The sequence below is a fragment of the Bufo bufo genome, chromosome 6 (assembly GCF_905171765.1).
Source record: "Bufo bufo chromosome 6, aBufBuf1.1, whole genome shotgun sequence".
NCBI classification, from domain to species: Eukaryota; Metazoa; Chordata; class Amphibia; order Anura; family Bufonidae; genus Bufo; species Bufo bufo.
The window spans coordinates 153685246-153807141 of record NC_053394.1 but is presented as its reverse complement, the minus strand read 5'-3'; the positions used below and the strand labels follow the sequence as shown (position 1 = coordinate 153807141).

The following is a 121896-nucleotide window of genomic DNA, read 5'->3' as shown; positions in this document are numbered from 1 at the left end:
AAAAGGTTGGAGGCGTGGGAAGCGGGCGGAGGACAGGAGGAGGCCAGTCTCTTTTGATTTGTTGTTAAAATTGGGCAGGCAGGTGGAGGTGTGTTGTAGAGCAGGTTGGGAGGTGAAGCTGTTCAGGGTTGCTTTTTCCTTAGCGTTTTTTGGAGCATTCCGTTTAGGGGAATTGGTGTGTGGTAGTGTTCGGTCTGTTGGTGGGGGTTTGTTGAAGGAGGATGTTGGGCTAGCGGGTGACAGGGTTGTCATCAGGATTCGTAGGTCTAAGACGGATAGGGAAGGAAAGGGAAGTTATGTCCGGTTGTTTGAGGTCCCGGGCTGTGCTATGTGCCCTGTACAGTGCTTGCGGGAGTATGATGTGGGGGGTGTGACAACAACAGGTCCATTGCTTAGGCATGAGGATGGGTCATATCTGTCGTGATATCAGTTCGTGGCGGTGTTTAAGCGCTGCCTGCGTGAGTTGGGTATTGCAGCGGAGGATTTTACTGGGCATTCGTTTAGGATAGGTGCCGCTACTGAAGCGGCGAGAGCAGGGATGAGTGATGAAGTGATTAAGAAGATTGGGAGATGGGAATCAGCGAGGTTTAGGTCTTATGTTTGGGTTGGTTTGTTGGATTAATGATGGTTGATGAATGACGGAGTCTTGTGTTTTTCTTTGTTATATCTTCCAGGTGATAGGCCCGCGTTGGTTTGGATACTCGGACACTCCTTTGTGTTTTGGGGGGCGCTGAGGGCGGACGTTCGTCCGGACGGACGGCAGTTGGGGTTTGATCGGGATGTTGCAGTTGTTCGTTGGATTGGGGTAAGGGGTATGTTGTGGGAAGGGGTTATGAAGGAGGTGCACAGATATGCTCGGCTGGGTTGTCCCCCGGACGTATTGGTATTACATGTGGGGGGGAATGACTTGGGGGGAAAGCCGGTTAGGGAGTCGATAAGGGATGCAAAATTTGATTTGTTGCGTTTGTGGTCTTTGTTCCCGGCCATGGTAACAGTTTGGTCGGACATAGTGCCTCGCCGGGTGTGGCGTGGGGCTAGGTCGGTGGAGCGTCTTAACAAGGCGAGAGTTAAGGTTAATAGGATTTTGGGGAAATTCATGGCAAGGATTGGGGCAGTGGCAGTGCGTCATATGGAGCTGGAGCCGGGTGTGGGGGCGTTTTGGAGAGCGGATGGGGTACATTTAAATGCTGTTGGGATTGATCTGTGGTCGCTTGGTTTGCAAGGAGGGATTGAGAGGGCTCTGAGGTCGTGGAGGAACGCGCAAGCCTGAGGGAGGTTGTCAGTTTGCGCGTCGTTGGCGGTGGGAGGTCCTCGAAGTTGGTGGTACGGATACTTCGGAAAAATGGGAGGGCCTCAATGGTGGGGGCTGGACTCCCATGGTTGGCTGGTGTAAAAAGGCGTCCGTCAGTTGGTCTCCGAGCTGGTGTTTTACGGCTGGAGGCAAGATGGATGGGCCTGTTTCGTGAGTTGTGATAACGAGTTCTGGGGCTTCAAGGACCTCCCTCGTCAGGGAATAAACAACTGGTGTTATGTTATTTATGTTATGTATTTATTAATAAACGGCTGCTGTGGCCATTTAAATCCAAAACTGGTCTCAGTGAGTTATTGTTAGCTTTGTATTGGTAAAGGGGGGTTTAAGATGGGATTGGTAAAAGGCCCACGAGGAATGGACAATACCCTACTCAAGTGAGGCCGTACTGGGGACGCAGTTGAGGGGAGGCCGACATGATAGGGTTTGGACTGAGTGGGCCGGCAGTGTAGGGGTTAAGGAGTTTGAAAGTATGGTGGGTGGAGAATAGAGTGGGTGGGCTGTTAGGCTAGGTTATAAGAGGGGGAGGTAACCGGCGCCATCTTAGAGCAGTTAGTTTAGGAGAAAAACTCCCACCCTCCCGCCCTTGTGGAATAGGGGTAAGGTAAGGGACGGTTTTGTGAAGGAGTATTAAGGAGGAAGGGGTGATTGGTTTGTGTGCGGTGTCTTGGATGTGCGTATGTCTTTATTGTCGTGGCAGTCGTTGGCGGTGGGAGGTCCTCGAAGTTGGTGGTACGCATACTTCGGAAAAATGGGAGGGCCTCAATGGTGGGGGCTGGACTCCCATGGTTGGACGGTTGGCTGGTGTAAAAAGGCGTCCGTCAGTTGGTCTCCGAGCTGGTGTTTTACGGCTGGAGGCAAGATGGATGGGCCTGTTTCGTGAGTTGTGATAACGAGTTCTGGGGCTTCAAGGACCTCCCTCGTCAGGGAATAAACAACTGGTGTTATGTTATTTATGTTATGTATTTATTAATAAACGGCTGCTGTGGCCATTTAAATCCAAAACTGGTCTCAGTGCGTTATCGTTAGCTTTGTATTGGTAAAGGGGGGTTTAAGATGGGATTGGTAAAAGGCCCACGAGGAATGGACAATACCCTACTCATGTAAAAAGCTGCAATCAGTTGAAAAAGACTGAGGAGTTGAAAGGTTGCTTTGGTGTGATCGCTTAAACTTGGTTGTGTCACTTTCGCAAATGGCATTTATTATGTAGAGAAAGTCAATACAAAGCACCACAGAAGCGCTTATAGGCTGGTGCTTTTTCCTATAGTTGCAAACACGGTAACCACTGCTGGATTGCAGGGATGGTCGTTATGGAAACAAGCAGTGTATAACATGATGGAAAAATGAATCCAGCCAGCAAAGAAAGCAATATGGACAACACATTAGTATAGCAAGTGATTTATATTAACTTTCTCTGCATAATAAATGCCACTAGCTGAAGTGACACAACCCCTTTAAATAAATCACAATTGAGAAGCAGTATTGCGGACATGCTCAGCGACCAGCAGAGCACAGTTACAGGTATACCCTCAAGATGGGGGAAGAGCTGATGGGTGCGTACAACAAAGCCCAGACGAATTGAGTTTCTGTCATGTAGCGCAAATACGCCACAAACATGGATGCTGGGAGTGTGGAGTAACTACAGGGCCACCTCCAGGATCCAGCAGCGGAAAATTCACTCCACCTAAGCAGTGTATGGTGCATGCAAGACCTGTCACAGCCATGTCAGACAGGAGGTCCAGCGATGAGCCAAGGATTTCAAATGTGGTTAGTACTCACAATGTTGCGTATCCATGCCAGATAGAGCATCAATTGGTGATGCAAGTACTCCAGCAGGACTGGAGCCTGTAATAGTGTAAAAAGACAATAACAAAAGTGCAATTACTCCATCCCTTAAAAGGAGATAATGCAGTAGAACTGCATAAGGTTGTCAGATAACATCTAGAATTATTGCCAATAATCTTCCCAATGTGGAGGAAGTGTGGGTGCCTGGTGAGTATCAGGACTAAGCAGTCTTGTCAAATATCACATCAAGCAATGAAGTAATAATCGTGCCGAGTACAGCGGCAATGTGCAAACCTGGTGCACATCAGAACTGCATAGGTTTGACAGATACAGTGTCTAGCATAACCTGAATACACCAGCCTAATGTGGGGGGCACTATGGGAGCCTGATGCAGGCTGTACTGCATAGTCTGTCAGATGCTGCACCCAGCACTACTATTGATAATCCCCATAATGAAGAGGAACTGTGACACCTGGAATATGGCAGAACTGCAAGGGTCTAACAGCACACTGCAACCGTGCAATTACACTGACAAAGACAGCTCTGCCCAGGGAAGCTGAAATATGGTTACCTGGAACACACCAGAACCAGGAGAGAGATGGTTGGATACAACACCTGGAGATGGTCCAAGTACACCGCCTGAAGGAGGGGGGTAATGGAGGGGGTAACTGATTCAGAATCGGCATCGGAGGAGTCCCCCAACAGGACAGAAGGAAACTGAGGTGTTTCCACCAGAGGTAGTCCTGTCCTAGGAAGGAACCAGGATACTGGGGATGAGTGAAACCTATGACTAAAGATCCTAGGTTGCTAATGAGACTTGCTCCTGGATATGGAGTGAGTTAGGAAGCAAAGGGCTACCAAGGAGGGGGCTAATGCTGCTGCAAAGTGGCAGGGAAGAGCTCCATAGACTCAATAATAGCTGAAAATGGGCACCTGGCCATGGGGGAGAAGGAAAACACGTCGGCGACAGCACCCGTACCATGGAGTGTGGGGAATCCAAATGGAGCTTGGGAGATGGGCACTGCGTTTAGGCAGACCTAGGCTGTCCTCTAAAAAATCCCATACCACGGCGGGGGCATGCACCCATGAAGTGTATGTGGGAAGGCAACGCCCCTAGATAAAACTCAGAGAGCCAAAAAACAGAGCAAAACGGAGCAAAACGGAGCTTGGCCTAGGTTCTGGCAAAAGCCGGGGACTAAATAGAAGCTGTGGCCAAACTGAGGCACCCCCTGTGGGCTGACGCCGCTGGAGGGAGAAAGAAAAAAGCTTCAAAATAAGATATGCATAGGAAAGGGTAGGTCAAAACGACCAATACTGTGGAAAAAAAATGGCCCAAAGTGGCGGACCACGATGAAGACCCCCTGCTGCATAGTGAAAGAGAAGAGTTTAGCCTAGTGTCTGTGAAGAGGATTTAGCCCACCTGGGCGGAGCCAACTTTTTTTTATCTCTAGTATCTCCTCCTAGTGGCAGCTAGGTGTATACCCACAGTGCTGTGTCACCCAATGACATTAACGAGAAATGTGACATTTTAAAACACACCCTTTTACATTAAGCCATGCTTTATTGGAGAGTTATTTTAGCTAAAACTGGATGTGCCAGTACTTTATTTTAGCGTAATTTACGACAAAGTCTAGATGCACTAATAGTAAATGTGGACCACTATGTAGTGGTCATGCCTGGTTGTTATAGCGCAGTATCAAATAAGTGAATGGGAGATCTGCAGTAACCATGCACTGCCACTTAACAGTGTAGAGAGCTGTGGCTGGTTCTGATGCACTACCTATTCTGCAATCAGATGACTCCTACCATTCTGATATTGATGACCTATCCTAAGGTCTGGAAAACCTCTTTAAACCACCTCTGATCATCCAGAACACAGGGGAGGCACTTCTAATGGCTCTTTGTCTCCAATTAAGCTAGAGTTGTGCTCTTTAAATAGCTGAAGATTGCTGGCATAAAACCAATGATACAGCTGTTATAAACTGGTCCAAGTCAACCTGCAGCTCTCACTCCTGACCAGATTTCTAAAGGCCACATCTCTAATTTTATGGCAGCTAGAACCGCAATCCTGGTCTCGTTTTAAAGCTTAGATTGTCAGATTGCAGCTCTAAAATGAATCTGGATATATTAAAGCCTTAGGCTGTGATCTCAAGCTGTCTGGAGTGGGCCAGTGGGAGGCATGCTGAAAGACTGCAGGAGGAGATGTAAAGATCCCCTTGTGTAATTGTACATGTTCCCATGGGAAAGGTAACACCGACTAATGTGCATGTTATCAATCCTGCACTCCCCATAAATCAGAAAGCATAGTTTTCACCAATTGTTATATATGGGAGGGGAGGTATGTTCAAGAAAAGGAGTGAGAAGATGAGCATTTGCTGATTTAATCATCTCTCTGCACCTAATTAGGCCATTCATTGATGCCACAACCCAGACGTTTACCAGCATCTGAATCACAGCATCAAATAAGTTGCACCAAATAGTTGTCCCCTCCACCCTCACAAACATCAATAAAGTTTCCATTTTCCACTGTGCCTATCCCTCTTTTTTTTAGCATAAAATATACAGACCCCATCTCTAGTGATACCCTTAGCACGCTGCAGTAATATTGACGATTATCATTAGGAAGGAATCTAACATGTTTGTTATTATATATCTATTAAACAGAATTCTGACAGTCAGAAAATACATTTTCTCTCACGGACTAGCCATAAACATAGGAGCTGTGTCTGCTCAATCAGTACAGGGCCCTGCTGTATCCTCCGGCATCAGTGAAAACTGAGATACCAACCGATTAACCTTTTAGATGCCATGGTCCCACACTCACTCCATCGCCTCTGCACGATGGCTGCCAGGGCACCCGGAAGCCTCACAAAGGCCTCAGGGCCTGCCATGCACAGAGTGTCAGAAAAGAAAGACAGGGATGGAAATCACCACAGGATAACAGAAGCTGGCACAGAATATAGGTAAGTAAGCATAACATATAACAAAGTGGCCAACCCCTTAAGGGACGTGATGTGACTTGGCACAATCTGGGCACAGTATATTTATTGGGCACAGAAATGCAATATCTGTGGAGAAATTGCAATTTTCCTTTTTCACAGTCCCCTGCTTATTCATTTCTAAAAAATAACTGGGAAGAGGGTATGCAAATGAGCTCTTAGCAAGCTCTGCTCTAATGCCACCAGATAGTATTCCCTGAAAAATAACTGATGTCAAAATGCTCACTCCACTAGTTGATAAATAACTTGAGGGGAGCAGTTCCCAAAATGGGGTTTCCACTATAAAGTTCCCTCAGGGTCTCTGCAAATGTGATGTAGCACCTGAAAACCATTCCACCAAAACATGCACACCAAAGGCCACATGGCGCTCCTTCCTTTCAGAGTCGTGGCATGTGTCTAAACAGTAGCTTATTTCCATATTTATGCCATTCCCACATCCACAACCCGGCTATCAATTCAAAAAGTGTGGGGTGAGTCTCAGATGGCACTAACTGGGCACAGCATATTGGGCACTGAAAAGCCATATCTGTGGAAAAATGTAAATTTTAATTTTTCATTAATTTCTGCAAATACCTGTGGGGGTGGAGTTTCCAAAATGGGATCACTTCTTGGGGGGAAGGGGTCCATTTATTTTTTTCAACCCAGAGCCATTGCACTGGTCAGCAAAAGGTGCTCTTTTACTCCTAAGTCCTCTCACATATTTTAACAAAAAAATAAATAAAAATTAGGACCACATGGGTGTTTCTAAAACCAGGAAGCACAGCACACCATGTTGGGCACCAAATTAGCATATCTGTGGAAAAATAGCAATTTTCACTCTGCACCATCTGCTGTGCAGTAATTTGTGCAAAACACCCGTGGGGTATAAATGCTCACTGAGAGCGCTACCACATATAGTGGTTGTCCTGCGTTTTTGGTGCAACAACATACCTGCGTTTATGCAGCATTTTTTTCTAGGAAAGGGAAATCGCACAGCAAACCTAAAATACATTAATTACAAAATATAGGTATATTGATTTAAGTTTGCTGTGTGCTTTTCCAAAATTTTGGAAACTACACCCCTCAAATAAATGATCAAGGGTTGTTGTGAGCACTTTGACCGAACACGCGTTTCATTGAATTTTGAAACACTTTAGTGTGAAAATGTAAACATTTTATTTTTCAGTAAGATGTTGCTCTGCAGTGTTCAGAAGAGAGCAAGCACCACATGCATTCAAAGCCTAGTTGGGGGACTTACACAGCACTGGCCGACAGCTGCAGAGTTTAAAAAACAAACAAAAAAAAAACAAAAAAAACTCCCAGGAAATCACCCCATATCAGAAAGAACACACCTCACAGAATTTACCAAGGGGTGTAAGGGTTCTGCCACGTCTTGTGGCTATGCTCTGTTTTGAATGCAGCAGAAAAAAAACCCCCAAAAAAACATGCAGTTTTTGCAACACAGCCACAGATCCCCCGTGTAACAGTGTCAGCCACAGATCCCCTGTAACAGTGTCAGCCACAGATCCCCCCTGTAACAGTGTCAGCCACAGATCCCCCCTGTAACAGTGTCAGCCACAGATCCCCCCCTGTAACAGTGTCAGCCACAGATCCCCCCCTGTAACAGTGTCAGCCACAGATCCCCCCCTGTAACAGTGTCAGCCACAGATCCCCCCCTGTAACAGTGTCAGCCACAGATCCCCCCCTGTAACAGTGTCAGCCACAGATCCCCCCCCTGTAACAGTGTCAGCCACAGATCCCCCCCTGTAACAGTGTCAGCCACAGATCCCCCCTGTAACAGTGTCAGCCACAGATCCCCCCCTGTAACAGTGTCAGCCACAGATCCCCCCCTGTAACAGTGTCAGCCACAGATCCCCCCCTGTAACAGTGTCAGCCACAGATCGCCCCCTGTAACAGTGCGTCATCCACAGATCCCCCCCTGTAACAGTGCGTCATCCACAGATCCCCCCCATAACAGTGCGTCATCCACAGATCCCCCCCATAACAGTGCGTCATCCACAGATCCCCCCCATAACAGTTACCCCGCTTCCCAGGGACAGGAAACAACGTGGAGAACATTCATTTAAAAGTCTCCTCCTCTTTACCTTGTCCAGTAAGTATCCGAGAAACTCAAGATGCTGAATAGGCAAATTTATTTATGCTTCCTTTAACAAGAGAAGAAAAACGGAATAGAACATAGCAACAAAAAAACAAAGTAAAAAAAAAAAAGACTGGATTAATAATAACTCCAGGGCGGGAAATCCCAGTGCCGTTGTGGAGGCTAAATGGAAAATCCAATTACCGGTAAGGGTAATTATTATCTTTTCCATACACCTCCCCAACGGTACTAAGCAGGAGGACTAACAGAGTAACCAAAAAATATTAGGGAGGGACCACGGCAGACAAAACTATATGACCAGAGGAAAGCTCCCTATTGGAGATAACATCCAGTCTGTAATGTTTGAAGAAGGTACTTGGACTGGACCAGGTGGCAGCCTGACATATCTGGGCCAGAGAGGCAGAGGCACCTTCCGCCCAGGAAGTAGAAATTGCCCTGGTTGAATGGGCCTTCAACTGCAAGGGAGGAGTAACACCCCTCTCCCTGTATGCTTTGGTCATCTTAATCCAGCGGGCAATAGTTGGCCCTTGTTTTTTCCTGCATACAGGACTAGTAGGCGATTCGATTTTCTTATGTCCTTGGTGGCTTCTAGGTAAGCCAAGATGCATCTTCTGACATCAAGATTATGGTATTTAATTTCCCTGTTGGACCTGGTCTGTGGACAGAAGATAGGTAATGAAATTTCTTGTTCACAATGGAATTTTGAAAAAACCTTAGGCAGGAAGGAAGGTTCACGTTTCAAAACTATTCTGTCATTCAGAATCGTTAAATATGGCGGACGGAAAGACAAGGCTTGGATCTCTCCCACTTTCCTCACTGAGCTGATTGCAATTAAGGCGGCTGTTTTCAGAGAGAGTAAACCAAGAGGGATCTCACTTAGAGGCTCAAAAGGAGGATCCATCAGTACCGATAGAACTAGATTAAAAGGTCCCAGGGAAGTACAGTAGATCTAACTGCTGGGTTTAATCTAGAGTTGTTGCGATACCAAAATTTTGATTCGGATTTTGACTCGATACCATGCGAAAAAAATATAAAACCCCAAAAAAGCTTGTGCATTCCGCATTTTAAAAAAATGGCGAATTTTTTTTCTGTTCCGGCATTCACCGCATAGATATTTTAAATATATTTTAATAGTTTGAACTTTTTGGATGTGGCGATATGTGATATGTAAAATATGGAAAGGGGGTGATTTATACTTGGTGTGTTTAATTTTTCCTCTTTTTTTTTTTTTTTTTAAAGTCTATTTCTCCCTTAGGGGCTAGAACCTGGGATATTTTAATCCCTTGTCCTATTCACCCTGATCGAGCTGTATTAGGGTGAATAGGACTTCACACTCTCCCTGCTGCTCTGTGCACACAGCAGCAGGGAGCCGACTATGGCAGCCAGGGCTTCAGTAGCATCCTGGCTGCCATGGTAACCGATCGGAGCCCCAGGATTACACTGCTGGGGCTCCGATCAGAAGCTGCCACTGCCACCAATGAGAGGGAGGGGAGAGGGGGACCCTGTGGCCACTGCCACCAATGACTTTAATACTGGGGGTGGGGGGTTGAGGGGGGCGCACTGCGCCACCAATGATAATTAACCTTTAACCCCTTAAAGGGCTTCTGTCACCCCTCTAAACTTTTTTTTTTTGGGTACTTATATTCCCTATACTGCGATTTATCCATACATAATGTAATTAATCATTTTGGTTCAGTAGATACTGCAAAAAACGTACTTTTATAATATGCCAATTACCTGTCTACCAGCAGCAGCCGGATCCTCCTCTCATAAAGACGCCCCCTCCTCATGTTGATTGACAGGGCCTGCGGACACGCTCGTTCTCTGCTGGCCATGTCTGCATTCAAAATCTGGCGCCGTACCTGTCTTGAGTCGGCGCAGGCGCACTGAGGGGAGGACGCTCGCTCGGCCGCTCCTTCCTCAGTGCGCCTGCGCCAGGTGTAGATGTGACGTCACCGGCGCATTGAAGATGGAGCGGCCGAGCGAGCGTCCTCCCCTTAGTGCGCCTGCGCCGACTCAAGACAGGCACGACGCCGGCGCCAGATTTTGAATGCAGACAGGGCCAGCAGAAAACGAGCGCGTCCGCTGGCCCTGTCAATCAACATGAGGAGGGGGCGTCTTTATGAGAGGAGGATGCGGCTGCTACCAGCAAGTAGCCGCCCTACTTGCTGGTAGACAGGTAATTTGCATATTATAAAAGTAAGTTTTTTGCAGTATCTACTGAACCAAAATGATTAATTACATTATGTATGGATAAATCGCAGTATAGGGATTATAAGTACCCCCAAAAAAAATTATGAGTTTAGTGGGGTGACAGAAGCCCTTTAAGGACTCAGCCCTATCATGTATTTTTAAAATGAGTTTATTACTGTCAATTGCTCATTTCTTATGTTGGCCTGCCATTTGGTCGCCAAAATAAGAAGTGAAACACGAATACTGTGGGTCTAGTCAGTGAGACTCACAGCATTCAAAGCAACTACCGACATCCCCATTGGCCGCAGGGGATGTCGGTAGGCGCTTCTGGGTTTTTGACACTTTAGATGCCGTGATCTCGCTTTATCATGGCATCTAAAGCCTTTCATTACTGCGTTTGGCATTATTGCTGGTCACGGTAATTCGCGGCGGGTCTCTGCTGTTTGAAACAGAAGAGACCTGACGGCCATGACGCCCAATGGACGTGCGAGCAGGCGCCATGTTTGCCTATCGCTCCAGCGCCGTACATGTAGCGAATGGGTTAAACATCACCACACCTACTTTATCCATCTTCTATGTCTGAAAAAGTGGAATGGGTGCCCAATATGGTGCTCATTCTAAACACCATATTTTTCAATGTATTTACACTAGGCAACTAGCAAAACACATTGATAAGGCTCCATTCACACGTCCGTGGTGTGTTGCGGATCCGCAACACACCAGCCTGGCACCCCTATAGAAATGCCTATTCTTGTCCGCAAGCTGCGGACAAGAATAGGACATGTTCTATCTTTTGCGGAGCTGCGGACCTGAAGATCGGGGCCGTGCTCCGCAAATGCGGATGCTGACAGCACACTGTGTGCTGTCCGCATCCATTCCGTCCCCATAGAAAATGAATGGGTCCGCACCCGTTCCGCAAAATTGCGGAACGAATGCGGACCCATTTGCGGACATGTGAATGAAGCCTAAATCTCCTGCTTTCCTTCTATTATAAAGCTGGCTGGCTGCAGACACCAGTAGGGGAACTCAGTGAACAGAAATTTATGCAGTTACAATTTACTGGAAACTGAAATAATCTCTTTGCATTGAGTGCCCCCTAGCAGTGGCTGCCTGAAAATGCAGCATTTTCACATTGTGAAGACGAAGGCGGCGTTCAGCGCTTCCCACCCCTGCTTTCACACTATGCCGCTTTCCTGGTGCAAATGTCAAACTCTGAAATGCAAACATATCTACGGGCCCCATTCACCATTCTGTCGGGCTGTATACCATTTTCCTTGTATGAAATGGTACCATCTGCAATGAGCTGTGACTATAGTTTAGTTACATTACCTAGTCTGACATGCTCCCAATCTCCTCATTGGTTCTGGCTGCGGCTCTGCAGAAGCCATGTCTCAGTCTAGACTTAAAGAAGTTGTCCCAGGAAAAGTATTCTACAATTTTCAAACCCGCACCTGGATCTGAATACTTTTGTATCTGTATGTAATTAAAGATGTATTATAGCTACCGAGTTATTCAATAAAGTCTCTCAGTTTTACTCAGGTTATCTTTGTCTGATACTCAAATTAGTTTGATAATCTGAAATAGGGGTGGGCGGTATAGGTGATATGCGATATAAATTTGGGCCACGATATGGATTTTCGCCATATCGCCGGACCGCCGGACCGCTCTCTGTGCGCACCATTTTCTCCTGAGCCCGCCGGCCGGCACAGTGGAGCGAGAAGGAGGGAGAAGGAGAGAGTCCCTCCCTCCCCACTGTGCGCGGCTGCCGCTGAACACCAATGAGGACAGAGTAGGAGGGGAGGGACTGTGGCCAATGAATGTGCCGGCCATATCCCACAGGGTCCCCCTCCTCCCCCATCATTGGTGGCAGTGGGCAGTTCCGATCGGAGTCCCAGCAGTGTAATGCTGGGGCTCTGATCGGTTACCATGGCAGCCAGGAGTCACGCTACTGAAGTCCTGGCTGCGATGGTATGTTAGTGAGCAGCATTATACTCACGTGCGCCGTGGCCGCCGGGCGCTCCTTCTTCTGTCTGTGTGGCTCATTGCTAATGCTTATAGCATTAGCAATGCACTGCACAGACCTATGAGAAGAAGGAGCGACCGGCGGCCACGGCGCACGTGAGTATAATGCTGCTCACTAACATACCATCGCAGCCAGGACTTCAGTAGCGTCCTGGCTGCCATGGTAACCGATCGGAGCCCCAGCATTACACTGCTGGGACTCCGATCGGAACTGCCCACTGCCACCAATGATGGGGGGAGGAGGGGGACCCTGTGGCCACTGCCACCAATGATTAATACTGGGGAGGGAGGGAGGGGGGGGGGTTTGAGTTACCATAGGGGGGCAGATAGGAGGTTGGGGGGGAGCAGATCAGAGGCTGGGGGGGAGCAGATCAGAGGCTGGGGGGCACATGAGAGGCTGGCTGCCATGGTCAGCTCCCTGCTGTTGTGTGCACAAAGCACAGGGCAGCAGGGAGAGTGTAAAGTCCTATTCACCCTAATAGAGCTCTATTAGGGTGAATATGACAATTGTTCTAGCCCTTAAGGAGGCTAATAAATATTAAATAAAAAGTAAAAAAAAAAAAAGTTTAAACACCCCCCCAATATAGAAAACAATATATCGCATATCGCACATGCTTAAAATTATATCGCAATATAAATTTTAGGCCATATCGCCCACCCCTAATCTGAAATATTTAAGTGTGACAAATTTGTTTGTGCCATGTGCTATTACTCACGCTCCGTGGTCACTTGCCTGCCTGCACAGCGTTGCACTGGATCCTGATGTACACATCGTCAGGACATAGTGCGCGCTTACGTGCACTATGACCTGACACTGTAACGTCAGGACCCAGTGCAGCGCGCAAAGAGGATGGAGGATCTCTGGAGTGTCGGCACTGCCCCTACAGGAAAGCCGGTAATTACTCACCAGTAATTCTGTTTCCTCATGGTCACGACAGCACCACCAGAGAGATGGACTCCTCCCCCAGGGACAGGAAACCTAGAGCACAAAAGGAAGCACTTCCTTCCCCTTCATCAGTGAATTACAGAGATCTAGGAAGCCTTCCAGTTAGTTAACATCTTGAAAAATGCATACAACTTAAAGAATCGGCTAACAAAATTATTATTTTTTTAACCACACCGCGTGAACACCACTTGCGCACAAACAAAATAAAAGGGTGGGAAGTCCCGTGGTGCTGTCGTGACCATGAGGAAACAGAATTACCGGTGAGTAATTACCGGCTTTCCCCCTGTCACGACAGCACCACCAGAGAAGAAATTTAGGGTGGGACCACCGCCTGAAGCACTTTACGGCCAAAAGTTAAGGAAAAAAAAGGAACCCACGTCCAGTCTATAGTGACAGAAAAAAAAAAAAAAAGAAGTGTGTGGAGACGACCAGGTAGCCGCCCTGCAAATCTGGTCGATTGAGGCCCCTCTCCTTTCCGCCCAGGAAGCTGCCACCGCCCGAGTGGAATGGGCCTTCAGATTATCCAGAGGAGACAAACCTGCAGAGACATAAGCTGTAGAAATGCCCTGCCTGAGCCATCTAGAGATGGTGTCTCCTCTTACTTTGTCCCCTTTATTTGGCCCTGCCACCTGAATAAAGAGTCTATCAGACTTCCTGAAGTTCTTAGTCCTGTCTATGTATTCCAGAACACATCTACGTACATCCAACATATCAAAACGCCTTTCTCCTTCAGAAGAGAGAGATTAGCACAGAAGGAGGGCAGTACCACCTCCTGGGACATATGAAAAGCGGAGACCACCTTGTGCAGAAATGCTGGATCCGGCTTAAAGATTATTCTGTCTTCTAGGATCTGAGTATAGGGCTCTCTGACAGATAAGGCTGCTAACTCCCCTACCCTACGAGCCGAAGTGACTGCGACCAAGAAGGCGGTCTTCTGAACTAGCAGTCTGAGAGGAACATCAGTTAAGGGCTCAAAAGGGACCTACACATAAGGACTGAAGAACCACTGAAAGGTCCCAAGATGGCGATCTTATCGGTACGGATAACTGCAATCTCTTGACTGACTTAAGGAATCTGATGATCCTGGGATGATCCGCAATCTTCTGGCCAAACAAAGCTCCCAAGGCCGAAACTTTGAGAGTGGCCAATCTCAACCCCTTTTCCAGACCTTTCTGCAGAAAATCCAAAATATCCGCCAAACTGGGTTTTCCTGGGTCAAAGGAAGCAAGGTCTATCGTGGACAGAAATTTGCTCCAGATTCTGACATAAATCTTATGCGTAACAGTGCAACCACCAAACTAAGGAAGAGATAACATCTTCAGACAACTTAATTTTCCTATCCAGGCCTGACTGAGAACCGCCCCAGGAATCTAACAGTTGTAATTGCAAACTCCTAGAATGCAGCTGACCCCCATGGGACTGCAGGAAAGGCGGCTGTAAACAGACCTAATAGAGACATACCCCTCCTAATCGTTATAAGGGGAGCAGAAGAAACTTCTTGCACAAAAGAAAAAATTCTCTAAATTTTCTGTCTGGGAAGAAAGGACTTTTGCACCTCAGAATCCAATAAAATTCCCCAAAACACCTTCTGTCTTGTTGGAAGGGGAGAAGATTTTTTCCCAGTTAATTAACCAACCCAGTTTTTCCACAATTTTCTGTGTATGAACTAAGAAATACTGTAACTTTTTTCTTGGACTCTGCCACCAGCAGGAAGTCATCCAAGTACGGGATGAAGATGCCGTCCCCCTCTCTGATGTGGGCCGCCATCTCGGCAATGATCTTTGTGAAGACCCTTGGAGCGACGGCAATTCCGAATGGTAGGGCACAGAACTGTAGGTGCAACAGATGGGAGTTTACATGAACTGCCAACCTTAGGTACTTCTGAAAGTACTTGTGGATGGGCACATGGAGGTAGGCGTCCCTTAGGTCTAGAGATGCCATATAACAGTCCCTTGTTAGCAGAATTATCGTTGACTTCAGGGTCTCCATCTTGAAACGATGGTAAATGAGAAACTGATTCAGAGGCTTCATATTTATGATGACTCTGAAGGTTACGTTCGGCTTTTTTTTTTTATAAGGAAGAGAGTTGAATAGAAACCCTGACATACTTCCTCTGTTGGCACCGGAACCAGAACCCCTTTTTCCATCAGGGATAAGACTTCCAGCTGGAGAGAAGACAGACCCTAGGGACATCTTGTGACTATGTAACGGGTAGGTGGCAGGCTGCAGAACTCGAGACGAAGACCATCCCTTATGGTCTCTAGGACCCACGAACTCCTTGAAATTAACTGCAACGTGGGGGCTGGGCTTTTTAGAGGAGGAAGAGGAGGGCTGGTTAAACATAAAGCCACTACCTTTATGGGAACCCCTCCATCTAAAGCCTGACTGGCCTCTAATTCTATCCTGGCCCCCTCCCCTTCACACGAAAGGACCGGTATTGCCTAGACGACTGAGGAAGAGGGAACCCTTTCTTCTTATCTCCTGCCTTTTCTAATAAATCTGTGAGGACCGAACCAAAAAGCAACTCTCCCTCACATAGTATGGCACACAATTTATTTTTGGAGCTGAGATCCCCCGACCAGTTTTTTACCCATAGAGCCCGCCTAGCCGAATTAGTCAAGGCCCCAGCCCTAGCGGACAGCCTCAGGGTATCCGAAGAAGGGTCTGCCAAGAAGGCGGCTGCTTGCCTAATAGCGGGAAAAGAGGCAAGCAGTTGCTCCTTAGGAACTTCATTTTGGATATCTGCCGAGAGCTGGTCAATCCATAATATCATGGACCTAGCCACTGAGGTACCTGCTATGCTTGGTTTAAGAGCTGCCCCCGTGGACTCCCAGGCTCTCTTAAGGAACCCCTCCGCCTTTTTATCCATTGGCTCCCTAAGCGACCCCAAATCTTCAAAAGGTAGAGAACCCTTTCTAGAAATTTTAGGCGGATGATCCCAGGAACTGGTCTCTGCATCATCAAAGGGGTATTTCCTCTTTATGGCCCTAGGAATAAACTATTTCTTATCCGGGTTCTCCCATTCCCATTTAATAAGTTGGGACACAGTCCGGTGAATAGGGAAAACTTTCCTTTTCTTTTCAAGACCCTCAAACATGATGTCCTGGATAGATTTCTGCTCTCTAGCCTCCTCCAGACCCATAGCTGATCTCACTGCCTTGACCAAATGCTCCGTATCTTCACAATAAAACAACGGTCTGCTTGACAAATCATCTTCAGACCTTTCAGACTCTTCTCCTGCATAAACGTAAGAGAAATAGCTGGAGCAACATCATATATACAAAAACATACATCAAAAGCAAAGGTCGGACAAGCCGTAGACTATACCCGAGTCCGAATGGGCCATAATTAAACCCTCTTCCTCAACATCAGCTAGCGCTGGGACAGAAGGGGCAACTGCCGGCTGAGGTGTAGGCGACGTAAGTGCTGTCAAAACTCCTCTTAGGGAGGCGTCTATCTGGTTCTTGATCATGTCCTGCACCTGCAGTAGTAATGACTGTTTGTTGCGCAATAACCTTATTAGTGCAGCTGACACAATTAGGTTTATTATAGTCAGCCGCAAGACTGACTTTGCACATGGCACATTCCTTATTCTTAACCTTTTTAGATTTCCTGGGACCCTCATCCTAAAAAACAGTAACCATACCAAGGGTCAGGGAAAAAATTATTCACAAACCAAAACGCATACACTCACCACCTTGCCCCACGGTACCGTAAATGTGACCTTCCTTGGAAGAAGATTCTGAACGAGCCCTCCTGGAGCCCATATCCTCACTGGAGACACTCATCTTCTGGGCAAACACCCCCTCCTGGAAGCTGAATCACCGACGCTGGCTGTTCAATTCACTTTAATGGAGGCAGAACTGCAGCCAAAGGAACTCCTTTTAGATCTGCCGCTCTGAGCCGGGAGAGGCGGCTCCTGACGTCATCAGTGAGCGCCGCATCATCCCTCCTCCTCCCCGGCCCCATGTGATTTTTTTTGTCCCGCCTCCAACATGGCCGCAGCCATCGGCGCTCCCAGCGCAACCACGCTGCAGCACCGGACCCGTCCTTCACACCACCAGCCTTAGCGGTAAGTTATTTTTTCCAACAAAAACTGCCGCAGCCCCTCCCGAGTTACGAGTGGGCTGCAGTGGTGGCGAGGAGCAGGAGGCGGGCGCATGTCAAAGGACCTGCAGCCGGGGGTGAACGAACCGGCTCCACACCGGGAGCCATACGGAGGACCTAGCTACCCTGAACTACAGGGATTTCTAACTTCCCAGGTCCCCCAGCCAGATCTTACACACAGCACACCAGGCTATGAGCTTACACCAGGCTTCCTAGGGACAGGAAACCACTTTGTGCTCTAGGTTTCCTGTCCCTGGGGGAGGAGTCCATCTCTCTGGTGGTGCTGTCGTGACAGGGGGAAAGATAAGTATTTTAGTACACTGGTGCTGCAGCTGAGCACTGATGGCTAGGACGGGGAGTGGGGGAACTGATGGCATTGGAGCATCTGATAGCATGGGGGAGCTGGTGGCACTGCTGGAGGAACTAATGGCATTGGAGGGGGAACTGATGGCACAAGGGAGGGGGGGGGGGATGATGTTTTTATAGAAAAAGTTATTTTAATTAGTTTTTTTTATTAGAGTATTTGATTAATCATTGGACTAATCAGTAGAATACTTGATTACTAAAATAATCGATAGCTGCAGCCCTACAGCACACCATTTGCATCCTTATGTCCGTTCCATAGCCCTGCAAAAAAAAAATAAAAATAGAACATGTCATATTCTTGTCAGTTTTGCAGACAAGGATAGACATAGTTGCAATGGATGGACAAAAAAAAAAAAAAAAAGGATATATAGTATATTAAATCCGGCAGCACTCACTCAAGTAATTTAACCGGTGCATGCGTCTCCGCCTTGACATCAGGTATGTATTATCCAAGTAAAATCAACGCAGCACTCCTCTTGTAAAAAAAACGCAGTGACTTTATTCACACATGTGACACAAAATAGGCAACGTTTTAATCCCCTTCCAGGATCCTTCTCAAGCCAGAAGGATCCTGGAAGGGGATTGAAACGTTGCCTATTTTGTGTCACATGTGTGAATAAAGACACTGCGTTTTTTTACAAGAGGAGTGCTGTGTTGATTTTACATGTATGTATGTATGTATGTATGTATGTATGTATGTATGTATTAGGGCTGCACGATATGGGAATTTTGTGCGATTGCGATTAGGGCCCTAAAAATTGCGTTAACGGTATGCGATGCAATATTTTAAGGGAATTGTGCTAGAGGTCTATTTGCTTGGATTTTCCCATATGAGCCGCTGACGCGGCTGGGTATGGCACTGTTATGGGGGATCTGTGGATGACGCTGTTATGTGGGGGATCTGTGGATGACGCTGTTATGTGGGGGGATCTGTGGATGACGCTGTTATGTGGGGGATCTGTGGATGACGCTGTTATGTGGGGGATCTGTGGATGACGCTGTTATGTGGGGGATCTGTGGATGACGCTGTTATGTGGGGCATCTGTGGATGACGCTGTTATGTGGGGGATCTGTGGATGACGCTGTTATGTGGGGGATCTGTGGATGACGCTGTTATGTGGGGGATCTGTGGATGACGCTGTTATGTGGGGGATCTGTGGATGACGCTGTTATGTGGGGGATCTGTGGATGACGCTGTTATGTGGGGGATCTGTGGATGACGCTGTTATGTGGGGGATCTGTGGAGGACGCTGTTATGTGGGGGATCTGTGGAGGACGCTGTTATGTGGGGGATCTGTGGAGGACGCTGTTATGTGGGGGATCTGTGGAGGACGCTGTTATGTGGGAGATCTGTGGAGGTGTAGATCTATGGATGACGCTGTTATGGGGGATCTGTGGAGGACGCTGTTATGTGGGAGATCTGTGGAGGACGCTGTTATGTGGGAGATCTGTGGAGGTGTAGATCTGTGGATGACGCTGTTATGGGGGATCTGTGGAGGACGCTGTTATGTGGGGGATCTGTTGAGGTGTAGATCTGTGGGGGATCTGGGGAGGACGCTGTTATGTGGGGGATCTGGGGAGGACGCTGTTATGTGGGGGATCTGGGGAGGACGCTGTTATGTGGGGGATCTGGGGAGGACGCTGTTATGTGGGGGATCTGTGGAGGACGCTGTTATGTGGGGGATCTGTGGAGGACGCTGTTATGTGGGGGATCTGTGGAGGACGCTGTTATGTGGGGGATCTGCGGAGGACGCTGTTATGTGGGGGATCTGCGGAGGACGCTGTTATGTGGGGGATCTGCGGAGGACGCTGTTATGTGGGGGATCTGCGGAGGACAGTGTTATAGGGGATGTGTGCTATGACACATGGGGCCACGAGGGGGGGGCCAGCATAAGACACACATATAGCATCTTATGCTGGTCCCCCTCATGGCCCTATGTGTCCCCTCATGTGTCCTAAACTGCGCACATAACTCTCCTATTGATAAAATGGCCAGCCTCTGTACTTTCACTATGAATGCACTGCAGAGAGCGGCAGCGAGCGAGCCGGCCGGCGCGTGACTGACGTCACTGTCACGCTCCTCCCACTTAATTCAGGAAGCAGGAGCGTGACTAAGTGACGTCAGTCACGCGCCGGCCGCCTCGCTCGCTGCAGTGCATTCATCGTGAAAGTAAGTACAGAGGCTGGCCATTTTATCAATAGGACAGAGGACATTTTATCAATAGGGGCCCCTTCATATATAATCGCGGCATTTTCGGGTCGGCCGAATCGCCAAATCGCATTTGTCGATTATCGCGATTCGATTATTTTTGCGATATATCGTGCAGCCCTAGTATGTATGTACGTACATATATATATATATATATATATATATATATATATATATATATATATACACACACACATACACACACACACACACACACACACACACACACACACACACAGTACAGACCAAAAGTTTGGACACACCTCATTCAAAGAGTTTTCTTTATTTTCATGACTATGAATTAACATATGTGGAATTATATACATAACAAACAAGTGTGAAACAACTGAAAATATGTCATTCTAGGTTCTTCAAAGTAGCCACCTTTTGCTTTAATTACTGCTTTGCACACTCTTGATGAGCTTCAAGAGGTAGTCCCCTGAAATGGTCTTCCAACAGTCTTAAAGGAGTTCCCAGAGATGCTTAGCACTTGTTGGCCCTTTTGCCTTTACTCTGCGGTCCAGCTCACCCCAAACCATCTCGATTGGGTTCAGGTCCGGTGACTGTGGAGGCCAGGTCATCTGGCACAGCACCCCATCACTCTCCTTCATGGTCAAATAGCCCTTACTTTCAAAGTTTTCCCAATTTTTCGGCTGACTGACTGACCTTCATTTCTTAAAGTAATGATGGCCACTCGTTTTTCTTTACTTAGCTGCTTTTATCTTGCCATAATACCAATTCTAACAGTCTATTCAGTAGGACTATCAGCTGTGTATCCACCTGACTTCTCCTCAATGCAACTGATGGTCCTAACCCCATTTATAAGGCAAGAAATCCCACTTATTAAACCTGACAGGGCACACCTGTGAAGTGAAAACCATTTCAGGGGACTACCTCTTCAAGCTCATAAAGAGAATGCCAAGAGTGTGCAAAGCAGTAAATCAAAGCAAAAGGTGGCTACTTTGAAGAACCTAGAATATGACATTTTCAGTTGTTTCACAAAACACAAAAATAACACATCCTAGATCTGAATTAAATATTTTTCTGAAATACTTTGTTCTTTACATAGTTGAATGTGCTGACAACAAAATCACACAAAAATTAAAAAAATGGAAATCAAATTTTTTAACCCATGGAGGTCTGGATTTGGAGTCACACTCAAAATTAAAGTGGAAAAACGCACTACAGGCTGATCCAACTTTGATGTAATGTCCTTAAAACAAGTCAAAATGAGGCTCAGTAGTGTGTGTGGCCTCTACGTGCCTGTATGACCTCCCTACAACGCCTGTGCATGCTCCTGATGAGGTGGCGGACGGTCTCCTGAGGGATCTCCTCCCAGACCTGGACTAAAGCATCTGCCAACTCCTGGACAGTCTGTGGTGCAACGTGACGCTGGTGGATAGAGCGAGACATGATGTCCCAGATTGGATTCAGGTCTGGGGAACGGGCGGGCCAGTCCATAGCATCAATGCCTTCGTCTTGCAGGAACTGCTGACACACTCCAGCCACATGAGGTCTAGCATTGTCTTGCATTAGGAGGAACCCAGGGCCAACCGCACCAGCATATGGTCTCAGGATCTCATCTCGGTACCTAATGGCAGTCAGGCTACCTCTGGCGAGCACATGGAGGGCTGTGCGGCCCTCCAAAGAAATGCCACCCCACACCATTACTGACCCAATGCCAAACCGGTCATGCTGGAGGATGTTGCAGGCAGCAGAACGTTCTCCACGGCGTCTCCAGACTCTGTCACGTGTGCTCAGTGTGAACCTGCTTTCATCTGTGAAGAGCACAGGGCGCCAGTGGCGAATTTGCCAATCTTGGTGTTCTCTGGCAAATGCCAAACGTCCTGCACGGTGTTGGGCTGTAAGCACAACCCCCACCTGTGGACGTCGGGCCCTCATATCACCCTCATGGAATCTGTTTCTGATCGTTTGAGCAGACACATGCACATTTGTGGCCTGCTGGAGGTCATTTTGCAGGGGTCTGGCAGTGCTCCTCCTTGCACAAAGGCGGAGGTAGCGGTCCTGCTGCTGGGTTGTTGCCCTCCTACGGCCTCCTCCACATCTCCTGATGTACTGGCCTGTCTCCTGGTAGCGCCTCCATGCTCTGGACACTACGCTGACAGACACAGCAAACCTTCTTGCCACAGCTCGCATTGATGTGCCATCCTGGATAAGCTGCACTACCTGAGCCACTTGTGTGGGTTGTAGACTCCGTCTCATGCTACCACTAGAGTGAAAGCACCGCCAGCATTCAAAAGTGACCAAAACATCAGCCAGGAAGCATAGGAATTGAGAAGTGGTCTGGGGTTACCACCTGCAGAACCACTCCTTTATTGGGGGTGTCTTGCTAATTGCCTATAATTTCCACCTGTTGTCTATCCCATTTGCACAACAGCATGTGAAATTGATTGTCACTCAGTGTTGCTTCCTAAGTGGACAGTTTGATTTCACAGAAGTGTGATTGACTTGGAGTTACATTGTGTTGTTTAAGTGTTCCCTTTATTTTTTTGAGCAGTGTATATAATTCCACATGTGTTAATTCATAGTTTTGATGCCTTCAGTGTGAATCTACAATTTTCATAGTCATGAAAATAAAGAAAAACTCTGAATGAGAAGGTGTGTCTAAACTTTTGGTCTGATATACACATACACAAACATATACTGATGCATTGAAGATTTCACACAGTCGTCATCCGTATTTTTTGCGGACCGCAAAATATTCCAGGTCCTGTGAATGGACTCTTACCCTGTTGGATGGATGCTGATATTTAAGGCTTCTATAAACATTACTCTTCTCAATCCTCCCCCCACCCTCCTAAATAAAGCCATATGGACCTGGCTGTGGATTATCTGTAGATACTCCTTGACCCCACAATGACATACATTTACCAAAACCGCAATTTTAATCTCAGCCACTACACATTGTAGACTGGAAACCAGACACGAAGCCTTTTATTACACAGAAATGTAAAATATACAATTGTACAGATTATTACATTTAATAGGCTCATTCTCGTGTTGCAGAAATTTGGTGGAGACCCCTCGCCAACTGCTCATCTCTACTGACAGTACAATACCCTGACCGGTCAACTCTGGCAACACATTTGGGGAAAATAGGGGGTTGTCATTTGGGAAGGCACGGGAGGAAAGGATTAATTATTGCTTGATAAACAAGTGCCCCCCTAAACTAATAGCAGAAACAGAACAGGTGGGACAAAAAAAAATTAAAAATAAAATTTTTAAAAAAAAATAGCACAAAGCAGCTACATGAATAAGATCTCTACAAAATATCAGAGGAAGACTGAGCAAATCCATGGAGCGGCCAGAACAGCTCTTGACGGCACAATGTCCCACTGGAGAATATCAAAGGCTGTAATTAAACTGGGGGCAACCCCAAGGAATGTTTAGAGAGATAGTGAGACCGTGGCACATTCATCCAGCAGGTGGCAGCTGGACAGGCAGTCAACACTGGTAGCACCTGAATGTAACAGTTTCCATGGGTTGAGAGCCGCCTCACTCCTATAACTGATCCAGATCCAGTGCACAGATGTCTACAATGGTTATTTAAAAAAACTAAAAAACTTTTCTATGGCCAGGTACAGTTCTACGTTAATAAATCCGAAATCATTGTATAACTGCAACTTGGACTTTGTGTTTGTTCTTCACCAGTTCAAAGAACTCTGCTTGTCGTCAGACTGAAAACCAACCTTACCTTGTTTTGAACATAGCTGATGGGCTAATTACAAAAGTTCTGAGACACTAACAAACTTTGGGATGTGCAAGCTAGGTCAGCGGAGGTTTTTAAGCTCCTGCTTTCTGTCAGTCAATGGCAGCATTTTTCTTTATAGCAACATTATAAAGTTGTAGAACTTACAGGAGCTTAGATTGCCTTCGGTTGTGTACGAAGATGTACTCTTACTGCTGTCTGCAAGATAGCATTCAGTCAACAACAAAACATGTATTCTGACCCCTTTTCCTAAATCTGGTGCGTGGGGTAGTGTATGAGGTTATTAGTGATTGCTGGGAAAGCTCAGATATTATACTTGTATGTATGATTGAATTTAGTTTTAAATGGAAGATAGAATTTCATCCACTATAAGTGCCCCATCGCTCCTCATGGATGAAAGTGACATGACTTCCCACGGCAGAGCGGTCATATGATCACAGGGGTTTCCTTACTGAATTAACTTGTGTTGTTCAGTCTGACCTGTGGGAAATATACTGTGGAAATGGCACAGCAGACGAGGGACACACCGATGAACATGTAACAAAGCTGAGACCTGTAACATACAAGACACAAGGATATTGCTGTATTCACCTCAGATGGAACACTGAAGAAACCAGAAATCATCCCCATGGGTCGTTAAGTCGGTATCTGACGGCAGCCACTAATTATCTCATGAGGTGCTCTAGACCTATGGCAGTTACAGGGTTAAATACGCAGCTTTAGAAGCTCAGAACCAAAAACAGAACAAACGAAACAGACACTGACCTAGAAAAATTAATATACAATAATAATGTCTCATCTTCGTATATACAAAATGTTTACACAAAGGGAAAGGGGCGAGACGAGCTGAATTCCCGGATGCGCTTCTTACACACTGCAGGGACCTTGAGACTATTGCAACCTCAATATTTAAAGTAGACTGAAAAAAAAAAAAAATCTGGGGGAATCCAAACAGTCGTAAAGTGCAAATCTACTGCATGGCGAGATTAACACGGTTGTCCTCGTTAACAGAAGTCACAAAAGGTTTATAGGAATCAATTCCAAAAACAAAAGACGCAGGAATCACAAAAGAATGTTCCAGGTGCTTTGGGATAAAACTTTCAGAACCTCAAAAATATAATGAACCGACTGCAGCGGCTCCTGTGAGGACGTTACCGTCAGATTCACAGTTCTCCAGCACAACCGTGGCTCTGTCCAGACTCTAAAACAGGACATAAAGGAGAATTGAGTCCTTGGTAAGGCTGAAGTAGGAACATATTCATACAGTCACTCATCTCTAATTCAGCCTCGGTCGAGGACAGGGCTGCGTCAGCAGTACTTCTGTAAGGGTAAGAAGAATAGAAAGATAAGCAATTAATAGAGAAATGCAGGAAGTGCCTCATACTCAAAACCAAATTTTTACGGGGGTTAAGGCATGCTTTGTATTACCATAAAGTTACAAGACAAAACACCACAAGGAGGAAATCAGTACTTCTTGCAGTACACAGTAAGCTCCCCTTAGTGGAGGCTCTATGTTCAGGCTGTGTGGCTGCTAGAATGACAATCTAAGAATTAAAACACGACCTGGCTTGCAGTGTTATCTGCCATACAACTCAAGATACAGCCGTCCTAGTCTTATTTTGAAGCTTAGATTATCAGCTTAAAACATGCAGCCCAACCCCTTAAGACAGCTGAGATACCAGCTAGCGTAGAGCAGTGGAGGACATGCTGACAAAATCCAGGGAATATTAGATCCTCATCTAGCTGTATAAGTGTACATGACCCCAAGGGGAGGGTAAAATTAATTGTGGATGTTATTAATCCCCCCTCTCATATAAGAAAGCATACTTCTTTCCAGAAAGGGAGTGACCGCTAGCTTATGTAATAACTTATCTGCGCTTAATTAGCCTATTCATGGACACTATGAACCAGATGTTTACCAGGGTCTGGATCAGTGACAAATAAGTCGCACCAAACACTTGTACCACACACAAACATCACCAAAGTTTCCATTTTCAAGTGTCTGTATCGTATCCTGGGCATATGCAATCTGTAGCGTAAAATATGTAGACCGCTTCTCTAGCGATACCCCTAACTGCAGTAAGTGATAATTGTCACTCGAGTGGAATAATATAATTCTTTCATTTAATAGATTAATGAAAAAGATTTTTCACGGTAAGAAAGATATATTTTCTCTCATCAACTGTTGGCATAATTGTTTAACATTTTACAAAAAAGGGACTGGTCACTGCTCTTGCCTGTGCCTGCTCCACTAAAAGCTCTGCATAGCACATAAGTGCAGGAGACCCTATATTGATTTGGGATTAAAAATCTGCAATTAAAAAATAAAAAACGGCATTTTCCAGAGTATAGATCATCACTATCGGATCAGTGGGGGTACTACACTTGGCATCAATGCTGATTAGCTGTTTTGGGAAACCGCCACTGCTGAAAACTATACAGTGACAGATGGCTCCATCCACTGGGCCTGGCTTAGTGCTGCTCAGGTCCCATTCAGCTGAATATGGAGGAACCTTCTGCATTTGGCTCAGCCAAATCTATACTTCATGATGCTGGCAGCTGCCCGAAACAGTTGATAAGTGGGGGTTTGGGGTGCTGGACTGCTGCTGATCAGATATTGATAGCCTATCCTAAGGAGAGAACACATACCTGTCCCAGTAAACCCTTTTAATCTGTACAGAATATTAGACCTAACAAAAATCTTCTCGTCTGGACTTTCACTACAAAGTCGGGGAGTTTGTGAATCATGTGCTTCACTTCCCATCTGTTCTCATTTACCCCAATATCTGTGCAAAATGTTATGCACGATCACCACTAGAGACTACAGAGAAATAAGTCACCTGATCAGGCCCCATCGGCATCCCGGACATCGGCAAAGTGTTCATTTGCATCTGGCCCATGTGACTGCCATTACTGTTCATGTGCATCATGTTGTATGTGCCCGGGTTGGCTTGGTGCCCGTACTGCTGGGGGAATGAGCTGTAACAAAACAATTATCAAATTAATAAGACAAAAGCACCTTTGATATGCCAGTGCATATACTTAGCGATTCCAAACACATCCAGAGCTGTATTCACATTTCTGCTTGCAATTACCATCAGTTTACCTGAGCTCAGAATAAATCACACTTTTGCATTGCAGAAGATGTAACTTTTCTGCATATAACTACCTATAGACTTGATAAAAGCCACAATAAGCAAGTTGAAACATTGCACTGTGTTAAAAGAATTTTTGAAGTCTTGTGATTTCTGTTGACTGTATTGCCGTTAAAGGGGTTATCCAATTCTAAAAATGCCCCCTCACAATGTAAATAAATGGATGGCTTATTATACAGAAAAAATTAAAAACAAAATATAATATAATAATATATATACTAGGGATCGACCGATTATCGGTTTGGCCGATATTATCGGCCGATATTGAGGATTTTGAACGTCATCGGTATCGGCATCTATTTTGCCGATATACCGATAACGTATGGGGAACACAGATCGCGCTGCTCTCAGCGCTCTCTGTGTTCCCTCCGCAGCACAGGGGAGAAGGAAGCAGTGTCTCCTCCCCCTGTGCTGCTGCTGCCGCTGCCGCCAATGAGGGGATAGAACATAAGAGGAGGGGAGGGGCTGTGGCCGCTGCGCCACCAATGAAGATAAGCCTTTCATTCATTCATATACAGGAGGCGGGAGCTGGCTGCAGAATCACATAGCCGGCTCCCGACCTCTATGAGCAATAGCTGCGGTCCGCGGTAGTTAACTCCTCAGGTGCCGCGGATCGCAGCTACCGCTGATAGAGGTCGGGAGCCGGCTATGTGATTCTGCAGCCAGCTCCCGCCTCCTGTATATGAATGATCGAGAGACTTATCTTCATTGGTGGCGCAGTGCGCCCCCCCCAAGCCCCCCAGTATTAATCATTGGTGGCGCAGTGCGCCCCCCACCCCCATCCCGGCCAATAGTAAAAACATTGGTGGCGCAGTGCGCCCCCCCCCCACCCAGTATTAATCATTGGTGGCAGTGGCCACAGGATCCCCTCTCCCCTGCTCCTCCGATCGGAGCCCCAGCTGTGTAAGCCTGGGGCTCCGATCGGTTACCATGGCAGCCAGGACGCTATTGAAGCCCTGGCTGCCATGATAAGCTCCATGCTGGTGTGTGCACTATGCACAGAGCAGCAGGGACAGTGTGAGATCCTATTCACCCTGATAGAGATCTATCAGGGGGAATAGGACAAGGGTTCTAGTCCCTAAGGGGGTTAAAAGTTAGTAAAAAAAAAAAAAAAAAAAAAAACAACACAAACACAAAAGTATAAATGAAAAAGATTTATAAAAAAAAAATACACATTAACAATAAACATATTAATTTTCAGCAGATTTGTGTAGGAAATTTTTTTTTTTTCTCAAAAATGAAAATTCCCAGAATATCGGTATAAATTATCGGCTATCGGCCTGAAAGTTCACAAATTATCGGTATCGGCCCTAAAAAAATCAATATCGGTCGATCCCTAATATATACACACACACACACACACACACACACATATAACAGTTTTTTTGGAATAAAGTTCACAGCGATATAAGTGATTGCACAATGTTTAATGTGTTGTTTCCTTATGATATATTGTGATCAAATGATAGTCTCGTTGTTGCCACTCAATGTGTTATATTCCCTCCTCAGAGTGGATCTATACATAGTGTATTTAATCAGCGCTTCAATTGGACAACAAACAGTATTTCTTCGCTTACGGCACTCTCAGCATGTGATGTAATATCGCTGGTGTCAGGGTACATACGTGTTTTGTATCTCCCATTCGGTTGCGGAGTGTCTCGCGCTGTTAATTCCCAGATCTGCGCGTTGGTGCCGGCACTGACCTCGCTGCGCATGCGGGTTAGAAGTTCCGGGACACTGATTGCAATGACGGTTTTTCCAGCACCAATTGTATTCAGTGGCAATGCGACTTTCTTGCTGCCGCAAATTCTTTATATCGCTGTGTTCAGATGTCTGCCAGACGCGTTTTGAAACCTTACTGGTTTCTTCCTCAGTGGTCAGAAAATTGTATAGCCCCCTCACAATGTCCAGGCTCCTCCTATAGATCATACTCTCCATGACCTCCCTGCATGGCCGCTGCTGCATCTCCCCATCGAGTGGATCAAAACATCCGGAGACTAGGATTGGGGAGGGGGAGGGGGGGGGGGATGGACTGTGTTATGGGTGCAGCCAATAGCAGGCTGCGACGGTGACCAGCCCGCTTTGCATCACGGGTGATCAGTGTCTAAAACATTGGCACACCACCCTCCCTTCATACTGACGCAGTGCTGCCTGACCTTTTTAGTATACCCAGATTGTGCAACAGCAGGTGGCAGTGGAGACAGTGAAACCACCAAATTGTGATTACAACTCTGGATGTGACTTGATTACAAGACCGAATATAACTCAGTGTATGTACAAGATTTGCAAAGTTCCTGATATGATCATTACATCTGGACATATACTGGCGAGAGGAGGAATTTAGTTGTGAAATAACTTGTACAAAACATTGTGGAACAGACCAGGATCTAGAGGTGTCAGCGTGATTAAGCCTAAGAGGAGGATCTGCAGATCCTGGACCTACCTGGGCCGCGCCATATTTCCTGAAGGCCACCCCTTCATGTCTGGCGACTGGTACAACTGTGTGCTCTGTGAATGGGGGTTCTGGGAAGGAGCCATTCTAGATGCCATCATGGGGGGGCTGGAAACTCTTCCAAACGTGGGATCAGCCTGCTGATTCATTCCTTTAGTGACAGAACAGCAAAATGTAGATGTTAGCCCAGCCCATGAAGGGGTTTGGTCTCAATTTGTCATTAGACAATACCATTTAGCTTCCCATCAAGCTTACCATAGTTGGGTGGGTAGGGGAACTGCTGAGGAGGGGCTTGAGGCATTGGCGGCCCACCCATTGGATTCTCCATACCGGCTGCAGCAGTGACATTGGGTGGAGGACTGAACCCCTGGGACTGCCCTTGCTGCTGCTGCTGCTGTATAATCATGGCCAGTCGCTGCTGGCGGAGTTGGTGACTTAACAGTTCCCGGTTCCGCTGGGCGACCATCTGAGCGTTCAGAAATCCCTGCTGCAAAACAATAAAATAAAATAAAAAATTCTGTAACTGCAACAATCTGTTATGGATTTACAACTCACTTGTGCATTTACAGAACTGCTGCCATAGTAAATCTCTGACCAATCTGAATCAAGCCAAACAAAATAAATCACAGGCAGTGACAAACTCTAAGATGTAACGATCTGCGATATACAGGTCTAATATTCTTCTGGTCAGTATAGAATGCAATAAGCAGATATGGCTTTACATTTATTTATTTTTTTTTTTTACATGAAACAGCTGCATCCTCACCTGCGATGCCACTGGTGTCTGCATCACCGGCCTCATGACCCCTGCTCCACCAGCATTCATACTCTCCACCTTCATCTCCAGCGCTTGTCTGCTTTGGTTCAAAAACTGGAAACAGAATAAAAGGTGTCATTGGCTCGTCTTATAGTAGAACTGAGAAAGTAACATTTTCTCTAGCTCTGCCCCATCTACTGGCGACTACTGATAAATGCACCCAGGATCCTAGCTATTTGGAAACAGTACAGTAGTTCCGGCAGTTCTGGCAAGATTTTTAGACTTTTAGACGTTTAGACTAATAAGCTAAGACAATTTCCCGAATCCTCAGAGGGACACTACCACCGTGTGCAGATTGCCTACATGGCTCTAGAGGAGATTAGCAGCCTGGAGAAGACGCTCTTACCTGCTGCCCTTGGAGCCTCTGCTGGAGCTGCATCCTCAACTGTTTTGGGATGTTCGTTCGGGGTCTCATAAGATTTGCCCTTGGATGCATTCCTTGCAGTGGGAAATTTCCTTGTTGTTGCCCCATCATGGAATTAAATGGTGCATGCTGTCCCTGCATGCTATTGAAGCCTCCAGCTTGCATTGTGGACCCTTGCCCTGGATAAGGTTGCTCATACATAGGAGGCTTCTGATCCATCAGCACTGGGGAGTCTTGTCGCTGGAAGGAGTCTTGTTGGGGCTCTAGAGTCTGGCCCTGGAGAGAGAGTTACAGACAAGGGAATCTAGTAAAAAGCAGTTTAATGTCTTGTAGACCCCATTCCGTAATAAGATTCACACTCACCTGATTGACAAGCTCAGGGATCCCCAGGGCCCGGTCTATTTCTTCCAGCCCATTGGGATCTGTGTTGCTCAGGAGGGTGTGCAGCTGGTCCAGCAAAGCAATCTCATCTGTCTGTCCTTCTACAGTTGATGGAGGACACAGAAGATCATCCAAGGAACTGCGGCCAAGCTGCCTGCAAAATGGAAACGGCACATAGCATGTCAACTCTAGGAATTACTGGAGTGTCCCATACTGGATAACTAGGCAGGGGAGATTAGTCGACAGGTTGCAAGGGAAAAAAAAAAAAACTGCCATAACACAGTAGGTTGTGCAACATCATGAAATTCTATATCTTATATCAGTTTTTACATAATAGTGTCATCCAGTAGCAGAGCTAGGGGTCCTGAAAAAAAAAAAAAGAAGCTGGTCCTACCTGTTTTGAGGTCCGTTCGGCCCCTGCTCCATTGACATCATGCCGTCTGGCCAAGAGCCTGCAGGGTTACCAGGAGCTTGACCATATGGGCTAGAGCTCATTCCCATTGGCATGTCATTGGGTCCTACAATGGAATATACAGATCTCAGTATTACAGCAATAAGAAAATACACAAACTGGTGGCTGTAAGTGAGAAGTCCAGGAACGGCTTCAAGCACATGGTGATATTACAGACCTCTGCTCTAAGGATACATAATACTGCTCACAATGTAACATATATGCCCATACTGCACCCATTGTAACCTATGCACCAATACTACACACATTGTAATCTATGCACTCCTACTGCACCTGTGTGTCTCACACTGCAGACATTGGAACCTAAGCACCCATATTGCACCTCTGTCTCATACTGCACACACAGTAACCTATACGCCCATACTGTACCTCTGTGTGCTTCACACTGCACACATTGTAACCTATGCACTCATACTGCACACATTGTAACTAGGGTTGTCACAATCCCAAAATTTTTATTCAATTTCGATACAATAAAAAAAATAAGTATTGCAATACTCTATACTATGTGAAAAAAAATAAACCACGAAAAAAAGTTTCACGCATTCCGCATTTTATGGAATGTCCGGCCCATAAAAGAACAATGCTATCCTATTTTTTAGGGGGACAAGGTAACTTTTCTGTCACGGCGTTCACGGCATGCTGCGGTATTATCTTTGTCCAAAATTCCGGATCTTAATTTACATTAAAATGTATTAGTACCGGATCTGGCATAAAAACACCGCAATGCCAGAACCGTCCTTCGGATGACATACGGAGAGACGGATCCGTCTACAAATGCTGTTAGTTTGCATGCAGATTGCATGATCCGGCAGGCAGTTCTGGCAATGGAACCGTTTGCCGGATCACTCTGCCGCAAGTGTGAAAGTAGCCTTAGCCCCCTTAGGGGTTGGAACCCTTGTCCTATTCACCCTGATAGCGCTCTATTAGGGTGAATAGGACTTTGCACAGGGCAGCACGGAGAGTGTATAGTACACACAGCAGCAGGGAGCTTACCATTCAATAGCATCCTGGCTGCCGTGGTTCCGATCGGAGCCCCAGCAGTGAAATTGCGGTGCTCCGATTGGAACTGCTACCAATGAGGAGGGGACCCTGTGGTCATTGCCACCAATGACTGTAATTAACCCATTAAATAGTGTAGGCTGCGAATGACGGCATCACAGACGCGGCACCTGGCCTCTATCACAGGGCGCTGCGAGCCCCGGCAATTAACCTTTAAGGTGCGGCACCTGAGGGGTTAATTGCTGCGGTTCACGGGATCGCTCTGCCCTGTTATTGACTCCGGGTTTGTGATACCGCCGCCGACACCTGCAGCCTATACTTAAATTAATTGGTTAATTAATTTCATTGGTAGCACAGTGGCCACAGCCCCTCCCCTCCTCCTCAGTACTAAGTTCCCATTGTTGGCAGCGGCACAGTGAGGAGGGACGACTCCACTGTGCTGCTGAAGAGAACATGGCACGCGCTGAGAGCGGTGCGTGCCATTTTCTCCAATTGATACTAGTCTGCACAGCAACGCAGCCTAGTATCGTTAAATAGTAAAACCCGGTATCAAAGCGATCCGGGCTCTGAAAGTACAGATTGGGTATTGATACCTGGTGCAACTCTAACTGTAACCTATGCATCTATACTGCACCTCTGTGTGACTAATTTTATATGGAGGTTCATTTACCTTCAATATATTGATCAATTTTGTATCTGGGGGTATTTATCAAGCCCTGCACTCTGAATTCTGGTGTTAAGTCACAAAATACGGCTTCAGCAACGGTTTGGGCTTATTGGTGCATAAATTTGAAACTTTTGCATTTGTATGTCAACATTACCCCCATGATAAATTCCCTGCAATGTTATTACCCACATACATAGTTACAGCGTTGTCACATTAGATTATTATAAAGGAGGGACACAACAATCTCCATCATGTTAGCCATGAAACACTGACTGCAGGAACTTGTTACATCACGAGTTCATTCACACTCACTCATTGACATCATCTGCTGCTGCAGCACCGGCCTGCTGCCCGGAATACTGTTGGATCGTGCTGGAAGCCCTGCCATATTTCCACTCATCGTTGGCCTAGGCATGGATGTGTTGTACTCCGGCCCCTGCCTTCCAACTTGACCGCTGCTGGAGGGCTCCATGCGGCTGACTGCAGAGTTCTGTATAGCCCAATCCACCCCTGGATGCTGGCTCATATTCCTGCCGGGACCATTACCTGGAAATGTAAGAAGTAAAAGATAGATAAAATACCCCAGAGACATGAATGATGAACCCAGCACATGGCCCCAGGGTAACCGTCCGCGTACCCATCATCTGAAAGCTGTCCTGTGCATCCATCATTCTCGGACTTCCCATCATACTTTGCTTTGGCATCATTGGAAAATTACTGACATTCCTGACCGGTGGGGTGGAGTTCCCTGGAACCGTGCTGTCCAGAGACATTGCCCGATTAAAGGGAGGCCGAGGGACTTGTACATTCTGCGGACTCCTCATGCCTAAAAAGTAGAGGGTAAAAATCAAGTAAAACGTCAAATGCAGTGGAATCAACAGATGAAAGCATCACGCCCAGGAAATGCTGCTTAATCAGTTACTCAACTGCCAAACAAGACTTTTTCATAAAGATGTTCTTATTAACTGTTAAAGTGGTTGTCTCATCTTAGACACTGGTAGAATAGTCGAGCGGTGCGCTCTCGTTCACTTTGGGGGCCCTTTTCTACAGACAGAAGCAGGTCCCAAATGTGGGACCTGCACCTATCTGACATTGGTGGCCTATCCTAAGAATTCTCACAGCCGAGGTCTTGCTACAGTGCATCTCCACTCCCAGTTTCCATGCCACCCCTGATTACTCAGATCTCTCAATATACAGGAAATGATCACCCGGCCAATCATTGGCAGAGCCCGGTAACCACTGCAGCTATGATTGGCTGTGTATTGAGGTATCAAGCTAGAGGCACAGACCAACCTGCAGTGGACATTGGGAAGTCTCAGAGCAGAGGACATTTTTTTAAATTTATTATTTTTTTAAATACCATTTAACCCTTTAATGCCAATTTTCATTTTTATGCTTTTTTTTAATCCACCCTGCCTTCCACGAGCCATAACTTATTTTATTTACTTTTCACATACTCATATGATGGCTTATTTTTTTGCGGGAAAAGTAGTGTTTTTTTTTAAATAGGACCATTTAATGTGCTTGCATTGGAAAGGGAAGTGGGGAATTCTGTGTGTGGTGAAATATAAAAAAAATATAATAATAAATCCACCATAGTTTTTGCGCTTTGAGTTCACTCTGAACTAAAAATGGCAAGACCACTTTATTCCGTGGCTGAGCACCATTATGGGGAAAACAAATTTATATTGCTTCCATTATGCTTTGCTACTTAAAAAAATAAAATAAAATAAAAAACTTTTCTTCTTTGCATTGCCCTATTCTGGTATCCATACTTTTTTATTTATGTCTACAGAGCTTTATGGCGCTCGGTTTTTATTGGACTTTCTGTAGCTTTTACTGATAGCACTTTGGAGCAGATAAAACTTTCTGAACACATATTTTATTAAATTTGAATAAATAAAAAATAAAAGCAAATCTGCAATTTAGATTTTTTTATTACAGCTGAATTAATTGTTTTATAGTATTGAATATGATGATACCAATGTTTCTTATTTTAGAATTGTTTATTTATGTTAAATTTCGAAAGGGGGCGATTGCATTTTTAACCCGCTCAAGCGACAGCCAGTTTGGACAAAATGCCATTTTTCAAATCTGACACGTTTCAGTTTATGTGGTAATAACTCTGGAACGCTTTTACTTATCCAGGCCATTCTCAGATTGTTTTCTCGTGACACATCATACTTCATGTTAGTGGTGGATTTGAGTTGATAAGTTTTACCTTTATGCACAAAAAATAAATACATTTTTTTTTAAAAATGCAGAAAATTAGGAAAAATTCGCCATTTTCTAAATTTTAATTTCTCTGCTTTTTAAGACTGATAGTGATACTTCATAAAATAGTTAATACTTTACACTCTCCATATGTATACTTTAAGTTTGCATCATTTTGTAAATGTCATTAAAAAAAATTCAGGAAGTTAGGTTTAGAAGCAAATACTTTGTTTAAAAAAAAAAAATCCAAAAAAACCCAAGGACCAGTTCAATCATTTTATTCTGTGGGTTAATACGATTATGTCGATACCAACTTTATATAGTTTTTTTATGTTTTACTTTAGCAGAAAATAATTGTGTTTAAAATAAATTATATTTTGCATCATCATATACTAAGTCTACTTTCACACTCGCATTTTGGCCTTCCGTTTGTAAGATCCGTTCAGAATGCATCAGTTCAGTCTCCATTCTGCTTTGGAGACGGACACCAAAACATTTTGGTGTCCGTCTGATGAAACCGAGCCAAACACACCCGCCCTGGCACACAATGTAAGTTTTCTATGACACAATCGGGCACAATAGAAAACAGACCAGTCCTCCATTGACTTTCAATGGTGTTCAAGACGGATCCGTCTTGGCTATGTTAAAGATAATACAAACGGATCCGTTCTGAACGGATGCAGACAGTTGTATAATCTAAACAGATCCGTCCATGACGGATCCGCACAAAACACGAGTGAGGTTTTTTTTAACCAATATAGCTGTGTGGGGGCTTGTTTCTTGCGGGACGGCTGTAGTTTTTATTGGTATAATTATGTGGTACGCAAGTCTTTTTGGAGGAGAGATGACAAAAACAGCAATTCAGTCGTTTTCCACATTTTTTACGGCGTGCATGGCGCAAGATTAGTAACATTAGGGCTGAAATGATTACTCGATTGAATCGAATAAATCGACACAGAAAAATCTGATGCAAATTATTTGCATCGAGGATTCGTTTGTGTCATGTGACCACGGAGTGGGAGTGAAGCGGTTGCTATTACTCACCACTCCGTGGTCACCCGATTCTCCCGGACAGTACAAGACCCGCGCCACTCACAGCATCTCACTCCAGTGGTCACGTGACCCGCCTCACATCCCCATCATTTGTACCACACCCTCTCAGGCAAATCTGCAGCCAGTTCTGCCTGGGGTCCTGGCGCTCCGGATTGTGATTGGTTACTGGCAGCTCCGCTTGACAACCGCAACCTGAGAGAAAAGAGACGCAGCGACAGGGAGGTGCGGCCTGTGCACTGGGGGGCTTATACTGGGAGGGACACGGTCCACACCGGAGCCCACCGTTGACTGGCACGGCTGGCTAGCTGGGTTCACGTAGACAAAGACGGCCGGGATTCTGGGACACCAGATCGGAGACTGGAAACCAGGTACCAGCCATGGAGGGAGGCTGTGTCCTCCTCCCTGCACATTGCCGGAGGACTGGGTCTGACATGTTGATGGCCCCTCAGAGCCTCCTGATTAAAGGGGGGACTGCGGCCTGAACGACCTTCTGACATAGATGTGTGCGGAGGTCACAGGGCTCCAGTGTGACAACCTGACTTACAGAATGAATGCATGATCGTTCTTCTGGAGTTCCCCTTTAAACCTGTTAGGCCCTGTCTATAGGTTACCTGAAACCACAGCCCATGCAGAGGCCACTCAGCCCTATCTAGATCTCTTCTTTTAGGACCTGCAAAAGGACCGTTGATGACCTCCTCCGTGGTGAGCGCGGCGACATCAGCGCAGGTCCTGCTGAATGAAGATAGAAGATTTTTATCTTCATTCAGCAGGACCTGCGCTGACATCCCCGCGCTCACCACATGGTGAGCACGATTACATCAAAAGGTCCTTTTGTAGGTCCTGAAAGAAGAAGAAAGAAGAAGATGCTGGCTGCGCGAACAACAGGATGAGGGGAGTTATTTTATTTATTTACCCCTAAAGCCACATTTTAGTTAGCATTCTGTATTAAGAATGCTATTTTCCCTTATAACCATGTTATAAGGGAAAATAATAAAATATACAGAACACCTAACCCAAAACCGAACTTCAGTGAAGAAGTCTGGGTCTGGGTACCAGTCAGTTTTTTTTATCACGCGCGGGCAAAAGGCATTGCACCCACACGATAAAAACTCAACATCGGAACGCAATCGCAGTCAAAACTGACTGCAATCGCATACCTACTCACATGATTTTCCCTGATTGCAGACTCAAAGCATCCGGACCTAATACAGACACGCTCGTCTGCAAGGGGCCGTACAGTGTCACATGCCCAAATGTAGTAAATTACTTGGGATTTGGATGTACAGTTACGTCCAAATGCGTGAAGGGGTTAATATTGAGTAGTTTTTTTTTTTACTTTTCTTTGTAACTGACTTAGGCTACTTTCACACTAGCGTTCGGAGCGGATCCGTCTGATGTTTCATCAGACGGATCCGCTCCGATAATGCAGACGTTCGCATCCGTTCAGAATGGATCCGTCTGCATTAAAACTTAGAAAATTTTCTAAGTATGAAAGTAGCCTGAGCGGATCCGTTCAGACTTTACATTGTAAGTCAATGGGGAACGGATCCGCTTGAAGATTGAGCCATATGGTGTCATCTTCAAGCGGATCCGTCCCCATTGACTTACATTGTAAGTCTGGACGGATCCGCTCGCCACGGCCAGGCGGACACCCGAACGCTGCAAGCAGCGTTCAGGTGTCCGCTCACTGAGCGGAGCGGAGGATGAGCGCTGGCAGGCGGATGCATTCTCAGCGGATCCGCCTCCACTGAGAATGCATTGGGGCCAGACGGATGCGTTCGGGGCCGCTCGTGAGCCCCTTTAAACGGAGCGCACGAGCGGACACCCGAACGCTAGTGTGAAAGTAGCCATAGCGAGCAGCTTTCAAGGCCCCAAGCTGCCACTGCAATTGATCAGAGTGATTTCACCACTGGGTCTCCAATTGTAGCACAGAGGGATTGCCCTCCCTCCAACACCTCAGAAGGCTTGGTTGGTACAAATTTTTGCACCCGAGGTATTAAAATATATATATATTTTTTATATCATGATCCTCATGATAGCTCATCATCATCAGGAGTTGACTGCTGGCACCTTCACTGATCAGCTGTTTGAAAAGACCCAAGTGCTCATACAAGTGCTGCCTTCTGTTCACTGCCTACCTGCTAAATCACATTTATCATGTAAACAAAATTAATATAAAAAGGCATTTACTAATGTATTGTGATTGTCCATTTTACCTCCTTTGCTGGCATGACTTATTTTTCATAGCATTATACACTGCCTGTATCCGGGTTACAACCACACTGCAATCCAGCAGCAGTGGCAGTGCTTGCACACTATAGGAAAATGTGTTGGCCTCTCTGGTGAACAGAACAGTGGGAGTGCGCAGAGGCCGATGATTTTTCCTTTAGTGTTCAAGCATGGCCACCGCCGCCGGATTGCAGGGTGGTCGTAACCCCTGGATATGAGCAGTGTATAATGTGACGAAAAAATAAATAAATTAACGAAGCCAGCAAAGGAGGCAACATGGACAATATCACAAGTGCCTTGTATTACTTTCTCTACATGATAAATGCCACTTGCTGAAGCGAGACAGTCCCTCTATATGACTGGGATTGGAGAGGACTGATCCAGTCATAGTCAACCGTTGTTTGTGCTGTATTATACAACCGACGGCTGCCATGTATGGTGCAAGCTAAGCTAGTAAGCCCACTGCGCACACGCTCTTAACGCAAATAAATTATTTAATAATGGCAGGATAATTTCTTTAAACATTGTAAAACTCTCAGCTGTTTGAGCAGGACTATATCTAGACGAGTGGTCAGCCTCTGGACAAAAACACAATTGTCCGTATTTGCTGCTAGCAAGCAGAGATCTTTTTAACCATATGCTTAAGCTTTATTTTTTTCATAGGCTCTTTCAGAAAGCAGTTGGTTTACCTAGGGGTGGATTGTCCTGGAACATCGGCTGTTTGGCTGCCATGCTACCTGTACTTGAACTCATAGAATTGGTGTAGAAATCAGAGCCTGCGAGGTCACCAAGAATCGCATCCAAGTGATCCAAGTCTCCAGTCACCTGAAACAAGATACAATACATAAGTTATAATATTCCTGGCCCTCAGTCCCAGCTCATGTAACGTGTCAGGTAGGCAAACTGATGCCTGTACCCTAGATAAATACAGGGAGAAGTCACTGCAATACAAAGCCACTTCCCACAGATCCAGGAGTAAATATACAGAGACACCCATTCGCCAGCCTTTCATTATAAATGGGGCAGGGCTGGCTGGAACTCTGTGCCTCCTTCTGAGCTTATGCTCCTGTGGTCACAAGAAGAGGGTATGTGGGCAGTAAGTGGCAGGGCAGTTATATCCGAAAATTTACAAAAGAACAATATAGTGACCGCAGCATTACATATTATAGATCCCCCCTCCAACACAAAAAAATATCGGTATCTGAGTGACACTGTCCTGTCTAACAAGCTTGAAAATGCTAAACAATCTGGAGAAGGGTTCTCTGATCTGCACGTACCTCCTCCGCAGGCTCTGTCTTTATCTTTATGTCCTTCTCCTGGCTGGAACTTGGGACGGTGGAGCTGCTGCACTGGCCAAGTTTAGTGTCCATCGGCTCCACTTTGGGCTTCACGTCCTTGGCTAATGTCTCCTTCCCCTCGTCCTTGTCCAGCAGGTACCTGAGCAGTGCATTGTTCTCCTTTTTCTTGGGGCTCAACTGTTCCTGCTTCACTGTTGCTTCTGTACAAGGTGCAGAGCCGACAGTCTCCTGGAAGTTGTCCTTGCCGGTGGCTTCTGCTGTGATTTTGGCAACCTCGGCAGGAGAATTTCCGTTCTGCAGTAGCTTATGAAGAATGCGGTGTTTTTCCTGTAGCATGGAGCCATGCATGTTAGAGGTGGAGCTGACACCTGAGGAGGTGGATGAGGAAACTCCTGAGGGACTGGTCACATTGGCTGATGAATCTTTACAACCGGAGTCCATGCTGGAGCTGCCCATGGCACTGTGGCCACGTTCTTCCGTAGAGCAGGTCAGCAGCTGAAGAAGCTTCTTGTGCCCCTTACTTTCTGCCTGTGCTCTCTGCCCATCAGAGCCTTCAATGATGTTTTCTTTGACATCCTTCTCATTGAGATTATCTCTTCCACTTGACTGACACACAGAACTCTCCACCTGTGCTTGCTCACAGAATAACCCAGAGGGACTTTTACACTCCTGGTTCCCCATCTTACTCTGCTGCGGCAGGTTCATGTTGGAGGCACTCTCTGCTTTTTGACCAGGGGATGACAAAGACGACAGGAGGGAACTGCCAACACCTTCACTTATCGCATGGAGGGCACTGAGCGAGCTGCTGGAAAAGCTGCCCCCACCGGCATTCCCAGATGATCCCATAGGAGAATTCATCCCTGGATAGAAGAGCAAAGAGATCAAGTAGACCCCAACAAGCATAATCTGACATGTAACACAAGAACATCAGCTGCTGGGAGAATGAAAGGCGCGGTCACCAAGATTGTGCTGCATGACAATCCTGGGGAATAAAGTGGCGGTAACATGTGCAGTTATTGAGTCATATGTTCAGCCGTATCGATGAGCAGAGACAATGCAACTCACTCATAACTTGGTATAGCACATAAGTAAGGGAGCATGTCCTCTGAAATGTCGTGCAGGATCATAATATGTTGAGAGTCTGCTTGTCTATGATCGCTATCTGTATACCATGTATCCCTGATGGGAAAATGTATCTGCATGAAGAATAAAGAAGGCATGGCTATAACAAGTTATGAGTTAGTTGCATTGTCTCTACTCATCGATACGGCTCAATAACTATACGTTACTGGAGATAGATGAACTTTGGTATATAGAGTGGAATGCCAGTGCAGGAGCCTATGTGTGGACAAACGGCGTAATGCGGTGGAGCATGTTTTCACCTGAATAAAGTGATGGAACAGGGACAAGTGTGATGGGAGTAACACATGTGTCTTATAACAAAGATGAGTTGTCATTATTTAAAGAGGTATTCTGGTTAAAAGTATAATTATATAGTAACTCGCTATAAAGAAAAAGAAAAAAAAAAATTGCTACCGTCAGTTTTAGTCCTGTAAAATGCATCCATAGAGGACCTGAATAGGACTAAACATGTGATCCACACACATCTCATGTGATCTAGGGCTTTCAGTTACCTGTGAAGGTATCTAACAGGCGAATAGTAGTGTACTGGCAAGTCGAACACATACAGTATTACTATTTGCAGCAGCACCTCTACATCGTGTCTGTCAGTGTCCGTGTAGAAGCATATCTTTTAACACCTTTAACTTTTTTTTTTTTTTTTTTTAACACTACACTTTAACAACAACATGACATCACCTAGAGATGGGCAGCCATATCACATCATCACCTAGAGGCAGACGGCCATGTAAATATACACAGTGAATTAGTTACCGTGGTAACAACAATAAAATCATTATTCCAACAGTAGTCCTATTTACTTATCACATGAATGTGTCCTGTGTGCTGACCCAGGACATGTATATCATGTAACACTGTTTACTGAGAGTCAGCAATTATATCATGTGAAAGGTGTTACATGACTGATGCCATGTTTTAGTTAGGTCATGGAAACACTACATAAGCTATACCATTCTACTGCATACAGAGGTCAACTGCCTGATATAAGAAAGGTATGCAGAATTTTAAATAAATGTATATTTAAAAATCGTATGATTTCCTATTATATATACAAATAAATTATACCCCTTTAATAAAGGGCACCTGTCAGCAGTCCTCTGCTTCCCTAGACACCCCGCCTCCACCTGGATGCCTGGCCATGTAAATCAAAAAGGAGGGAGAACTACACAGGAAAGCATAGGAGGAGGAGGAGCTAAGGTGTATCAGGTGGATTGGGCCTGCCCTGGGTGTACTTAATCCCTAATCTGCATATTTTCTTAAACAAAATTAGGCTACATGCACACGAACGTTGTTGGTTTCCGATCAGTTTTTTTTTTTTTTTTTGTGCGGATAGGATGTGGACCCATTCATTTCAATGGGTCTGCAAAAAATGCGGACAGCACACCAATCAGATAATGGCGCTTATAGGTCCACGGTTGTCCATCACTATGACACAGAAATCTCTGGATATGGTTTTTATCAGCAGGGTCAGGCATTATGGCTGGTTTACCAAGGTTGATCCTGCTGACAGATGCCCTTTAAGCTTACTGTGCATGCAACTGTTTATTTCCACATTGTACAGCAACACAGAAGATGCTGGTGCTATATAAGTAACAAAATGACAAAAGATACCTGGAATAGGGGAGAACTGGCTGGATCCCATTTTAGGGCTTCCTCGATTTCGAGGTGACATCAGGTTAGGTTGGTTGCTGCTCATGCCTGGACTCCCATGAGGGGGACTGCTCATATTTAGTCCATAGTTATTGTTCTGATACGGGGACTGCTGCATTCCTGGAGCTTGGGACACAGGCCCCATGTTGCCAGTTGATCCGTATCTCATGCCAGACATAGGTGTCATGTTGTTGGCCTCCCCCATACCATAATTGCGGTTCTGTGGTGGGGGAGCCTGAGCAGACGTGACATTCATAGCATTGCTGGGAGCAGGATTTGACTGTAAAGGTGGACGACCTCCTTGTGCCATAGGATTGGGGTTCGGTCGGTAGCCATTCTGCTCCCTGAAACAGCAACAGAAGACAAGTTAATATATATTAAGCTCTGACCATTCGTATGTGGTGACTTTAGGAGGAGACATCTTGTCTTCTGTAGAGATTCTCATTCCAGGACACAGCAACTGAAAACATTCTTGTTTGAGAGCAAGCAGAGATATTGAGGAACCCTATTCATTTGCTCTAAAGGACCTTTTTGAGCGATTGAGTAAGAACCTCTAACCCCTTTACAAATTTGAGAATCGGTACAGAAAGTGTTTTTTGCGCTGGAGAACATTTAAAATATACAGGCATGTATTAATATTAAGGCTCAGCACAGGAGCCTACATTTTGTGTTCCTAACAGAACTTACCTCTGCAGGAAATGAGTGGACACAAAGCCATGAGGGTCATTTGTGACAGGATTTCGGAATAATTTGCTCTTTGTCTGTGCGGTGACCATTGTGCCGTCCGCTAGAGAAAACCGATAAAGCGGAGTCTCTGAGTGGCCATGGACGTACGCTGCAAAGACAATATCACAATTGGTAACAATGTTCCCACCACAATGCACCAACCTGTGGCTTTGCTTCCCTATAGTGAACACATCATCACTTTGAGTTGCTGCAGCTTGGTCTTTAACCTCATGATGGAATGGTCACATGTGGCAGCAGCATTTTATAACAGCCACAGATTGTACTATTTAACTGTTGCCGTGAGTATACCCCATTAACTTTTGACACTCACCTTCCTGATAATGGCGCTTATAGGTCCACGGTTGTCCATCACTATGACACAGAAATCTCTGGATACAGCGGCGGATCGTGTCCTCAAATCCGGGCCTCATGGAGTTACGCAGAGAATTAGGGTCTATATTTACTACTTTGCCTGTTATAAAATATCAGTACATGTAAACATGGGAAAACAAGGATATCACTACTGTACATTACACACATTGCAGTTGATCCAGCGCTCTCACCGGAGAGGTCGTGCCTGGTGATGAAACTCTCTGGATTGGAGGAGAACGCCCTCTCAACATTTGTAATTCGACGGGCAACACAGATCATGCAGGACTGAAGATCTAAAAAATAAAATAAAATAAATAAATCCCAACCAGAGTAAGGGCTGGTGAGCCTGTCAGACACCACACATCACGACTCACTGACCTTCACCTTCCTCCATGATTGCACGAGGCTGAGAGAGGGCAAAGCACTGCATGGTCTCGTATCTCTGTCGTGGGTCCATCACGCCGTTGCCATCATCCAGGTGATCCAGTGCAGTCTTGACCAGCATGCGGCAGTTAAAGGTGTGACTTTTCTGACGGGGGGCTTCATTGGACCAGGGGACCCCATTAACTTTGTAAAAACAGAGGAGATTTTAGAAGGAACGTAGCAACACAACATTTCACATGTGTATATGTGTGCTTACGCAGTGCCACCTTAAAAAGGGATTCTTCGGGAATTAAGAAAATGAAAATACTTACATATTACTTTGTTATAAACATAATCCATAAACCTTTTATTAGTTATAGTGGCTTGTTTTGTCTGGGGAGCAATCATTAGGACAAATAAAAAAATAAAGATTTTTGTACTTACCGTAAAATCTATTTCACTTCTATTCATTGGGGAACACAGGCTTGACCATGGGTATAGCTGTTGCCACTAGGAGGCGGACACTAAGGACAAAGGTGTGAGCTCCTGCCCTTCAGCTATACCCTTCCTACAGGGACTAAGCTAAATCAGTTTAGTGCAAAAGCAGCAAAAAAATAAAAAAAAGATTTTACGGCAAGTACAAAAATCTAGTTCTCATCCCTATCATTGGGGGGACACAGGCTTGACCATGGGGACGTTACAGAGGGTGGGCATAACAAGAAACCCTCCTGCCAATCAGAGAACTGCAGTCTGCAAAACTCTACGCCCCAGAGAAGTGTCAAAAGACGCAAAAGGTGTGCACTCTGTAACACTTGGAAAAAGTGTGCGAAGACTACCAGGTAGCCGCCTTGCATACCTGAAGGGCCGAAGCCCTGTGATGCACTGCCCACGAGGCCCCCCACTTCCCGAGCCGAATGAGCAGTCACCTGGAATGGTGGGGCCCGGTCATTAACACGGTACGCTTCCACAATAGCCAAAACGACTTCATCGGGCAATGGAAGTCTTCGACGCCGCCAGCCCTGGTCTTGGCCCCTTTGGAATCACGAACAGGGAATTAGTCCGCCGGAAAGATGACGTCTGGGACAGATAAACTCGAACGGCTCGTACCAAATCCAGAGTGTTGAGCGACTTCTCCCGAGGATGAGACGGGTCCAGACAAAACTAAGGGAGAATCACCTTTGGACGGAAGGACTGAAGAGGGCGAAGGACCACTTTATCCTGATGGAAGATCAGGAAAGGCGACCGACGTGAAAGAGCCGTGAGTTCCGACACCCTACGGATGGAAGTGATTGCCACCAAAAAGGTCACCTTGTAAGACAGGAAGCAAAGCGACATCTGCTGCAAAGGCTCAAACGGTGAAGACTAGAGCGTTGAGCACTAGATTAAGATCCCAAGGATCCAACAGGACGGAAAGGGGGCGCAGCATGCCCCTTGCAGAGAAGTCCGAACCGCCGAAAGCGAAGCCAAATTCCACTGAAAAGGAATGGAGAGAGCCGAAACTTGCCCTTTGAGGGAGGTGAGAGCCAACCCCAAGTCAATGCCCGACTGCAGGAAATACCAGAGTCGTGGCAAAGAGAACCGAACGGGAGACAGCTGATGCCGCTTGCACCAACTAAAGTAGGACTTCCAGGTCCGGTGGTAGATTCAGGAAGACGACGGCTTTCTGGCATGAATCATGGTCTGGACCACAGCATCCGAGAAACCCTGAGCCTGTAGTACAGCGGCTTCAAACAGCCATGCCGTTAAATGTAGAGACCCTAAATTCGGGTGGAAGATCGGCCCCTGCGACAGGAGGTCCTCCCGAAGAGGAAGACGCCAGGGTTAGTCGGCGAGGAGGGCGACTAGAGACACATGCCACACTCAGAGTGGCCAATCAGGGGCCACGAGAATGATGGGCAGTCCTTCAGACCTGATCTTCCAGAGGAGACGCGGAATGAGAGGAACAGGCGGGTACATGTAAGGAAATGTGAACCGACTCCACAGAATCACCAGCGCATCGCACGCCAGAGCCGTGGCATCCCTGGACCGCGCTACGAAGTCCTCGACCTGTTGTTGAAGCGGGAAGCCATGAGATCCACACTTGGCCGACCCCATCGCTCGCAGATGTCGCAAAATGCCTGTGGGTGAAGATCCCCATCGCCGGGATCGAGACGCTCCCGGCTGAGGAAGTTGGCGATTCAGTTGTCGACGCCGGGGATGAGAACTGCCAACAGCGCCGGAACATTGTTCTCCGCCCATCTGAGGATAAGAGCTGTTTCCACCATGGCTGCCGTGTTCCACCCTGGTGATTGAGGTATGCCACCGCAATGGAGTTGTCGGACTGAACCCGAACCGGACGTCCCCTGAGATGGACTGTCCAATGCCACAGAGAGACTAATCGCTCTTAACTCCAGAACGTTGATTGCGCGAGGAACGCAACCTCTCAACCATACTCCTTGAACGGAGAGATTTCCCAACCCTTCCCCAACCCCTAAAGCTTGCGTCCGGTGTCAACACCATCCACCGGAGAGGAAGGAACGAGCAGCCTGACGTCGGCATCGGAGAGACCAACCACCACTTGAGGGCAGAGAGACATATGGGCCGATCCAGGGAGGCTGGGGAACAGTCCAAGCTGGACAGAATGGCTCGCTGAAGAGTTCTGGTATGAATCTGAGCATAGGGAACTGCTTCGAAGGCAGTGACCATGTGACCCAGAGTCCGCATGCAATGAAGAATGGGAAGAGGACAGGGCTACAACAAGTGGATAATCTGAAGATGGAGAGTGGATAGCTTCTCTGGAGGCAAGAATACCTTGGCCTGAAATGTGTCGAGCACCATGCCCAGATAAGTCAGCTGCTGTGATGGATAAAGACAGGACTTCTGCCTGTTCAGGGTGACCAGAACTATGCGCAGGCTGTTTGCCGTTGCACTAAATGACGGACCCTTTACCAGGATGTCGTCTAAGTAAGGGATCGCCACAATGCCCCTGGCATGGAGCAGGGCCATGACTGCCACCAGAATCTTCGTAAAGACCCTGGGAGCCGTGGCCAGGCCCAACGGAAGGGCCACAAAGTGAAATGGACCCACTGCGAACCGGAGAAATCTTTGATGACTGATGCAGATGGGAACGTGAAGATAAGCGTCCTTGATGTCTACCAAGGACAGGTACTCCCCGGGTTCCATTGACACAAAGACAGACCTCAGGGACCCCATGCGGAAACTGCAGATCCAAAGGAAGCAGTTGAGTGCCTTGAGGTCCATAACGGGACGGACTGTCCCCTCTTTTTTGGGGACCACAAAGATTGGAGTAAAACCCTCAAACGGTCTTGCGCAGTAACCCGAACAATCACTCCCTGCCACAGAAGTGAAAATGGGAGGGCCGTCAGGGTCCGCTTTGAAGCATTATCGGCCGTCAAGCAGGAGAGCCATAGGGTACGGCGACTAGCCACCAACAGGGCTGACGAGCGGGCCATAAGCCTGGCCGCGTCCAAAGAGGCCTCACGGATATACGCACTGGCATGAGAGAGCTGCAGGGCTGTATTGGCCAGTTCCCCAGAGGGGACTCCCGAGGAGAGACCCTGACGAGAGGAATCAAAATCCTGGTGGTTGGGGGAAATACTTGTGCGAGCGACGGGACCTTCTAAAAGGAAAAACCCAAGCTGGCTGATGACGGTGCAGGGTCCTCAACCTGCAACATCTTAATAACTGATGTAATAAGATTGTCCACCATAGAGGACAGTTTGAACGACTGACCCTCCGGAGAGACAATATCCTAATTTGACCCCCTCTGCTCAGAACATGCCTCTTCCACGGAGGACACGGAGTGCGACTCTCTGGTGGAAGGTGAAGAGGCAGAGGAAACTGGAGACACAGATACCCTTTTGGGGGAGGATGTTCTGGCCCGTTTTGCGGGACGGCCACGATAGGAATGAGCCGCATGATCACCAGAGTCTGACTGGTCAGAGGACTGCCTTGCCGACAAACGCCACAATAGCTTTGTAGGTATTTGAGACATCCTATACCATTCTTGACAGGGAACACGCCCACTGCGGCTCTACCATAGGCTGGGCAGTAGGGGCGATTGGGTCCAGGGCCAAGCCACTTGACGGTGGAGCAGCACATGCAGAGCAGAGGGGATCAGATTGACCGGATGGAAATTTTGTGCGACACAACACACAAGCAAAATGCTGCATAGAAGTGACCGCCTACTTCGGGACCTGGGGTCGAACATATTGATAACCCTGCAGTGACAGGAAGGAGGGGGGGGGGGGGTTAAACCCTGTAGAAAAGGGAAAACAGCGCTTACCCAGCCTGTGTCCCTCCACGCAGCATGTCCAGAGGATCCTTGTCAGCATCCCGCTGCTGATGCATTTAAAATCTGGCTGTGGGCGGAGCTAGCACCCAGGGTTCAGATTCAGCTCAGATGACAGCGTGGGAGTGGGGAGCCCATGCGGGAGTAGGCCGTAGAGAAGCCAGGGCCTCAATTAGCAGAAGCCCCCTGGACTGGAGACGACGCGCCAAACAAGGTTATCCGAAGGTTGGCGGGATGCAGAGGCTTTTAGGAACCTCTGGTCCTCCTTTGCTTCTGGAAAACGGGAAGGAGCAGCAGGCTTATGGGACCCCCTGGTCTCCTGGGTGGGAGTGCAGGCAGCTTTTAGGACTGCCTGAAACTCCCGCTAGAAGAAAAGGAAAAAAACAGCAAACCTGCAACGCAGGGAGGTCTGCCTTCTATAGATACTAAAACGTATTTAGCTTAGTCCCTGTAGGAAGGGTATAGCTGAATGGCAGGAGCTCACACCTTTGTGCTTAGTGTCCGCCTCCTAGTGGCAACAGCTATACCCATGGTCAAGCCCATGTCCCCCAATAATACAGATGAGAAATGGTCGCCATCCTATTAGTGCAAACAAAACCTGTCCTTATCACACAGCAGGACAGGTTACTTCACAGTCTGATCTAAAGGGCTGCCTCATCCTCCTCTCTGCTCATCAGGGATTATGATACTGAATACAGATAACACCTTTAGATGAATCTCTGTAGAAATGGAGTTCATGAGGAGACATAAAGTACAGAAAGGATGGACAGGACAGACTGTAGTAATGTGGGGCTGTGGTAATGGAGACTGCATACAAGTGCTGCTGTGCATTATCCACATCCCCACTCCTCTCTGTACTTCATGTCTCCTCATGAACTCCATTCCTACAGAGATACAGCTGAAGATCTTTTCAGCTCTATTCAGGATGATAATACCTTACAAGCAGAGCAGAGGGGAGGCTGAGGCAGCTCTTTAGCTCAGTGTTCTGAAATAACTTGTCCTCCTTTGCGATTAGGACAGGCTTTGTGTGTACTAATAGAATGGCGGCCATTTTATTTCTCCCAATGATTGCTCCCTAGACAAAACGAGCCATTATAACTAAAAAGGTATTTCGGAATTTATTTATAATAAAGTAATATTTAAGTATTTTTATTTTCTCAACTCCCGGAGAACCCCTTTAACCACCTCCGGACCGCTGTACGCACAGACGCGTCCTGGAGGTGATTGATTCATTCCTCCTGGACGCGCCGGCGCGTCCTCTCGCGAGACGCGAGATTTCCTGTGAAAGTGCGCACACAGGCGCGCGCGTTCACAGGATCGGAAGGTAAGCGAGTGGATCTACAGCCTGCCAGCGGCGATCGTTCGCTGGCAGGCTGGAGATTTGATTTTTTTAACCCCTAACAGGTATATTAGACGCTGTTTTGATAACAGCGTCTAATATACCTGCTACCTGGTCCTCTGGTGGTCCCCTTTGTTTGGATCGACCACCAGAGGACACAGGTAGCTCAGTAATATGTTGCACCAAGCACCACTACACTACACCCCCCCCCCCCCCCCCCCCCGGTCACTTATTAACCCCTTATTCACCCTTGATCACCCCATATAGACTCCCTGATCACCCCCCTGTCATTGATTACCCCCCTGTAAAGCTCTATTCAGACGTCCGCATGATTTTTACGGATCCACTGATAGATGGATCGGATCCGCAAAACACATACAGGAGTCTCCCTGGAGCCTTCCAGGGGGGGTGATCACCCCATATAGACTCCCTGATCACCCCCCTGTCATTGATCACCCCCCTGTAAGGCTCCATTCAGACATTTTTTTGGCCCAAGTTAGCGGAAATTTTTTTTTTTTTCTTACAAAGTCTCATATTCCACTAACTTGTGTAAAAAAATAAAATCTCACATGAACTCACCATACCCCTCACGGAATCCAAATGCGTAAAATTTTTTAGAGATTTATATTCCAGACTTCTTCTCACGCTTTAGGGCCCCTAGAATGCCAGGGCAGTATAAATACCCCACATGTGACCCCATTTCGGAAAGAAGACACCCCAAGGTATTCCGTGAGGGGCATATTGAGTCCATGAAAGATTGAAATTTTTGTCCCAAGTTAGCGGAAAGGGAGACTTTGTGAGAAAAAAATAAATAAAATCTATTTCCGCTAACTTGTGCCAAAAAAAAAAAATTTCTATGAACTCGCCATGCCCCTCATTGAATACCTTGGGGTGTCTTCTTTCCAAAATGGGGTCACATGTGGGGTATTTATACTGCCCTGGCATTCTAGGGGCCCTAAAGCGTGAGAAGAAGTCTGGGATCCAAATGTCTAAAAATGCCCTCATAAAAGGAATGTGGGCCCCTTTGCGCATCTAGTCTGCAAAAAAGTGTCACACATCTGGTATCGCCGTACTCAGGAGAAGTTGGGCAATGTGTTTTGGGGTGTCATTTTACATATACCCATGCTGGGTGAGATAAATATCTTGGTCAAATGCCAACTTTGTATAAAAAAATGGGAAAAGTTGTCTTTTGCCGAGATATTTCTCTCACCCAGCATGAGTATATGTAAAAAGACACCCCAAAACACATTTCCCAACTTCTCCTGAATACGGCGATACCACATGTGTGACACTTTTTTGCAGCCTAGGTGGGCAAAGGGGCCCACATTCCAAAGAGCACCTTTCGGATTTCACAGGTCATTTACCTACTTACCACACATTAGGGCCCCTGGAAAATGCCAGGGCAGTATAACTACCCCACAAGTGACCCCATTTTGGAAAGAAGACACCCCAAGGTATTCCGTGAGGGGCATGGCGAGTTCCTAGAATTTTATATTTTTTGTCACAAGTTAGCGGAAAATGATGATTTGTTTTTTATTTTTTTTTCCTTACAAAGTCTCATATTCCACTAACTTGTGACAAAAAATAAAAACTTCCATGAACTCACTATGCCCATCACGAAATACCTGGGGGTGTCTTCTTTCCAAAATGGGGTCACTTGTGGGGTAGTTATACTGCCCTGGCATTCTAGGGGCCCAAATGTGTGGTAAGAAGTTTGAAATCAAAATGTGTAAAAAATGACCAGTGAAATCCGAAAGGTGCTCTTTGGAATATGGGCCCCTTTGCCCACCTAGGCTGCAAAAAAGTGTCACACATGTGGTATCACCGTACTCAGGAGAAGTTGGGGAATGTGTTTTGGGGTGTCATTTTACATATACCCATGCTGGGTGAGAGAAATATCTTGGCAAGAGACAACTTTTCCCATTTTTTTATACAAAGTTGGCATTTGACCAAGATATTTATCTCACCCAGCATGGGTATATGTAAAATGACACCCCAAAACACATTGGCCAACTTCTCCTGAGTACGGCGATACCACATGTGTGGCACTTTTTTGCAGCCTAGGTGGGCAAAGGGGCCCATATTCCAAAGAGCACCTTTCGGATTTCACTGGTCATTTTTTACAGAATTTGATTTCAAACTCCTTACCACACATTTGGGCCCCTAGAATGTCAGGGCAGTATAACTACCCCACAAGTGACCCCATTTTGGAAAGAAGACACCCCAAGGTATTCGCTGATGGGCATAGTGAGTTCATGGAAGTTTTTATTTTTTGTCACAAGTTAGTGGAATATGAGACTTTGTAAGAAAAAAAAAAAACAAAAAAAAAAAAACAAAACATCATTTTCCGCTAACTTGTGACAAAAAATAAAAAGTTCTATGAACTCACTATGCCCATCAGCAAATACCTTAGGGTGTCTACTTTCTGAAATGGGGTCATTTGTGGGGTGTTTGTACTGTCTGGGCATTGTAGAACCTCAGGAAACATGACAGGTGCTCAGAAAGTCAGAGCTGCTTCAAAAAGCGGAAATTCACATTTTTGTACCATAGTTTGTAAACGCTATAACTTTTACCCAAACCATTTTTTTTTTACCCAAACATTTTTTTTTTATCAAAGACATGTAGAACAATAAATTTAGAGCAAAATTTATATATGGATGTCGTTTTTTTTTGCAAAATTTTACAACTGAAAAGTGAAAAATGTCATTTTTTTTGCAAAAAAAAATCGTTAAATTTCGATTAATAACAAAAAAAGTAAAAATGTCAGCAGCAATGAAATACCACCAAATGAAAGCTCTATTAGTGAGAAGAAAAGGAGGTAAAATTCATTTGAGTGGTAAGTTGCATGACAGAGCAATAAACGGTGAAAGTAGTGTAGGTCAGAAGTGTAAAAAGTGGCCTGGTCTTTCAGGGTGTTTAAGTACTGGGGGCTGAGGTGGTTAATAACCTCATTATTTAGCATAACCTGGAGTGTAGATGTGCCATCAGCAGTCCTATTTCAGGACTGTACAAATCCCTCCTTTACATACAGGTTTATTGTACATTATGCATGTGATCCCAAGGGAAGGCAGGTTATAATCAATAAAGGACAGCACCCTAAGAAGAGAAGGGATGTCCTACCGGTGGACTTGGGCAGGTTTTTGAGGAAGTCTTTTCGGTCATCATCATGCAAAATGCTGTAGACGCTGGTGTTCACCAGATCTTCTTGCTTGTACTGTAGGTATTGAGTGACGTTTTCTGACACAAACACAATGCTTCCATCCCGATTCACCACAAAGAGGAAACCATCCAGAGCCTGGAGACAGACAGGAGCAGTGTGACGAAAGAGCAAAAGGCATCATACATTGTCCTGCACCCAAATGACACCTCAGTACTCACTGGCATCACAGTGATCAATAAGAAATATCATAACCGGAGCAGAGAAGAAACGATAACGAGGAAACCAGAGAAAAAACACAAGATGACCAATACCCTAGGGTCTTACTATTTTTGTTTGCAGATTTAAACATTCAGATTTGTATCTCCCCCTTTTTAGTAAGCTACACAAAGAAAAGGGCAGACAGCAGCACAGTAAAATCTCAACAAATTATCACTAAAATATGTGATACATCCTAATATGTACAGATCTTTGGGGTGTCCCCCTGGCATCTCCATGGTCATGGGAATGTCCATGCCACACCACTCACTTGTAACAGAAGCGGCCCCAGGGAATCTTTATCGATAACTCCCTGTCCTGTAGAGGAAACATCAGCCTTCTGGACGTCGTCATCATTGGAGGAGGCTTTTCCTATAAAACACGGAGAGAACAGCGTTATCCGCAGAGCGATAAGCATCGCCAGATCTCTGCCAATGTAATCCCAGTCAGATGGCAAAGGAAAGATAAAGATGACTGGTGATTGGTATCCTGAAACAGGTCTAATAAAAAGACAGAACCGAGGGGCACTGAGCACAACAATGACAAGGGCAGATGCTCCAGGAAAGTTCTACATTCAAACATCAACCTATTGCCGACCAGTGCCATACATGTACGACAGAAGTAGGGTCCTTACTGATGGTGCCCACTCATGGGATCAGCAGGCGCCATAGCCACTGGGTTCTTCTGTTTTAAACAGCGGACACCTGGGGCTAAAGTGCGCAATCACGCCAATAGCAGACAGTCTTATGTATGTGATCAGCGATAATGCCAATCGCAGACAATAAACCTCTCAGATGCAATGGTTAATTGTGACCACGGCAACTAAAGCAACATTCCCCAGTAGCACTGCGCTAAGCTTCCCTGTGTGGAGATTGGGGAAGCGGTTGCTTCTATACAAAAAGCCCTTGTCTCTGTGAAGAAACAAAGTTTAAATATAAAAATTCAAATCCCCCTCTTTTCCCTTTCAGGACTACATAATTATCAGTTTTTGCATTTTCGTTTTTCACCCTCTGCCTTCCCAAGACTATGACTGTTATTTTTCTATTCATATAGAAATATGAGGGTTTGTTGTTTTTTTTTTCTAATGGCACTATTTTCTGTTGCAGACAATATAATGGTAAAGCTGAAAGAAAATTCCAAACAGAAATTTAAACATTTATATAGTTTTTCTAGTGTATCAATACTTCATAAAGAAAAAATCCTGATCCCCGTAACTGTTTTCATATTTGCATCTACGGACCTGTGTAAGGACTCTTTTTGTGCGTCCATCTGTAGTTTTCAGTGATACCATTTTGAAGGGGGGGGGGTGTTATGAATTTTTGAGCAGTTTTCAAAATTTTGGAAAGGTGAAGCTACAAAAACAGCGAATCGGCCATTTTTTTGCCCAATGTGCAGTATGGGAAAAATATTTTTAGATTTTAATACTACTTGCATTTTAAGAGGCACTGCTGCCTGATTTTTTTTTAGGTTTATTATAGGGAAAGAGGGGTGATTTGAATGGGTTTTTTTCATACACGTTTGCAGTTTTTTGACAGCCAGAATAACTGCTATCAAAACAAAGGACACGTTATTTTGTCCGTACATTTGAAGAGGACCATTTCAACCACTGTTTCTCAGAAAAGAATCAGTGGGAAAGAAAAGCCCATCAATAAATGGACCATTTTGCCATTTTTAATGGCCTTTTTTCCACCGTCATGTGAATGTAGCCTTAATGTGGTATCATTGTAAATGTACTGACCAGGAAGATGGGGGTAACAGGTCAATTTTACCACACAGGGAATGCACTAAAAACAAAACCGTGGCATTTTTTCCCCCCAATTTGTCACCTCATTTTGATTTTTTTTTTCCAGCTTCACACTAAATTTTATGCAACAGTAAATGTGTCATTAGAGAGTACAACCCCTCATACGGCTATAGGAAATAAAAAATAAACACAAAATGGATCCAGGAAGGCAGGGAGCAAACAGAAAAACACAAAAATTACTGGTAACCCCTACGAAATAATTCTGGGACATCTATACTTATTATCCTGTACCATTCATTTTAGGGGTGGGCGATATAGGCGATATGCAATATAAATTTGTGCCACGAAATGGATTTTGTGCATATCGCCAGACCGAGATATGACCACCAGCGGTAGTGAATGATCACACTCTCGGCGCACACCATGTTCTCCCTCCCCACTGTGCGCGGCTGCCGCTGGCCACCAGTAAGAACAGAGTAGGAGGAGGAGGGGGAGGGGAGGGACTGTGGCCATATCCCGGCCCCTATGACTGCACGCTGCGATCCGCCGCAATTAACCCCTCAGTTGAGGGGTTAATCGCGTGGATCACAGCGTCCTGTCAGAGGTCGGGTGCCGGGAATGTTCTTCAGTCTCTGCATTGGTAGCAGTGGGCAGTTCCGATCGGAGTCCCAGCAGTGTAATGCTGGGGCTCCGATGGGTTACCATGGCAGCCAGGAGTCACGCTACTGAAGTCCGGGCTACCATGGTATGTGAGCAGCATTATACTCACGTGCGCCGTGGCCGCCGGTCGCTCCTTCTTCTGTCTGTGCGGCGCATTGCTAATGCTTATAGCATTAGCAATGCGCCGCACAGACCTATGAGAAGGAGCGCCCGGCGGCCACGGCACACGGGAGCATAATGCTGCTCACTAACATACCATGGCAGCCAGGACTTCAGTAGCGTCCTGGCTGCCATGGTAACCGATCGGAGCCCCAGCATTACACTGCTGGGACTCCGATCGGAACTGCCCACTGCCACCAATGATGGGGGGGGACCCTGTGGCCACTACCACCAATGATTAATACTGGGGAGGGAGGAGGGTGGGTGATCAGAGGCTGGCTACCATGGTCAGCTCCCTGCTGTTGTGTGCACAGAGCAGCAGGGAGAGTGTAAAGTCCTATTCACCCAAATAGAACTCTATTAGGGTGAATATGACAAGGGTTCTAGCCCTTAAGGGGGAAAAAAAAAAAGTTTAAACACCCCCCCCCCCCCCCCCAAATATAGAAAACAATATATCGCTATATATATCGCACATGCTTAAAATTATATCGCAATATAGATTTTAGGCCATATCGCCCACCCCTAATTCATTTATTATTAATCCATCTAGAATTTATGAATGAATTGCTAGCAGTTTGCAATGAAGGTCCAGCTGAGTGTTACCAGTTGGGGGGGGGGGGGTGGTCACTGAATAGTCTGACACTATCCAATCAGCGCTACCTGTGTTAGGACTGTGCAGGGACACTACCCGAACTGTTCACCACCCTTCTAGACTGCCTTTGCAAACTGCAAAGAATTCTAGCAGAAATAATAAATAAATGGTCCCATTGGAAATACAAGTAATTACTAAAACAGACATGTCAGAAGTTACTGGTTCTCTTATACTGGTTCTCAGTATTTAACATCGTGAGTCCCTGATATGTAAAATGCCTGTAAACCACAAACAAAGGGGGCATCCTCAGTGTCCGCACCTGGACATGTGTAGTCAGAATGGGAAGGGTACCTTGCTCCTTGATCTGGCGAATCTGCCTGACAGTCTCCTTTAAGATAGCACATTTATCGGGTTTCACGTTGAAGTTGTCAATGTCACTGAGATTTGCGGAGATTAGCTCGGCCAGTTCCTCAATGTATTTGCTCTCCTGTTCACGTCGCCTCTTCTCACCGCTACAGGTCAGACTGGAAGAGAGTTAGACAATGTTCAGCAAACCATCAACCAGCACTTCACATGCAGCACAGTCACTGCGGAGCCTCCGCAGGGAACACAGATGCTGGGTTACTTGGGGAAGGGGTCTATTATTCAGCTCCTCCAGTGCCAAAAGATATGTTAAATACATACATAGAGGCACAAACTGAAAAAATAAACCATGCAATTTGCCTTTTTTTTTTTTACCTTGTAACCAAAACACCCTAATCAAAAAGTCTGTACTGCAAAGTCAGTTTTGCACTGCAAAAATAAATTTAAAAAAATTCCGGCCATAGCCGTACTGCGTAACAGCAGGTCCACAATACACAGGCAATGGCTGTGTGCACCCCGCATCACTTGAATGGGCCTGCAATCCGGGAGATGTAGTGCAGAATGGAGGCACGGATGGGAGCACTACAGAGTGCTTCCGTGGGTTTTCTGTGAATGCCTTCGCACCACAAAAAAGTAGTGCATGCTAGGGGTGGGCGATATGGCCTAAAACCTATATTGCGATATAATTTTAAAGCATGTGCAATATATTCTTTTTTTTTTTTTTTACTCAATAACTATTAGCCTCCTTAGGTGCTAGAACCCTTGTCCTATTCACCCTAATAGAGCTCTATTATGGTGAATAGCACTTCACACTCTCCCTGCTGCCCTGTGCATAGTACACACAGCAGCAGGGAGCCGACTATGGCAGCCAGGGCTTCAGTAGCGTCCTAGCTGCCATGGTAACCGAACGGAGCCCCGCGATTACACTGCTGGGGCTCCGATCAGAAGCTGCCACCCTGGGGCCACTGCCACCAATGATTTAATAGTGTGGAGGGGGGGCCTGCAATTAATACTTAGAAGAGGGGGAGTAGGAGGGAGGGACTGTGGCCACTGAGCCACCAATGAATATAGTTAATGTGCCTGAATACAAACGTAGCTACCTGCATATGTTGGCCATATCCCATACGTGGCCTCTATTAGTGCGCGCCGTGATCTGCCGCAATTAACCCCTCATTGGTGGTCAGCGGAAGCCGCACGCAGTGGGGAGGGAGGGACACCCTCCTTCTCCAGTGCCGGCTCAGGAGAACATGGTACGTGCCGAGAGCGGCGCATGCCACGTTCTACCGCGATAAAAACAAAATCTCTACCATTGGCCCAATTTATATAGTTTGTATCACATATCATCTATATCGCCCACCCCTAGTGCATGCACTACTTTTTTGCGCTGCGGACAGTCTGATGTGAGTCACAGACTCCATTTGGCGGTCCACAATTTGAGGTCTGCAGCACTTTACAAATTTCGCCATAACTGTATTGACCCGCAGAATAAGGACATCATGTCATTTTTAGTGCACAGTGAATGCCGTAATAGCAAAACCCCAAAAACCTTGTAGGAATTTTCATATTTCTTTGTCCTGCTCACCGAGATGGCCGCACATGCTCAGTTTCATCCATCAACTGCCTCCTAAACTCAACGACATTTGTTGAACGTCAATTTTTTTTTATAATGATAGTCTATGGTGTCGCACTGCGACGTGTGACAGTCACAAAAAATCCATTCGAGATAGATTTTTCCGCAACTGTCGTGTCGCAGTGCGACACCATAGACTACCATTATAAAAAAAGTTGTTGTGTAGACCTAACCATAGGGAGAGAGCTACAGCAGAATGGGCACGCCCCCTTAGCTGAAGCAGAAGAGACACTCCCCTTGAGCTGCAGCTTGATATTAATCTAGCAGAGCAATGAATGGGAGATTTCTGGACCCATGTGAGGTACAGGGCTGGTTCTACCTTTGTTAGAAATTGTCATGATGTCAGATTTAATTTTTTTTACATTACTCCTGGGATAACCCTTTAAGGCTGCACTATTAAAACATACAGATGAGAGGTCTGGCAGGATGTAGGTGCCTCAGCCTGGAACTTGATACACACTCCTGGAGCCATCAGGCTTATAAGGGAAGTCTTACCTGGGGCCAGGAGTGTCACACAATGAGGGCTTCCTCTTCCTGGTGTCCGACGACAAAGGATCCAAGGAGTTTTCACCTAATCCACTCATTGTCAACAAACATCAGAAGCTGCAAGACAAAAGATGAGGAGAAGCTTACTAAAAGGCAATAATGACACATGGCTGAACCCCCAAAATAAATGAAAGCAGCAGCAGCTTAAGCACTTTATTCCAGTAACAGACACGAGTCATACATTGTACCAGTGGTCAGACGCGTATTAGACTTTGATGATAAAGGGTTTGAGCCCAGAGAAAAATTCAGGAGTCAGAAACCAGTGTTAAGGTACATTCACTCAATGGATTTTGAAAATCAGCCTACAAAGTTGAGCGTGGAATTCACACGTGTTTTTTGTGCAGCTTTTGAGAAAACAAGCAAACACTGCATGGACATATAACGAAAGGGGGGGGGGGGGGAACAAAAAAAAACAAAAAACTAGTGCTGCTTCCCATTTAAATGAATGAGAAGCTGTTCTGAGACTTTTTTTGGAGCTAATAGTGAAGAAGAAACGCTCCAAAAAAACCAAAAAAAAATTGTAATATTTTTATTATTAATAATAATAATAATAATAATAATAATAATAATAATAATAATAATATATCTTTGTGAACTGGCCCTTACAAGCCGACATAATAAATAGTGTAAATCATGGCTGCTCCAGACTTTCCTTGCTGCACACTCTTTGGGTTTGTGTCCATGATCAGTGTGAGGTGAGGTCGGCTGGGTGCACCTTATCCTGTCCCCAGCAGATGGCTCCACCGTGCCTCATGCTGTAGTATCTGCTCATCACTCCTATCAGTAAACAAACAGCATCCCGCCATCCCCAAGGTTATTCAAAGAGAATCATCTGCCTTCGTCTGCGACTCCAGCTTACTATTACTGAGAAAGGCAGCTCCAGAACAATCCTGACTGTGATAAGGACATAGAGATATAACAGTGACGCAAACGTCATATGGGTTATCTATTTACACCGTATACATCAATTCCCAGAAGGAACAGGGGGGCCCTGTATGAATTATGGATGGTTAACAAATAATCCATGATTAAGTAGTATGGACCCTCCTCCCAGTGCACCTGTGATGATCCTCCACCAATTGTGGATTAGGCAAGACACAGCGAAGGGATGTGGGATGGGGTAAGAGCTCTAATCCTTTAAATTCTAACAATTTGTGTAATGGCCCCAGCAACCTGAAGTGACAAGGGCCCATGATCGCAGGCACATAAACCACAGAGAAGGGGAGAACAGCAGTTGGTAAACCCGGGATCCAACACAAACAGAGAGAGCAAACAGGACAAGAGGAGCGTAAACAGAGCGAGGCGGAACCAGGATGTGCCAAGTGCAGCTTCCGTTATCTTCTCCAGACGTGGCCCCAGACAACCCCTGGCACTCAACTTCAGGGGCCCCAGCCACGTAGGCAGGTGAAAGGGACATATTATGCAGTAACTCCCCATATATCCACAAAGTAGCCATTAGAGGGGATATACTGTATTATACAGGAATTGGTGCTAAATCCGAGCAAGCAGCTATGAGGATATATTATACAGTCTATATCAAAGTGAGTGGGGCATTACAAAAGAATAGGTTCTGTATCCAGAGCAAACTGCTCTAAAAGGGTTATATTATACAGTAAGAGGCTCCATTTCCACAGCATGCAGCTATAAGGGGAGATATAGAATATGGCGAAGGGCTACAAGAGGATATATTATATATAGTTAGAGGTTTCATATCCACAGCATGTAGCTATAAAATATGGCGAATGGCTACAAGAGGATATATTATATACAGTAAGAGGCTCCATATCCACAGCATGCATCTACAAGAGGAGATACAGAATACAGTGTAAAAGAGTATATATATATATATATATATTATATACACACACACTAGAGGATACAGTAAGAGGCTCTACATACAGTCTAAGAGTGTAACTGGCTCAACGTCCACAGCGACTGAAGGGATATAGCACACAGTAGCAGGCTCTATATCTATGGTGAGTGGCGAAATATTATATACAGCAATAGGCTCAATATTCAAAGCGTGCAGCTACAAAAGGGGATATATTATACAGCAGCAGCCTCTAAAACTAGGGTGATAGTATATACAGGAATAGGTTCAATATACAGGGCAAAAAGCTATAAGAGGGGATATATTATACTGTAATAGGCTCTACATCCAAAGTAAGCAGCTATGTAGGCGATATACATTATTTAGTAGGCCTGACTTTCAAAGCAAGTGGCTGAGAAGAGAAATATTAATTAGCAACAGGCGCTATGTCAGAGCAAAAGGTTATGAATAGGGGTTATTTTACAACAGGCTTTGTGATCGCAATAACTCCTGTACAAGCGTCAGACGCCAGTTCAGGACATATTACTTCCTAAAAGAAAGTCTACCGAGTATCAACCATTCATGAGCGCAGGGCACTCTGAACTGCACAGCAATGCTGCTAGTGCCTGAAATAACCAATCACAAAGCTCTGTACTGCAAGGAGCTTTGTTATTGGTCAGGCTGATTCAGCACACCATTCCGAAACTGAAGAGGCTCGAGCAGCAGCGTGTGATCTTCAAGGGGTGGCGCCTGACCGGATAAGCAGCTTCTTGGTGGGCTTCAGCTTTTGAAACTTTTAGGGACATATCAGAAGTGTTGATCAGCGGGGGTCCGAGTGCTGAGAGACTCTAGAACAAGGAGACTGAAGAGCTCATCAGTGCGCAGCTTCTCCTCACTGCTGAGAACGGTAGTGAAGACGTTCTATTGAGACAGTCTTCACCATTGTGCTCAGCGCCTGGACACCCCTGCCAAATCAACACTTCTGATATGTTCCTATGACATATCAAAAATAAAAAATAAAGTGTAGTTACTTTTTAGGGTCCATTCACAGGTCCGCAAAATGGATCCGCATCCAATCGGCAATTTTGCGGAACAGGTGCGTACCCATTCATTTTCAATGGGGCTGTCCGTATCCGCGGTTCCCTAAAAAAATAGAACATGTCCTATTTTTGTCCGCAATTGCGGACAAAAATAGAACATGTCCTATTTTTGTCCGCAATTGCGGACAAGAAAAGGCATTTTCTATGAGTGTCAGCGAAGTGAGGTCTCCAAAATGCGGAACGCACACTGCCGGTGTCAGTGTTTTGAGGATCTGCAAAACACATACGGACATGTGAACGGACCTGTAATGTTGGGCAGGGGTCCTGCCTGGGGTTTCTAAGCCCCTTGGGGGTCTGGGGTGAATGCAGGCAGGCTATTATGCCAAGTGGTAAAGTACATCTCAATGGGATTCAAGTCAGGACTTTGACTTGGCCACTCCAAAACCTTCCTTTTTATTTGCCTTGTATGTTTTGGATCACTGTCCTGCTGCATAACCCAAGAGCGCTTAAGCTTTAGGTCATGAGCTGACAGGTGGACATTTTCTTTTAGGCCTCACTACACTGTTCCACAATAGCTGGTAATGATGAGATCGTGCCTATGATAGGACATCATGGCTGAGCAGCCTGACAGGAAAACTCACCAATATGTAGTATATGCAAGTGCCAAAGAGTAGTGTAGTGAGGCCTCGTCCCTTCAGGCAGCTCTGCAAGTGGAGACAACTGGTCAAGCTCGCATTCTTGGGCAGGTTGTTAGCGGCCATTTTTAATAATTTCCAGAGAACCCCTTTAAAAGAATTTGACATTATGTACTACTTTTGGGACCATCTAGCCCATTTCACTTTGCCAGACAGGTTCTATTTAAAGTTCCAGTTAGAATGAGTGATATTGGGAACAAGCATTCATAGGATAATTTGTCTGTATAACAGTGCTGCCGATCAGCCAATAAACAAGAACACTGTCAACCGATTTAAATCTTTCATCAGAATAAAAGATGTGCGATTATCAGCAGCACATCTCAGTGTAACAGATGTACTGCCGATAATCATTACAACTGCAATCGTACCTCCCCATTTACTTTGTATCGGCATGTGTTATAGGCCAATACAAACGAGCACCGATTGAAGTGTTTATCACTCGAACCTCAGGCTGTTTTATAGGGTCTTAAGTGATGCTTGCATTCAACAGGTCTGGCAGTGATCATGTCTGGATGTGCGTCATTAACTAGTTGATTAATAGTTCAGGGGCAATTACTTTTACACACAGGCCTAGGTAGGTCTGAATAGCATTTTCCCTTCAATAGCTGGGTTACCTTTGTCCAATATTAAAAGTAGTTTGGCGATCTGAAGCTTTTAAGTGTGACAAATATGGAAAAATTTAAGAAATTGGGAAGTGGGAATATATTATACAAAAAGACTACACCTACAGCGAGTGGTTATTGGGGGGGTATATTATACAGTTAAAGGCTATATGTTAAGACCTAGGACCTATGAGATCGGATATATCATACAATAACAGATTGTAATATATCCCCTGTGGATTTACACAGTAACAGACTACAGGGAGTGCAGAATTATTAGGCAAGTTGTATTTTTGAGGATTAATTTTATTATTGAACAACAACCATGTTCTCAATGAACCCAAAAAACTCATTAATATCAAAGCTGAATATTTTTGGAAGTAGTTTTTAGTTTTAGCTATTTTAGGGGGATATCTGTGTGTGCAGTTGACTATTACTGTGCATAAATATTAGGCAACCTAACAAAAAACAAATGTATACCCATTTCAATTATTTATTTTTACCAGTGAAACCAATATAACATCTCAACATTCACAAATATACATTTCTGACATTCAAAAACAAAATCAGTGACCAATATAGCCACCTTTCTTTGCAAGGACACTCAAAAGCCCGCCATCCATGGATTCTGTCAGTGTTTTGATCTGTTCACCATCAACATTGCGTGCAGCAGCAACCACAGCCTCCCAGACACTGTTCAGAGAGGTGTACTGTTTTCCCTCCTTGTAAATCACACATTTGATGATGGACCACAGGTTCTCAATGGGGTTCAGATCAGGTGAACAAGGAGGCCATGTCATTAGATTTTCTTCTTTTATACCCTTTCTTGCCAGCCACGCTGTGGAGTACTTGGACGCGTGTGATGGAGCATTGTCCTGCATGAAAATCATGATGCAGACTTCTTCCTGTACCACTGCTTGAAGAAGGTGTCTTCCAGAAACTGGCAGTAGGACTGGGAGTTGAGCTTGACTCCATCCTCAACCCGAAAAGGCCCCACAAGCTCATCTTTGACGATACCAGCCCAAACCAGTACTCCACCTCCACCTTGCTGGCGTCTGAGTCAGACTGGAGCTCTCTGCCCTTTACCAATCCAGCCACGGACCCATCCATCTGGCCCATCAAGACTCACTCTCATTTCATCAGTCCATAAAACCTTAGAAAAATCAGTCTTGAGATATTTCTTGGCCCAGTCTTGACGTTTCAGCTTGTGTGTCTTGTTCAGTGGTGGTCATCTTTCAGCCTTTCTTACCTTGGCCATGTCTCTGAGTATTGCACACCTTGTGCTTTTGGGCACTCCAGTGATGTTGCAGCTCTGAAATATGGCCAAACTGGTGGCAAGTGGCATCTTGGCAGCTGCACGCTTGACTTTTCTCAGTTCATGGGCAGTTATTTTGCGCCTTGGTTTTTCCACACGCTTCTTGCGACCCTGTTGACTATTTTGAATGAAACGCTTGATTGTTCGATGATCACGCTTCAGAAGCTTTGCAATTTTAAGAGTGCTGCATCCCTCTGCAAGATATCTCACTATTTTTGACTTTTCTGAGCCTGTCAAGTCCTTCTTTTGACCCATTTTGCCAAAGGAAAGGAAGTTGCCTAATAATTATGCACACCTAATATAGGGTGTTGATGTCATTAGACCACACCCCTTCTCATTACAGAGATGCACATCACCTAATATGCTTAATTGGTAGTAGGCTTTCGAGCCTATACAGCTTGGAGTAAGACAACATGCATAAAGAGGATGATGTGGTCAAAATACTCATTTGCCTAATAATTCTGCACGCAGTGTATATTCCAAGCAAACAGCCATAAGGAGGAACATATTTATATAGTACCAGACTTTTTACCACTGGACACAGAGTCTGCACTGATGACCGACCATGTGTTCATTCCCCTTAAATCCTCTTACTCAGGATCATCTGTGACCAGCGACGACCTAATTATTCCAGTGACCCGAGAACCTGCCCCCATGATCTACAGGGTGAGGGAGAGGTCAGGTCGTGGTCAGGATATTGTCCAGCCATGGCTCATAAACGCGAGTATCCCCACTGAATACAGGAACTCTTGTGATGCAGCCCCCCATCCAAGTAGGCCGCTCCCAGTGGTATATAAACACATGTGGAAGGCAAAATTGTGCGATATAGATAAAATCTTCTCTCATCACAAGGCCCCATGCACACATCAATTTTGCAGTCTTGAAAATCACAGATCCCAGCCGTGTGCATCCCCCATTTTCCCCTTCTGCATATCCCGCCCAATATTAAAAATACCTATTCTTGTCCACAATACGGACAAGAATAGGACATGTTTTATCTTTTTTGCAGCCACATTAAAATTAATAAGATTGTATCTGAGCCACAAAAAAAATGCAGGCTAAAAATATAGTCACGAGCATGGGGCCTAAAGCTGTGTAATAGGAATTAGGATAATCTGAGAATTTTTCCGCCATATTTGCATAGGCGATACCCTGAATAGGATATGGGTGGGACTCCAGTGGCAATTATTCAACCCCCATTGCAAATTAGACTTATGAGCCAAATATTGGCCAATATTCACTTCAATGGGACAACTCCTTCCTATTCAAGTGCATGAGCCTGCGGAGTTGTAATTACACCTGCTCGCCACTGCCATGTCAACAGCGAGCAGGTAAACAGAGAAGAGAACATGGCGCTCATACGATATTTATGACCAATCCTGATAGGTTATCAATATAAAAAAAGCGGACAGCACCTTTAATACCACGTATTAATGTAGTGTGATTGTCCATATTGCCTACTTTGCTGGCTCGATTCATTTTTTTCATCACATTATACATTGCTTGTATCAAGGGGTTACGACCACCCTGCAATTCAGTAGCAGTGGCAGTGCTTGCACGCTATAAGGAAAAGGTGTTGGCTTCTCTGGTGGCCGGGATTGTGGGCGTGTGCATAGGCCGGAGCTTTTTCCTACAGTGTGCAAGCAAGGCCACCGCTGCTGGATTGCAGTGATCGAGCACACACTTGTCACAAAAGCTTTCCTTCCTGACAATTAGCTGCTAAAACAACCACTGTATGAGGACTACTGCTATCGCTCTTCCCTATACCAAATCATTGGGCAGCAGACCACTGTTCATACACCATGATCTGCTGCCCAGAAACAATGACTGAGTCGTCCACATGAAATATCATTTCCCCCCCATGAATGAGCATTTTGCTCAATCATCGGGTGGTCTGCGGCACCGTTACACAAGCGGATTATCTAGAATGAGCCTTTGAACGAATGTTTGTTGACGGCCCGTGTAAACCCGCCTTAAGTGCCTTTTATTAACTTTGTGTACACGATAAAGGGGTTTCCTCACGTCAGCAAACAACATTTAACACACATATATATACCCAATATCAATAACGAAGGGAATAAATAATACGATAGGGACACTTTCTTATGCGGATCAGATGCAGACCCACTCATTTCAAATGGCCCACATAAAAATGCGGACGGCAGACCTGTTTTTATACTGCGTTTCCTTCCAACAAAGGAAAACAAAATGCAAATCACACACAGCAAAACTGAATTACATCAATTACAAAATTGAGTTACATTAATGTAATTTAAAGGGGTTGTGCAGCCAGTACATATTGATGACCTATCTTCAGGATAGCTCAATATCTGGTCAGTGGGGGTCCGTGGGCCACTTCCTTTTCAAGATTACGCTGCGTGTCGTCTCGGAAGTCTCGGCTGCGGTGTAGTAACACTTACTTGTTCCATTCCCGTGAATGGTACACAAACACTTGTAATTACAGTGCGCCACAGCTGCAAGCGACATGAAGAGGAAGCAGTGCTGATACAAGCAAAACAGCTGATCGTCAGGAGTCAGACCCCCATCGATCACATATTGATGACCCATCAGTATGTTCTGGCTACACAAGCCCTTTAAGTCTGCTGTATGTTTTTCATGCTGGAAGGAAATGCAGCATAAACGCAGGTATGTGGTTCCAAAAAAAAAAAAAAATGTTGCATTTGGAGAAACCACTTCTATTAATTGAGATATTGAAATATTTTTTTTTGTTTGGTTTATTGCAAAGGGGTAAAGGTTTGCAAATGTTCCTAATAAAGCCAACTTGCAATTGGGGGGGGGGGGGGGGGGTCGGAGAGGAATGTAGTGTGAATAATTTAGATTGCAACTGTATGTAAAGAGAGCACGCATCGTTCTTTGTCCGGCCTCCTCTCAACATACTTGCTGTGCTGTGGCCAGATCTCTGACAGGTCCTATTATAGTGAATGGGGCCGGGCGGACTTCTGGCAGCACGTGTGTAAACTGTAGTACTGATCCGGCATGCTGTTTCCTTGCCGGAAAAGATGAACGCCATGGTGAAATTGGCCTGAGCTGCTTCATGAAAAATATACAATGTCATCCACCCACTTTAACACCATGGCGGAAAAATAACAGGAATCTCAGATGTCAGTTACCAGAGCCGTTGGTGTCCCCCTACAGTTCAGCAACCCCCAAAACATCACGGCACTACTCACCTGAGCCGAAGGAGACCTAAAGCTACAAGGCCTTGTGGTCCTGCGTGCTGGTCATCCTACCCAGTGTCCTGCAAGAACAATACAGAACACAAATATCAGCATTTCGATCATGATATACACAGACAACTCTGCAGGGGGATAAAGGGCATTTCCTAAATACACTCCCCCAACATACATTATATGAGTTTTACATATCAGGTCTTATCATTTGTAACGACAGGGTACCCCCCGATAGGATATGCCCAGCCCTGCAAGCTCCCTGGATTTATGTGAGGCTTTCCTCTTCTTTAGTTAAATGTACCAGTGCATTAATCTGTCCTCCTCAAGGATGGCAGCCCGTAGTTTCCTGTGGTTTGCGTTGACATCTCCCACCACTCCTAGATTTAATTGCTGTATGACGCCGGCACTAGATGGTTTATATCAATCAGTATCAAGCAGCAGTGTCCTCTAACATTGCTGATCTGGGGGACTCTTATTTAATAGCTGCCCTCAGGGTATTAGTTTGACCAGAGGGCAGATCCAGCTGAAGTGGTTGTGGAGACGTTGGTTCTGGTAGTCTATTTCACAACGTTCAAGACTGTACTTTTTGAAAGGCTGAGCTGTAGGTCGTTCCCCAGCTTTCCTGTCCTCCTGAGAAGCAAACATTCCTAGTGATAGAGCAATAGAGAGCATAGAGAACTAGACAGAGGTGCTTAATAACAGAAGTTGAGTAAAGGCTGTCATTCTGGCCATATTGGTCTTCATCCATCTTTCCCAGAAGCAGTTATGTTCAGTCTTGTAGTTGTGTAGGATCTGGACTACTCTGGAGATCAGATTTGGTGGCAGCGATTACTTCAGCTCTTGTTGTGACCTCCACTTTGTCGCTGTACTCCTTGTCCCATCTGGTTATTTTCTCTCTTCACAGGTCTGCTCATTGAGGGGTGCATGCTCCTCGGCCGGTGTTTACGTAGTGACATTCCTGTTCCCAGTACACAATGACCTCATTTATAGACAGGGGGACCTGAAGAGGGAGAGGCCAGAAGCAAATCCTCCTAGCAATGTGATTATGGAGGAGAAAATTACATTTAGTGAAATATAAAAAGGATTCTCTGGGTGTTGACTTGTAGGGTCAAGCGTTGGAGATTTTTCCAGCCATGACTTTAGGAATATGCTATAATCTGTAGGAGATCACACAAGTCCAATTTTAAACTTGTGCTTATAAATAACGCCAGTCATCCCAGACCTGCTCTTCTTCCATGTGTATAGGAGATATTCCTCCCAGGCTCATACCTTCCATGACACAGGAGTTAGGCTACTCTCACACTTGCGGCAGTGTGATCCGGCGGGCAGTTCAGTCGTCGGAACTGCCCGCCGATCTGCCGCTGACTGAAAGCATTTGTGAGACGGATCCGGGTGCGGATCCGTCTCACAAATGCATTGCAAGGACGGATCCGTCTCTCCGCTTCTCATCGGACCGACGGATCCGTCTTGTACATTTTTTCAAATTTTTACCGATCTGCGCATGCGCATGCCAGAACGACTGATCCGGCATTCCGGTATTCTGAATGCCGGATCCGGCGCTAATTCATTCCTATGGAAAAAATGCCGGATCCGGCGTTCAGGCAAGTCTTCAGTTTTTTTTGCCGGAGAGAAAACCGTAGCATGCTGCGGTTTTCTCTTTTGCCTGATCAGTCAAAACGACTGAACTGAAGACATCCTGATGCAAACGGAACGGATTACTCTCCATTTAGAATGCATGGGGATATGCCTGATCAGTTCTTTTCCGGTATAGAGCCCCTGTGACGGAACTCTATGCCGGAAAAAGAACAACGCAAGTGTGAAAGTAGCCTTAGGCTCCTCCACCTTATGGTATTGCACTTGCCCTGCTCTTCCTGCTTTAAGGAAGTCTGTCACCAGAAAATTCACAGCTAGGCACAATATCTTGCAGGGCTTGCTCAGCTGAATGATACCTTTCACATAGCGATCCAATAGCTCATTCTGGAGAAAAACACAGTGGCTTGGTCCCACCCTCAGTGCACTTAACACTCATCTACATTTGGATTAAAAGTACTTTTGACCAACAATGAAGCAACAGATGCCTTAGGCCCCTTTAAACTGGCAGAGCTTTGGCTACATAATCGCTAACAAGCGTCTGTAGGAACGCTAGTTAGCAATGATCTGTCGCTGTAAAGGTGCTGCCGATTACCCGATGAACAAGCACGGCGACAAGTTGCACAATGGTCATGTCACCATGTAGTTGTTCCCTTTTTGTCGTGCGACATGTCGATGTGTAGCCCTTAGACTTAGTGGAGGGGCTCAGTGACAGTTTGCAGAGGTGGGTGGTACATCAACTGAATCCTTTCCCCCAATATCCTGATGTAAAGATTTCTTCCAAGACTGAAACGTTTCACTAACTGGATTATAATACCTTTAGACAGGCACGTGTCCAGTGTCTCTCTCTCAACCAATCACTGAAATTAAGGATGACCTCTACGAGGCAACGGCCATTTTTTGGAGTAAATTTATCTGGTCAGAAAGATAATTCCCATCATCTTGTACCCACCCCCAGCACCTGAGAAGAGCTGCACCTACTGCTCTTCCCTCCTGTCCCAAGGCCACGTTGGGTCTTGTCGGAGGATGCCGTTCCACGTGCAATCCTGAGTAGCTGTGCAGGTATGTCATATCATGTCACAACACGCAAGGCTGCAGTATGGAGGCAGCGCTCAATAGGGATCCGGGCAGAACGCGGCAGGAGCGATAACAGTATGCCGGGCATTGAATAAAATGAGAAATTCTCGTATACAACTGTTTCCACAAGCTACGGGTCATTGCTATCAACTCGCTACACTGACTTCTGTAACTTTATTACCACATATTGGTGACCACAACGAACGCCTATAACGCAGGTTGTGCTAATCCAGATAAGGCAATTCTGTGTGTAGCAATAATGGACACACAAACAAGCTATGGTGGTCCGGCAATAGCGTCCCAATGGCAGGGATTGGGCCCCGATTTTCTATATTCAGCAATATCAACGTCGTCGGATCCACTTTCGCTGGGACAAGTTTAACACACGTGTCATTTACACTGCTCTGTGGAGCATCTCTACTACCCCAAAACCGAGAACTGGGGGAAACTGCAGTATGGTATATTAAGTGCCCCTTTTTTGCATGAGCGAGTATTCTGTGCGGGTGCAATGCGTGATGCGAACGCATTGTGCCTGCACGGAGTCAGGACCCATTCATTTCAATGGGTCTGTGTACATGAGCGTTGGTTTTCACTAGGGATCGACCGATAATTTGTGAACTTTCAGGCCGATAATTTATACCGATATTCTGGGAATTTTCATTTTTGAGAAAAGAAAAAAATTCCTACACAAATCTGCTAAAAATTAGTGTTTATTGTTAATGTGTATTTTTTTGTTTATTGTTAATGTGTATTTTTATTTATTTTTTTATAAATCTTTTTCATTTATACTTAATATTTTTTGTGTTTTTTTTTTTTTACTAACTTTTAGCCCCCTTAGGGACTAGAACCCTTGTCCTATTCCCCCTGATAGATCTCTATCAGGGTGAATAGGAGATCACACTGTCCCTGCTGCTCTGTGCATAGTGCACACAGCAGCAGGGAGCTGAACATGGCAGCCAGGGCTTCAATAGCGTCCTGGCTGCCATGGTAACCGATCGGAGCTCCAGGCTTACACAGCTGGGGCTCCGATCGGAGGAGCACGGGAGAGGGGATCCTGTGGCCACTGCCACCAATGAGTAATACTAGGTGGGGGGGCGCACTGCGCCACCAATGTTTTTACTATTGGCCGGGATTGGGATGGGGGGGGGGGGGGGGACTGCGCCACCAATGATTCATACTGGGGGGCTTGGGGGCGCACTGCGCCACCAATGAAGATAAGTCTCTCAATCATGCTGGCTGCAGAATCACATAGCCGGCTCCCGACCTCTATGAACTGTAGCTGCGATCCGCGGCACCTGAGGAGTTAACTACCGCGGATCGCAGCTACAGTTCATAGAGGTCGGGAGCCGGCTATGTGATTCTGCAGCCAGCTCCCGCCTCCTGTATATGAATGAATGGCTTATCTTCATTGGTGGCGCAGCGGCCACAGCCCCGCCCCTCCTCTATGTTCTCTCCTCTCATTGGCGGCAGCAGCACAGGGGGAGGGAGACACGGCTTCCTTCTCCCCTGTGCTGCGGAGGGAACACAGAGAGCGCCGAGAGCAGCGCGTTCTGTGTTCCCAATACGTTATCGGAATATCGGCAAAATAGATGCCGATAACGTTCAAAATCCTCAATATCGGCCAAACCGATAATCGGTCGATCCCTAGTTTTCACGCATCACTTGTGCGTTGCGTGAAATCGCAGCATGCTCTATATTCTGCGATTTTCACACAACGCTGGCCCCATAGAAGTGAATGGAGCTGCGTAAAAATCACATTGCATCCGCAAGCAAGTGCGGATGCGATGTGTTTTTTCACGGATGGTTGCTAAGAGATGTTGTTTGTAAACATTCAGTTTTTTTATCACGCGAGTGCAAAACGCATTAAATCGCATTGCACCTGCACAATAAAAACTGAACGCGATTGCAAACAAAACTGAATAGACTTGCTTGCGAAATTGCACAGTTGTCACTGAACGCATCCACAACGCATCCAGACCTAATCCGGACACGCTCGTCTGAAAGGGGCCTAACCCATTGTGATCTAGCTTTGCTGTAGTAACTGAGCAACAGTTTCTGTATGAAGCTCAGTTTCATTCACCTCCCAGGGATGCGGTTTCACCCTACACACTCTGGATACTGTAGAAGGCGACACCCGTAGAGAGATTCTTGTCTGGGGTGTGTTCATATAAACTCAAGGGACCCAGGTGCCAAAACAAAAAAACTGATGGTAACAAGGAGAGTAAAACTGCTGTAGACGTGGTAAATAACACCGTAAACCAGTATGTGAGAACCAGCAGCTGTATGATCAGAACCTCATTATCGTTATTGCACCCCCAGATTGTCCATAGTAGTGACAGAAGTGAAAACTATAAAAAAATAATTTACAATCCAGAAACAGGGCTTAACTGAGACCCTGGCCGCACACCAACCGGACATTACCGTATGCTACTGTACGAAGAGGCTGGAAAAGCCACCAATGGTCAGCATTACAACTGACTCCGCACTGAAGTGGTTAACCCCACTCTGATGACAGGAAGCTGGAAACCTCCATATTTAGTCAAAGTTTGTGTAAAATTCCCTTCGCTGCAGCCAGACAGGGATTTGCATTCTTGTGGTTCAGTCATAATTACCAGAGGCCTGAGCCAAAGAATAGGAGCCCCGGCCTCAGCACCATTGTAGGAAGGGACGGGCTTCGGGTAATTAACTAAAGAGGCCCCCTTCTCCTGAAAATGACAGAAAATGATACCACACAATCTCCTGTCTGCGCAGCCTACAGGGGGCGCTCCATCAATGACCCCACAGAGCAAAAAAAAAAAAAAAGTATAAATCTATAGACGGTAATTAACGAAATTCCAGAAAAAAAAATTTAAATGAAGAATGACACAGAGCGCTTTGTGAAAAGCTGGTTTAACATTAACCATCAATGGCTGGGGCATCTGTCACGCATACGGCAAACCAAGAAGCCAGAAAACGTCTTACAATGACATTAACACTTCACATGAGACATCTCGGGGGCTGAGAGGGAGGTTCAGTTGTATTTTAGCAGGAAATGCTTTGTAAAGAGATGTCAGGAATCTCGCACGATGAGCGCGCAGCGTCTGCGGACATGTGCTGCACATGTGTGACCGACACAGAACGGAGAAGACTTGCGTGGCGCCTATTAGAGCTGATGGATGTCAGCTGTCAGGCGATGCAGCCAAACAGAATAAACCACAGCACAGAGAGGGGAATGGCGCAATTCCGACAGTCGTACGTAATGGATTATAGATGGTAAAATCCAGCAGGGTCAGAAGTTTACACATTTATAAGAGTCAGGAATAGAGGCCCCAGCCACCCCAAATCCAGAGTCTGACATCACTACGTTCCATACTGCCCTGCTGTCATGGCGGTTATCATGACACCAGAGTAGTCCAAACTCCGAAGCTGCATCAAATGGATTGTGCTGCAGTATATACTGATGACCTATACTCAGGATATGGTGTACCACCATGTCCAGCCAAGAAAAATCTATTAAGCATCATAAAAAACCGGAGTGCTGTCTGAATTGTTTGACACGAATCGTGTTCCAGGAGGTGGAGCCAGGAACAAAACCCTGACGAGCACCCACACCTGCTGTGATCAACTAGGATTACTATACTCAGGACAGGTAGATCCTCAATATCTGATCCGTGGGGTCAGACACCCGGCACCCCTGCCAATCAGCTGTTTTGAAGAGCAGGCGTCGCTCCATTTGAGTGCTGCATCCTCTTCATTACACTACGGGTCGTCTCCCTTGCAGTAGCGGTGCAGTACTTCTAATTACACTATGCTGCCAAGACTTCCGTGATGACTGGCAGTGTAGTCCTGAGGACAGGCCATCAATATATACTAACAATAACTTCCCAAAATAAATGTCCCAAGCACAATTTAACTAATCCAACACCTAGTCTCTCAGACGTTTCAGCGTACGAGACGTGCGAATATCCATTCTGGAATAAAATATCACATCCACTTATAGCACCTAGATCCATCCAGGTACTTGAACTTTTGAGCCATTCCAGGTATAACCACAATGTCCCAGTTGAATCCATAAAACAAACGAGATATATTCCATTATCTGGATTCTAGGTGGTATGTATTATTTGCAACATGAAATGATCTCCACATATCAAGAGTAGATGTGGCGAGCCAGCCAGGGAGCAGATCGGGATATACTCAGTCTCCCTGCAGGGCATCACAGGAGGCGGCACTTCATCCAATCACAGCAGTGAACTTTCATTGTATAATGCCCTCAACATTATGCTATGACAGACCTATAGCAGCGGGTGCTGCTGTTTATGGAGCTCTGAAGCCCTTGTATGTATACTACAGATTAAGGCCTCATGCACACGACCGCTGTTATGCGCCTCTGATGCGGATCACTTTTTGCGGCTCGGGTGCGGACCTATTCACTTCAACGGTGCCGCAAAAGATGCGGACAGCACTCCGTGTGCTGTCCGCATCCGTTGCTCCGTTCCCCCGCAAAAAATATATAGCATGTCCTATTCTTGTCCGTTTTGCGGACAAGAATAGGCATTTCTTTTCTACAATGGGCCGTCCGTTCCGTAAATTGCAGAAGGCACACGGGGCGGCTTCCGTTTTTTTGCGGACCGCAAAAAACGGAACGGTCGTGTGCATGAGGCCTTAATTTGTACCATTTTGTAAGCGTTCTCAGGCCTGGTAATTCACAGCAGTACTGAAAGAGTCATACATCCTGCAGATCAGAGCCTGATCATTTTCTACTAAAGTTTCCACATAATGCTTCGGAACGATAAATTCCTTTCTTTAGGGCTGATTAACACAACGGCGCTCAAGCCGAGAAACACACATCGTGTGCTGGTAGCATCTACAGGGCTGACCTCGGATGCCCTGACCAGAATTGACTAACAGTTCCTAGCTGATCGTGGCTGTATTGCACTGTATTCACACCCTCATGAGTAAAATACAATAGACCAACGATCAGATATGAACTTTCATAAATCACTGAGTCATTTCAGGTCAGGGAAGCCATGGCTGGCTCAGGAGAAAATATATATACTATACTTTGAGATTTTTTTTTTTTTATATGTCATACATAGTGAGACATCAAGTTTTGACTTGTTGGGGTCCAAGTGTTTCGACCCTGGCCCGACTGCTAGAACAAGGAGAGTGAGGAGCTGACATAGCGCTGCAGTAGATGGATTCAATAAGTGTCTATAGACTTCCTATTGAGTCCATGCAAAGAGAGCACGTTATGCGAGTACTTCTCTCTTCTCGTTCTAGTGATCAATGGGGGTCTCAGTACTCTGATCCCCACTACTCAAAACTTAACATGTCAGTATGACATATGTTTTCGCAAGGTATAGGAACACATTAAGCTCATTGAGTTTCAGACATTTTCCTCTTCATCAAAATTTAACGCACTTGATGACACAAGTACAGGAGATAGCCAGAAACTTAAAGTGAAAGACATCAGATATGGTATCACCACATGTATAATTCATCTCTAGAGCAGTGTTCAGTATTACCGACAACGCAGCGAGGCCATGGGAACAGATGAAGGAAGCCGGAGGCAGACACACACTATTATGGGGGCCCTTTATCCTGCCGATACAGAGGGACAGCCACACAAGAGGGGGCACAGGATCTGCCATTAATCATATTCCAGCCATTGTTCGTGGATGCGTCTGGCATACGGCCAAGAGAAAGAAGCTGTGGCTTGGCGTTTAGGAGGCTCCTCAATGAGGGGGAAGGGGGTAATTAGGGGGCAAAGTGCTGAAGGTGCATTCACAACAGGTAGAGACTAATGGTGAGAAGAACAGTTGAGTGTCCACTGAGGCGATCCATGTCTCTCCAACTTCCCAATGACCAAATGACAATAATTAAAATGAGTAACAACCTGAAGCGCCTGAGCCTGGTTACTATAGTGGCTTCATTTACTGATCAGAGGACACTGGTCTCGGCTGGTCAACAGAAAAAATAAATAAAATATATGGCTCAATTGTGTAGATTAGCGCTTAGGGCGGGGCTACATGGCAGTCGCTGGTGCCCCCTGTATTACCAGCTCTGCCCACTGTCCCTATTACTACGGATGGCATGACACAAAACAGACAGGTAGTCATGGACCTCCAATGGAGCCACCTTACAGACAACCATGCAACATAGACGTTCGCGACACAAAGAAACCTAGTAAGTACACCTCAGTAAAACAGTGTCGTGACTGTAAGATACATTTTCTATTCGCTATCTGACCGCGATGGTCATGATCTTATATGTCAGCTCAGCGCTGCTCAGGAACACGTAGACATCTAGTAGTAAATGAGATGAAATGGAAAACAACAAGAAGAAACATGCAGGATCAGGAGTCCATGGCTCCATACACTGAGCAGAAGCTGCAGGAAAGGAGAGGCCGCTCCACCACCAGTTACAGGCGGCTCCCAAGAAAATGCTACAGGGTCAAAAGTTTAGTGTGGTTTCCATTTCACCTCTCAGCAGCCAATCAGAGGCGGCGCAGGAGCTGCAGCAAGCACACCCGCTGCCAAGGAGGCTTTAACCCACGCTGTGCCGGCTCCTGCCTGCCTGGAAATCCAGCGCCTGCTGCATAAGACCTAACGGCTGAGCGTCTGCAATCTGCTCCTTGCCTGGACACTGCACACCCCAAGACTATGTATGTGTCAGGTCTCCTTATGTGTGCATGTGTATAGCACAAACATCCAAATGCTAAGCGTTACCCCTCCGCAGCACGCTGAAAATCTGCTAAATACACACCAAGACTCTGCAGACACACACTGCTACAGACAAAATCAATGCCTTAGAGCTCAGGCCGTTCCATACATTGGGGACCGCAATTTGTGGTCCCCAATGCATGGCAACATCCGTGCGGTGGCCGCAGACAGATCGACACCCATTAAACTTGAACGGGTCCGTGATCTGTTCGCACCGCAGAAAAGTAGTGCATGCACTACTACTTTGCGGTGCAGAGGCACGGACAGAAAACCCATGAAAGCACTCCGTAGTGCTTCCGTTCCGCATCTCCCGGATTGCGGGCCCATTGAAGTGAATGGGTCTGCCATCCATGAAGCACACGGCCGATGCTCGTGTATTGTGGACCCGCCGTAGGCAGGCCGCAATACGACCACGAGCAGCACACGGTCGTGTGGATAAGCCCTTATGCAGTTGGGACTTTTACAACTGTGGAAGGATTCGCTGCATTTGGCCCATAGCTTCACGCCCATGTTTAAGCCCGCAAACAACGGATCTGCGAAATACGGACACTTTCCACGCGCAACAGGCTTTCTTCTCACTCAGTACTAGAAATTACTATTCTTGTCCGCAATACAGACAAGAATAGGACACAGGGGTGATATCAGTGTGCGGTTAGTCTTTTTTTTTTTTTGCAGGCCCATAGAAGTGAATGTGTCCATGTGCAATCTGTAAAAATGCAGGTCAGACACGTATACAAAATATGGTTGTGTGTAGGAAGCCTAAAGCCCCTTTCACATGCTCCGGATTTGACACATTGTGCCACAGAGAAAAAAAAAAAAAACACATCAGAATAATTCACATGCTTTATATTACTGTACATTTGCAAAAAAAAAAAAAAAAAAAAAAAAGCCGTTGGATTGGCACCAATAAATGATGGGTGCCACATCAACCTGCACATCCACAGCAGAAATTCCAGAGTCAGCCTTGGATTTCTGATACAGACCAGGTAGTAGAAACATGTAGGATTTGCCTACAGACATACCCTAAGGGGGAAGTAAAGTGTCTATGTAAGGTCCCTTGCAGACGAGCGTTCCTCCTGCAGCGAGTCCGCAACGCAGCTCCCGTCCTGACCCCCCCAGCGCTGCCGGGGGTCACATAGCATTATATTGATTTATGATACTATGTAACCCTTACAATTCTGGAATGTATTGGTTAACATTGGTATAATGATGTCAGTGTTATCCAATACATTCCAGAACTGTAAGGGTCCATTCACACATCCGTGTGTGTTTTGCGGATCCGCAAAACACGGACAGCGGCAATGTGCGTTCCACATTTTGCGGACCGCACATTGCCGGCAAGAGAATATGCCTATTCTTGTCCGCCATTAGGACATGTTCTATTTTTTTCAGGATCGGAATTGCGGACCCGGAAGTGCGGGTCAGCAATTCCGGATCGGAGTCGCACGTCGTGCGGCCCCATAGAAATGAATGGGTCCGCGCCTAAGTGATACATAGCATCATAAATCAATATAATGCTATGTGAATCCAGTCAATGCTGGGAGGTCAGGCCGGGTGCTGCGATGCAGACTCGCTGCAGGAGGAACGCTCGTCTGCAAGGGGCCTAACAGATTTTACCATTCAGGAGAGGGTTAGCCGCAGTGGTAAACGGGTAAGCATCAGAAGTCTAGTCTAAGATTTTTTGGGATCACCCACATAACACTCAGTTTCAAACACCAGGCATGAAGCTGGACTGTCCGAGGCACACGGATGGGTCACTCTAGTGGAAGGAAGACAATGATCAGCTGACCAAGACCAGCCATCCAAACTAGGAAAAAAATAATAATAATCTGCTGAGGTTACAGAAAGTCCTAGAGAACGGACAGAGAAAAGTCGGGGCACACCCACCCTGTGGAGTCTCATCATCCCTGATCCCTAAGATCACAACATATAACCAGACAGGATGCCCATGAGCTCACCGCCGGATGAACTGTGCCCACTGACCCATCCCATATCTAACCAGTCCAGACCAGCACATGACCACAGACAGGGCTTATCAACAGGAAATCTGGATATACACAGCAGAGGAAAGGACCAGTCAAGTCCAAGAGAAAATGCAACCTCTAGGCACAGTTATACATATCACATATACAAACAGTGAACAGTATGCAGAGCCATTTATCGCCTTAGTAACAGACTACAAACATGTAGTCTGATCCTGCAGTCTCACTTACCCCCATGTGTTCCCTACTTCTTGCTAATCTCTAGTTGTCAGTCACCAGGCGAATATAAGTTGGTAACAAGTAGAAGTCCAATGAAATGGAGTATCATTTTAGGCTGAGTTCACACGGGCGTTGTGGGAAAATGTGCGGGTGCGTTGCGGGAACACCCGTGATTTTTCCGTGCGAGTGCAAAACATTGTAATGCGTTTTGCGATCGCGTGAGAAAAATAGCGCATGTTTGGTACCCAAACCCGAACTTCTTCACAGAAGTTCGGGCTTGGGATTGGTGTTCTGTAAATTGTATTATTTTCCCTTATAACATGGTTATAAAGGGAAAATAATAGCATTCTGAATACAGAATGCATAGTAAAATAGCGCTGGAGGGGTTAAAAAAAAAAAAAAAAAAAATGTAACTCCCTTTAGTCCACTTGATCACGCTGCCCGGCTTCTCGTCTGTCTCCTTTGTTGAACAGGACCTGTGGTGAGCATTCATTACAGGAACAGGACCTGTGGAGACGTCACTCCAGTGATCACATGATCCATCACATGGTAAAAGATCATGTGATGACCGGAGTGACGTCACCACAGGTCCTGTTCCTGTAATGAATGCTCACCACAGGTCCTGTTCAACAAAGGCGACAGACGAGAAGCCGGGCAGCGCGATCAAAGGGACTAAGGGGAGTTAAATTATTTTTTTTAACCCCTCCAGCGCTATTTTACTATGCATTCTGTATTCAGAATGCTATTATTTTCCCTTATAACATGGGTAATAATAATGATCGGGTCTCCATCCCGATAGTCTCCTAGCAACCGTGCGTGAAAAATCGCACCGCATCCGCACTTGCTTGCGGATGCTTGCGATTTTCACGCAACCCCATTCACTTCTATGGGGCCTGCGTTGCGTGAAAAACGCTGAATATAGAGCATGCTGCGATTTTCCCGCAACACACAAGTGATGCGTGAAAACCACCGCTCATGTGAACAGCCCCATAGAAATGAATGGGTCCAGATTCAGTGCGGGTGCAATACGTTCACCTACCGCATTGCACCCGCGCGGAAATCTCGCCCGTGTGAACGCAGCCTTAGGGTCAGACTATACTGTTTGTAGTCTGTTGTCATGGAGACACCTAGGTCTCTATTGGAGCTGTATACCTAAAACAGAAGACATTTACAAATAGAAGACAACTGGCAAGGATGCACTGCAGCAATAAAGAAAATGGTTGGGAAGACTATAAAGGGATTGTGTGAGATCTAAAAAAAAAAAAAGTTAAAAAAGGTGGCCAGACATAAAATTGGAAGAAAAAAAACACAAAAACAAAACAAAACACAAACCTTGTTGGAAGCCCCATGCCTTCAGTCTCCGCTGCATCTGGGCCCACCAGAACAGAGATGTAACTTGCCGTCTACAAGCAAATCACTGCTGCCTGCCAATCAATGGCCTCAGAAGTGATCAGTAATGACGGTTTTATCTTTTTCCAGCCAAACCCAGCTAGAGCTAAATATATTCTAGATCTTGGAGAACCCCTTTCAACGGAACCAGTCATCAGGATTTAGGCTCATAAACTGCCACCACCCTCTTAACCAGGACGATGGCAGCTTCACAGTAATATACATTTTTTATCTTCTTAACAATTGAGCACGTCACTTGGATTGCCGTATTGTAATCCATTTCAGGAGTCGTGGGGGAGGAGCTACTCCTTGGAAAAGTCAAACTTACCGATTCTCCTCCTGGCCTAATTAATGTTTAGTAGACTGGGTACATCATCACAAGTCACCTGAAGTGGCATCCGGCAAATGCAGAGCACCTGGCTTCATTGCACATGCACTGGATGCCTCTAGAGGTGGCTTGTGTATCCAGCCTGCGGGATGTCAATTAAACTAGGCGGGGGACCAGCCAGGTTGACTGTTCCTCCCCCATGAAACAAATGGGGGAATTGGGGTCCTGTAACGGATAATACTGCAATCAACGTCCTTTTTTTGATTAACAAATATTCGCTAAGACAACAGGACTTTGTGACGATGCCTTCGACCTGGTAATAAATTGGTGGTAGTATCATAACTCGGGAATGGAGCCTCAGATCAGCAAAATAAAAACTGTGCTTTAATCAAGTGAACCACGGCTGTGTGTCTGCCAGAGACGCCCAACGGCTGTTGTAAAACTACAACTCCCAGCATGCCCTAACAGCTGTAGGTTGTCCAGTCATTCTGGGAGTTGTAGTTTGGGAATAGACACATAGCTCTCGTTCACTTGATTAAAGCACTGTTTTTGTTTTGCTGATCTGAGGCTCCGTTCCCGAGTGATACTTTTCCTTAATATGCAAATCAGGAGTTTAGGCAACAAGGACCTCACTGTTGCTCTACTTGCAACCAAACTACACTCATTTCTGTGACCAGCCCATCACTGCTTTGATTGACAGGGCCAGGCAGAGGCAACATACCAAAGTAGAGGTTGGCCAAACAAAGGAGCGGCGCATGAGTGCAACAAGAGCAACAGTGACACCCTTGTTGCACCAAAACCTAAAGTGTCATACCTTGGGAATGGAGCCTCGGATCAACAAAAGAAAAATGGTTCTTTAAACAAGTGAACTACACAGCCATTTGTCTATGCAAACAGTTGTCATCACAGGCAAGATGACAGCATGCGACAGTTACCCTACGGTCACCACTATTCTAAGGATTACTCCCCATCTTTTGCAACCTGCGTCCTGTGCGGCTGTTACCCTGAGCTCTGCCCTACAGTCAGTGGAAACCGTTCATTGCAGAGCTTCTTGAACTTCTCTGCTGTGGAAAAACTATTTGGCCCCTTTCACACGGGCGAGTATTCCGCGTGGGTGCAATGCGTGATGTGAACGCATTGCACCCGGACTGAATCCTGACCCATTCATTTCTATGGGGCTGTGCACACGAGCGGGGATTTTCACGCATCACTTGTGCGTTGCGTGAAAATCGCAGCATGCTCTATATTGTGCATCTTCCACGCAACGCAGGCCCCATAGAAGTGAATGGGGCTGCGTGAAGATTGCAAGCATCCGCAAGCAAGTGCGGATACGGTGCGATTTCACACACGGTTGCTAGGAGACGTGAGTTAAATTATTATTTTTTTAACCCCTCCAGCGCTATTGTACTATGCATTCTGTATTCAGAATGCTATTATTTTCCCTTATAACCATGTTATAAGGGAAAATAATACAATCTACAGAATACCTAACCCAAACCCGAACTTCTGTGAAGAAGTTTGGGTACCAAACATGCCGATTTTTCTCACACGCGTGCAAAACGCATTACAATGTTTTGCACTCGCGCGGAAAAATCGCGCATGTTTCCGCAACGCCCGTGTGAAACCAGCCTTTCTGAAGAGCAAGACTCCTGCCAAAGCTGCCTGAACAAGACGCGCAAAGGACACTGGGCCCTGCTTACTGTCCTGCGAAGATGAAAGGCACCGACCAGGAGAGGGCTAATGACAACACACACACGGCAACACAAATCTGAACATTCAGCTAAAGGGCAATTACAGGGAATTCACCACTAGAGTAAAAGATTTCGCAGAGATCTAACCCCAGAGCCATCCTTCTGTCTGAAGACTCAAATACTCTAATCCTGGAAAGGTCTCACTGTTTCTACAGCAAGCACCGACGTTTCTATACATCCTGAATCAACTTTGCACCATCTACTACCAACAGAAAATGACTAAATGCCAAAATGAATTGAAGTAGTGCACATATTCTCCACAGTGCTGATAGTTTATAGGGGCTTCTGACCTCCGCCCGTAAAGATCAAGCAAACTCGAGAAATGAAAACCTCAGACAACTAGAATGCATAGGGGCTGAAAACTCAATTTGATCTGGAAATTCAATCTAAAAAGTTACAGAACTCAATGGTGAATGAAAATGGACAACCAAGCAGAAACCCAGTCACCTCAGACCTACAGGTCAAATGCAATGGCCAGCTCCCAGACTGCAAAGAGACTGGAGAATGAAGGGGTTAAAGATCAGACTTAGTGGGATTATAAAGTACAACCAACAAACTTGGCATTTAAAGACAGTGTTCATTGTGGCCGAGGGGGAGAAGTGTTTGTTTTAGCTTTAGCTGAAAATTATCTGCTGGAACAGGGTCTGAAAGAGAAGCCATTTGTCTAATGGGAGGTCACAATCCAAGGCGTCCACAGACAATAGGCCCTTATTCCCCAAACAAGACAACCCCAGAGACTGAGCAAAGAGTGCACATAAGAAGAACTCAACTAACAAAAAAGAGTGGAAGAAGGTAAACCTGAAGAGCCCCATTTTCTCATTGTGGGCCCATGTTACCTGAATCCAGCCATGACAACATCTACAGTGACGCAAACCCAGAATCGACAACAACAAACTCTAGCACCATCTACTTGTGGTGTCATCAGGACAGTGAGAGAACCGAGCATGCCGTCTGGAACCACAGAGCCGACCCTGGGGAGACCATTCAGAACATGCATTCGCCAAGTCCGGTGCACAGAATTGGGGGCTTAGTAACCATTACATGATCTTCCATTACAAAACATATTACTGGGAGAGCCCTCCAGTCAATCTTATGGATATCAGCTAATCTATACTGGATATACCTGAGAAATCCCTCCTGTCAGGCTTATGAATATCACCTAATCTACAAAGTACATCCCTGGGAGATCTTATGTCAGTCTTGTGGATACCAGCTAACGATATTGGACATTCCTGGGAGATCGCCTCGGTCCGTCTTATGGATGTGAGCTAATCTATACTGGATAGTCATAGGAGGTCCCTCTCGTCAGCCTTACGGATGTCAGTTCTACACTAGACGATCCTTAGGAGATTCTTACTCATCTTATGGATATCAGCTTATCTACACTAGACATTCTTCAGAGATCCCCGTCGGTCTCATGGATAACAGGTAATCTATACTGGTCATTACTAGGAGATCCCTTCTATCAGCATTATGGAAGGGTTCAGTTAAAAGGGTCTTTTGAGATCTTTATTTAACAGATGAGCAATCATCGGTATCCGATTGGTGGGGGGGGTCCAACGCCTGGGACCCCCACCAATCAGCCGTTTTGAGAATGCAGTGGCTCTCCTGTGAGCGCCGCTGTCTCACAGCTCACCGCTATACGTAGTAACAGTGGCTGTGTTTGGTATCGCACTCAGCCCCATTCACTTGAATGGGGCTGAGATGCTCCTAGTCCACCTGAACGATGAACGCGACGTCACTGGCCTAGGAAAAGCAGAGAGAAGGCTGCAGCACATAGGAGCGCTGCTGCCTTCTCGAACAACTGATCGGCAGGGGTCCCAGGTGTCAGACTCCCACCAATAAGATACTGATGACCTATCCTGAATATAGGTCATCAGTAAATAAAAAAAAATCTCAAAACCCATTTAAAGGGAACCTGTCCCCTCCAAAACCATCCCAAGCCGCCAGCAGTACCTGACTGTAGCCAGCAGCGTGTTTCAGACGATAATTTTCTTCCTGAAGGCCGATGCGGCTAAAGCTCAGAAAACATTGTTTTAGCCCCTTGCCGATGCACTTCTCTAGCCATGCTTGAAGTCAAGGGGGCAGCGGCCTTCTTGCTTCAAGTCAAGATAACCACGCCCCCTTCCCTGTGACTACCTTGACTTGAAGCAATGAGGCCACTGCCCCCTTGACTTCAAGCATGGCTAGAGAAGCGCACCGGCAAGGGGCTAAAAACGTTTTCTGAGCTTTAGCCGCATCGGCCTTCAGGAAGAAAATTATCGTCGGAAACACGCTGCTGGCTACAGTCAGGTACTGCTGGCGGCTTGGGATGGTTTCGGGAGGCGACAGGTTCCCTTTAATCTACACTATACACTTCTTGAAGATACCCCTATCATTTTTATGGGTAAAAACTAACATACTGCTCACTGGTGTCAGACTTATAAGTGTCAGCTAATCAACACTAGGTATTCTTCAGAGATCTACCTGTCCGTCTTATGGATGACAGTATACTGGACATTCCTGGGAGATTGTCCTCGTCAGTGCATGAATGTCAGCTAAGCAACACTGTACACTGCTGGGAGATCCCTCCTGTCAGTCTTATGGATAGCAGCTAATTTAAACAAGATAATATTAGGAGACCCTGCCTGTCAGACTTATTGACATAGTGTTAAGAAGAGAACACTTCATTCACTAATGGGGGGTGTCACATCTCTTCTCTCACATTATGGCTAATTTTGTAGTAGGCAAATAAAAAAAAATGTAACTATTATACAAATGGGGCATTCCTTGTCAGGATTCCAAGGCATGGAAGAACCGTAACCAAAAACACTGGACATGTGCGTCAGGTGTGACCCCACACCTGCACAGGCAATTCCCAGATCTGTACCACAGTTCACGTGTGCCTCTCCAACCAGAGGCAGGAAATGAGACAACTGTTAGAGGTCTCCCAAGCTGTGCCTTTGGCACAGAGTCACCAGGTCACATGCAGAGTGCATGCCTACTGGATGAGTCGCCATCTATCAGTCATCAACGTGCAAAAAAGCAGAATTCATATATCCTCCAGGTGCCAACAACTCATCGCAGATATCACCACAGGGCGCATTCACTTTACAAATTCTCTCACAAGATGCAATTTCAGAGGACGGAATAGATTCTGCTGGAACTGGTTAACAGGATTCCTGCAGCAATTGGTGATGGGATGCTCTTTCCTGAGGAAGAGCCATATTTGTGCCGGGTTGTCATAGGAACTGCTTCTACCAACCTGCCTCAAGGTCAGGCCCACACGAAAACCTCAGATGAGAAAATGTTGTGAGCAGCAGAAACTGGCAGAGATACCAACAAGTGGAGATATTTCTTAGAATGTATAGGATCCTCACTGTATGAGCACCTATGCAGGAGCTCCCCACACATGGGGGCACGGTCACCTTTGAGGTGAAGGTTCTATCACATCTCATATGGTGGCACCAACTAGAGACAAGGTTTGAATGTCACTAATAGAGTGGCCGGTTTGCTGTCGAGTTGACCCGTCTGCTGTCCCCATACAGTACAACTGTTATGGTGGACAAAAGTCACACATTATGATGCAATGACGGCCACACTGGCGAGAAATGGCTCACAGAATCACAACTCAACAGCATCAGAGCCAAACAGGGCAGTTGAGTCTAGGTACACAACAGCCAGAAGGCATCCTCATTGGTGCTCAGTCAAATCTGGATTTTCTAGAAAAGGTTTTATTTGTTCCTTCCACTCCAGAGTTTAACCCTTCCCTGGCCACGACACCTCCATAAGCAGCAGACTCTTACTCACTCCTTGTGTATAAATAGCAGAGGCTCGACGTTTACCGAAACCCTTGTGTAAAGTTATATATAAGCTGATGACTCATTTGGAGAAACGCTGCATTTTTGCCATGTCAAATATTCAAAGAAGCTGCAGAAAGAAGCAGTGGAAAATTCCATGTATCTCCCGACAGGCCCTAACAGTGAGAGAGGCACAAGCAGACGTTCAGGACAGCGGTGGCCCCAACCTCAGCGACTTTGTCTCAGTGCACAACAAGAAGGACTGAGGAGGATAACTCTGATTAGCCACCAAGGCAGGTGAAGTGTAGGTTGTAAAGCCTCATTCACACGTCCGTGAGAAGGTGGTCAGTGATGCATCCGTGAAGCTGTCCGTGAAGGATCAGTGTTGGGTCTGTGTGTCAGTTTTTTGCTGTCCGTGTGCCATCCGTGTTTCACTGACACCGAACAGCTGAAAAATAATTTTTAAAGCATCTCTTCCTAATGATCCGTGAAACACGGATGCAACACGGAGAGCATCCGTGGTTTTCACAGACCCATAGGCTATAATGGGCGTGATGGATTTGTGAACACAGACAAAATAGAGCATGCATCCGTGCTTAAAAAAAAAAAAAAAAAAAAAAAAAAAAACTGACCCACGGATCGTGCTAAAACACTGGATTTGTGAATACACACATTAAAATGAATGGGGATGTGTGCTGTCCGCGGAGAACACGTACAGCAAACGTCTGTGGAACACTGACATGTGAATAAGGTTTAACAAGGATAAGTAGCTGCCAGGTGCCGATGGGGTCACTAAGGCTACTTTCACACTTGCAGCAGAGTGATCCGGCAAAACGTATGCCAATTGATGGCATCTGTAAGACTGATCAGGATCCTGATCAGTCTTAAAAATGTGGAACGCACTTGGCCGGTGTCCGTGTTTTGCGGACCACAAAACAGTTGCAGACGTGTGAATGGATCTTAAACAGAAAGCGGACAGAGTATGGAAGACTCCTGCAACTGAACAGATCACAATTGCTCCTGGGCCTACAGGATGAGACACTAAGGGTCCATTCACATGTCCGCAATTCTGTTCCACATTTTGCAGAACGGAATTGCGGACCCATTAATTTCTATGGGGCCGCACGATGTGCTGCCCGGATCCGCACTTCCGAGTCCGCATTTCCGTTCCCGCAATTGCAGACAAGATTAGGCATTTTCTATTAAGTGCCGGCGATGTGCGGTCCCCAAAATGCGGAATGCACATTACCGATGTCCGTGTTTTGCCGATCCGTGGATCCGCAAAACACACACGGATATGTGAATGGACCCTAAGAGGGAGATTTCACAAACTGGTGTAAGGTAAAACTGGCTTAATTGCCCATAGCAACCAATCAGATTGCACCTATTATTTTGCAGAGGAGCAATGAAAAACGAAAAGTGGAATCTAGTTGCTATGGGCAACTAAGTCAATTCTAAACACAAACCATTTTTGTGTGACTTTTTTGACAGCCATTTTAATACCAATGGTAGTCTATGGGGTTATTCACATGGCCTTTTTTTGATGGCCAGTGAATAAAGGACGTAAAAAAATACATCATGTTCTATCTTGTCCATTTTCACTGACTGACTGCCCTCGTTCAATTGAATGGGTCCGTTTTGAACATCTGTTTCTCATAAAGGCGTCGGTGAAAAAAACGTCCATAAAAAAAAAAAAAAATGGACAGTTTATCCATTTTTGGCCTCTTGTACACAGCCGTTGTTTTGGTCCGCATCCGAGCCGCAGTTCTGGAGGCTCGGATTCGGACCCATTCACTTCAATGGGGCCACAAAAGATGCAGACAGCACTCCGTGTGCTGTCCGCATCCGTTGCTCCATTCCGTGGTCCGCAAAAAAAATATGACCTATCCTATTCTTGTCCGCGCTTTGCGGACAAAAATAGGCAGTTATACTAAAGGTAGTCCGTGCCGTTCCGCAAATTGCAGAACGCACACGGACGCCATCCGTGTTTTGCAGACCGCAAAACACACAATGGTCGTGTGCATGTAGCCTTGAACTGACTTTTTCCCCCACTGTCATGTGCATGTAGCCTTAGGTTTTGTTCACATGGCAAAAATTGACTGTAAAAAAAAAAAAAACTGTTGTGGATCAGTAGGCTGATCTGCTGCCAAAAACATGTAGGGGAAGGGGGTATTTTAACCCTTCACCATTGACTTCAAATGGTGAAAGCCGCTGAAACCGACTTCATAGAAGCAACTTGCCACTTCTGAAATGGATTGGATATCAGCAGCAGAAATAAATGCTATAGTGTGCACAAGTCGGCGTTTTGATCACGGATTTGGACGTTTTCTGCGACAAATTTTAGCACTGTGAACATACCCTCAAGTAGTGTTGAACGAAGTGAGCTTCATCCAAAGGCGCTTCGTTCAAAACTTCGTAATAATATTGTACGGAGATCAGTCTCCATGCAGTACAAGAATGTATGCGCTGCGATGAGCTGAAGTCAGTTTTCCGAAAAGTCGCGAGAGACTTCGTTGAATAACTTCGGTTTCAAGTTTTAATGTGGTTTTCCACTTTAAAAAAATCAATTACCGAAGTTATTCAACTAAATCACGCGTAACTTCACGGATAACTGACTTCAGCTCATCAGAGCAGATACATTCTAATACTGTATGGAGACGGATCTCCGTACAGTATTATTCCGAAGTTTAGAACGAAGCGACTTTGGATGAAGCATGTGAAGCTTGCTTCGCTCAACACTACCCTCAAGGTTTGTTCACACAGGGTCTTTATTTTCGATGATTTCCTCATGGAAACAGCCTCCCATTGTCCATGCTGTGGTGCCGTTTATGCAACTGCGGATTATTTCTGGGTGGGTTTCGTGGTCCTTTTTTGGCATCATTTCCGCCAAAAAACTGCAGCAGGTGTCCAATGCTCCGTGATAACCAAGTGTAGACAGCTCTGGTTCTTAAAGCGGTTGTCCGTTTTTTATATTGATGACCTGATAGTCTGCACAGGTCATCAATGTCATATCAGATGCCTCAGAACAATAAGAAAATGACTGTAGAGGTGAAGCCGTAGTGCAGCCGCAGGCTGTGGATCTGTAACTGTGTCGGAATCTCAGCAGAGAAGAGAAGTCTGAATAGCGGATCGGACTACACAGGGTATGTCTGTAACCACGGAGACACATATCGCTGCTTAGGAGCTGCAGCCACAGGCTACAGACAAACCCTGCATAGTCCAATCCTCTAGCCAGGTTTTCCAGCCTCTTCTGTCTAAGACCTTATGCACACAGCGGGTCCACATAATGCTGGCACCGCCCGTGTGCTCCACGCATCATGGATGCGGACCCATTTACTTGAACGGGTCCGCAATCTGGAAGGTCGGTGCGGAATGGAGGCATGGAACCCCGCTGAAGCACTACGGAGCGTTTCCATGGGGTTTCTCTCTGTGCATATGCACCGCGAAAAAAATAAAAAAAATAAACATGTTCTATTTTTTTTTTTGCAGTGCAAACAGATCAAGAACCCATTCAAGTTGAATGGGTCTGGATCCGTTGCGCCAGCCGTACAGATAGGGTCTGTGCAACGGCCATGTGCATGAGGCCTAAGTTACCATGGAGAGGAGGGAGAAGGACAGCAGTAACACATGACTGCAGGATCAGAGTACACAGAGCTGGAGATACCAAACTCAGCAAAGGTCCAACTCCATTCAGACGAACGCAAGTGCTCCGTGCCCGTACCCCACTGACTTGAATAGGTCCGTGATCTGCAAGATATGGAAACAGATAGGACATGACCTATCTTTTGCAGTGCGGAGGCACGGACCTGAAAGTCCATGGAAGCGCTGCCGAGGGCTTGCAATCTGCGCCTCCATTCCGCAAAAGATAGGACATGTCCTATCAGTTTTCGTATCTTGCGGATTGTGTACCCATTCAAGTCAATACGGAGCCATTACAGACGTTTTGTTTTTTTGTGGAATGGCCATGCAGACACGGAATGCACACAGTCTTTTTTTTTTTTTTGCAGTCCCATTGAAGCGAGTGGTTCCACATATGGGCTACCCGGAAAAAAATAATAATACGCTCATGAGCCTTCAATTTATGGAAATGAGCCTCTAGGAGCAACAGGGTCATTGCCATTACACCAAGAGGCTCAGCTCTCTCTGCAACTGCAGTGCCCATTCCACTTTGACAGGGCCAGGGGTGATGACGTGTTCACTGCCTGGCCTTGTCAAAGTGCAGAGGGTGCAGAGAGAGCTGAGCCTCTAGGTGTAATGGCAACAGCCCCGTTGCTCCTAGAGGCTCAGTGAGGTGGACACATATGAACATGGGACCAACACAGATGACTTCAGCTGCCAAGGGCACATGTAACAGGTCAGCCAGTCTCATATGTACAAATCTGCTGACAGATGCCCCATTTTTTTCATTATGATGGCCTATCTACAGGAAAGGTCATTAATATCAGATCGTAGGGAGTTCGACTCCTAGCAGCCCTTCCTATTCACTTGGCGAGGGGAGTGTTGGGGGCATGTTAGGGACCTGGAGATCTGGCCCATACATTTACTAACTTTTATGCATGGTAACAGGTGTAACAGCGGAGTAAAAACTACTCCAGTTAGGGTGGTTTTCACTCCAGGCACACGAATGGAAAGAGGTGCGCCCAATTTATGAGACCTGGGCCTCATCATAAATTAGCTGTCTGTTGCGGCAGCGCAGGGGGGCATCCAAGATCGAATAAGAAGCCGGTCTTAGTAAATGACCCCCAGTGTTTTCTACCACCTTCAAATATAGTCTGATCTGCTCTGTTATTTCTATATGGAGGAAAGATGGGTGATTTCCAAGCCCACAATGATGGGGGTGTCGCTCAGCTTTTTTAGGCTCCTGAGCAGCACTAGGCACTTGTGAGATCTATAATAGCAGCCACGTTGGTCATCACCCAGCTTTCCCCGAATCAGATATAAATGACTGAACAGGACTTATGTGATAGACACAAGCAGTCGGTGTGAGGGTGAGGTTATCCGCAGTCAGCGCTGATAACGCAGGAGGTTTCCAGTAATCACCACACACATTCTGCCTTGGATGCTATCAGAGCAGAAGCCTTGGCCTCTGTCAGTCATTTAGGTCCAGAGCCACCCACAGTAGTGCTGATTTACATGCAGGACCTGAGGCAACCTCAGCGCCAGCAGCGGCCACTAACACTTTACTTGCTAAAAGGCTCAGCTTCCACAAACAAAGAGCACAACGGCCGAGTCCCCCTCTCCAGCAGGAGCCGTGCTCAGAGACATTGTTCACCTAATGAGAAAGCCAAATACAAGCCGTGCTCCCTTCCCTTGTTAAGCAGGCGCCCTGTGAATTAAGAGCGTGCGCGGCGGCACCGGCAGGAACCCGGGGAGTGACACCAGCATCAGGGGAGTTACCCTGACACAATGTCACACTGTCGCCTGATAACAATGAGACATTGCACCCCAAGTAGTCACCAGTAACAGAGCCCCAAGAGCTGACAGTGGCCTCCCATATAGCCACAGCCCCAACAGCTGCCTGTAACCTTCTATCTAGCCAGAGCCCAAAAGGCAGACAGACAGTCACTTCCCATCTAGCCAGAACCCAAAGGCAGACAGTCACTTCCCATCTAGCCAGAACCCAAAGGCAGACAGACAGTCACTTCCCATCTAGCCAGAACCCAAAGGCAGACAGTCACTTCCCATCTAGCCAGAACCCAAAGGCAGACAGACAGTCACTTCCCATCTAGCCAGAACCCAAAGGCAGACAGACAGTCACTTCCCATCTAGCCAGAACCCAAAGGCAGACAGTCACTTCCCATCTAGCCAGAACCGAAAGGCAGACAGACAGTCACTTCCCATCTAGCCAGAACCGAAAGGCAGACAGACAGTCACTTCCCATCTAGCCAGAACCCAAAGGCAGACAGACAGTCACTTCCCATCTAGCCAGAACCGAAAGGCAGACAGACAGTCACTTCCCATCTAGCCAGAACCCAAAGGCAGACAGACAGTCACTTCCCATCTAGCCAGAACCCAAAGGCAGACAGACAGTCACTTCCCATCTAGCCAGAACCCAAAGGCAGACAGACAGTCACTTCCCATCTAGCCAGAACCCAAAGGCAGACAGACAGTCACTTCCCATCTAGCCAGAACCCAAAGGCAGACAGACAGTCACTTCCCATCTAGCCAGAACCCAAAGGCAGACAGACAGTCACTTCCCATCTAGCCAGAACCCAAAGGCAGACAGACAGTCACTTCCCATCTAGCCAGAACCCAAAGGCAGACAGACAGTCACTTCCCATCTAGCCAGAACCCAAAGGCAGACAGTCACTTCCCATCTAGCCAGAACCCAAAGGCAGACAGTCACTTCCCAACGGCTGACAGTCGCCTACCATCTAGCCAGAGCCCAAGAGCTGACAGTCGCCTACCATCCAGCCAGAGCCCAAGAGCTGACAGTCGCCTACCATCCAGCCAGAGCCCAAGAGCTGACAGTCGCCTACCATCTAGCCAGAGCCCAAGAGCTGACAGTCGCCTACCATCCAGCCAGAGCCCAAGAGCTGACAGTCGCCTACCATCCAGCCAGAGCCCAAGAGCTGACAGTCGCCTACCATCCAGCCAGAGCCCAAGAGCTGACAGTCGCCTACCATCTAGCCAGAGCCCAAGAGCTGACAGTCGCCTACCATCTAGCCAGAATCACTTCCAAACTGAACCAGAGCCCAAAGGGCTGACTGTAACCTCCATTTAGCCAGAGCAGACAAAGCCGACAGTTACCATTTAGGTTATAGTCACACGATCGCATCCGTTTTGCAATCTGCAGATCCGGAAAATACAGATGTCCTATTCTTGTCCATTTTGTAGATAAGTATAGGCACGTTTTATAATTTGCGGCTCGGCTACAAGAATGTGTACGCATTTTTTGCCGTCTATAGAAAAAAATGTGGATTGGATGTGGACTGAAAATACAGTCATATGAATGTAGCCAGACCTCCAAAGCCTGACAGTCGCCTCCCCGATTGCAAGAGCCACCAGGGCTGACAGTCAGCTCCCCCCCCCCCCCCCCCAAGCCAAAGCCCCAAGGGCATCAGTCACCCACCCCTTGCCAGACCCCCCCCCCCCCCCAAGAACTGACAGTCATCACCCCACTAGGCAGACAGTCGCCTCTCCCCTAGCCAAAGCCCCAAGAGCTGGCAATCACTATGTGAAGCATCCATAGACAAGGGAACTGGAAGAAATACTCCAATTATAAGTGCAGCTATATACAGATACGTGCAGAGCCCCAGGAGCTGACAGTCAGTGACCCAGTAGCCAGGCCAAAGCCCAGATCACACACCTCCTCGGCTCCTTTAATTAAGACAAATGAGCAGAAAAGACGGTTCCACGTGACAAGGACAAGCCAGCAGCTGGTATGCCAGTATTTGTATTAAGAGCTGCAGGGGTTACTACAGGGGGTTAGGAAAATATATATATGGATAATTATATAATATATTGTCCACAGGACGGGTAGCTGTAGACTATGAGCTCTTTAATGATGTGTATATATACACACATATACAAACACATGCAGGGATATATCTCTCTCTCTATCTCTCTTGTGTATATGTAATATATAATGAAGGGGGTAAAATATGACAGTGTATACAATGTCTAAATATATATATCAATACATACACACAGTGTGCAACAGGGAAGGCATAAATATATACACGGGGGTACATATGACATTGTCTACAGGGAAGGTACACATAATATACATGTTGTATTGTTGTATATTATACACACAGGGTTATATATGGATATGTAATATAACAGGTACACACAGGAGAAACATAACGCATATATTACAGGAGGTTGTGACATGTGTATTACCTGCAGTGTGGGACAGGGGAGGTACAGAATATAATATATATACACATATATACACCAGGGGTAGATGTGACAGTGTATACAAAGTGTATATTACAGGGGGTGTAATGACCTGTGTATTACCAGCAGGGTGGGACAGGAGAGGTACATATGGTATACACACTGGGAGTAAGTGTGACTGTACACAATGTGTAGATTACTGTACATATCGTATACACACGGGTACATATGACAATGTACATTACAGGGGGCGCAGTGACATAAGCGTGTGTACATTACAGGGGGGGGCGCAGTGACATAAGCGTGTGTACATTACAGGGGGGGGGCGCAGTGGCATACGCGTGTGTACATTACGGGGGGCGCAGTGGCATACGCGTGTGTACATTACGGGGGGGGGGGGGCAGTGGCATACGCGTGTGTACATTACGGGGGGGGGCGCAGTGGCATACGCGTGTGTACATTACGGGGGGGGGGTGCAGTGACATATGTGTGTACATTACGGGGGGGGTGCAGTGACATGTGTGTACATTACGGGGGGGGTGCAGTGACATGTGTGTGTACATTACGGGGGGGGTGCAGTGACATATGTGTGTACATTACGGGGGGGGGGGCAGTGACATATGTGTGTACATTACGGGGGGGGGGGCAGTGACATATGTGTGTACATTACGGGGGGGGGGGGGCAGTGACATATGTGTGTACATTACGGGGGGGGGGGGGGTGCAGTGACATATGTGTGTACATTACGGGGGGGGGGGGGGCAGTGACATATGTGTGTACATTACGGGGGGGGTGCAGTGACATGTGTGTGTACATTACGGGGGGGTGCAGTGACATGTGTGTGTACATTACGGGGGGGTGCAGTGACATGTGTGTGTACATTACGGGGGGGTGCAGTGACATATGTGTGTACATTACGGGGGGGTGCAGTGACATATGTGTGTACATTACGGGGGGGTGCAGTGACATATGTGTGTACATTACAGGGGGGTGCAGTGACATATGTGTGTACATTACAGGGGGGTGCAGTGACATATGTGTGTACATTACAGGGGGGTGCAGTGACATATGTGTGTACATTACAGGGGGGTGCAGTGACATATGTGTGTACATTACAGGGGGGTGCAGTGACATATGTGTGTACATTACAGGGGGGTGCAGTGACATATGTGTGTACATTACAGGGGGGTGCAGTGACATATGTGTGTACATTACAGGGGGGTGCAGTGACATATGTGTGTACATTACAGGGGGGTGCAGTGACATATGTGTGTACATTACAGGGGGGTGCAGTGACATATGTGTGTACATTACAGGGGGGTGCAGTGACATATGTGTGTACATTACAGGGGGGTGCAGTGACATATGTGTGTACATTACAGGGGGGTGCAGTGACATATGTGTGTACATTACAGGGGGGTGCAGTGACATATGTGTGTACATTACAGGGGGGTGCAGTGACATATGTGTGTACATTACAGGGGGGTGCAGTGACATATGTGTGTACATTACAGGGGGGTGCAGTGACATATGTGTGTACATTACAGGGGGGTGCAGTGACATATGTGTGTACATTACAGGGGGGTGCAGTGACATGTGTGTACATTACAGGGGGGTGCAGTGACATATGTGTGTACATTACAGGGGGGTGCAGTGACATGTGTGTACATTACAGGGGGGTGCAGTGACATGTGTGTACATTACAGGGGGGTGCAGTGACATGTGTGTACATTACAGGGAGGTACAGTGACATGTGTGTACATTACAGGGGGGTGCAGTGACATGTGTGTACATTACAGGGGGGTGCAGTGACATGTGTGTGTACATTACAGGGGGGTGCAGTGACATGTGTGTACATTACAGGGGGGTGCAGTGACATGTGTGTACATTACAGGGGGTGCAGTGACATGTGTGTACATTACAGGGGGGTGCAGTGACATGTGTGTACATTACAGGGGGGTGCAGTGACATGTGTGTACATTACAGGGGGGTGCAGTGACATGTGTGTACATTACAGGGGGGTGCAGTGACATGTGTGTACATTACAGGGGGTGCAGTGACATGTGTGTACATTACAGGGGGTGCAGTGACATGTGTGTACATTACAGGGGGTGCAGTGACATGTGTGTACATTACAGGGGGTGCAGTGACATGTGTGTACATTACAGGGGGTGCAGTGACATGTGTGTACATTACAGGGGGGTGCAGTGACATATGTGTGTACATTACAGGGGGGGTGCAGTGACATATGTGTGTACATTACAGGGGGTGCAGTGACATGTGTGTACATTACAGGGGGGTGCAGTGACATATGTGTGTACATTACAGGGGGGTGCAGTGACATGTGTGTACATTACAGGGGGGTGCAGTGACATGTGTGTACATTACAGGGGGGTGCAGTGACGTGTGTGTACATTACAGGGGGGGTGCAGTGACATGTGTGTACATTACAGGGGGGGTGCAGTGACATATGTGTGTACATTACAGGGGGGTGCAGTGACATATGTGTGTACATTACAGGGGGGGGGTGCAGTGACATATGTGTGTACATTACAGGGAGGTGCAGTGACATATGTGTGTACATTACAGGGGGGTGCAGTGTGTTGATGCATATGACACTGCACATATTGTACATACACAGGGGTACACATGGCTATGTACATAACGTGTATACACGAGGACAGTCAGTTAAGTTTGCTGCTGCCGGTAGTTCCTGTTACACTGCACCGGAGGGCAGAGCCGTCGTGGTGACCGGACTGAGGACGGGGTGACAGCTCAACCCCCGTACAAGCTTGGAACTTTCCAGTGACCATCCCCCAACCTGATAGCCCTCCCGCCGGAACAGGGCAGGGACCGGGCCCCAGGCCACACACCCGTCACTTGGGGGAAACCCCGGGGAAGTGTTTTACTCACTCAGCCGCCGCCGCTTCTTCGGCTCCTTTATCCCCGCACCGAACACTCCGCCATTTTCCTCGCTGTTTATTTAAATGGCAAACACTCCCCGGGCAGGGAGAGTTCCGTCCTACCGCGGCGACTTTTGGGAACTGTAGTCCCGCTGTAGCCCGCCGAGCTACAAAGCCGGAGATTTCTGCCAGGGGCGTGGACTACATCCCCCGGCATGCCATGCGGCGCCGCCCGCAGCACCGGGGGGACAATGAAGCCTGGTGCTCAGCACTGGGGGGCTATTTATAGAAGGTAGCTGGATGAAGGGGGAGGAGGACGGGGCGCTGTGCGGGCGGCTCCCCTCAGGTGAACTCCGGGCTCTGTGGCACAGGCTGCTGGCTGGACATGGAGGAGAAGTCGGGGCTGGCAGTCAGCAGGGTGGGGGAGGGGAGGAGGGATTACCAGCTGACTCCAGGTCACAAGGGACAAGGGGGCTACTACACTCTGCAGACTCTACCACCCCCAACGGACAGCTGCTCCCTTTAAAGAGGTTCTGAGGCAGCTGCATCCATATATTGATGTCCGCCGACCCTGTACTGATAGCTGCAGCCATATGTTGTATACAGTATCATGCTGACAGAGCTTCCTTCAAAGAAGTAGTGAGGCAGCTGAGGCCATGTACTATATACAGTCCCTATATAGACAGCCTAACGGAGAGATGTGCAAAGGATTGTCAGCACTGAATCACTGTAACACACCCTCAGCTGTGAGCAATAGAAGGTCTGTAGCGGTTTTCAGTTCATGGATATAAACAAGAATGTTTCCATTCACTGACAGCAAGCAGAGAGCCTAATAACGATAAGGAATTGAACAAAAATCTGCCAGACAAGGATTCATACAGAGTGAATACACATTACACAATGTTCCTTTCTACGTATTTTATGGGATGTGTGTATTGAAAGTGGCGGGGCAGGCACCCGGCGGTTCACACGTGGCAGATATGCTGCGGTTTGTGTTTATTTCCGTGGCTCTACAGCAAAATCCACAATGGTCTCTTCTGCTGTATTTTCAGCCGCGTGTGAATGCACCCTAAGGGCTCATACACATGAATGTTTACAGCCGGCAAACAGCCGTTCACTCGAATAGGTTGACACACCGCAAGATATGGAGCGGAGGCACTACGAAGCGCTTCGGTGGGATTTCGGTCTGTGCTGGATTTTTCTGCGACTGTCATGTCACATTCACAGCATGTCACATGTCGCTGTGCGACACCATAGACCAGGGGTACTCAAGTTTTGTTTTGTTTTTTAAGTCCACATACCTGAATCTGCTGTAGGATGAAGGTCCGAGCTGTAAAACAAAAAAATATATCAGGAGCGTGCAGCGCTGCATTATTTATTTTTTTACAATTAACCACACCTCCAAGCCCACCTAATCCCCTTTCTGCCGACCAAACAGTAAGAATGTCCTTTCAGTGCACCCTAACAATAATGATGCCCCTTTAATGCCCCTCAGACAGTATGATATCCCTTTAGTGCTCCAAGGGTATGATACCCCTAAGTGCATCCTCATAGCAGGGTGATCCCTTGGTGCCCCCACACATTATGATGCTCCTTCGTGCCCCTGACACATTGTGATGCCTCCTTAGTTCCTCCCCACAGGGTATGAATACCCTAAGTGCCCCCTTACAGTAGTAATGCCCTCTTTGTGCCCCCTTCATAGTTATAATCCCCATTGTGCACCCTTTATAGTAATATTTCCCATTGTGCCCCCTTTATAGTAATAATCCCCATTGTGCCCTCTTCATAGTAATAATCCCCATTGTGCCCTCTTCATAGTAATAATCCCCATTGTGCCTCCTTCACAGTAATAATGCCCCTTAATAGTATTAATGCCCATTGTACCCCCTTCAAAGTAATAATGCCCATTGTGCCCGTTTATAATAGTAATGCCCATTGTGCCCCTTCACAGTAATAATGCCCTCTGTGCCCCCTCCATAGTAGAAATCCTCATTGTGCCCCCTTAGTAGTAATGTCCTCTGTGCTAGTAATGCCCATTTTCCCCCTTCACAGTAATAATGCCCTCTGTGCCCCCTTCAGAGTAGTAATGCCCTCTGTGCCCACTTCACATTAGCAATGCCCATTGTGCCCCCTCCGTAGTAGAAATGCCCATTGTGCCCACTTCACATTAGCAATGCCCATTGTGCCCCCTCCAGAGTAGAAATGCCCATTGTGCCCCCCCTGTGTTAAAAAAAAAACCCCACAGTAACTAGTCACCTTGTCCCGTTCCTGAAGCTCACAGTCCTCTCTCCCCTGCAGACACAATTCGCTCTACAGCACTGTGTGGGCGGAGATTATGCAGATTTCTGGGCTGCAGGCTCCGCCTACACAGGGCGGCAGCACGATCTGCGCCTGCAGGCTGAATGGTGGAGCAGGGGGAAGTCTCCTGCTTCACCATCCAGAGCGCTGCCAGCCTGAAGGAGGGGAGCCGAGCGGTGAGTGAGCTCCCTGCACTCCAGCAATGAGTTCTCCCACCTGTATTGATGGAAGCGCTTATTGCTTCTGGATTCTGGCACCCCCTGAGAGCGGGCACCCGGGGCAGACCGCCCCCCACTTAGCACGCCACTGCAGGGGTCCGGAGAGCTGGCAACCGCGGATTCAGACCGCCGTCCACCAGTTGAGTACTCCTGCCGTAGACTACCATTATAAAAATTGTTGTGCGACATATGTTGCAGTGTATTTGTACCCTATGTGCCGTGTAGCCCTAGCCTAAAGGTGTATTCCCATCAATGACATTTATAGCATCTCCACATTGTTGTAGTAAAAATATTAATAGTTGTAATCCACTCACATCAAAGTTTGTGTAAGGAAAAAGGTGAATCCCTTCTCTCAGCCCCAGTCAGAGAGAGACACCAATGTTACCATCTTGATAGAAAATTCTGAGCAACTCTCTCCGCCCTTCTCAGTCTGCTCACCTTTATTTACCAACAAAAGGTGTAAAAGGGGCTGGCCCAAGACAAGGATACAGGAAGTGATGTCAAAGGACAGGGCGGGGCAATCAATGTGGCTGGGCAGACAATGCACACGCCCCATCCCTGTATAAGGAAGGATGAGTCATGTCCATTGTCCGATCAGCCAGATGGCCGCCCACCCCCCATCACTGTCAGCATGGACCTCATTCAATACTGCTCAAAGGTGATCAGTATCTAATAAAGATCATTCTACTGGTTCCCTTAGGTTTGAATTTATCTGCGAGGCATTGCTACAGCTATTGTCAGTATACGGTACTAGTATACCGACAAGGCAGATATGCATGTCTTAAAGGCAGATATGTCTCCAAGCCCACGGGAAGGTTTTCATACTGACTGTTTTGCCACTGGTCCCGATTCAGCCAAAGTACCCTCTGCTAGAGCGCTCCTTGGCCAAATCAGACACGGGGAGACAGATGACAATTTATAAAAACACACACACATCCTAAAGTAAAATGTCCGCATAATAAAATTTCCACAACAGTCCCTCTTTGTCATATGCTCCCCAATGTCCCTTGACGGATCTCGATCTTCTTCTTTGAAAAAAACTGTCTTGTAAAACCTAACAGATGATGGAAAGTCAATCTTGACACGTCGCGTTGGTCGCCAGCTGGTTTGGGATCCTCTGCATCTGGTCCATGGATTGGTCTTCAGGGCATCTTGTCTGTTCGGGCTTCGGTAACTCAGTCGATTAGACATCAGGAACATCTCACTCCGGCGTATAGAAGGAATGGAAACAAAAAACATAAGTACATGTCCCATTTCCTTTCGCCCGGATCCAATGGAAAACCAGTGAGCCCCAAGACCTCCCAAAGCTTTAAAAAAAATTCTGACCCTCAATAGTCATAGCTCCGCCTCTGTCCTGCTCCTGTCAGTATGGGCCTGACCCTTGTCAATGGTGTCTGCTAGCCAGGCATAACCGTATACCTGTCACGAGGGTATCAAGAGCCACGTCTGACTCCGTTATACCCGGGGTCAGGAAGTCGCAGCGGGTGGCTGCGCGCTCTATATCTAAAGATCACGTTGTTTTTTAGTGATTGTTTTCTGTGTTTGCCTTGCTATTCTTTTTGTCTCTCTCAGGGATCCGTAGCTTCTCCTCCTCAGCTGTTTCTTGTCTGCCACTCCCTACCTCCTTATATTCTCCCCTCACACTTCTCTAGTTGCCAGTTATAGAGCTTCCTGCCTGGACATCTATACTGACCCACTGGAGTGGTGAATCCTGCTTGTCGTTCCTGAGTGCTACCCTCCGGATCCCTGTTGAGCTTATTGTTGTCTCCTGTTGTCGCCCACCTGGGAATATATGTTGAGTCTGTGTTGTCTGTCCTCCCCTTGGTGTTTTCCCTTAGAGCTAGTGGTGCGGACTAGTGTTCCCATCGCCCTGTTCACTACCTAGGGCTCAGCTCAGGGAAAGCCAGGGCTTTAGGCACGTGATCGGCGTACGGGTGAGGAACCCGTCTAGGGACGTCAGGGCAGCCAGGTGCCAGCCGCCAGGTGAGTCAGGGGTCACCATCTTCCCTCTCACTTGGGCAGGGCCTTCCTCGTTCCCTCCCTCTGTGTCACGTATGTGATAGCCACGCCGACCGTGATATTATAACTGGCCCTTACTTTTTGAGAAAAAAAAAAAAATTTATATAATTTTTTATTTGTTGTTTTTTTTTCTTCTCTCTCTCTCTACTTAGAATCCAATATGGATCCTATTGATGCCTTGGCAGAACAGCTTCAAAGCCTGTCTTTGGAGGTGGCAGGATTGAAGGCGTCTGTTCTCCAACAACAGCAGCAAATGCAGCAGACCGCACCCCCAGCGGTTGCTATGGGTAACCAGGTTGTCACTGAACCCAAGGTTGCTCTTCCCGACAGATTTTCTGGGGGAAGGGACAAATTTGCGACGTTCCGTGAGGCCTGCAAATTATATTTTAAGTTGCGCCCTTACTCCTCAGGTCATGAAGAACAGCGGGTAGGGATTGTCATTTCCCTGCTTCAGGGGGATCCGCAATCCTGGGCGTTCTCGTTACCCCCTGGTTCTCAGGCTCTTCGGTCAGCGGAGGGATTTTTTGGGGCTTTGGGTCTCATATATGATGACCCTGACCGAGTCGCCCTGGCTGAGTCGAAGTTACGGAGACTCCTACAGGGAGATCGGTCAGCAGAGGAATATTGCTCAGAGTTCCGTAGGTGGGCTACGGATACTCAGTGGAACGACCCGGCTCTCAGGAGTCAGTTCTGCTCTGGGTTATCTGAAAGGGTTAAGGATGCACTGGCGCTGTATGAGACCCCCTTTCCCTTGATGCTGTTATGTCCCTCTCTATCAGAATAGATAGACGTCTTAGGGAGAGATCGAAAATTCCGGAGCAATTGGTTACCTCTCCCAAGCAACAGTCAGCCTGTACTGACTTAGATGAGCCTATGCAGCTAGGCGGAACTTCTCGTCAGGTCCGTCCTCCCGAGGTTCGCCGTAGGGGGGGGGCTTGTTTTTTCTGTGGGGGGAGGGGTCACTTCATTAATGTCTGTCCCTCCTTTCTCAAAAACAAAAGACCGTCGGAAAACTACTAACCCCGGGCTGTGCGGAGGATGTCAGCCGGGGGGTATACGTTTCCTCCATACGAACATCTCAATTTGTGTTACCAGCGGTCATTGTTTTTGGTGTTAAGACGGAGTCTATTTCTGTTTTTCTAGACAGTGGAGCAGGGGTAAACTTGATTGATGCCCATTTTGCCCGCACTATGGGTTTGTCTCTCTGTACGCTGCAGAGACCTATTCCCGTATTCGCTATAGATTCTGCTCCTCTGTCTCAGAGAAACCTCACCCACATTGTTCGTAATTTACACCTTCGGGTAGGGGACCACCATAATGAGTGTCTTTCATGTTATGTTCTGGAGGGCCTTCCCTCTCCGGTGGTATTGGGTCTTCCCTGGTTGATAGCGCACAATCCAGTGGTGGATTGGCAGGCCAGGGAGATATTGGAGTGGAGTGAGCATTGCAGAGAGAATTGCTTAAATAACAATTGCTTAATCGCCTCCATAGCTTCCCTACCTACATTTATTTCGGACTTTGAGGACGTTTTTTCTGAAAAGGGTTGTCAGAAACTACCACCTCATCGTCCTTATGATTGCCCGGTTAACCTGATTCCCGGGGCAAAATTACCCAAGTCCAGGTTGTATAATCTTTCGGGTCCCGAGAGACAAGCCATGAAAGATTATATCTCCGAGAGTCTGGCTAAGGGACACATCAGACCCTCTTCTTCACCCGTGGCTGCAGGGTTTTTCTTTGTTAAAAAGAAAGATGGGGGCCTGCGTCCTTGCTTAGATTTCCGTGAGTTAAACCAGATAACCATCCGTGACCCATACCCTCTTCCTCTCATTCCTGACCTTTTTAATCAGATTGCGGGTGCTAAGTGGTTCTCCAAACTTGATCTTAGGGGGGCCTACAATCTGATTCGTATCAGGGAAGGGGATGAGTGGAAGACAGCTTTTAACACCCCTGAGGGGCATTATGAAAATCTAGTTATGCCTTTCGGTCTGACCAATGCCCCTGCTGTCTTCCAACATTTCGTTAATGATATTTTTAGTCATCTCATCGGCAGGTTTGTAGTCATATACCTAGATGATATCCTAATTTATTCGGCTGATCTGAAAACACATGAGGTGCATGTCAGGCAAGTACTGCAGGTCCTACGGACGAATAAATTATATGCGAAAATTGAAAAATGTGTCTTCGCTGTTCAGGAATTACAGTTCCTGGGATATCTATTATCTGTGTCAGGTTTCCGCATGGATCCTGGGAAGGTCCAGGCAATTTTAGATTGGGATCTTCCTGAGAACCTTAAAGCCCTACAACGGTTTTTGGGTTTCGCTAATTTCTATAGAAAGTTCATTAAAAATTATTCAGTGATCGTTAAACCCCTTACCGACATGACTAGGAAGGGGACGGATTTTTCCAAATGGTCTGTCGCGGCTAAAGATGCATTTTCCTCTCTAAAGGAGAGGTTTACCTCGGCACCTGTTCTAATTCAACCTGATGTCTCCCAGCCTTTTATTGTCGAGGTAGATGCGTCAGAGGTGGGAGTGGGAGCTGTATTGTCTCAGGGTCCGTCTCCTGGCAAATGGCGTCCTTACGCTTTCTTTTCCAAAAAATTATCTTCTGCGGAGAAGAATTATGATATTGGAAATAGGGAACTGTTGGCGATTAAACTGGCGCTTGAAGAGTGGCGTCACTTCTTAGAGGGAGCAATCCACCCCGTCACGGTGATTACGGATCACAAGAACCTTCTGTACCTAGAATCGGCTAAGCGTCTCACCCCTAGACAAGCTAGGTGGTCGCTATTCTTTACCAGATTTAACTTTGTAATCACCTATCGTCCTGGGGCAAAAAATACCAAGGCAGACGCATTATCTCGTAGTTTCCCTGGAGGGGGTAATGTTTGTGATCCGGTACCTATTTTACAAAGAGGAGTGGTTGTCTCTGCTGTACACTCTGTTCTAGAGGGAAAGGTGTTAGAGGCTCAGGGGGACGCCCCGGCCTCTTGCCCCTCAGAGAAATTGTTTGTACCGTTAAACCTGCGTCTTGAATTATTAAAAGAACATCATAATTCGGCACTTGCTGGACACCCGGGTAGTAAAGCAACCTTGGAGCTTTTATCTCGTCGTTTTTGGTGGCCAAGGTTGCGTCAGGATGTAATGGATTTCGTGTCTACTTGTTCTACTTGTGCACGCGCGAAAGTCTCTCATACACGTCCAGCAGGGTCTTTATTGCCACTTTTCATCCCCAATAGGCCATGGACACATCTGTCAATGGATTTCATCACTGACTTACCGTTGTGGGCGGGTAAAACAGTTATATTGGTAGTAGTAGACAGGTTTAGCAAAATTGTACACTTTTTTGCGCTACCCGCACTTCCTAATGCTAAAACTCTCGCTCAGGTGTTTATCAGTGAAATCGTGAAGCTTCACGGGGTCCCTTCCGATGTGGTTTCGGATCGGGGAACCCAGTTTATTTCTAAGTTTTGGAAAGCTTTTTGTTCCCGTTTGGGGGTTCACTTGTCCTTTTCCTCAGCTTTCCATCCTCAGTCGAATGGACAGACTGAGCGTACCAACCAAAACCTAGAAACATATTTAAGGTGTTTTGTGTCTGAAAACCAAGAGTTGTGGTCATCATATTTACCGTTAGCTGAGTTTGCCATAAATAATCATTATCAGGAGTCCACTGGCAAGTCACCATTCCTTGGTGTATACGGTTTTCATCCCCAATTTTGTACTTTCAAAGAGGGGGGGTCTTCTGGGGTTCCCGAAGAGGAAAGGTTTTCTTCATCTCTTTCATCGGTATGGCAGAAGGTGCAAGTTAACTTGAAAAAGATGAGTGGTAAATATAAATGCATGGCCGATAAGAAACGGTCGCCAGGTCCGGACCTAGGAGTGAATGACTATGTGTGGTTGTCTACTAGGAATATTAAGTTGAAGGTTCCTTCTTGGAAACTGGGTCCTAGGTTCATTGGTCCCTATAAAATAGTAGCCGTCATTAACCCTGTGGCTTTTCGCCTGGAGCTACCTCAGACTTTTAAGATCCATAACGTCTTCCATAAATCGTTACTCAAGAAGTATGTTCCACCTCTAGAACCATCGCCGCTGCCACCTCCTCCTGTCATTGTGGCTGGTAATCTGGAGTTTCAAATAGCCAGAATTGTTGATTCTCGTCGGGTCCGCCGCTCTCTTCAGTATCTGGTGCATTGGAGGGGTTACGGTCCCGAGGAAAGAATGTGGGTTCCAGCGTCAGAGGTAAACGCCAACAGGTTAATTCAGACTTTCCATGCCTCTCATCCGGAGAGACCTGGTCCTGAGTGTCCGGAGGCCCCTCGTGAAAGGGGGGGTACTGTCACGAGGGTATCAAGAGCCACGTCTGACTCCGTTATACCCGGGGTCAGGAAGTCGCAGCGGGTGGCTGCGCGCTCTATATCTAAAGATCACGTTGTTTTTTAGTGATTGTTTTCTGTGTTTGCCTTGCTATCCTTTTTGTCTCTCTCAGGGATCCGTAGCTTCTCCTCCTCAGCTGTTTCTTGTCTGCCACTCCCTACCTCCTTATATTCTCCCCTCACACTTCTCTAGTTGCCAGTTATAGAGCTTCCTGCCTGGACATCTATACTGACCCACTGGAGTGGTGAATCCTGCTTGTCGTTCCTGAGTGCTACCCTCCGGATCCCTGTTGGGCTTATTGTTGTCTCCTGTTGTCGCCCACCTGGGAATATATGTTGAGTCTGTGTTGTCTGTCCTCCCCTTCGTGTTTTCCCTTAGAGTTAGTGGTGCGGACTAGTGTTCCCATCGCCCTGTTCACTACCTAGGGCTCAGCTCAGGGAAAGCCAGGGCTTTAGGCACGTGATCGGCGTACGGGTGAGGAACCCGTCTAGGGACGTCAGGGCAGCCAGGTGCCAGCCGCCAGGTGAGTCAGGGGTCACCATCTTCCCTCTCACTTGGGCAGGGCCTTCCTCGTTCCCTCCCTCTGTGTCACGTATGTGATAGCCACGCCGACCGTGATAATACCTTCCTCACAACTGGAGGATCCCACAGCTACGGGTTGCCTAGCTGCCCGGACACCCATACAGGATTAACAAGCGAGGAGCCAGAGCTAATATTAATATTACCCTCTAGGAATGTATCGTTATCAACAAATGCCTTCTTGTAACAAATAAACAAAAGTGATACTCTGCATTCTTTGACTTAGTTGAGCAGCTTTTTGCAGTGACCGGTGTGGATCCAGTTGTCTCGTCCCTCGAACTTCAGAGAGGTTGGCGTCATCAGCAGCACCTGGAATGGCCCAAGATATCTCGGCTCTAGTCCTGTCCTCAGATGTTTCTTTAGCACGACCCAATCACCTGGTTGACTAGAATGAACACTGGTTATTGAGTCTGGGTCCGGAAGAAAACTCCCGAACCCGGTGGTGGACATCGGGTGATAACCCGTGGGGCTGCCTGGGGGCATACCTGATGGAATAAAAGGGTTACAGTGGAACATTCAGGCCATGGATCGGCCGTGAGTTTTACCTTCTTTGCAAAAATCGGAACCAAGTACCAGCAAGAAAAGGATTGACATTTAAGAGGTTAGAAAGTTTGAAGATCATTGTTTTCTGCACCACTTTCCCCCCTTCTCATCGTCCTTAAAACCAGGATGAAGAGAAGCTGGATTAAACATGGTGCATCGTCTGAAGGTTAGATGGAGAGATGATAGAGAAAGAGAAAAGCACTTCTCTTGGACTCTGCAGTCTTAGCGGGACAGGAGTACATGACAGTGTTAGTTCGCACTGTCTGGGACTTTTGAATGCCCTGTTGCTGGAGATCGATGGATTCGTGCAGCCACAGTTCTGCTTTCTGGAGGGAACCCTGGCTTTGGAGTCTAGTGTGGAGGTTACGGACAAACTTTTTCCCAATCCAGACCTCAAAGGTCCCTTCCTTGGGATGGTCCACTCTGAACCTACAGTCTATTGGTGCCAATCTTTGAGGGGCTTAACAACTCCTCCTCCATAGATGGATTTCATGTACTGCTTGGCTATCCTATAGTCAGAAGTGGTACCCTTCTGTTCCCTAATTTCCACAACAACATGATATACCAGAATGGTTGGAGAAATGCCAGTAGAACGGGGCCCCGTTTGCCAGCTGCTGTGTGTGGAGAAATGACCGCCCATTTCTCAGTTCACTTCTAGGGGAGTTCCAAGGACAGCAGAGGAACGATTTAGGTACGCCGATCCCCACCCCTGCCCTTACAACGCTGCTCCAGCCCCCGCTGCTCTCTAGACACCCAGGAAGTGGCTTGGATTGACTGTCCGGGCAATCACTGGCCGAGGTGGGTCAATCACGGCGAGTGATTGACTGAGAGGACAGACTAAGCCACTGTGACGGCTGTGTCATGGTCTTGTTGTGCGCCATGACACGTTTGACGTGCATACTGGTTGCCAGGGGCAACGTGTTGTTTTGCTGTGTGTTTGTGTTTTGCTCCCTACTCCGGGTTCCTTCCCTGTCTGTATGTCAAACTAGGTAGACACTGGACAGATGGAATCTCCAAGACAGGAGCAAGGCTCCAGCACCAACAGAGGCTGGAGGACAACTGCCTCCAGCCTACAAGTCACAGGCAATATAAACACCAAGTGACCACACCCAGCCAGGTAGTTAACCCCTCCAGCACCAGACAGGGAAGGAACCTGGAGGAAGGAGCAAAACACAAACATGATGCAGAGCAACATGTTGTTCCTGGCAACCAGCATGCACGGCAAACGTGTCATGGCGCACAACAACAAGCCGTGACAGCCACTTCCTGTGTGTTGACAGAGAAGTGCAGAGCAGCGGGGGCCGGAGCAGCATCGGGAGGGCATGTGAGTAGTGATTATTTTATTTTTTACCCGCTTTTTTTAAAATTACTCAATAGAACCTCTTTAATTCTATAGGATGCCACTTTATGGGTTCTGTACCTGCCTCAAACCTAACCCAAAGCAGCTAATCAGATCGGCTTCATGTGCAGCAGTAAGATCCAGAATGACGGTGCTGCTGCCTCTTCCAGGCAGATTGTCCATGTGGAAGCAGTGGTGTCATGTCTGCCATAGACGCTGCTTCAAAAATTAAGATCAATACTGTAGAAGTAATCCATGAATAATGTCAATATAGATAAAACGTAACTTTTACTATTATAATCAATAAAAAAAGATGGCCCTTAACATAAACAAAAATGACAACAAAAAGAAGGAGAAATGTGGTAAGAATGATGGTGCATGGCAGCACCCATAAACTGGTGAATATAGAAAACCGTTTGGCCTACCACACCCCAGGTATGTTCATCGATTGTCCAACAGGTAACAGGTAAAACTATCCCTGAACAGTATGGTGATGCACGTCACACAGCCACTGCACCTAAGACAGCCCTTGGGTTTGCGGTCTTCGCTTAACTATTTGTTCCTCCCCTGGTGTTTTCCCTCTCTCCTGTTGATTCATCAATGGGTTTCATTCTCTACATTGTTCAATTTTGGCCACACCATTGTGTTATGCCATTTCTTTTATTCTAGTGCCGTGATGCTTTGAGACTATTTCTATTTTTGTCACTCCAGTAATGCCGTTTTGCAGATGGTGCGGCCCTTTATTTAGGGCCCTACAGTTGACATGCGCCGGGAATGCGTCCCGGTTACCCGGCAACAGTGTCATCCAAGGATTGTGCTTGCATCTTGCTCGCCCTGACGCGATGACGTCATCGACGCCTTGATGGTGGGAGTCATGCCTCGTTCTGAGGCGGCCCAGCATTTAAATACACGCGGGCTTAGCGTTCGTATTAGGCTACAATCTGCCCGCAGGATACATCAGGCTCTTGTGAATGGAGAAGTGGGGCATGGACCCGCCACCGCCACCCTCCTTCCTAAAGAACTAAATCTTCACCCTAGTTGTAGTTCTGTCTTGATTTATGGATACAAGTGGACGGAGTTAGTTTATTGTAGCTACGTTTTCACGTATCCAACACCATGATGAACGTTATGCTGCCTGTAACATCGTCCAGCATGACTGGTTTGGCAGTAGGTCACTGATGGTCTGGGGAGGCATGAAATTTAATGGTTGCACAAACCTCCAAATGAGAACGGTCTTCTGACTACTGTTTAAAGGGATTATGTCATGAAACATATTCTACATTTTTCAAACCAGCACCTGGATCTGAATACTAGTGTTGAGCGAATCGGGTTTGGATTGCCGTGTCCGAAACCGATTAGTTTGAAAACTTTGTTAACAATATAGCCTCCGTCCTACTGTAGAATGTATTGGCTCCATGGAGATCTTTGCAAACTTGTGGAAAAAATCGCGAGACTTGATTCGTCTCGTGTCTGTGGTGTGACACTTCATTTTATTTGCATAAATGACTGGGTCAAAATCCGAAGCTGAAATTGGCTTCGTTAATGAGGCAGGAAGCAGAGTTCGGCTTCGGATTTTGACACTATAATTTATACGAATAAACAAAGTGCAAGCAAGTCTCGCGATATTTGCTGCATATTCGCAAAGACCTCTGCAGAGCCCATACATTTTACGGTAGGATGGAGGCTATATTGTTAACTAAGTTTTCAAATGAATTGGGTTCGGATACAGCAATCCAAACCCGATTGGCTCAACACTACTGAATACTTTTGTGATTGCATGTATTTAAATACAGTCCTGATCAAAAGTTTAAGACCACAAAAAAATCATATTTAGCATGGCTGGATCTTAACAAGGTTCCAAGTAGAGCTTCAACATGCAACAAGAAGAAATGGGAGTGAGACAAAACATTTTTTGAGCATTCAATATAATGAAAATAACGATTAAACTGAAACAGGCTGTTTTTCAGCTGATCAAAGGTTTAGGACCACACCTCCAAAAAAAAAACTAAATCCCCCCCAAAAGAGAAATCCAACTTCCAAACATTAACTCAGTAATGAGTAGCTCCGCCGTTATTGTTTATCACTTCCAAAATTCGTTTCGGCATGCTTGATGCAAGCATTTCCATGAGGTGAGTGGGAACATTTCTCCAAGTGGTGAAGACGGCCGCACGAAGGCCATCTACTGTCTGGAACTGTTGTCCATTTTTGTAAACTTCCCTTGCCATCCATCCCCAAAGGTTCTCAATTGGATTTAGATCAGGGGAACACGCAGGATGGGCCAAAAGAGTGATGTTATTCTCCTGGAAGAAGTCCCTTGTCCTGTGGGGATTGTGTACTGTAGCGTTGTCCTGTAGAAAAACCCAGCCGTCACCACACAGACGAGGGCCCTCAGTCATGAGGAATGCTCTCTGCAACATCTGGACATAGCCAGCGGCCGTTTGACGCCCCTGCACTTCCTGAAGCTCCATTGTTCCACTGAAGGAAAAAGCCCCCCATACCATTATGGCGCCCCCTCCACTGTGGCGCGTAGAAAACATCTCAGGTGGGATCTGCTTGTCATGCCAGTAACATTGGAAACCATCAGGACCATCAAGGTTAAATTTTTTCTCATCAGAGAATAAAACTTTCTTCCACCTTTGAATGTCCCACGTTTGGTGCTCTCTTGCAAAGTCCAAACGAGCAGTTCTGTGGCGTTCAAGGAGACGAGGTCTTTGAAGACGTTTTTTGCTTTTGAAGCCCTTCAGTCTCAGATGCCGTCTGATGGTTATGGGGCTGCAGTCAGCACCAGTAAGGGCCTTAATTTGGGTCGAGGATCGTCCAGTGTCTTGACGGACAGCCAATTGGATCCTCCGGCTCAGTGCTGATGACATTTTTTTGGGTCTTCCACTTGACTTTTTTGTTCCATAACCCTCAGGATCATTTAGGAAATTCCAAATGACTGTCTTACTGCGTCCCACCTCAGCAGCGATGGCACGCTGTGAGAGACCCTGCTTATGTAGTTCAACAACCCGACCACATTCAAAAAGGGAGATTTTTTTTGCCTTTGCCATCACAACGTGTGACTACCTGACAGAAAATGACAATGAATCCACATCTTTGCACAGATTTGGCCTTTTAAAGGCATGGTGTCCTAAAATTTTGATCAGCTGAAAAACAGCCTGTTTTAGTTTAATCGTTATTTTCAATTAATTGAATGCTCAAAAAATGTTTTGTTTCGCTTTCATTTCTTCTTGTTGCATGTTGAAGCTCTACTTGGAACCTTGTTAAGATCCAACAATGTAAAATATGATTTTTTGCCATTTTTCAAGTGGTCTTAAACTTTTGATCAGGACTGTATGTAGTATAGCCAGTGAGCTATTCATTAAAATATACCGCATCTGTATAGCGCCACCTGCTGTTTGTTCTTTTCTTTATTTTTTTGTCCGTCTCACTGAGCAGGTCGAATGTCCTAAGTTAAAATCTTCAAGTGCCACCAACCATATGTTCTGCTAGAAGCTGTGGCAATTACAGGAAGAGAGCTGCAGCAGAAAGAACATGCCCCCTGAGCTGCCAGGCTGAAGATAATTGAACAGTGAATGTGACCCATGTGAGGTACAGGCCTGGTTCTAGCTTTGTTAGAAAGGTATTGCCATGTACTATGTGATGTCTGTTTTTTTTTTTTCTTTACATCAATCATGGCATAACCCCTTTTAAGTACCAGGATAAAATACTCAGAGCCATCATCAATGGGCCCTGGGATGCTCCTGGTGCAGGACAATGCCTGGCCTTATGTGCCCAGATCGTGTAGGCAATTCTTGGATGATGAAGGCATTGATGCCATTGACATGCTCTCGCGTTCCCCAGACCTAAATCCAATTGAGAACCTCTGGGACATCCAATGCTGCCAAGTAGTGCCACAGACTGTTCAGGAGCTCACTGATGCCTCGATCCATGTCTGGGAGGAGATCTTCCAGGTCACCATCTGCCCTTTCATCGCAAGCATGCCCAGTTGTTGGGAGTGCATCTGATTGACAGGGGTCCTGGGTGAATGGGGCTGATCTGCACCCAGGCCACGTGACATAGTCATGACATCACTGGCATGCAGGAAGCTGCCAGAAGGCTGTGGCGCTAATGTGAGCGTGCTGCCTTCTCAAACAGCCAATCAGATGCTGATGACCTGAAGCCTATTGCACTGGAAGTAAAGCCCTGATGTTTGCATAGTACTGACTTCAGCCCTGGCTAGCATCTGGGCTGTTCTGCACTTGCGCTGATTCCTGAAGCGCCGGCACATGGGTGAGAATATCATCACTGCCTGGCCCTGTCACTCAGAGCTGGGGGCGGAGCTAACCACTATAGGGAAGAGAGCTATTGGTATGATGAGGTCCAACGCTGATGCCCTCATTGCACTAAAAAGCTCATTTGTATAATCCAGAAAGCATAATTTCTCACCAACGGAGTCACTGATTTCCAAGTGGACAACAAAGTTTGCATCAGGAGACCGTTATGAAGCTACCAGTTTATTTGATTTATTACTCAGTAACATGGTGATAGATGCACTTTCAGGGGCGTAACGATCGCGGTTGCAGAGGGTGCGACCGGGCCAGGCAGGGGGCGGGGGCCCACAAGTGCTTTCAGCCAATTCCCTCTGCTTTGCATTATAAAAGCCAGTTCGGATGCGCATATCCCCATACCCTCTCCTGCGCCACCGCCACGTTATCATGGCATGTCGGCGAGACCCAGTGCTGGAGTTCATGGGTCTTGCGGGATGACGTGATGACGCGGCACGGCAGAGGGTATAACGGGATGTGTTTGCAACTGATTGTGCAAGCAGAGACGGAGCGGAACAGAACAGAGGTAATTATTATTTTTTTTTTAATGTATGCCCATTCTGGGGGGGCACCCGGCATTATGAACTTTTTAGAACTAGAAAGGGAACCCACTGGCTATATATATATATATATATATATAAACAGAGGGGGCAAAAAAATCTAATATGCAGAGTGAGAGGGGGCAAAATCAAATATATACAGAGTATGAAGGGGGGAAATCAAATCTATACAGAGTGAGAAGGGGTAAAATCAAATATATACAGAGTATGAAGGGGGAAAATCAAATATATACAGAGTGAGAAGGGGTAAAATCTAATATACAGTTGCAAAAAAAGTATGTGAACCCTTTGGAATAATATGGATTTCTGCACAAATTGGTCATGAAATGTGATCTGTTCTTCATCTAAGTCACAACAATAGACAATCACAGTCTGCTTAAACGAATAACACACAAAGAATTAAATGTTACCATGTTTTTATTGAACACACCATGTAAATATTCACAGTGCAGGTGGAAAAAGTATGTGAACCCCTAGACTAATGACATCTCCAAGAGCTAATTGGAGTGAGGTGTCAGCCAACTGGAGTCCAATCAATGAGAGGAGATTGGAGGTGTTGGTTACAGCTGCCCTGCCCTATAAAAAACACACACCAGTTCTGGGTTTGCTTTTCACAAGACTCATTGCCTGATGTAAATGATGCCTCGCACAAAAGAGCTCTCAGAAGACCTACGATTAAGAATTGTTGACTTGCATAAAGCTGGAAAGGGTTATAAAAGTATCTCCAAAAGCCTTGCTGTTAATCAGTCCACGGTAAGACAAATTGTCTATAAATGGAGAATGTTCAGCATTGCTGCTACTCTCCCTAGAAGTGGCCGTCCTGTAAAGATGACTGCAAGAGCACAGCGCAGACTGCTTAATGAGGTGAAGAAGAATCCTAGAGTGTCAGCTAAAGACTTACAAAAGTCTCTGGCATATGCTAACATCCCTGTTAGCGAATCTACGATACATAAAACGCTAAACAAGAATGGATTTCATGGGAGGATACCACAGAGGAAGCCACTGCTGTCCAAAAAAAACATTGCTGCATGTTTACAGTTTGCACAAGAGCACCTGGATGTTCCACAGCAGTACTAGCAAAATATTCTGTGGACAGATGAAACCAAAGTTGAGTTGTTTGGAAGAAACACACAACACTATGTGTGGAGAAAAAGAGGCACAGGACACCAACATCAAAACCTCATCCCAACTGTGAAGTATGGTGGTGGGGGTATCATGGTTTGGGGCTGCTTTGCTGCGTCAGAGCCTGGACGGATTGCTATCATCGAAGGAAAAATTTATTCCCAAGTTTATCAAGACATTTTGCAAGAGAACTTAAGGCCATCTGTCCACCAGCTGAAGCTCAACAGAAGATGGATGTTGCAACAGGACAACGACTCAAAGCATAGAAGTAAATCAACAACAGAATGGCTTAAACAGAAGAAAATACGCCTTCTGGAGTGGCCCAGTCAGAGTCCTGACGTCAACCCGATTGAGATGTTGTGGCATGACCTCAAGAAAGCGATTCACACCAGACATCACAAGAATATTGCTGAACTGAAACAGTTCTGTAAAGAGGAATGGTCAAGAATTACTCCTGACCGTTGTGCATGTCTGATCTGCAACTACAGGAAACGTTTGGTTGAAGTTATTGCTGCCAAAGGAGGTTCAACCAGTTATTAAATCCAAGGGTTCACATACTTTTCCCACCTGCACTGTGAATGTTTACATGGTGTGTTCAATAAAAACATGGTAACATTTAATTCTTTGTGTGTTATTAGTTTAAGCTGACTGTGATTGTCTATTGTTGTGACTTAGATGAAGATCAGATCACATTTTATGACCAATTTGTGCAGAAATCCATATCATTCCAAAGGGTTCACATACTTTTTCTTGCAACTGTATACAGAGTATGAAGAGGTAAAATCAAATATATACAGATTGAGAAGGGGTAAAATCAAATATATACAGGGTATGAAGGGTCAAAATCAAATATATACAGAGTATGAAGGGGCAAAATCAAATACAGTGGGATGCGAAAGTTTGGGCAACCTTGTTAATCGTCATGATTTTCCTGTATAAATCGTTGGTTGTTACGATAAAAAATGGCAGTTAAATATATCATATAGGAGACACACACAGTGATATTTGAGAAGTGAAATGAAGTTTATTGGATTTACAGAAAGTGTGCTATAATTGTTTAAACAAAATTAGGCAGGTGCATAAATTTGGGCACCGTTGTCATTTTATTGATTCCAAAACCTTTAGAACTAATTATTGGAACTCAAATTGGCTTGGTAAGCTCAGTGACCCCTGACCTACATACACAGGTGAATCCAATTATGAGAAAGAGTACTTAAGGGGGTCAATTGTAAGTTTCCCTCCTCTTTTAATTTTCTCTGAAGAGTAGCAACATGGGGGTCTCAAAACAACTCTCAAATGACCTGAAGACAAAGATTGTTCACCATGATGGTTTAGGGGAAGGATACAGAAAGCTGTCTCAGAGATTTCAGCTGTCTGTTTCCACAGTTAGGAACATATTGAGGAAATGGAAGACCACAGGCTCAGTTCAAGTTAAGGCTCGAAGTGGCAGACCAAGAAAAATCTCGGATAGACAGAAGCGACGAATGGTGAGAACAGTCAGAGTCAACCCACAGACCAGCACCAAAGACCTACAACATCATCTTGCTGCAGATAGAGTCACTGTGCATCGTTCAAACATTCGGCGCACTTTACACAAGGAGATGCTGTATGCGAGAGTGATGCAGAGGAAGCCTTTTCTCCGCCCGCAGCACAAAATGTGCTGCTTGAGGTGGGCTAAAGCACATTTGGACAAGCCAGCTTCATTTTGGAATAAGGTGCTGTGGACTGATGAAACTAAAATTGAGTTATTTGGCCATAACAAGGGGCGTTATGCATGGAGGAAAAAGAACACAGCATTCCAAGAAAAACACCTGCTACCTACAGTAAAATATGGTGGTGGTTCCATCATGCTGTGGGGCTGTGTGGCCAGTGCAGGGACTGGGAATCTTGGCAAAGTTGAGGGACGCATGGATTCCACTCAGTATCAGCAGATTCTGGAGACCAATGTCCAGGAATCAGTGACGAAGCTGAAGCTGCGTCGGGGCTGGATCTTTCAACAAGACAACGACCCTAAACACTGCTCAAAATCCACTAAGGCATTTAGGCAGAGGAACAAGTACAACGTTCTGGAATGGCCATCTCAGTCCCCAGACCTGAATATAATTGAAAATCTGTGGTGTGACTTAAAGAGAGCTGTCCATGCTCGGAAGCCATCAAACCTGAATGAACTAAAGATGTTTTGTAAAGAGGAATGGTCCAAAATACCTTCAACCAGAATCCAGACTCTCATTGGAACCTACAGGAAGCGTTTAGAGGCTGTAATTTCTGCAAAAGGAGGATCTACTAAATATTGATTTCATTTCTTTTTTGTGGTGCCCAAATTTATGCACCTGCCTAATTTTGTTTAAACAATTATAGCACACTTTCTGTAAATTCAATAAACTTCATTTCACTTCTCAAATAGCACTGTGTGTGTCTCCTATATGATATATTTAACTGACATTATTTATCGTAACAACCAACGATTTATACAGGAAAATCATGACGATTAACAAGGTTGCCCAAACTTTCGCATCCCACTGTATGTACAGAGTGAGAAGGGGTAAAATCAAATATATACAGAGTATGAAGGGGCAAAATCAAATATATATACAGAGTGAGAAGGGGTAAAATCAAATATATACAGAGTGAGAGAAAAATTCAATCCAATAATGGGGGGCGGGGAATCCAAAGTTTGCCCTAGGGCCCATAGAATTCTAGTTACGCCATTGTGCTCTTTAAAGAGGACCTTTCACCGATCCTGACATTGTGAACTAAGTATCATGACATATACAGCGGCGCCCAGGGATCTCACTGCACTTACTATTATCCCTGGGCGCCGCTCCGTTCTCCCGTTATGTCCTCCGGTATGTTCGGGGACTTGGTTATAGTAGGCGGAGACTTAGGGGACTTGGTTATAGTAGGCGGAGTCTGCCCTTGTTCTGCTGGGCGTTTCCTTCTCCTAGGCTGTAGCGCTGGCCAATCGCAGCGCAGAGCTAATAGCCTGGGAGTTTTTTTCTCCCAGGCTGTGAGCTCTGTGATGCGATTGGCCAGTGCTACAGCCTAGGAGAAGGAGACGCCCAGCAGAACAAGGGCAGACTCCGCCTACTATAACCATTTCCCCGAACATACCGGAGGACATAACGGGAGAACGGAGCGGCGCCCAGGGATAATAGTAAGTGCAGTGAGATCCCTGGGCGCCGCTGTATATGTCATGATACTTAGTTCACAATGTCAGAATCGGTGAAAGGTCCTCTTTAATGTAGCGCTTTCACCAAAAAATTTTATTCTCTGACCTGTTAGATAGGTACATGATGTATCTTGTAACAAAGGTAATCATTCCAGTGACTGTATTTGTGAGTTATCACATTGACTCTCCAAATAACACAGCATCTTATGTGTGGACTGAAAGTCAGTTTCTCTATGTATTTCTACGGCAGCCTCAATGCCCATCTCATAGGAATGAATAGAGAAGTAACTGACTTCCTGTCCTGTGTCAGTTGGTAATCAGAGTGCTGGTCACATGACACAGCTGAGGATCAGAAGGGAGGTTATAACTCACAAATACAGTCATCGGTAAGAAGATTACCTTTACTACAGTCTACTTGTACAGGATGACTTAGTAACATAGTACATAAGGCCAGAAAAAGACATTTGTCCATCCAGTTCCGCCTGTCATCCTGCAAGTTGATCCAGAGGAAGGCAAAAAAAAAAACTGTGAGGTAGAAGCCAATTTTCCCCACTTTAGGGGAATAAAAAATTCCTTCCCGACTCCAATCAGGCAATCAGAATAACTCCCTAGATCAACGACCCCTCTCTAGTAGCTATTTCCCTGTAATATTATTACACTCCAGAAATACATCCAGGCCCTTCTTGAACTCTTTTAGTGAACTCACCATCACCACCTCCTCAGGCAGAGAGTTCCACAGTCTCACTGCTCTTACCGTAAAGAATCCTCTTCTATGTTTGTGTACAAACCTTCTTTCCTCCAGACGCAGAGGATGTCCCCTCGTCACAGTTACAGTCCTGGGGATAAATAGATGATGGGATAGATCTCTATACTGACCCCTGATATATTTATGCATAGTAATTAGATCTCCCCTCAGTCGTCTTTTTTCTAAAGTGAAAACCCTAATTTTGATAATCTTTCAGGGTACTGTAGTTGCCCCATTCCAGTTATTACTTTAGTTGCCCTCCTCTGGACCCTCTCCAGCTCTGCTATGTCTGCCTTGTTTACAGAAGCCCAGAACTGTACATAGTACTCCATGTGTGGTCTGACTAGCGATTTGTAAAGTGGTAGGACTATGTTCTTATCGCGGGTATCTATGCCCCTTTTGATGCAACCCATTATCTTATTGGCCTTGGCAGCAGCTGCCTGACACTGGTTTTTGCAGCTTAGTTTGCTGTTTATTAAAATTCCTAGATCCTTTTCCATGTCAGTGTTACCGAGTGTTTTACCATTTAGTATGTACAGGTGACTTGCATTATTCCTTCCCATGTGCATAACTTTACATTTGTCAGTGTTAAACCTCATCTGCCACTTATCTGCCCAAGCCTCTAATCTATCTAGATCCCTCTGTAGTAGTATACTGTCCTCTTCAGTGTTAATTACTTTACAAAGTTTAGTGTCATCTGCAAAAATTTATATTTTACTATGCAAGCCTTCTACAAGATCATTAATAAATATATTGAAGATAATGGGGCCCAATACTGACCCCTAAGGTACTCCACTAGTGACAGTGACCCAATCTGAGTGTGTACCGTTAATAACCACCCTCTGTTTTCTATCACTCAGCCAGTTACTTACCCACATACAGATGTTTTCTCCCAGTCTGAGTATTCTCATTTTATATACTAACCTTTTATGTGGTACAGTGTCAAATGCTTTGGAGAAGTCCAGCTATATGACATCCATTGATTCGCCGCTGTCAAGTCTAGAACTTACCTCCTCATAGAAACTGATTAAATTCGTTTGGCATGACCGATCCCTCATGAAGCCATGCTGATATGGCGTTATTTGCTTATTTCCGTTGAGATGCTCCAAGATAGCATCTCTTAGAAAACCTTCAAACAGTTTACCCACAACAGATGTTACACTTACCGACCTATTGTATCTTTTTAACTGGTCAGAGAATAATCTTTTTTGTAGGAGTGCTACTTTAAGGACCTTTGAGATGATAGATCATGTGACATGCACACATCAGCAATTGCAAAGGTCCTTTACTCTCTCCTCACACATCTATGCACAGGGGTCATTGCACATAAAAACCATGATGTACAGAATCCCTAAAGACACAGATGTGTGCAGAGCTGAAGGCTGAATTGCCACAACCCTATAGTCCTAGCACAGTGCTGCCTGAGGCAGGAGAAACTGTTGGCGTAATGAATGGTGCGGGCCTCTGGGTGGCCACAACATTCGGGGCGCTGGACAAAACATCAGGGGCACACACCCCAGATGTTTTGACCTAACAATGCCTCTGGTCATTATGATTACTGGGACACTATTTTTATGCTGTATAGTATTTGGGGCATTGGGGAGAATAGCACAGTATTTGTGGTGGCAGTAGGATGACACAGTTGAAGCACCAGAATAGAAAGTTTATGGTGAGAAAGTGGGGAGAATATCAGAAAAGTGAGAAATCTAAGATGTCTGTGTGGCAAAATATGCAGAGGCGAGATGTGACTGAAGGACATTGCCCTGGTGTACACGACATTCCCAGCATTAATTAATGCTGCTGGCTTGCTGCTGTGGCCTGGGTCTCACCTCCTCAACCTCCTCCTCCATATGTTAATTAGAGACAACTAGATGAGGATCAGGAGGGCAGAATGTGGCAGCTGGCTCTGGCCACCACAGAGGGGCAAAGAGGCATTTTGTGCTGCTGGTTCGTTATTTTGTGCATTGTGGTAGTAGGTTCTACTGGGGCAGTATTTTGAGCTGCACTGTGGTATCTGGTTCTGCTGGGGCAGTATTATGTGCCCCACTGTGATATTTGGTTCTGCTGTGACAGTATTTTGTACTGCTGTCACGTTCCGGAGGACAGACAGACCTCCGGAACATCTCGCAGACATGACAAGAAGGTAACAGATCAGGAAACCAACAGAATACTTTATTACACATGTAATAAAGGAACATAATAGTAGTGCAGGACAAGCAGGTTAGGCAATAGTGGTAGCACTACCACTGAACCAAACCCCAGAGGACAAAGAGACAGTTCTTCACAGAGCCCCTGGTGGTGGGGATGAACTTGGCCGAGGGCTCACTGGTTAACCTCCAGGATGTTCCCAGTACACTTGGCTGCTACCTACAGATAACCACACTGGTGCAAACACCAGCAGTAAACACAGACAAAGGACTGGAACCCAAATATAACCACACAGGACACAGTACAGACAAGACAAATGGGAATAAGCACACAGAAACAGATGCCTAGACCCCATGCGAAATGGAAGCATGGCGGTCCCAGGCAGATTTGCACACAGACTAGATGTCCTCAAAGACCAGATGTTCTCCCTCTGAAGAACCAGGAGCCCTCTCACAAAGGCAGGAAATACCTAGGATAGGAACAGAAGCAGTAAGGCACTGCTAGGCAAGACATGTAACAGACTGAAGCCAATAGCAGTAGAGCACTGCCAGGCTATACATGGAACAGAAGCAGTAGAGCACTGCCAGGCTATACATGAAACAGACAGGATCAGAAGCAGTAGAGCACAGCCAGGCTACTCATGAAACAGACAGGATCAGAAGCAGTAGAGCACAGCCAGGCTACTCATGAAACAGACAGGATCAGAAGCAGTAGAGCACTGCCAGGCTACTCATGAAACAGGCAGCAGGATCAGAAGCAGTAGAGCACTGCCAGGCTATACATGAAACAGACAGGATCAGAAGCAGTAGAGCACAGCCAGGCTACTCATGAAACAGACTGGATCAGAAGCAGTTGAGCACAGCCAGGCTACTCATGAAACAGACAGGATCAGAAGGAGTAGAGCACAGCCAGGCTACTCATGAAACAGACAGGATCAGAAGCAGTAGGGCACAGCCAGGCTACTCATGAAACAGACAGGATCAGAAGGAGTAGAGCACAGCCAGGCTACTCATGAAACAGACTGGATCAGAAGCAGTTGAGCACTGCCAGGCTACTCATGAACCAGGCAGGATCAGAAGCAGTAGAGCACTGCCAGGCTATACATGAAACAGACAGGATCAGAAGGAGTAGAGCACAGCCAGGCTACTCATGAAACAGACTGGATCAGAAGCAGTTGAGCACTGCCAGGCTACTCATGAAACAGGCAGGATCAGAAGCAGTAGAGCACTGCCAGGCTATACATGAAACAGACAGGATCAGAAGCAGTAGAGCACAGCCAGGCTACTCATGAAACAGACAGGATCAGAAGCAGTAGAGCACAGCCAGGCTACTCATGAAACAGACTGGATCAGAAGCAGTAGAGCACTGCCAGGATACTCATGAAACAGACAGGATCAGAAG

The 121896-nt window shown here is 46.3% G+C and overlaps 1 protein-coding gene across 2 annotated transcripts; it reads right to left on the bottom strand.

The window, feature by feature from the left end:
* Window positions 1–22972: 22972 nt before the first annotated feature.
* NCOA3 (nuclear receptor coactivator 3) lies at window positions 22973–97212 on the bottom strand. Of its 2 annotated transcripts, none has more exons than XM_040434573.1 (23): window positions 97086–97212; window positions 67512–67579; window positions 58808–58915; window positions 56671–56843; window positions 53436–53536; window positions 52870–53044; window positions 44135–44323; window positions 43948–44049; window positions 43716–43856; window positions 43346–43493; window positions 42620–43002; window positions 39848–40728; window positions 39260–39395; window positions 33712–33900; window positions 33387–33620; window positions 31328–31451; window positions 30916–31087; window positions 30535–30828; window positions 30138–30242; window positions 29627–29858; window positions 29363–29522; window positions 26605–26743; window positions 22973–25084 (listed from the first exon to the last, which is right to left on the bottom strand). In XM_040434573.1, the coding sequence occupies exons 3-23, from the start codon at window positions 58894–58896 to the stop codon at window positions 25073–25075; spliced, it is 4179 nt and encodes a 1392-aa protein (XP_040290507.1). In that variant the 5' UTR covers window positions 58897–58915; window positions 67512–67579; window positions 97086–97212; the 3' UTR covers window positions 22973–25072. The 2 variants fall into 2 exon arrangements, with proteins under 2 accessions (XP_040290507.1, XP_040290509.1); XM_040434575.1 differs by having other exon boundaries at window positions 29627–29855.
* Between the last annotated feature and the right edge of the window lie 24684 nt (window positions 97213–121896).

Bases quoted from the DNA above. Each gene is read 5' to 3' on its own strand.
- NCOA3 (XM_040434573.1), bottom strand. From the start codon at position 58,896: ATGAGTGGATTAGGTGAAAACTCCTTGGATCCTTTGTCGTCGGACACC. The intron at 39,396-39,847 runs GTACGTGCAGAT...ATCTTGTTTCAG, and splicing joins AGACAGAGCCTGCGGAGGAG to GTGACTGGAGACTTGGATCA. The intron at 33,901-39,259 runs GTAAACCAACTG...TCTACTTTTTAG, and splicing joins CCAGGACAATCCACCCCTAG to GCATGAGGAGTCCGCAGAAT.